The following is a 144,179-nucleotide window of genomic DNA, read 5'->3' as shown; positions in this document are numbered from 1 at the left end:
CTGGAGAGAATAACTTGCTAAATTCAGGCACATGTTACTACAACTGATTGTATGTTAGAGTGCATAGTTTTTCCTATAATAAACAGGGACCTGAGGCCCTGACGGATATTTTAGTCTAAGATCTTTTATCATATCTGCATAACCTCAGGTGGTGGCAGTGGATGGTTATGATGTGCAATTGAGTAGGGGGTTAATGCTAACTCGCTGGTTCCTTGCAGAGGAGAAAGGGGGGTTGCTAGAGAAGCATTTGTGTATTAACCCTGGTTGCATATCTAAAGTCATGTGCTCACTTGTGTGCTGTTCGAGGCGGTGGTATATTGGGACGGTTTGAGGAGAGATACAACCCATTTGAGGGACCCCTGAGTGGGTGAAGAGTGGGTACGCTTGCGAGCGACAGTATTAACCCTTGTCCCGTATGCAGGTCGCGTGCTAGCAGGAGGTCTTGTCACGGTTGTGCTCGCCACAAACCAGGGTCGGACCGTGAGGCTGAGGTGGGGTTGTAAAAGCACCGACCTTAGACCGCGTAGGCTGATCCGGATTGCGCAGTTCGTAGTCATATGTAGCAGAATCAGGATTGGAGAAGACAGCATCGTCGTTGTACAAGCCAGGGTCAGGACAGGAGACGTCAGAATAAACATTGTCCACGCAGGAGTTCGGCAACAGGGAGTCAGGAAAGCCCCGCTTCAGCTTAGGAGCGCAGGGGAGGCCTCTGCGCATGCGGCGACCATGGCCCATGGTACTGGTCACAGGAGGTGGAAGACTGACCAGATTACACACCGCCTAGCTGCACGGGTAAACCAGTGCACAGCGCAAGAGTCCTGAGCGGGCTGGGGAATCCTCTGTTTCAGCGCAGGAACCAGGACACGGCCTCTCTAGATTAGGGAAAGAGTAGGCCCCAGGAACCAGGAAGCTGAAGATACAGAGGGAAACTTCCGCTTCAGTGCAGGAATCCAGGAGGCTGAAGGACGCAGGGACGAAACCTCTGCTTCAGTGCAGGAATCCAGGAGACTGAAGGACGCAGGGACGAAACCACTGCTACAGCACAGGAGAACAGGAAGCTGAAGGACGCAGGACGGAACCTCCGCTTCAGCACAGGAGAACAAGCGGGAGCTTGAGGGAAGCTGAAGGAAGCAGGACGGAACCTCCGCTTCAGCACAGGAGAACAAGCGGAAGCTTGAAGGAAGCTGAAGAACGCAGGGCGGAACCTCCGCTTTAGCACGGGAGAACAAGCAGGAGCTTGTGGCAGAACAGGTTGTGACATCCGGTAAGGACTATGCTCGGCAGGGAGCATTATGGGAAAGCAGTACTTAAAGGCCAGCGGTCCAGTCCCCGGCGGGGGTGTGAAGGTACTGCTCAAATGAGTGAATGCAATTCTAGGTTGCAGTGATAGGCTGCACAGCTGCAGTAGATACCAGAGGGAGTGTGTATTGCTTTGGTGAGTGAATCCAGGCTGCAGCAAACATCAGGAGAGCTGTTCCAGAACTGCACCGGTCTGCAAGGTAAGGCAACCAGTAAACCGCAGAGCGGATTCCTTACAGGTCTTACGTGACAGTTTCCTACATAGTAATTGATTCCTATTCATTCCTTCCTCCTCCCTCCGTGCTTGAGTAAGATCAGAAGATCTGTAGCCCCTTCCAATAAACTTCTTGTGCAGATCATCTGAATGTCTACGGACGTCCTCATCCTGGAACAATTACGTTTAACCCTCATGAATTGCCCTTTTGGTATTCTTTTAATGAGGGACCTGGGATGGCAGCTATCCACTCTCAGATAAGTGTTACGTGAGTTCTCTTTACGGAAAATATCCGTATTGATATTTAAATAGAGATCCACATAAAGTAACACATTCAAATATTTTAAATGCTGATAATCATAAGTGAAAGTGAATTAAAGACCATAATCATTGGTATTGAGTGATTCTATAAATAATAAGAGTGTCGTGACATCACCTTCCCAAATGAAAATAAGATCGTCAATAAAGCGACGATAGAAGATAATGTGATCCCTAAAGGTGTTCCAAACACGTGGAACGACTCCCACCATCCCATATCGCGGTATGTGGACAGCTTTTTATAACTTTTGGTTTTTCATTTACCCACATACATTAGAGATACTTTAGATCCTGTTGTCACTTTGCAAGATATACAGCAGAATAGGGAGTACAGGTGGGTCACATTGGATGTGACTTCTGTATTACATCATTGAACACAGGCACAAACTTTCAGAGGTGCGTCCCTTTTCAGATCTATCTGATCTCCCTATTTCACAATGCACTATCTTATTAGAGTCACATTTTTACTTACTCACAACTATTTTCTATTTGATGCACAATTTTCGTAACAAAAATTAGGCACGACAATGGGTACTTCTTTTGCACCATCTTATGCCAATTTATTTATGGGTTTATGGGAATTACAACACATTTATCATGACACTAATTTATTCTGTAAACATATTGTTTTTTAAAAAAGATAAATTGATGACCTGATTATGGTATGGGAGGGAGATTGTGATGCTGAGGGGGTAACCAGGCTCACAATAAAGGTTAAGCCCGTTTTTTTACCTCTGATCCATGTATTAGGGTTTGGAAGTGTCAGCTCTTGAGCCCATGATTGTACATGCTTGTACATTTATGCGACAATAAAGAATTTATGAATTTTTACCTTTCCAGCCGTGCCAGCAAGCATAAATTGCTGGGCTAGGAGTATCAAGGGGGTGGGTTGCGAAAAAGTGTTGTCAGAATGTACACCAAAAAAATACCTTGGAATCGGGTACATTTAGGCACATTGCTCCGGGAAAATATCCCCATGAAAATGCTTGTGAGACTCACCACTAGGATTCCCTGCTTCAGAACAGACCAGAAAGGTAAATGGGGCATAGGGACGTGAGGTTTCCCTGAACTTGTCAAGGGGTCCCTAGGTTAAGGAGGATGCCCAGGTCACCCAAAACCTGTATACGGGTTCTGGGGTACTCCAACCATACATACGGTTGTGAGGAGTTTAAAAGTCTAAGTCTAGTTTATAGTGTGTGGGGAATATGGCTAGTAAGAAATAAAGTGCAGTTTTTTATTCTTTTCCCCATACCAGCAAGACTTAGGATATTTTTCAAAGTGTATATTTTTATTAAATAGTGTGTGTGGTGGTAGGGAGGGTTTGGCCCGGGATTAACGGGGTTACCCCCCAAGGGCCCCCCCTCTAACCTCGCCAGGGAGACAAGGGGTTAACTGGGCTGAGGCCCAGAACTGTGACTTAACCCTTGCTAAATAACATGAAAATGCTTATTCCCCTGTGTAAATGATGTTGTTGCTGGATCAGGGTCTGCATAACCCACCCACTGGGACTTAAGGGGTTAATGAGCTACAGTTTAAGAAAATTCCACTGTATTATGTCCTTTAAGGAAATCTGGACTTCAAAGGGTTAATTGAAGTTGAATGTGAAAAGAGAAGGTTTTAGAACCCCACATGATAGATGCAGATGGGGGAATGCAAGCTTTTGCCTAAATATTGGTTCTCTGTGTTTTAAAACTGCCCTGCAGTTGGTTTGTCCTGGGATTTAAACCCAGGTTGGTGACAAAAGGCAGTGCTGAATAAACAGTTACCTGAAAACTGGTATTTTGGTAACGGAGTAAGCCAGGACCCTGAGCCTTGGGGTACAGCCTCCGGGTCACCCCCCAAGTACACACATATTAAAAATATAACTTTGTCATAAGAGGGACATATATTTTGGATAAAGTGACTTTTTGCAGTTTTTGAAATACACAGGCAGAATGCTAATGGTGTGCTAATGTACAGGCAGAATGCCTGTCTTTGTAATGCGTAAGGAACCAAATGGTGCCTCATATGAGTATTCACGTGAGTCTATTCACTGGAAGTGTATATCAACAGAGAGGTGTGATACATCGCCCTGATCAATAGGTAACTGACCTAATTGGTTATGCGAAAAGCCAAAAGCCCACTTCAAAAGGTTTTATTGATGGGGCCAGGGTGGGGGGGCTACCCCCAACAGGATATCAAAAGTGAGTAACTTTATTAAATATAAGAATACTATGAGATGTCCTTGGCTGAAAAGGATAAGAATTACATATGTGTATCCGTTGGATGTAGCCCATCGTTTTGAGGCTAAACATTGTACATTTACCTGTTACGAAATGCCAGATATTAATATCTCTATTAATGTTCATATTACAATGTAATTTTTGGTCTTCCTGCGAGCGTCAGGTGCCACCGGCCGTATTAATATATCTCACCGGACTGTGTGTATTACGGAACGGAAGTTATGCAATGATTTGCAGTAAATATGAAATTTTGGTTGAAGTTCTCAGAAACTGCAGCCCCCCTGCTATGATAATGAGCAGGGAAGAGGATGCCTTTGTAAACGTGGTAACTCACATTTACACACCCAGGTTTCCTGCAGGAGTGAACATGACAAATGTCCTCCCTGCTTCAAAGGGTTTATTGATGGGGGGGCTACCCCAAGCTGGAAGTCCCAAAATGAGCTTCAAAAGCTTCCAAGGGACATTTGCTAGCCGTCTCGGCACCTAAGGTTACAGATAGAGGGACAAACGGTATATAAACTAGCTGTCCACCCTCTATCAAGTGTTCATGTTGTTCATGCTGTTCATTGTTCTTCATGCAAATGATCTTCATGCATGCATGTGACCTGCCTGTTTTGCTGTGATGTCAACACAAATATGGAAGAAGTGGCAGTCTGTAATCCTGCTGGCTGTCTTGCCATAATCTTTACGTAAGTGTCTATATTTTGCCTGTTATTGTATAATCTGTTGTGTTCACCTTTATCAAGGAATAAATTCTATTTATAATATCTAAGTCTCGTCCCAGTTCAAACCCAGGTATATATATATTTATATATAGTTTTTTGGTGTAAATTACAGCCTCTCGCAAGCTACCGTGACAAGCTTGTAATTAACTGGTGGTAGCGGTGGGATCGAACTGGACCTGGATTACAGTATTCTGCGGGGTACTGTGATCCAGTGGGAACTTGATGGTAATTGCAAGTTCCTGGGACTAAAGATATTGAACACACAGTGTACAACATATAACACAAGATATGGCACCTCCTCACTGTTCCCCTACTTGTGAGAAGCATTTCCTCCAGAACCAAAGTGCCGGCCATCCGTCTGACTGGAGCCGGGCACTGAGACCGGAGGAGTGCATCAAGTCGGCGCGGGGACCAGCAGCCAGCAAGGCTGAGAGAGAGACAGCAATCGGTGAGCATGAAACCCGGCAGGCTGAGCAAAGATCCACAGCTGCAGCTGCTGTAACCATCACACCGCCCGGAGAGCAGGGAAGGGACCCAGCTCCGGGACGGCAGAGACTTGTGGAGGGAGCGGGTGGTCTTGCACCAGGAGAGGTATTGGCCGTTGCGGCGGCCAGTCCATTTTACCCAGAATTGCTGGCCCTGATGTTTGCGCAGGGAGAGATGTCCCCGGCGGAGCGGCTCGAGCAGCTGAAGCTGGCGATGATCCGACCCACTTATCCCCTCCCAGAGCCCGGCGCTCAAGCCTCTCCACTCTGGACTCCATTGCCCCTTGCTGGGGTTAGTCCACCGGCGGCAGGGGAAGCTCTGGAATGAGCCCGGCGCTCAGGCAACTCCGCTCTGGACTCCGTTGCCCCTTGCTGGGGTTAGTCCACCGGTGGCGGAGAAGCACCGGCAGCTGCTGCGGCACTGCCAACAAATGGGCCACAATAATGCCCAGTGCCCTGACCGTGCGCGGTCTGGCAAAGAAGCCCCTCAGGGCCAACGCTCACGAGCTGCGGAAAAGATGACCCAGTTAGCGGCATCCTCTGATGGCTCCCGCCCAGCCAGGGCGACAACCCTCCTCGGGACGTCTCCTGGAGAACCTGGACGGGCTGCATCAGCAACAGTGGCGGAGAGCAGCGGCCATCCACCTGATCCCGGCGGAGAACCAGCGGCGGCGGCAGAGAAGACGCCGCCACTCCGGCATCCTGCCGGCGGCAGTTTTATTTGGGGGGAGGGACAGGGTTTGCGGGAGGGGGTTATTTTACCAAGTTTGCATGGAGCTGAGTTCCTCCACAAAGACCTGGGACCCTTGTCCTGCACCGTTTTACCTGTACCCAACCCGGGCGCTGTTGCGACAGCGGCCCAGTGCTGCCCAGCCCAGATGGGGCCGGCGGCCGCCGCTCCAGTCCCCCTGCAATTGGGACCAACGAAGGCGGTGGTCTCTGCGGGGACCAGCAAGGTAAGCCAGACCAAGTCGCAGACTGACCCTGACTTATTTTTCCCTATGACTGTACCCTGTTGTTTCACTATAGCGGTGACTGGGGGGTGGCAGGAGATAGGGGCACCAGGGGAGGGGAAGGAAGGGCAGCTGGTAGGGCAGTCAGGATTCCCCATTACCTTGGCGGGGCAGCAAGGGGACTCTCAGTTAAGAGCCCCACTGTTGCAGCCTTGCTCTGGGCTGGAGGTATCAGGGGTTGTGGCAAAGTTAGACCACCCCCGGATTACCTGCCAGCCAGGAGCTAAGGTGGGTGCATCTGCACCAGCAACCCTGAGCTCACCTCCGGTAATGGGGGCACAGCTTCAGGGAGATGGGCTAGCCCCGTTAGCACCCAGCTCTAGGGTAGGATTGCCTGGGAGAGGGTTGGGTGGGCCAGTGGGAACCGGGAAGGGAAGGCAGCGAGTGAGCCAGCCAGTTTTCCCCGTTACCCTGGCAAAGCCTCAGGGGGTGTCTCAGATCAGCAACCCCCTGTTGCAGCCTTGCTATGGGCTGGAGGTACCAGGGGTTGTGGCACAGTTAGACCACCCCCAGATTACCTGCCAGCCAAGAGCTAAGACAGTTGCATCTGGAGAGATGCCCCTGGGCTCATCCCCGGTAATGGGGAGACAGTGTCAGGGAGATGGCCTCACTCAGGTGTCCCTAGGGTCCAGGCTAGGATTAGCTAGGGAGAAGCGGAGTGAGGGGAGGCTGCAGGTAGGTAGCCAGCAGCAGATCTCAGTGAGAGAAGGAGGGCTAGTGGTAGCCAGGGAGGGAAAGCATCAGGTAGTGACGCTAGAGTTTCCCGTTACCCTGGCAGAGCCCCAGGGTGTTTCTCAGATCAGCAACCCCCTGTTGCAGCCTAGCTATGGGCTGGGGGTATCCGGGGCAGTGGCAGGCTTGTGCCACCCCAGGGATACCTGCCAGCCAAGCGCTAAGGCGGTTGCATCTGGAGAGGTGCCCCTGAGCTCATCCCTGGTAAGGGGGAGACAAGTTCAGGGAGGTAGGTGCACTCAGGTAGTTCCAGGGTCTAGGGTAGGATTGCCCAGGGAGGAGAGGAGTGCAGGTGGGCTGCAGGGAGGTAAGCAGCAGGCTGAGGTGCTGGGCCTAGGGGAGGCTAGGCAGGGAGGCACCGTGGAGCAGGGGGAGATAGGAGGTCAGTGGGGTGTCAGGCAGCTGGCAGAAGCTAGGGATGGGCTAGGTAGGCAGAAAGTCCCTTGCTATGACGGGCCAGGAGTGACCCCCCTGACAGATTCCCCCGGGTTCCCAAAGGAGAGGCTGTGGGTAGATAGGCAGCCAGGGAGGAGAGTCAGGAGTATAGCGGAGCAGCTACAGGGTGGCACAGAGCCAGTGCAGGTAGGGTCCCTACAGACTGGTGACATAACCCTTTCCCAGACTTGGTTGACAGGGAAGCGACGGTCTGTGCTGGATAGCTGGTCTCCTGCAGATGCAGAGACATGCCAGTCTCTGGGCAGTGTGCAGCCTGGACTGCACAGGAGCCCCTTTCACCATGGACTTGGTTCCCAAGGCACTGGGTGGGGGGCAGAGGGAGGCCAAGGAGAATGTCCGGCGTTGCAGGAACTGGACTTTACAATCCACTGTGTACTGGTCAATGCTGGAGGACAATTTTGCCAGGCCAATCCCTCAGGACGTATTGAGTGCGTCAAGAGCGCCAGTGGTATCCCAGGGCCATGGGGAGGCCGCTGGGGTACCAGGGGCCCTTGAGCAGGGGAGGTGTGGCGGTAGGGAGGGTTTGGCCTGGGATTAACGGGGTTACCCCCCAAGGGCCCCCCCTCTAACCTCGCCAGGGAGACAAGGGGTTAACTGGGCTGAGGCCCAGAATTGTGACTTAACCCTTGCTAAATAACATGAAAATGCTTATTCCCCTGTGTAAATGATGTTGTTGCTGGATCAGGGTCTGCATAACCCACCCACTGGGACTTAAGGGGTTAATGAGCTACAGTTTAAGAAAATTCCACTGTATTATGTCCTTTAAGGAAATCTGGACTTCAAAGGGTTAATTGAAGTTGAATGTGAAAAGAGAAGGTTTTAGAACCCCACATGATAGATGCAGATGGGGGAATGCAAGCTTTTGCCTAAATATTGGTTCTCTGTGTTTTAAAACTGCCCTGCAGTTGGTTTGTCCTGGGATTTAAACCCAGGTTGGTGACAAAAGGCAGTGCTGAATAAACAGTTACCTGAAAACTGGTATTTTGGTAACGGAGTAAGCCAGGACCCTGAGCCTTGGGGTACAGCCTCCGGGTCACCCCCCAAGTACACACATATTAAAAATATAACTTTGTCATAAGAGGGACATATATTTTGGATAAAGTGACTTTTTGCAGTTTTTGAAATACACAGGCAGAATGCTAATGGTGTGCTAATGTACAGGCAGAATGCCTGTCTTTGTAATGCGTAAGGAACCAAATGGTGCCTCATATGAGTATTCACGTGAGTCTATTCACTGGAAGTGTATATCAACAGAGAGGTGTGATACATCGCCCTGATCAATAGGTAACTGACCTAATTGGTTATGCGAAAAGCCAAAAGCCCACTTCAAAAGGTTTTATTGATGGGGCCAGGGTGGGGGGGCTACCCCCAACAGGATATCAAAAGTGAGTAACTTTATTAAATATAAGAATACTATGAGATGTCCTTGGCTGAAAAGGATAAGAATTACATATGTGTATCCGTTGGATGTAGCCCATCGTTTTGAGGCTAAACATTGTACATTTACCTGTTACGAAATGCCAGATATTAATATCTCTATTAATGTTCATATTACAATGTAATTTTTGGTCTTCCTGCGAGCGTCAGGTGCCACCGGCCGTATTAATATATCTCACCGGACTGTGTGTATTACGGAACGGAAGTTATGCAATGATTTGCAGTAAATATGAAATTTTGGTTGAAGTTCTCAGAAACTGCAGCCCCCCTGCTATGATAATGAGCAGGGAAGAGGATGCCTTTGTAAACGTGGTAACTCACATTTACACACCCAGGTTTCCTGCAGGAGTGAACATGACAAATGTCCTCCCTGCTTCAAAGGGTTTATTGATGGGGGGGCTACCCCAAGCTGGAAGTCCCAAAATGAGCTTCAAAAGCTTCCAAGGGACATTTGCTAGCCGTCTCGGCACCTAAGGTTACAGATAGAGGGACAAACGGTATATAAACTAGCTGTCCACCCTCTATCAAGTGTTCATGTTGTTCATGCTGTTCATTGTTCTTCATGCAAATGATCTTCATGCATGCATGTGACCTGCCTGTTTTGCTGTGATGTCAACACAAATATGGAAGAAGTGGCAGTCTGTAATCCTGCTGGCTGTCTTGCCATAATCTTTACGTAAGTGTCTATATTTTGCCTGTTATTGTATAATCTGTTGTGTTCACCTTTATCAAGGAATAAATTCTATTTATAATATCTAAGTCTCGTCCCAGTTCAAACCCAGGTATATATATATTTATATATAGTTTTTTGGTGTAAATTACAGCCTCTCGCAAGCTACCGTGACAAGCTTGTAATTAACTGGTGGTAGCGGTGGGATCGAACTGGACCTGGATTACAGTATTCTGCGGGGTACTGTGATCCAGTGGGAACTTGATGGTAATTGCAAGTTCCTGGGACTAAAGATATTGAACACACAGTGTACAACATATAACACAAGATATGGCACCTCCTCACTGTTCCCCTACTTGTGAGAAGCATTTCCTCCAGAACCAAAGTGCCGGCCATCCGTCTGACTGGAGCCGGGCACTGAGACCGGAGGAGTGCATCAAGTCGGCGCGGGGACCAGCAGCCAGCAAGGCTGAGAGAGAGACAGCAATCGGTGAGCATGAAACCCGGCAGGCTGAGCAAAGATCCACAGCTGCAGCTGCTGTAACCATCACACCGCCCGGAGAGCAGGGAAGGGACCCAGCTCCGGGACGGCAGAGACTTGTGGAGGGAGCGGGTGGTCTTGCACCAGGAGAGGTATTGGCCGTTGCGGCGGCCAGTCCATTTTACCCAGAATTGCTGGCCCTGATGTTTGCGCAGGGAGAGATGTCCCCGGCGGAGCGGCTCGAGCAGCTGAAGCTGGCGATGATCCGACCCACTTATCCCCTCCCAGAGCCCGGCGCTCAAGCCTCTCCGCTCTGGACTCCATTGCCCCTTGCTGGGGTTAGTCCACCGGCGGCAGGGGAAGCTCTGGAATGAGCCCGGCGCTCAGGCAACTCCGCTCTGGACTCCGTTGCCCCTTGCTGGGGTTAGTCCACCGGTGGCGGAGAAGCACCGGCAGCTGCTGCGGCACTGCCAACAAATGGGCCACAATAATGCCCAGTGCCCTGACCGTGCGCGGTCAGGCAAAGAAGCCCCTCAGGGCCAACGCTCACGAGCTGCGGAAAAGATGACCCAGTTAGCGGCATCCTCTGATGGCTCCCGCCCAGCCAGGGCGACAACCCTCCTCGGGACGTCTCCTGGAGAACCTGGACGGGCTGCATCAGCAACAGTGGCGGAGAGCAGCGGCCATCCACCTGATCCCGGCGGAGAACCAGCGGCGGCGGCAGAGAAGACGCCGCCACTCCGGCATCCTGCCGGCGGCAGTTTTATTTGGGGGGAGGGACAGGGTTTGCGGGAGGGGGTTATTTTACCAAGTTTGCATGGAGCTGAGTTCCTCCACAAAGACCTGGGACCCTTGTCCTGCACCGTTTTACCTGTACCCAACCCGGGCGCTGTTGCGACAGCGGCCCAGTGCTGCCCAGCCCAGATGGGGCCGGCGGCCGCCGCTCCAGTCCCCCTGCAATTGGGACCAACGAAGGCGGTGGTCTCTGCGGGGACCAGCAAGGTAAGCCAGACCAAGTCGCAGACTGACCCTGACTTATTTTTCCCTATGACTGTACCCTGTTGTTTCACTATAGCGGTGACTGGGGGGTGGCAGGAGATAGGGGCACCAGGGGAGGGGAAGGAAGGGCAGCTGGTAGGGCAGTCAGGATTCCCCATTACCTTGGCGGGGCAGCAAGGGGACTCTCAGTTAAGAGCCCCACTGTTGCAGCCTTGCTCTGGGCTGGAGGTATCAGGGGTTGTGGCAAAGTTAGACCACCCCCGGATTACCTGCCAGCCAGGAGCTAAGGTGGGTGCATCTGCACCAGCAACCCTGAGCTCACCTCCGGTAATGGGGGCACAGCTTCAGGGAGATGGGCTAGCCCCGTTAGCACCCAGCTCTAGGGTAGGATTGCCTGGGAGAGGGTTGGGTGGGCCAGTGGGAACCGGGAAGGGAAGGCAGCGAGTGAGCCAGCCAGTTTTCCCCGTTACCCTGGCAAAGCCTCAGGGGGTGTCTCAGATCAGCAACCCCCTGTTGCAGCCTTGCTATGGGCTGGAGGTACCAGGGGTTGTGGCACAGTTAGACCACCCCCAGATTACCTGCCAGCCAAGAGCTAAGACAGTTGCATCTGGAGAGATGCCCCTGGGCTCATCCCCGGTAATGGGGAGACAGTGTCAGGGAGATGGCCTCACTCAGGTGTCCCTAGGGTCCAGGCTAGGATTAGCTAGGGAGAAGCGGAGTGAGGGGAGGCTGCAGGTAGGTAGCCAGCAGCAGATCTCAGTGAGAGAAGGAGGGCTAGTGGTAGCCAGGGAGGGAAAGCATCAGGTAGTGACGCTAGAGTTTCCCGTTACCCTGGCAGAGCCCCAGGGTGTTTCTCAGATCAGCAACCCCCTGTTGCAGCCTAGCTATGGGCTGGGGGTATCCGGGGCAGTGGCAGGCTTGTGCCACCCCAGGGATACCTGCCAGCCAAGCGCTAAGGCGGTTGCATCTGGAGAGGTGCCCCTGAGCTCATCCCTGGTAAGGGGGAGACAAGTTCAGGGAGGTAGGTGCACTCAGGTAGTTCCAGGGTCTAGGGTAGGATTGCCCAGGGAGGAGAGGAGTGCAGGTGGGCTGCAGGGAGGTAAGCAGCAGGCTGAGGTGCTGGGCCTAGGGGAGGCTAGGCAGGGAGGCACCGTGGAGCAGGGGGAGATAGGAGGTCAGTGGGGTGTCAGGCAGCTGGCAGAAGCTAGGGATGGGCTAGGTAGGCAGAAAGTCCCTTGCTATGACGGGCCAGGAGTGACCCCCCTGACAGATTCCCCCGGGTTCCCAAAGGAGAGGCTGTGGGTAGATAGGCAGCCAGGGAGGAGAGTCAGGAGTATAGCGGAGCAGCTACAGGGTGGCACAGAGCCAGTGCAGGTAGGGTCCCTACAGACTGGTGACATAACCCTTTCCCAGACTTGGTTGACAGGGAAGCGACGGTCTGTGCTGGATAGCTGGTCTCCTGCAGATGCAGAGACATGCCAGTCTCTGGGCAGTGTGCAGCCTGGACTGCACAGGAGCCCCTTTCACCATGGACTTGGTTCCCAAGGCACTGGGTGGGGGGCAGAGGGAGGCCAAGGAGAATGTCCGGCGTTGCAGGAACTGGACTTTACAATCCACTGTGTACTGGTCAATGCTGGAGGACAATTTTGCCAGGCCAATCCCTCAGGACGTATTGAGTGCGTCAAGAGCGCCAGTGGTATCCCAGGGCCATGGGGAGGCCGCTGGGGTACCAGGGGCCCTTGAGCAGGGGAGGTGTGGCGGTAGGGAGGGTTTGGCCTGGGATTAACGGGGTTACCCCCCAAGGGCCCCCCCTCTAACCTCGCCAGGGAGACAAGGGGTTAACTGGGCTGAGGCCCAGAATTGTGACTTAACCCTTGCTAAATAACATGAAAATGCTTATTCCCCTGTGTAAATGATGTTGTTGCTGGATCAGGGTCTGCATAACCCACCCACTGGGACTTAAGGGGTTAATGAGCTACAGTTTAAGAAAATTCCACTGTATTATGTCCTTTAAGGAAATCTGGACTTCAAAGGGTTAATTGAAGTTGAATGTGAAAAGAGAAGGTTTTAGAACCCCACATGATAGATGCAGATGGGGGAATGCAAGCTTTTGCCTAAATATTGGTTCTCTGTGTTTTAAAACTGCCCTGCAGTTGGTTTGTCCTGGGATTTAAACCCAGGTTGGTGACAAAAGGCAGTGCTGAATAAACAGTTACCTGAAAACTGGTATTTTGGTAACGGAGTAAGCCAGGACCCTGAGCCTTGGGGTACAGCCTCCGGGTCACCCCCCAAGTACACACATATTAAAAATATAACTTTGTCATAAGAGGGACATATATTTTGGATAAAGTGACTTTTTGCAGTTTTTGAAATACACAGGCAGAATGCTAATGGTGTGCTAATGTACAGGCAGAATGCCTGTCTTTGTAATGCGTAAGGAACCAAATGGTGCCTCATATGAGTATTCACGTGAGTCTATTCACTGGAAGTGTATATCAACAGAGAGGTGTGATACATCGCCCTGATCAATAGGTAACTGACCTAATTGGTTATGCGAAAAGCCAAAAGCCCACTTCAAAAGGTTTTATTGATGGGGCCAGGGGGGGGGGGCTACCCCCAACAGGATATCAAAAGTGAGTAACTTTATTAAATATAAGAATACTATGAGATGTCCTTGGCTGAAAAGGATAAGAATTACATATGTGTATCCGTTGGATGTAGCCCATCGTTTTGAGGCTAAACATTGTACATTTACCTGGTATGAAATGCCAGATATTAATATCTCTATTAATGTTCATATTACAATGTAATTTTTGGTCTTCCTGCGAGCGTCAGGTGCCACCGGCCGTATTAATATATCTCACCGGACTGTGTGTATTACGGAACGGAAGTTATGCAATGATTTGCAGTAAATATGAAATTTTGGTTGAAGTTCTCAGAAACTGCAGCCCCCCTGCTATGATAATGAGCAGGGAAGAGGATGCCTTTGTAAACGTGGTAACTCACATTTACACACCCAGGTTTCCTGCAGGAGTGAACATGACAAATGTCCTCCCTGCTTCAAAGGGTTTATTGATGGGGGGGCTACCCCAAGCTGGAAGTCCCAAAATGAGCTTCAAAAGCTTCCAAGGGACATTTGCTAGCCGTCTCGGCACCTAAGGTTACAGATAGAGGGACAAACGGTATATAAACTAGCTGTCCACCCTCTATCAAGTGTTCATGTTGTTCATGCTGTTCATTGTTCTTCATGCAAATGATCTTCATGCATGCATGTGACCTGCCTGTTTTGCTGTGATGTCAACACAAATATGGAAGAAGTGGCAGTCTGTAATCCTGCTGGCTGTCTTGCCATAATCTTTACGTAAGTGTCTATATTTTGCCTGTTATTGTATAATCTGTTGTGTTCACCTTTATCAAGGAATAAATTCTATTTATCATATCTAAGTCTCGTCCCAGTTCAAACCCAGGTATATATATATTTATATATAGTTTTTTGGTGTAAATTACAGCCTGTCGCAAGCTCTTGTGACAGTGTGTTTTAAAACATATATGCTTGCACACAGTATAATGAGCTGGGTCTTTCCAGACCGATGTCCTGAGTGAGTCACTGGGCTACCAGCTTGGTGCTAGGGAGTCTACCAAGACATCGGACATGAAAACTACCAGAGGTTGCCAGGTGTGAAGAACATTTGGGCAGGATGTTTAGGCTTGAGAACCTACATCCTGGGATGAATGGAAGTCCTCGGGACTACAATTTGCCCCAACAGACTGTGAGGATCCTAAACCAGCGGGTGTCTTCTGCATACCAAGTGGCAGAGGTGACAATCTTGCGCAGTTTATAGTGAGGCATTTTTAAAGTGAGCTTTTTAAGTGAGACTATAGTTTATATATTTACTTTTCCTCATGCAAGACCTTTAACCTAGCTGATTTGATATGGATATAATCATTCTCTTCACAGGTATGTCCCTGATCTGCAAGTCCTGTTTTAAAAGAATTACCCATCGGCCTTTAGTATTGTTATTTTTGTATGTTCCTGATCTGCAAGTCCTGTTTTAAAATAATTACCTACCCGGCTTGTATTATTGATCTTTTGGTATGTTTTTTTTTTTTTTGTAAATATTTTTCCTTTATTGGTGTCATACATCACGAGGGTACATATTATCGATACTGGCTCGCAGGCCAACTTGTAAATACGGCGCAGTGCATGTACATGGCATAGAAGGAGTAAATGACACTCAATAAACCCTTTTTCCTTCTTTCAATAGTGAAAAAGAGAGGGGGAGACGAAGGAAAGGTGGATAGTTGGGAACGACTTTGGAGAAAGAGGGGGGGGGGAGGGGTTAGGGTTCGTCGGCCGTAGGGGGGGGGGGGGGGAGGGGGGTAGCTGAGGGGTTTATGTGGGGGTTGGAAGCCCTATCCAGGGTTCCCAGGTAGAATAAAATTGTGGGGTTTTTTGCTTTAACATTGCCGTCAGTTTTTCCATGTTCATAATTCCGTCTATTCTGGAAATCACGGTTCTTCTAGAGGGGGCTTTAATTTTCTTCCATGCCGCCGCGATACAGCATCTCGCAGCTGTCAGTATTGCTGCCGCGAGTCTGGCCGCCGGGGCAGGAAGGTCGTCAATTGGTTTTCCCAGCACGTAGGTCAGCGGGTCCAGGGGTATTTCTATATCCAGGGTCTCGGTCAGGAGGCCCTGGATCCGGGACCAGAATCTTTGGATCTCCGGACATGTCCACCAAATATGGGGCATGTCCCCCCTTTGACCACAACCTCTCCAGCATTCGTCTGAAGTGCCTGGGTAGATTTGGCTCAGTCTACTCAGGGTCAGGTACCAGTGGAATAATATTTTATAGATGTTTTCTTTCGTGACGGAACAAATTGAGGTTTTGGTGGCTGCCTCCCAAATATCCTCCCAATCCTCAAGGTCCAAGTTGGTGTTTAGGTCTTCATTCCATTTCTGCATGTATTGGTGGTTAGGGGGGGGCTGAGATGCTTCGAGCGTTTTATAAATTTCTGATATGAGGCCCTTTTGGTATTTGCCTTTGAGGCAGAGGGTCTCGAATCTAGAACGCGCCGGGAACTTGAGAGTAGGGGATTGGGTTCTTAGGAAATGTCGGATCTGGAGGTATTGGAAAATGGGCAAGTTGGGGGACGTGAATGTGGTTCTTAATTCTGGGAGGGACATGGCCTCATCTTTTTCCAGCAAATCCGCAACCACTCTGATGTTTAAGCCTTGAAATTGGCTGAATTGGAAACGGGCGCATCCGGGTGGGAAGTCCGGGTTCCCGAATAAGGGGGTCAGTTGAGAGGGGGTTGAAGCTAGGCCATATTTCCCTTTGGTTTTTAACCATGTCGACCTCGTGCATCTCATTGCCCCGAGACCAAGTCTCAACGATTTCCTGTTTTTGAGAGCTGGGGACCACAGTAGGGTCGGGAGGGGGTTCGGGAAAGCGTGGTGTGTCTCGATCTCCAGCCAGCAATTGGTGTCGGGGGAGCTGTTCCATACTACCGCCTGCCTCAGTTGGGCCGAAAGGTAGTATCGGAGTATGTCCGGGGCCCCTAGACCACCTCTCGACCTCGAGGCTAATAGGACCGATCGTGGGACCCTGGCTCTACGTTGTTGCCATATAAATTTTAATATATGGGCCTGGATATTCCTTAGTTCTGCTAGTGGAACAGGGACGGGGAGGGTCTGAAAAAAGTAGAGCAAGCGGGGTAGGATGTTCATTTTGGTGGATACTATCCTTCCGAACCAGGAGATCTGGTGGGATAGCCAGGTCTCAAGATCTTTTAAGATCTGGCGGAAGAGGGGGGGGTAGTTAATTTGATACAGCGAGTTATATGAACTTGCTATTTTGATTCCGAGGTATTTGATGTGGGAGGTGTTCCATTTATATTTAAATTTCTGTTGTAGGGCTGACCATACGGGGTTCGGGAGGGAGATGCTAAGCGCCTCTGACTTGTCAGTATTGACTTTATAGTCTGATAGTTGGCCAAATTCGTCAAGGAGTTTTTCTAAGTTAGGGAGGGAGGTGAGGGGGTCTGACAGAGTGAGAATTATGTCGTCGGCGAACAGGGATATTTTGTATTCCCTGTCTCCGATTGGGATACCTTTAATAGTGGGTTCAGTTCGAATTCGGGCGGCCAGGGGCTCTATGGATAGGGCAAATAGTAAAGGGGAGAGGGGGCAGCCTTGTCTGGTGCCGTTTTGAATTTTTATTGGGTTGGAGCGGCCTCCTGGGAGTTTTAGTAGGGCTGTTGGATTAGTATAGAGGGCCCGGACGCCGGTAAGAAATGGTCCGGAGAAGCCGAATTGGCGCATCGTTTGGTCTAGATAGGACCATCTGATGCGGTCAAAGGCCTTCTCCGCGTCGAGACTTAGTATCAGGGCCTGGGATTGTTTGAGGTGCACGTGGTCTATAATATCAATAATTTTGCGGGTGTTGTCAGAGGCCTGTCTTCCTGACACAAATCCCACCTGGTCTATATGAATTAGCCTTGGGAGAATAGGATTCAGCCTGTTTGCTAGGATTTTGCTGAAAAGTTTGAGGTCAGAGTTTAGGAGGGATATTGGGCGGTAGCTGGCGCATTGAAGGGGGTCTCTACCCTCTTTATGAATAATAGCCAGATTGGCTGCTGACATAGTGTCTGGGATCTGTTGGTCTTGCATAAAGGAGTTGTACATTTCTAGGAGGTGGGGGGACAGGGGGCCTACAAATTTTTTATAGTACCCGTTGGAAAATCCGTCGGGTCCGGGTGTTTTAGCTAATTTAAGTGAGGATATCGCTTTTTTTAGTTCCTCTAGAGTTATTTTCTTGTTTAAGAACTCAAGTTCTTCTTGAGTGAGGGATGGGAGGTTGCATTTGGATAGATAGTCGGATGTATTTTTGGCGATATCTTTTGGCGATCTTTTGGTATGTTTGAATATCAAAAGTTGTGTTTTATTCCCTCTCAACTGTGTGCTGCTAATTGACCAACTGGAACAAGCTGATTTATTGGGGAGGGGAGAGTCACGTGACTGCTTTAGCTGTATAAAACCAATACCCCCCTGCATTTTCAGGAACTGCATTGGCATTTTTTTAGTGAGGCATTTTAAAGTGAGCTTTTTAAGTGAGAATATAGTTAGACTATAGTTTGACTAGAGGTGACTGGGGACTTCATCTTTCTACTAACTCTTCTACACAAGGCAACAAACGGTAAGCTACTCTGGCCACACCATGACCCTATGCTTGTTAGTCTGCACACTTTAACCCCCCACTCGTTTCCAACTTATTTCACTACAGCCTCACCCAACACTGACTGCATACAACTACCTCCTGCACTACTACTAACTCAGCCCACTGCATAGACCCAAGCATTGCAATGAAGAAAAACATTTGACAAGGTAAAGGCACACCCATGCTGTTTAGTCTGCACACACTTGGCTCAAAACAGCTCCATGCATCATTACCTACCTCTTGCATAATAAACCTGGGATATACCTCCACTTTGTTCTTTCTCATTGCCTCATGGAAATGTTACTCCCTCTATCCACTACAAACTCCCCCCTCCTTGCCCAAGCCCAACATCACCATACACCCTGGATTACTCAAAAGCCTTTCACTATCTACTGAATGTTGGTGGAGAACTCTGAAAACCAGCACACAAACCACCACACACTCAAATGGCAAACATCATAAAGTTATAATTTGCAAACAACTACTCAAATTTCTACTCCTACTATTACTCTCTTTAGCAGGTTATATTGAACCTAACCCAGGCCCTCCCATTTCAACTCTGTCCCATACCTATGAGAATACCCCCTTCAAATTCCAAAAAGGGCTATCTGTCACCCATATAAATATCCAGAGCCTGATATCCAAACTGGATGAACTAAGAGCATGGTGCCTTATGCATAAACCAAAAGCCATCGTTCTCACAGAAACATGGCTAATCCCTAAAACCCCTGATGCACATATTGCCATTCAGGGATACTCCATTTCTAGGAGAGATAGGTCAAAGAGAGGAGGAGGGGTGTTATTTTATATGGTAGACACCTTACAATTTACACTGCTACATTTCCCCCCAAGTCCACCCTCTTTTGAAATCCTAGTTGGCAGAATCTGCCTACCCTTTTCCAAGCCCAACTTGCTTGCTGTCATCTACCGCCCCCCTAAAGCCAGTCTACAGTCCCTGACTGATATCACCCAGTTTATTGGCTCCATTTCCTCTCTGAATGAGAAGAGTGAGCTGCTAGTTCTTGGGGATTTCAACTTTAATTGGCTTGACCCTAAAAACCTCAAAATCCAGATACATATCAAATTGCTTAACCTATCGCAACTCATTTCCCAACCCACACGGACAAACCTGAAATCGCACAACCATTCCTTGCTTGACTGGATTCTCTCCTCAAATCCCAGCAGAATCCAATCCTCTGGCATCCTTCCTGACATTTTCAGTGACCATGCAATAGTGTACTGTGTAAGGAAAATTAAACTGCCCCATTCAAGCCCTAAAGTTCTCCTCACTAGAACATTTAGAAACTTTTTTTTTTTTTTTTCAACTTAAGTTTTATTAGAAGGTCACATGTACATCAGGCATTGCATACATTGTTATCCATCACAAAATCAGAACAAAATCCAGTGTCCATGTATTCTAGCTATGCACAAGACAGACTGGGGGGGACATACAGCCAAACTAACATCTCTAAGCTACGCATAGGGTAAACAGGGGGGGGTGGGGAGGGGGGAGGGAATTATCTTCTACCGTGGTTCCGCTGCGTGCCTTATCACCTTCAGCCAATCTCTTACAGGGGGTGGCTGGGATCCCACCGGTTCCATCTGCGCCCCCCTCGTGGGGCTCTCTATGTCTCCCGTCTGTCTCTTATTTTTAGTGTCATTATGGGTGTTTGTGCTGCACTACTACAGGAGAACGCATTTCTCTCTATCAATGCCAAATTGTGGACCTGTTTACCCCCGGTATGTCTGTCTGGAACAGCCATGGAATCCAGACGTTTAGGTAATTTTCGCCTGTGTCTTGTACGAGGCTGGTCAGTTTCTCCATCTGACAGACCGTCCAGATTCTATTCCGAATTGCTGCTATTAATGGGATCGTATTTTGTTTCCAGCGTGCTGTGATCTCTCCCCTCACTGCCGTTGCAAAGTGGGATATCAGTTTATGGGTATGTTTGGATAGGTCTTTGTGTGGTCTGTTCAGAAGGAACAACCATGGGTCCAATGGGATATCAACGCCTAGGATTCTAGTTAGCCAATCTTTGATTTGTTCCCAGACTCCGACTATTTTGGGGCAAGACCACAGCATGTGTAACAGGTCTGCTTGCTGTCCACATTGTCTGGGGCACAATGGGGAGTAACCGGGCAGAAATTTAGCTAATTTTGTGGGGGTGTAGTACCATCTCATCATTACTTTATATGCGTTCTCCCGTAGGGTCGTGCATATGGAACTCTTGGAGACCGCGGTCGTAATTTTTGTCCACTCCTCTAATTCCAGCTCCTCCCCTAGGTCAGACTCCCATCTGGTCATATAACCCAATTTTTCCGCCACTTCGACTCCCGAACCCATCACTTCTTTGTATAACTGCGATATGAGTCCCTTAGTGGTTGTCACTGAGCGACAGAGCTTTTCGTAATTTGTCAATGGGCTTATTGGTTGATATGCCTGGTAAAATGCTCTGATCTGGAGGTATCTAAAGAATTCAGCATTCGGGATATTTTTATCAGATTTTAGTAGATCAAAAGTTTGTATGCCTCTTCTACCCTCCAGATCTGTTAATCGGTTGAGATGGTTAGCTTTCCAGATTGCGAATTTAGGACCGTTCAATCCCGCAGCAAATAATGGATTATCCCATAGGGGGGTCATACCAGATTTTTGATGGGTCAGAGAACACTTAAGCCTTGTACTCTCCCACACCGAGAGTGAGTTGGTCATTGAGGATAGCGGCCATTTGGTGCCCGATCGCACCTTTTTAGGTAGCCAGATTAGGTGTTTCAAGTCAATTGGGGAGCAAATCTCCTGTTCTATCTCGACCCATCGTTTTGATTCCGGGTCGGCGTGCCATTGCACAATTTGGCATAATTGTTCCGCTTTATAATATGAGAACAAGCAAGGTACCGCCAGCCCCCCTGCCCCCGTTTGTCTACGCATTATCTGCTTGCCTATTCTCGCTTTCTTACCTCCCCAGATAAATTTATCTATTTCTGATTGAAGCGCGAGGGTTTCCTTCAATCGTATTGGCACCGGTAGGGTTTGGTATAGATAAAGAAGGCGGGGAAGCAGGTTCATCTTAATGCAGTGGATCTTTCCGATCCAAGAGATTTTATGAGTAGCCCATCGCCGTATGTCCCCTTTCAGGGTGCTTATTAATTTAGGGTAATTGGCCTGGTATAGCATCTTGGCTGTCTTTGTGACGTTGATTCACAAATATTTAATTTGATTCTGTTGCCATGCAAAATTAAAGTTGAGGGTGATCAGCTTCTCCAATGGTTTTGGCAAATTTATGTTCATAGCCTCTGATTTGGCCTGATTGATTTTGAAACCAGAGATCCTGTTAAACCTCCCGAGTAAGTCAAATAGGTTTGGCAGAGAGGTAAGGGGTTTAGCGATTGTCAGGAATACATCATCCGCATATAGTGCCACCTTATGCGACTGGCTTCCAATGACAATACCTGAGATGTCTCTACTGTCTCTAATCTGAGCAGCCAGGGGTTCCATGCACAGAGCAAAGAGAAGTGGGGAGAGCGGACAGCCTTGTCTCGTGCCGCTTCTAATTGAAAAGGGATCCAAGACGAATCCTCGGTGGGTCACCCTTGCTGACGGATCTGAATATAGGGCCAAAATAGCTCTCGTCACCCTCTCCCCCAGTCCAAACGCTCCAAGCGTAGCCTCTAAGTATGGCAAGTCTATCCTATCGAATGCCTTTTCTGCATCCAGGCTGAGCGCCATAACTGGTATTGATCTTGTATTGGCTATTTCTAACAGATCAATGATTCGTCTGGTATTATCTGCTGCCTGCCTGCCCGTGATAAAACCGACTTGATCTGGGTGCACCAGCCTGGGAAGGACTAGACTCAAACGGTTGGCCAATAATTTAGCATAGATTTTAATGTCCGAATTAATCAGGGAAATTGGTCTATAACTACCACAATCCTGCAGGTCTTTTCCCGGTTTGGGTATTACTGAGATGGACGCCTGGAGCATATGTCGAGGGAAGGGGGTTCCCTCCAATACTTGGTTAAACATGCGTAGTAGATGAGGTGTCAATTGTTGTTTATATTTTTTATAGTAAAGATTAGAGAATCCGTCAGGACCCGGGGCCTTAGAGGGTTTCAAATTTTTGATTACCTCCATAACCTCTTCCGAGGTGAAATCTCTACCCATTACCTCTCTTTCAACCACTCCCAGACCTGGGAGGTTCGCACCCCTCAGGAAATCCCGAAGGGCCCCTTCTGTGGTAGAGGAGCGGATCACCTTCTTCCCATCGTATAATTGTTCGTAGAATTTTTTACATTCTCCCACTATGTTTTGGGGGTTAGCCGAGGTTGTACCTGATTGTGTTCTGATCGCCTGAATATTATAATTGTTCCCCCTGGGGTTGAGCATTCTGGCTAGCAAGGTATCTGGCTTGTTCGCTTTTTCAAAAAATTTCCTCTTTGACCAAGTCAGCGCCTTCTCGGCCTGAGATGTGAGTAACAAATTTAGTTTCGTCTGAGTGTCTTTAATCTTTTGGAGGGTTGCGGGGTCAGGAGACCGCTTATGCTGATCCCATAGGGTTCTCAGTTCTTGTTGATCTATCATTATTTGGGCGTTTCTCTCTCTCTTTCTCTTGGCCGCAATACTAATTAAAATCCCTCTTAGTGTTGCTTTATGTGCCTCCCAGAGGGTGATATGAGACTGGACGCTCCCCTTATTTTCTCTAAAGAAATGTCTAATTTCATCACCTATCCTTTTTTGTATCGCCGGTATTTTAATAAGGGATTCATTCAATTTCCAATTTGCTCCTGGCCTGTCCATACCTATTCGTGTACACCGTAGCTCTATGGGTGCATGATCAGACCACGAAATATCGTGGATCCCTGCGTGGGAGATCTGTGGGACCAGTCTGCTATTAACAAAGAAGTAATCGATTCTGCTGAAGGAGTTGTGTAGGTGGGAGTAAAAAGTATAATTTTTGTCTAAAGGGTGTAGTTCCCTCCAGATGTCTACTAGATCTAAGTCTCGCAGCCCTTTTTCCAGTGCTTTAGGTCTTGCCTGCGGGCCCACCCTTGGGGGTCCTGATCTATCTAGAGTCGTGTTCAGCACTGCGTTGAAGTCGCCTCCTATTATTAGAGCACCTTTGGTGTGTCTCTGAATTGCTTTAAAGGTTGCAGTGTGGAAATCCGTGTCTTGTCCATTAGGAGCGTAAATAGACACCAATGTAATATGTTGTTGTTGGATAGTCCCCGTCAGAAGGAGGAACCGCCCCTCTTTATCTTTCTTGATTGTATCTACCTCTAAGTCTATTCCTTTATGGATAAGGATTGCTACACCCCGTTTCTTCTCCTTTGCGGAGGATAGGAACACCTGTGTATAGTATTTGTCAAAGTATTTTGGGAAGCTGGAGGAGCTAAAGTGTGTTTCCTGCAATAGTACCACGTCTGCACCCTTTCTCCTATAGTCTGTAAGGGCTACCTTTCTTTTGCGGGGGCAGTTTAATCCTTTCGTATTATGTGATATGACCTTTAGTGCCATACTATATGGTGTGCCTCACCTGTCGTCAGTCGAGATTTCCAGCGAGGTGGCCCGATGGTCCTCGGGGTCTCCCGCGTCCCTGTGACATCCTGCGGTGCTTCAGGCCGCAACGTTGCTCCACCTTGGTAGAAGATATGGGGGGGGGTGGGGTACACAATGGGGACAAAAGAGACAATAGGGAGGGTACATGTAGTGGGGAAGATACTAGTGGCCCCAGGCCACTGCCCTTCCCATGCCTTTGGAATGTGGGGGTCTCCTGGACTCACTTCCAGGCCTCCGCCTGCCTGCCTGGCGGCCCCGACTCCCCTCCTCCCAAGGACTTCCTCGCACTTCGGGGTGGGTTCCCCGAGTTGAGGTTGTAGGTTCATGGCACCGACCAGACTGCAGCTCCGGCCGGCAGCGGCATCTGCATATACAACTTATCAAACACTAACAGCTATTTTTCTAATAGACTAACTCTACTGCTTTTGGTTCCCTTCTTTTTGTAAACCAGATGGGCTCCTTAATCAGAACTATGGGCCTTAAAGATAGCCTCTCATGTCAACTGTAATTTTTTTTAACTCTAACTCTAACCTTTAAACTGTATGTTCACTACCTGTACTCTATGAATATGGCCTGTTCGTGGAGCCCAAAAGAAGTGCTCCCTCTGTGTCGCCTAGCTGTGAGGCTGAGGTAGGGGTCAAGTATCCAAGATCGAGGGTACTGAGGTCAGGGTGCTCCAAATGCCCTAAAATGTCTTCCTGTGTCACACTTTTTTTTTTTTTGTTTATATATTTTTTTTTTTTTTTTAAATTTATTTATTTATTTTATGGGCGCTCCTTATGTGTTCTATTTCTCCTCTCGTTTGGAGATCTACTACCTGCTCTCCCTCATTGCTCTCTTCCCTGCACTTTTCTTTTTCCCTCCTATATCCCCCGGCTCCCCCTCCTCCCTCCCCTTTGGGTCGAGTGCATTGTCAATGTCCCGCGCTCGCCGGCCGTCTCCTGTGTCGTCATCTCTTCCTCCGATCGCGGCGCCATCTTGTGTGTGGCTACCAGCCCTTCCATGTCTCGCGAGAGGAGATAGCTCCTCCCCTGGTTCCTCCCCGCTCCGCCTCTCTTTCAGTGTGGGGTGGATGTCAGTCCAAGATGGCCGCCATTTGGAGGGGAACGCCGTCTGAGCTCCGGGACAGGGGTGCCACTGACCTGAGGGAGTTCGGGGCTGAGCCTGCGTCATCTGGGCCTCATCTGTAACAGGTAGCGAGTGTCACTTAACTGGAACTATCGCGGGGAACTTCGCTTAGTGTTGCGGGCTTGTTTCTTTTTGTCCCCTCTTCTGCCTTCTCTCCATGCTGGCTCGGGAGCTGGCTCTCCTGCCTCCATCCCCTCTGGGATCTTATCCTGGAGCCCCAGTGTCGTAAGGAAGGGGACGCCATCTTCGAGGCGCCTAATAGTGTGGGCCTTACCGTTCTGGATCACCAGAAGGCCAAAGGGGTACAGCCACCTATACCGGGTTCCCTCATCTCTTAGGACTTTCGTGATTGGGGACAACTGTTGTCTTTTTATGAGGGTAGTGGGGGAAATGTCCTGATACACGTGTATTTTGTGACCTTCGAACTCCACCTCGTTTCTGGTCATTTGTCCAAAAGCTTCTTTAACTCGAAAGAAATGAAAACGGGCAATGATGTCACGTGGTCGGTCTCCAGGTTGGGGCTTGGCTCTCAGTGCTCAGTGGCAACGATCGAGGTGTAGGTCCCGTTCTGCGCGGTCAGGCATTAGATGTTGCAACCATCTCCCCATAAAATCCTCAGGGTCTGTCTCTGTTTCTAGCACCCCTCGTATACGTAGGTTGTTTCTTCGGTCTCGATTGTCTGCATCCTCTTGCCTGTCCACAATCTCTCTGACCGAGTCCTGTACCCGTGCCACTTGTTTATCCGTGCGTTGGAGTGCTTTTGCTGTGGCATCCATTTTCCTCTCCAGCGAGTCAGTCCTCTCACCAATCCCCCGTATATCTGCCCGTATTGCCGCCAATTCAGACTGCAGGCACCTCTTGATATCCTGGCAGAATTCTTTCAGATCGCTTCGTCTGACAATTGGGTTGTCCGTGTTGTTTTTTCCCCCCTCAGCTCCAACCTCCTCTTCATCCTCTGATTCCGAGCCGCTGCGCGCCATATTCTCCTGGCTCTTCATACGTGCGGTATCCCCTTTCGTAAAATAATCGGTGAGGACTGTAGATGTACGCTTTGAGCGAGTCCCCTTTGACATCCTGCCGTCTCAAGGCAGCTGTGAGTTAGTTTTATTGATTTATTTATGTCGTTGTGCTGTCAGATTTTTACACTTTGCCGCCGGCTGAAGACGGAGCAAATGGCTCAGACGTCCATGCAGTTCAGTCGCCGCGCATGCGCCCCCAACATTTAGAAACTTTAACCAACAACAGTATCTGTCTGACCTTACCAACTGCCCTTGGAACAGAATCGATTTAATTCCCGATCCCGATTCTGCGCTTGACTTAAAACTCTGTAATACCCATGCTTCACTACGCAGAATAAGGGTACGGGGTGTCCATCTTCCATGGGTTACACCTGACCTTATAGCACTCTACCAGTTATGGGATGCCTTGTGGAAAAGCTACAAAGTAACTGGCACTACCAAGGATCTCAATCACTGCAGATGCCTGCGGAATATGAGCACAAGGCAAACAAGGCATACAAAAGCACAATATTACTCTGACAATCTCCACCAGAATACATCAAACCCAGCTAACTTCTGGAAGGGTATCAACAATATATTCCAGCCTTCTAACCATCAACATCCAAGTAATATCACTAAGGGGGATATTACTCTGACAAACCCCACTGACATTGCAGACCTGAATCTCATCCTGGGAGTACCCATATAGCCCCACCCACTCCCAACACTGCCCACAATTTTCAATTTGGCCAAGTATCCGAAGAGGAGATTACACAAGCGCTCCTCAAATTAAAACTAAGCAGCCAATGTGGACCTGACTTACTATAATCTAAGTTCCTAAGACTTGGTGCCCCAGCAGTTGCTAAACCAATTGCTTCCATAGTCAACTCTATTCTGTCTGCAGGCTATATCCCTAAGACCTGGAAACCTGCCAGAGTTGTCCCAATCTTCAAAAGTGGGGACAAAAACACTGTCTCAAACTACAGGCCAATCTCCCTTCTCCCAATACTATCCAAAGTCATGGAAAAATGTGTCCACTCCAATTAAGCGATTACTACTTTATACCAAGAGAAATTTCCCTAGCCAATTCCAATCTGGCTTTCGCCCCAAACACTCTACCGTATATACCCTGCTAAAAGTTTGCAATGAAATCCAGTGTGGAATGGAACAGGGTCAACTCACTGGTGCAATATTCCTAGATTTTGCAAAGGCTTTTAATACTATTGATCATGCTATCCTGCTTAATAAACTCCAGAGCTCTGGAATAGGGAAGCATGCTTTAAACTGGTTTCAGTCCTACCTATTACGTAGATCCCAACATGTGTCCATCTCAGGCTCTAACTCCAACCCTATGGATATCACCTTTGGTGTCCCGCAAGGCTCTGTTCTGGGGCTCCTACTCTTCTCAGTGTTCATCAATGATCTCCCCACAGCTTGTAAGGAAGCTTCAATACACATGTATGCAGATCTTAGCCTAATATCTTGGTCATTGGCAACTACTGATGCAGCGGCCATTATTTGAACATTTCTCAGAGCCATTTTCTTGTGCTCTGCTGTATTCCACGTGGCATTCTCACGGCCAATTACACCAGGCACACGTGTTTATCACGGTTGCTTTGTTTGAATTTCATGGATTCTGTTTTGTATCCGTGGCAGAAATGAATGAATTGTAATATATACAGAACTGTGCTAATGTGTAAATTTCAGGTGTTTAAAAACCAGAACACTAAAATGCCATTTTCTGCACTCGCGTCTTAAGGTGGTAAGGTTGGAAGATATCACGCACCATGGCATGGGTATTCCGAGGTATACAACACGTGAAATGTTCGAATAACGGCCGCTGCATCTGTATGTTTCCTCTTAACTAATGAACATGGAACTGTTACCCACATTTTTCACGCTTTAAACCATAAACCAAAAAACACGCATCCTCAAGTCTTTTTCCTAAGAATAAGCTGATGTGACAGGAAATACTGTACGTGTAAAGAAAATATCTCTCTACTGTACAACAAATAAAGAATTCAGATTCCTACTTTCTGTGTTGCATCTTTATTGCAGACTCCAATTGTATAACGTTTCAGAGAGTTTAATCCCTACGTCGGGTACTGATGTACAATGTATGTATTAAATACCTTAAGTCAATTATGTTAGATGCACACAGCAACATTTTAAGCAATTTGCCTACATTTCTATTTCTCAATATTAATTAAAGCATCCTTTAAAATGCTTATTTATTAGAGGCTCCTTAACCAACACGTGCACAAAACATATTCACCCCATGTCTTACAGCTGGTAGATTTTAATAAATGTCCCTGTTGTGTATTGCTTTTCTTGTTTTTTTTTTTTTTTTTAATTATTCAATATGATCATTTAAGTTTGTTTTTTCCCCCCTATAAAGCTGATAAAATCCTACCTAATATAAAACTATCATAATATACTATGGTGTCACGTTTAAGTTTATACTGTTGATGAGGGCAGGTCCTATGCAAACATATTTGTTTTAAAATCCTCCTCAGATTTTAATTATTTTTTAAAATGTTTGATTTATCATGATCATGAGAACTAAAAGAAATTAAGATGTTTTCCCTGAGATCTTATCTAACTTTAAAAAATGTCCCCTATTCACTGTGACTTCCCTTTCTTTATGTTCAAGGGTTTCATGTATGGAACAAAGAAAATGGTGCTTTAGCAAACTACAATGTCACAACTTGCTTGCAGCAATGTGAAATGTAAGTAACTTGTTATTGATGCCTCCTATATTTGATGCAGATCATTAATCTGGGAGGTTTATGTTATCTGAGGCATGGTGGTGTTTCTACGAAAAGATGCATAAAGAGACAGACATTACAACGAGTGTTCCTTTAACCCTCCCTAGGACATTCCAGAATGGATATTAATGTACTGCTGCGGCAGCTTTTATTCTAACGTTTGCCTGGAGCTGGCCGGGAGCGCCGCGGGTCTGCTCTCCGTTTAAAAACGGATTTTCCAGCGGGGCGGCCGCTTCAATAGATAAGCGCTAATGGCGCTTACTATTGAAAGCGCCCGAGGCACGGGAAAACCGGCCGGTTCTCGGCCGAAGACTGCCGCGCGCCCGCCCGCGCTATTTTTAAAATGCGGGGGCAGCCGCATTAGGTTTACCCCAGTCGCCACTGTATAGTAAGTAGGGCACAAACAGTACTGTGTCTTATTTATTGAAGCTAAGAGATTATGGGGGTTATTTTTCATAGTCCTCTGGCCTAGCATAGGTTCCTCCCCAGAGGGGCATTTATCAAAGAACTCTGCTTGCAAAAGCAGCACAAAAAAGAGAACCAGATTTATCAATGGTTAAAATGCTGCATGAAAGAAAAGGGATACACCTGTTTTTTAAAATTGAGTTTTGTAGGTGTGAGAGTTTGATGAATAATCCTTGTAATATTAACTAAATGCCAAGCTTGACTTGATACATACAGTAGACAGATACAGTATCTACTGTACATAAAAAAGCATGCTCATTTATTATTTACCATAAATTTGACTACCCGATTCAACATGGTAGGAAACCCTAACAAATAACTATTGTGCTAACTTCCATTCAACTGAGTTAATGGATTCTCTCCATCTTATGAATGGAGGATTTGAAATCTATATATATTCTATACTGGAACCCTGACCTCCAATCTTTACCTGCACTACTGAGCGTTCCTGCTACCATTGAAAGAGGTTTAACCTCTAAACTGCATATTTTAACTAAATACCATTTGAGTGAGAGATAACACACTTTTCTTTGCATATACCTGGGAGTATTTGCACTACATATCCTGCCCCACTCAACTCAAAGACGATTGGGAAAAGTATTTTTATCATCGGAGCTACACTGTCCCCTATGATTTCCTTATTGTGATGTATATTATCTTTACTATTTTTATTTTTCACGTCACTGGGATTGGTTGTGTACAACTTTTTTAATTTTAAAGTGAAATTTGCACTTTAATCTTGTGCTTTTGTCCATACTATCCAAAATGTCAGCAAGTATAGGTATATGTGTACGATGAAAATTGATGCATTATTGTCAAGTAAGATAGGCCCAATTCTATGAGCACTACAAAAAGAATATTCAATAATGCAGACATTGAATGAGATACCCTAATTGATCACAACTGAGCTTCATCTTGATGAAGTTTAGTTTAAGGAGAGACACATTTTAGATCAGTAGAAGTTCTCAGGCAGGTCTCAAAAAAGAATGCATAATCTTGTCACTGCCGAACACCGGTCATGGGAGAATCAGTAAATGGTCTATTACACAAGTATCATATGCCTAATTTTAAATAAATGTAGCGGGAGAAAGGCCAATTGTTAGTTTCAAATATACAATGTTGGGCGCACATCACTAAAGCAACAATGAGCTATTAGAGAAAGCGAAAAAACTGTTTGCATAACAGCTTTGGTAATGTAGAGTTATGACATTAGGAGTTTCTATATTGTTATACATGTGTATTTAGAAATAAATAAGACACCAATACAAGTACTGTAAAAGTGATACAAGGTGTGAAATGCAGCAGGCAAATGCTACAGTGAGCCCAAATAAAAGTATGCAGTATACAAATTTGCATATCCCTACATAGATTCTAGTGATGGGAAAATTATTCACTGTCATTCTAATACATTGTGAATACAGTATGTTGCTTATTTATTTGTGGCTCTGTTTCAAAAAGGGACCTTTGCCTACCTTCTTTCGAATATATGCAATAACACCGGTCACCACTTTTCACCCAGAAGTTCATAGAGAGTGTGAGCAAGAGAGTCCTATTTTGCTAGAGTCCAAAGTGCTACAGATGTACTGTAGAAAAGCCTAAGTGTCTTCAGTGACCATGGCACCGAAGGATTAATGGTGTGGAAGATTCTATTCATAAGCATGGATGCCCCACAGCTTCAGTGTGGCACACACTGTTGCCTGTGATGCATACGTTTACTTGTTCATTTGTGCATCAAGGACAGTATGTCTTGCTACATCTGGATATACAGTGGCGAGTAAAAATTTGTGAACCCCAATGATGATTACGGAAATTCCATAGTATTTTCATGATAACCTTCTTGAATTAAAATCAGTCTTTTCTTAAATATCCAAAAGAATTTATATTAACCAATTCATTTCTTTTGAAACAAAATTATGTATTAATTAGAGAAACAATGAGTCAGGGAATGTGCAAAAATAAGTGAACCCCTGGTTTCATCAGCTAATTAAAAGGGGATAATTAGAATCATCTGTTTAAATAATAAGGTAGATCTTCAGGGGTGAATTTGAGAGGCCACACCCTACCGTAAATAAATATCAGAAAATTTGGGAATTTGATCTTCACCATACAGGTGTGTGGATAAACGTCATGCCACAGTCAAAATCTCTGAGGACCTCACAAAGCAGTTATTGATGCTCATCAGTCTAGAAAGGATTACAAAACCATTTCTAAGTGTAACACATATTCCCCCACCCTCTGGAAGATATTGCTGTTACTACCAGTGTCTGTGGTGCTTTCATACCTGTGAGGGTCCAGGCGAGCGGAGTGGTCCATGATTTTGTCGGGACAAGGACAGGCTTTTGATGATCATGATGGTTGCTCAGGGTGTCAGTGCCTCCAGCTTCAGTGGGCTCCAGGATGTCCAGAGTGAGCCCCCACCAAAACACAGTTCTTGCCCCCGTTGCCCAAATTGACTGAACACTCAGGCAGCGGTGTATAAAAGAAAAGGGCTTTATTTGGCTGTTGCAGTCACTGCAGTTGTTATACAGAGCGGATGCATTATGATCAGAGGATCCCAGGCCTCTGGGTGGTGCTGTTTCTCTGTTAATTGAGGCTTCTTGATCTTTCCTGGCCAGCCAGCCCATGAGGGACTGACTGGCCTGTCCCTCTCCCAGCCGGGAGGAGACCGGCCACACACCTCCCCTCCCTACGAGGGTTGGATCAGCACTAACTACAAATTTGCACTTTCTCCCTGAGGCATCAGAATGGGAGGGCACAGGATCTGCACCAGGATTGCCTGCACACAGATTCCTATGTTACCACCACCTCTGTCACTCAGTGAGTCAAAAGGAGGGGGGTCAAAAGCCCACAGGATTGCCTGTCCCAGCCTGTAGCTACAAAGGACTTACGTGACAGGAGGCAATCTTGACCAGACATGTTACACTCTCCCCTGGGTGAAAATTCCCATGGCCTCATTGGAACAAATTTGTTGCACCATCCATTAATCTGGAACCTGCAATACAAATAACAGGTTATACAGCATAGATGGTACACATAACCATATATAGTTACAGTTGACACCCAAATCACCCACTGGTGATAGTGACGTCTATTCTAACTCTTCTTTTCTAACTTCTTGAAAAGTGTGGTGAGCTACTTTTAATATTAAGGATCAGGCTTTCTGATCGCCCGCCCCCAAAATCTTTAATCCAGCTATAGTAAACCTTGGGGGCACCAGCCTGCTGACGGACATCTACTCTGTCCATAAAAATACAAGTCCCTATTAGCCACTCCCACATGATGGAAAAAATATTGGACTCAGCCACAACTTCTTATAACTGGTCTTAGATTGGAGATAATCAGTGACAGCCAGCTTTAGCCAATCATGCCTATGGTCTTCTATTTCCTGCATGATCAGTTCTGGGACATAAGGAAAATCATAGCTATGAGACTGATGGTACCGATTTCTTATTGCCCGGTCAGCTCAGCTAAGCCTCAATATTTTCCAGCCAGTTCCTTGGCCAGGTAGGACCCAAAACTCAGGCTCATTAGAATCCACACCCTGGTATAATATAGAGGGGCCCTTGGGTGTCCTAACCCAGTTTTGTCTCTCCCAACCTGTTGCGTATGTCTTCTGCTACCTCCTCTGAGGAAAATTGGCCTTCCTCCCACCAATGTCAACTATAGGGCTGTTAACCAATACGAAACTTGTCCTTTTCATATTAGGTATTTAAAACCAGAGACAGAACATGAAACACAGACAGAGCTCAGTGCTACATCCATTAACACAGGTGGGCGTTCGCGAGCTGTTATCTTAAAAGTCCAATAAGTCTAATGCATGTCTAATGCATTATGTCTGTGTGTTCGTGCACAGTATTTGTAAAATGGAGGATTTACAGTATACAGTATTACAAAAATAAAGCGTTGCGTCTTCTTCGAATATAAAATTATCACATTTCTATACAGTACTGTATGTACTGTATTATTTTGTAATCAGTACTTTTACTTATTTTCATACTCTTTTTATACAGCATTATGTGTGTACCATACAGTACTGTATGTCTCATTTGAAAATAGTTGAAACGCATAGGCGTTTTCTAGTATCACATTGCTGCGCATACAGCGCTCTCCCTCTTGCCCTCGCACACACACGGCAAAAGTACTATTTCAAATTCTTATCTACAGTTCAGTACAACTTTCCCAGCCAGATGACTTTCTGGCTTCAATCATCCCGAACCTGTCATCACGTTCCTGCGTGTATAACGTAGAGAGCCTGGTGTCACATTTCAGCGCCTGCGTGTAATCATGTGGAAGTTAAAGTCTGGAAAAAAAAATATTTCTTTTTTTTTTTTTAATGTTTCGTTTCCAGACATGTGTGCCTGCATAAAAATTCTTGTTATTCTGATATTCTATCGGTACTGTAGATTTGTAATGTTGCACTGGTCATTCACATGCTTTATTTAATTTTTATTGATTTGGGGGTCTGGGGATCAAAACATTATGATGACCTTTTGAAAATATGTCTTTTAACTAACAGTACAGTACTGCTAATCCTTCGTGCAGCTTTACCCCCTCCCCCCCGCAGACACACACAAGGCTCAAGTATTTCAACTTCTTATCGACACCTCTTGAAAACCAGTCATTTTCAAAAGCTTGGCTTTGTGCTTTTAATCGTCCCGAGCTGAGCGTCACATATCTGCGCCTGCGTGTAATCCTCTTTGGGAAGGGACCTAGTTGATGATTAATGCACATGCGTGTATAACTTCACAATCATGTGGAAGTTGAAATCTGGAAAAAAAAAAAATCTTTTTTTTTAATGTTTCGTTTCCAGACATGTGTGCCTGCATAAAAATTCTTGCTATTCTGATATTCTATCGCTACTGTAGATTTGTAATGTTACATTAGTCATTCACATGCTTTATGTAATTTTTATTGATTTGGAGGTCTGGGGATCAAAACATTATGGTGACCTTTTGAAAATATGTCTTTGAACTAGAGTACAGTACTGCTAATCCTTCATGCAGCTTTACCCCCTTCCCCCCGCAGACACACACAAGGCTCAAGTATTTCAACTTCTTATCGACACCTCTCGAAAACCATTCATTTTCAAAAGCTTGGCTTTGTGCTTCTAATCGTCCCAAGCCGAACGTCACATCTCTGCGCCTGCGTGTAATCCTCTTTGGGAAGGGACCAAGTTGATGATTAATCCCTTATGCTAATCCATTATGATGACCACCCCCCAACCCTTTGAGGCTTTGTTTACGGTAACGCATATGCACTTGTGATAAACCCTTCTCGAATTGAATATGTTAATCTGATTATGTAACCAATGAATAAAAATGTAACCAATGAATAAAAATGTAAGCCTTCTTGAAGAATCCCCCACACACACACATTCACAGTGAATTTAAAGTTCAAAGAAAAAAAATGTGAATGTAATGAAATATTTATTTTATTTTATCAGGAATAAAAATACAAATAATCATTTTTAGTGTTTATCTTCGTTGTACACGTACAGTAGTGTACAGTAGTGTACTGTAGTTTTTCTGTCAGTTGAAATTTTAGGGCCGGTGCATAATAATGGAAGAATGAAAAATACAAATAATCATTTTCAGTGTTTATCTTCTTTGTGCATGTACAGTAGTGTACAGTAGTGTACTGTAGTTCTTCTGTCAGTTGAAATTTTAGGTCCGGTGCATAATAATGGAAGAATGAAAAATACAAATAATCATGAATAATGCACATTTATAATAATAAAAACAGTAATACAAATTTTTAGTCTTTATCTTGTTCGTCATGGACACATTGCATTTGTAGTTCATTGAGAAAGGGGGGTTTTGTGTAAATCATGACTGTAGATACACTATACACACAGTTTACACAATTTACACATGATACCCCCCTCCCCCACCCATCCTTTTGTAGTGCAGCCAGCTGTCTCTGAAAAGGAAAGAAAAAATTAGTGCAGTTAAGTGCATATAATTGCATTGTGTACTATAAAACTACTCCATATTGGACTACTGTATGCAGTTACTACTGTCAAACTACTGTATACTGGAACAACTGTACTGTAAAATATTTTGTTACAAGATTGGTAGTGCAGCAAGCTCTCTCTAAAAATTAAAAATTAGTGCAGTAAAGTGCATGCTGTATACTGTAAAACAATCTGTGCCTTACTTACCTGTATCATGCTGTACTTGGTGTGCCTGTACTTACCATACTACCGTACAGTACTATACTACCTTCCTGATGCTTGCCCATTACGCTCTATCACAATGGGCAACACAGTCGCAATATGGTCGATATATTTATTACAGTGTTCCACGGTGATCACATCATTCCAAAAACTCATTATGCCATTCGCCAACACATCCTTTTTTGAGGGTTTCACCACTTTTCGGATATGGTCCTTCAGCTGATGCCAGACCATTTCGATAGGATTGAAGTCTGGCGATCTGTCATTGGAGGGGAAAAAAAAGAGAATTAGTTAATGAGATACACAGTAAACAGTGTGAAAAAACAAGACACGGTTACCATACTTGCTCCGCTGGCGTCTTCACCCAGTTAATACCACAGGCAAGAATATGCGCAGTTGACACGGTGTGCTTCGGATCATTGTCCTGGTAGAAACGGTGATCATCTGGGAATTCACGTGTGATGTATTCCACAATCTCAGGCACTATTTGCTCTTGGAAAAATGCTTTATTCATGATTCCTGTAACAAGAAAAGTGCTCAAAATAATGCACTCTACAGTAGTACAGTACAGTGCTTAAGGCTATAGCATTTGACTTTGTGCATTATTATACTGTACCATCAAAGATGATGATGCATCCTGGTCCACGCCTAGAGATGGCACCCCACACATGCATCTTAACTGGGTGTTTTGGACGCGGCTTCAAAGATGTGCGTCCTTTTTTGTGGAATGCAAAGGTGGCAAATCTCTCCAGAGATACAGTAGACTCGTCAGTAAAGATGCAATCCTGAAAGGTTTCACCATTGTCGATCCATGCCTGTGCCTGGACCACTCTCGTTATCTTGTTGACATCCCTTATCATAGGGTATGCTCTGTAATGACAAGGACTAATTTTATAGGTTCAGTACAGTTTATTAAACCACACTTTTCACCTCCTGTACTGTCCAGTACTAACCTCACACGTCCATTTTTCCATCCAATTCTGTGTCTCATCTTCTTAATGCTGGTCTCTGATATGGTTAGATTGTGATTTTTCTGCAGAGTGTCTTTGACCCTTAAGTCACTCTTCTCATCATTCTCTTCACTTATTCTGTCAACCAGAACAGTTGTCTCCCTCCAGTTTAAAGGAAAAACAACAATACGTTACAGTAGGCCACAAGTACAGGTACATTTATGCTCAGGCATACAGTATGGCAAAATATACAGTAGATATTACTTTAATAGAATAGTTATACTGTATAAATATACAGTGATAACAATAAAAATAGAAAGATACTGTATAGAATAGAGTTATGTAGATATACAGCGATAACAATAAAAATAGAAAGATACTGTATAGAATAGAGTTATATAAATATACAGCGATAACAATAAAAATAGAAAGATACTGTATAGAATAGAGTTATATAAATATACAGCGATAACAATAAAAATAGATAGATACAGTACAGTACAGTATAGTACTTACGCGGTAGTTACCGTTGGTGTCCTCTTTACTTTTTTGGTCTTACCGTGGGCATGATAGCTCATGGTTGCTGCTGGCACAACGAGGCCAGAAGTACTTAGCCAGCGTTGAATATCCGCAATTAGTTGTCCTCTCGTGTGCATCTCCTTTATTCTCATGCTGAGATCCTTAGAAATCTTTTTAACAGGCATCGCTGCATGTAGAAAGAAATACAAGCACAAGAATGTGTATTCAATGTGCAGTGAATCCACAAAATGGATGGTGTATTTATACCAGGCCTGCACAACTCGTAAAGTGAGAAGGGCCGATCTGCTCCAAGGAAAAAAAATTTGGGCCGCACGGGTAAAATCATCATCATCCTCCTCCTCCTCCTCCTCCTCCTCCTCCTCATCCTCATCCTCATCATCCTCAGAACCCCTCACTATCAACCTTTACAATACTACCCATCTATCTCTCATACCCCCAACTCTCCCCCTTCCCCACACAATACCCCCCTCCACATCAAACACACAATACCCCCCTCCACATCAAACACACAATACCCTCCTCCACATCAAACACACAATACCCCCCTCCACATCAAACACATCCCCCCCTGCACCTCCCATCACTCTCTCCCCCTGCACCTCACAAGGAAAACAGAGTCGGTCCGAACCTGTAAAACAGCATTTATTATTCTAAATAACACATTTATTTATGATGTTTGTCACTCATTGCAGCTGTAGTTGTGTGAAATAGGAATAGGAAAAGGAAAGTCATTGATAATGATAGTAATTAATATTTTCACAATGTAGTCTAATTTCATTTCTGCAGCCCCCTCAGCCCATTCCATGTCAGCAGCCCCCCCCAAAAGACAGCATCCCCCCCAAGTCAGCACCCCCCCAAGTTAGCATCCCCCCAAGTCATTTGAGCAGCCCCCCAGCCCATTACATGTCAGCAGCCCCCAAGCCCATTCCATGTCAGCAGCCCCCGTAGCCCATTCCATGTCAGCACCCCCCCAAGTCATCACCCCCCCCAAGTCAGCATCCCCCCCAAGTCAGCACCCCCCCATGTCATTTTAGCATCCCCCCCAGTCTATTTCATTTCAACAGCCCCCCAGCCCATTTCATTTAAGCAGCCCCCCTAAGTCAGCATCCCCCCCCAAGTCAGCATCCCCCCCAAATTCAGCACCCCCCCATGTCATTTCAGCAGCCCCCAGTCCATTTCATTTCAGCAGCCCCCCCAGCCCATCCCATGTCAGCAGCCCCCCCAAGTCAGCATCCCCCCAAGTCAGCATCCCCCCAAGTAAGAATCCAGTCCCCAAGTCAGCATCCCCCCAAAACATTTCAGCAGCCCCTCAAGACATTTCAGCAGCCCTTCCAGCCCATTTCATTTCAGCAGCCCCCCCAGCCCATTCCATGTCAGCAGCCCCCCCCCCAAGTCAGCATCCCCCCCACAAGTCAGCAGCCCCCCCAAGTCAGCAGCCCCCCCCCCCAAGTCAGCATCCCCCCCCAAAGTCAGCATCCCATGTCAGCAGCCCCCATCCAAGTCAGCATCCCCCCAAGTCATTTCAGCAGCCCTCCGCATGAATGAATGGCCCCCCGCATGAATGAATGACCCCCCTACATGCCTACCTGATGATGTTGGCGGCGGCGGCAACAGCAACAGAAGAGGAGGAGGAGGTAGTGGTGGTGGATGGTGGCAGCGGCAACTAAATCTAATGTTTGTTGGTGGCAGGGTGAAGCGTGGGGGAAGCGCGCTCTAGCAGCAGACCCGGAAGTTCCGGGTTGTGCTACACTGCTGGAGCACGTCCCCCTGCTGGAGCAGGGAAGGGGGGTTAGGGGGATCAGGGGAAAGTGCATGCATTCACAGGTTGCTGGAGCGCGCTCCTACGAGAGGGCCATTCTACACAGCAGGCGGCCGCATGAGCCTTCTTTTCTTACCAGGGAAGGAGGGTGAAGGGGTGGGGTTGAAGAGGGGCCGTCGCAGGCCGGACAGGGTGCCCCGGTTGGCCGCATGCGGCCCGCGGGCCGTATGTTGTGCCGGCCTGATTTATACTTTAATGAGTCACATTAGAATACACCCACTTTTAACACCTGTACCTCATCGCCATGCATAAAAGGTTACACACATTGCATAGCCTCCCACGCGATGATCTGTATCTGAACTTGTCCTTGTCCAGATACTGCATTGTGTCATCTGCTTCCATGGATCAACCCCGATTCTACGGACGCAGGAAACCACTCACCTCTGCCGTGCCTGTCATGCAGAAAAAGCGAAAGGCGGCAGCCGTTTCCAAGCCAAGGCCAAAGCGAAAGGCTAATAAAGAAAACCGTCTGACGACTCCAATGGCTACAGGTAAGGCTTTAAAGAAGCCTTATTATGTCAGGAAGAAATTCGGTGATGTACACTTAAAGCAAAACAAATGGTCACCTTCTACATCAGGCCTCGCCGCCGCTGCCACTTCTCTCCCGGAAACCCAGAGGACACCTTCTCAATCACTCCTCGAAAACTCTGTCGCTTCTCTCCTGGAAATCCACAGGACACCTCCTCCATCAGTCCTCGAGGACGCTACCGCTTATCTCCAGGAAACCCCCATCTCATCCTCTTATGCACCGATCCATCCAGATGTCCACAGCACCCCATGCACAAGACCCAGCTCTTTAGACCGCATGCTGAATGGGTTAAGTGTCAATATCCCTGGGAACTCTATGCTGGGAAAGATAGATCTTCTTTTAGAGACCATGCTAAATATGGATCAACGGATGGTGAAGATGGATCAACGGATGGAGAAGATAGAGACTGACATAGCGGGGATACATAATTTGCTTGGAGTTCATGCCCCTGTATCTCGGATGCCAGAGCAGGTGGGTGGCATGGATGGGATGAATGGGACCTTCAACTTTCCATCTCCAAGCACACCCCCTCCATCAGAAGAATATGTGTTCATGTATGCCGTTGACGAGGATGTCATGACAACCCCGTCAAGACCACGCCAGGAGGCAACACTGACAAGGAGACCAAGACAGGAGGAAAGCATCCTCCCAGACAACCTACCCTCGCCAACCACCACAAGCACACCCGCTCCCAGAGGAACACCCACTCCCAGAATCCAACCCACATACACTTGCATTGAGACGGTGCCCGACATCATCCTGCGCGAGCTGCCCCAGCCACTCAGGGAGAAGTATAGGTTTGCAAATGCTCGTATACCCCAGAGGCATGCCTTGTTAATTTTCAAGCACCAGCTGCCATACTCGTTGTACTTAGGGTGAGCCCACCATGTGAACTATGAAGGGAATCGCGAGAAAAAGGCCCTTCCTGAAAATTTGAGAAAGACTATTGTGGAGGAATTGCGGTGCTATTTTTCAATTACTGATCCGTTAATGAAAATCGTGCGAGACTCTCGATGCATTTTGTGGCATACAAGGCTTCGGCCCTGGAAGGACAATCTGCTGGGGATCGAATTCGCTTCGTGATTGCTCGTCTGTTAAAATGTTGATTCATTTCTGAATTGTTCATTGCTTAAAATTGTATTCTAATATGTTTTTTTTAAATATACCTGTCTGTTTTTAATTACAGTACACATTAATGTTTTTTTTACTTACAGTACTCCACCAATGAAAATAATGTTGATTGTTGTAAATTGTATTCATACAGAAAATGTTTTTACTGTATTGGACACCATTAATGTATTTGTACTTACTGCACCCACCAATAAAATAAATTGCTGCTTTTTTTAAATATACCTCTTTGTTTTTAATTACAGTACACCATTAATGGTTTTTTACTTACTGCGCATTACAGTACATCAAAATAGTATTAAAACACATTATCCGTATTTGTATTATTATTAGAGTAGTACACACATACTGTACTGTAATACATGTACAGAATAAATGCATACTTTTTATTTTTGGGGTTTATTATACAGTACAGTATGTAAAAAAGTATGTAATAAAGCTCAGTTATTCTATCCTAATCAATAAAAATGGCACTGATTCAGATTCAGCCGTGTGCAAGCATCGTTACAAAAAGCGATATTATCCATCGAAATCCCTCCATTTGCCGTTCTCAGCCTGATGACAAAGTTTCTTTTTCTGAGGAAGTAAAATAAATACTGTAAATAATGTAATGGTTAGTTCAGTAGTCAGTCCCCAAAAGAAGTTCCCACAGTCAGTTCCCGCAGTCCCCTCGGTCAGTACCAACAATTATTTTCTCGGGGGGCGTCTCTTGTTCACATACACGCATGCGCCTAGATGTGATGAGACGCATACAGTATGCGTTTCAACATGGTTCCAATGCGCATGCGCCTACCTGTCCACCAATCTACTGTAGAAGCTGCTCAGCCAATGATATTGCTGGACTAAAGTTTGGCGAATTGTGACTAAAAGAACTACAGTAAATTACCATAAGCAAAGAGATTGATTACAGGAGAATCACTTTACTGTGCATTGATATTGATATTTCAAAAAAGAATAAAATACGGCAGCCGTACTCACCATAGACTTTGCCAATCGGTTGGCGCCGAGCCACTGCCAGTCCCGTAGTCTTGATTATACACGTAGTTGACAGGTGACAGCGGGCCTGCTAGAACTGTAGTTGCCAGCTGATGAAGCTGGAAATCGCTTTGGTACATGCAAGTTTGCTGGAATCTGCATGTGAAATCCTGCTCAGGCTGCAGGTATCTAGGTGGGGGCTGATAGCAAGGGTTGCCGGTCAGCAGGTTTTCACAGACGGTCGGACCATTATTGGAAGCTGGTGCTGGCGCTGGCGTATTGCTTGCCTGAGACTGACGATTCCAAGTTGGTTTAACAAAGGTACTGGAAAATTCTGGGGCAACACACCAATACCCTCCTCCTGTAACTCCGGGTGCAGATGCAATACGAAAAAACTACGGATCGATACATAACTTATTCATTATTGTGCGCTTCCACCCCAGAGCATCTGGTGAAAATCTGTAAAAGTCAAAAATTTCGATAAAATATTGATAAATTTGACCAACTGTGGCCATCTTATCATTTGCTGAACTAATTGCTGACCATATTAAATAAGCGTACGTTATGTTGGGTTTTCTGAACACTGACTGTAGTGATGTACTCATCTCTGGACCTCTCTGGACAATGGAATAGAACACCAGACAGTTTGCATTTAGTTTTTAATATGAAACGGCTAAATAGATACAATGTTGTACAACTTCTTCAGTACCAAGGTCAATTCCCAAAGGACCACTGTGGTATTTTTTATACACCTGCAATTCGACACATTACTAAAGCGCATGCGCATTACAATTCATGAATATCTGCCACCTGGCGGATACGCGAAGAATTGCAACCAATTAAATCCGAAACATTCTCATTAAACAGATCAAGCGCGGTGGACGTCGGCATGATTGCAACATGAATACAGCACGAACGCCGCAGGAATGCGGCGAAGCGCGTGGCATTTGGAAAAAGTCACCGAAAAATATCGGTGAAGTGTTAGAATAAAAGGGACAGCTGCTATACATACAATGTAATGGCCTGTACTTTGTTAGCAGAGATGGGGTTCACGCACCGGGATAATTTTCCCACCTGGTACATCCCCAGAAAAACGGTCATTGTAGAGAACAGAATGGCGGGTGTCACACTCCAAGAGACAACTGAATCCTGGTGCGCCTCCCCCACAGCACAGTACGTCATGCTAGTTTTAGTTACAGGTACCCAATAGTCCTTCAACATACATTGCATGTTCCCTTGCAACAGCCTTCCAACCTTTCATGAAGATGAATATGGATAAGGTAACAGCTCGCCCCGATGACATGCCCTCGGGGGGTCGCCCTTATAATGAAAAGGAACGTGGGTGTCACACTCCCAGAGACATTGATCCTGGTGTGCCTCCCCCACAGCACAGTACGTCGTGCTAGTTTTTATACTTACCCCTTGTGAGGATTCGGGGGTCACGACGACCGCAGCGTGACCTCCCCTCACCTCATGTTGCACCCGCTGCTGCAGGGTGTCCCCCTCGCGGGTCCCGTCCGGTCCCTGTGGTTGGGGGACTCCCTCCTCATCCCCGGCGGGCGGCTGCTGTTCCGCAGGCGGCTGGGGCTATGGCGGCTGCTGCTGCTCATGGGCGCGGGCTCCCCCTCGTTATGGAGCGCGCGCCGGATCTAGTTAATTTATTCACTGCTCCTGCAGTGAGGCCCCGCCCCCAACACACACACAGCCTACAATCATGCCTTAAGGCTGGTCACCTGCATTCTTTTCTTGGCAGCCTATCCAGGACAGCTCCATACACTCCTCCAGTTTTGCCTCCACTTTCTGTTCGCCAGCCGCACTATATAATGCCTGTCTTGCCATTTCCACATCGCTCGACATAGTCTCTGCTTACGGACGTCTATTCTGGCTCTCCCTTTGCTCTTCTAATTCAGGTTGTGACCCAGCTTGGCGGGCGTTCCACTCTGGCTCTGGACCCCGGCTCCCACTTGACCTTGCAGCTTCTCTCATCCCTTGACTACTGCTTGGACCTCGACCTCCCGGATCTCTCTCTCCCTGACCTTGGCTAATGGCAACGACTTTGTCTCTTCTGTACCGGTTCCGGCAAGTATTGGTACACCTATTCACACCTGGCCTGGCAACGCCAAAATACCACACTCCGGACACGCTCCTTCTGCTGCGGGTGCATGCACATATATGTCCCCACCTCAGTATAAGGGACGAGTCTGGTCTGCGGGCAGCACCGGCGTAACATTATGTCAAGCCCACAAGACGCAGACCAGACTGACATGGCCTCCATGATGATGGCCATGTATCAACAAGTCCAGGCCCTAATTGATCAAATGGCTCTCCTCACTCAACAGGTACAGGATCTTTCATTTCAGGCATCACCTGTGGCCACACCGCCGCTGTCGGCAGAACCAGTATGCGCCGTGACCTCAGGCTCGAAGATCCCAGCACCTAAATCGTACGCGGGGGATCCGCACGCCTGTCGCGGTTTTCTTAATCAATGCGAGATTCAGTTTGAGATGTCCCCGCAGCAGTATTCCACTGGTCATAAGAAAGTGGCATATGTGTACAGCCTGCTCACAGGGAATGCGCTGGCATGGGCCTCCCCGATTTGGGAACTATGTCCCAAAATCACCCGCGATTACGCGGCCTTTAGATGAGACTTTCGACAGGTCTTCTATACTCCCGCACGCCAAGAAACTGCCTCTGACTCTTTGCTTGAGCTTTCTCAGGGATGTCGTTCCGTGGCCCAGTACGCCTTGGAGTTCAGAACCATAACAGCTGAGAAATGATGGGACGAGGAGGCTTTAGTCTCAGTCTTCTGGCGGGGCTTAATGGATTCTGTGAAGGACGAGCTCGCCTCACAACCCAGGCCAGGGCTTCTGGAGGAACTCATCTCCCAAGCCAGTCGAGTGGATCAGCGCCTTCAGGTACGTCGCGCTCAGCGCCAGCATCCCCGCTTTATGCCTTTCCGTGCTCCTTTTCCCAGATTCTCTCCAACCACAGGACCTGCCGTCTCCCCGCTGCCTGCTCTGGAGGCTCCAGAGCTGATGCAACATGGAGCCCAGTGTCCCCGGGCACCGATACGACAAGCTCGCCAAGCCGGTGGGTTATGTTATTACTGCGGATCCTCTGACCATCTGGTCCGTGAATGTCCACTACGCCCGGGAAACGACCAAACCCAGTGAGTATGAATGGACTTCCCTGGGTGCTAAATCTCCTTGTCCCCTTTCCAGGAAGGAACTTCCCAAAACGTTGACCATTCCCATCTCCCTCTCAGGTCCTACCTTCCGCACCTCCACTGCGGCATTTAGCGATTCCGGCGCGGGAGGAAATTTCGTGGAACAAACCTTCTCTGAACAGAACCAGATTCCACTCGTTAGGAAGAAGTCTCCCGTTGCCTTGGTCGGGATCGACGATCGTTCGCTCACCCAGGCATAAATTTCCTTGGAGACTTGCCCCCTCACCCTTTCCTCTCATTCCCACAAGGAGACCCTGGCCTTTGATGTAATCCATGCTCACGGAACACCAGTCACCCTTGGCTTACCTTGGTTGCAGAAGCACAATCCTCACATCAACTGGACATCCCAAGATCCCATTATCTGGAGGTCAAGGTCAGAGGAGTCATCTCCACCAGCTGTACTTCTACCTCAACTGCTGGCCAATACATCCAACCCTAAGGGAGATTTACCCGCTCCGTATACTGATTTTCTGGATGTTTTCAGCAAGACTCAATCCGAGCAACTACCCCCTCACAGATCGTCCGATTGACTTGGTACCTGGATACACTTTGCCCAAATCCAAATCCTACCCCCTTTCTCTGCCGGAGACGGAAGCCATGGACGAATATATTCGCGAGAACTTGAAGCAGGGCTTCATACGGCATTCCACTTCACCTGCGGGGGCTGGATTCTTCTTCGTTAAGAAGAAGGACCGTACTCTCAGACCGTGTATTGACTACAGGGGACTAAACCGCACAACGGTGGAGAACCGTTACCCACTCCCACTCATCTCTGAACTCTTCGACAGACTTCAAGGTGCTAACCTGTTTACCAAGCTAGACCTCCGCGGGGCACATAATCTCATTCGCATCCAGAAAGGTGACGAATGGAAGACCGCCTTCAACACCCGTAGTGGCCACTACGAATATCTTTTGATGCCCTGCGGCCTATGCAATGCTCCGGCGGTCTTACAGGACTTCATCAATGAAATATTTCGGGATGTCCTTGTTATTGTTTATCTGTACGACATTCTCATTTTTTCTAAGAATCTAAAGGATCATATCTCACATACAAAGCTCGTTCTCTCCCACCTCCGAGCGAACCGTTTGTTTGCCAAGATGGAGAAGTGCCTTTTTCACCAGTCTTCCACCTCTTTTCTTGGGTATATTATTTCCAACAATGGATTTGCCATGGACCCAGAGAAACTTAAAGCCATAGTGGACTGGCCACAACCTGATTCCCTCAAATCCATTCAGCGGATTCTTGAGTTTTCCAACTATTACCGGAAATTTATTCGCAATTTTTCCACCATCATCGCTCCGATCACAGCACTGACCAAAAAAGGAGCTGATCCTTCGTCTTGGTCACCTAAGGCAGTCACGGCTTTTAAAACTTTGAAACAAGAGTTTGTCTCAGCCCCCATCCTCCGACACCCGGACACCAATTTTCCTTTTATCCTGGAGGTAGACGCCTCGGACAGCGGGGCCGGCGCAGTCCTATCTCAGAGATTTTCTCCCCAGGAGAAACTCCACCATTGTGGGTTTTTCTCTAAGAAGTTTTCACCAGCTGAGAGGAACTATGACGTGGGCAATAGGGAACTTTTGGCCATCAAATTGGCCCTTCAGGAATGGAGGCATCTTCTGGAGGGGTCTAAAGAGCCGTTCACAATTCTCACGGACCATAAAAATCTTTTGTATATCGAGAGCGCCCGCCTCTTGGGCTACGCCAAGCCCGCTGGTCGTTATTTTTATCTAGGTTTAATTTTATTTTGTCCTACATTCCCGGCACCAAGAATGTCAAGGCTGATGCCCTCTCCAGACAGTATTCTTCTGAAGAGAGACCGGAGAAAACTACTGAGTCCATCCTTCCCAAGCAAAAGATCCTCACGGTCACTTCTTTCAAGAATCTGGAAAAGATCATCAAGTCTCAAGAACACCTTCCTAGTGATCTCGAAGATTCTGGATTGGGGGCATGCTTCCCGTTCAACAGGACATCCGGGATTCAAAAAAACTCTGGACCTCATCCGTCGCACCTTCTGGTGGCCCAATATGGCCAAAACCATCCTCGAATTTACTCGGGCCTGTCCGGTATGTGCACGCAATAACATACCTCGTCAAAGTCTACATGGTCTTCTTTTGCCTGTACCCATTCCGTAGCGCCCCTGGTCCCACATATCCATGGACTTTATTGTCGAATTGCCTATGTCGAATGGCATGAACACCATTCTAGTAGTGGTGGATCGGTTTTCCAAGATGGCACATTTTATTCCTCTCAAAGGATTAAGCCGATATTTTCTCCAAAGAAATTTTCCGGATCCATGGCATACCCATATCGATCGTATCGGATCGTGGCTCTCAATTCGTTTTCAGATTCTGGAGGACCTTCACCAGAAGACTGGGCATTGCTTCCTCCTTCTCTTCGGGATATAACCTGCAATCTAATGGACAGACCGAGAGGGTTAATCAATCTCTCGAGAAGTATTTAAGGTGCTTCGTCTTTGACTCCCAGGATGACTGGGTGGAATTACTTTCCTGGGCTGAGTATGCCTTTAATTCATCCAGGAATGAATCCACTGGTGAGACACCTTTCTTTATTAATTACGGCTTTCACCTGGCTCGCCTACCTATTTCCAATATCTCCTCTGGAGTTCCAGCTGTGGATGAACACATCTCCCTCCTACAGGACTCTTGGGCTAGAATTCAATTGGCACTTCAAAAGGCCTCCCTGTCTTCTAAAATCCAAGCTGAACACCATCGCCGACCTGCATTCAACTAGAAACCAGGGGACAAGGTTTGGTTGTCTACTAAAAACATCCACCTCAAAACCCCTTCCCCTAAATTGGCATCTAGGTTTCTGGGGCCATTTCCTATCGTGGAGCAGGTAAACCCGGTGGCCTTCCGTCTTCAATTACCTCAAAGCATGAGAATTCCTAATGTTTTTCACACATCTCTTCTCAAGCCGTTCATTTCCAGTCCTCTCTTTCCGGACCACACTCTGAGCCCAGACACAGTTATCGTACAGGGCAACGAAGAGTATGAGGTCCAAACCATACTGCATTCCCGCCTCTCGAGAGGTAAGGTTCAATTCTTGGTCCATTGGAAGGACTTTGGACCCGAAGAGAGATCATGGGTATCTCTTAAAGACATTCATGCACCTGGGCTTCTCAAAAGTTTCCGAAATAAGTTTCCATCAAACCATGGGAGGATCAATGGAGGATCGTCTTGAGGCCGACCCTGAAGGGGGGATACTGTGAAGATTCGGGGGTCACGACGGCTGCCGCGTGACCTCCCCTCACCTCATATTGTGCCCGCTGCTGCAGGGCGTCCCCCTCGCCGGTCCCATCTGGTCCCCGTGGTTGGGGGACTCCCTCCTGTTCCGCAGGTGGCTGGGGCTATGGCGGCTGCTGCTGCTCATGGGTGCGTGCTCCCCCTCTTTACGGAGCGCCCGCCGGATCTAGTTAATTTATTCACTGCTCCTGCAGTGAGGCCCCGCCCCCAACACACACACTGTCTACAATCATGCCCTAAGGCTGCTCACCTGCATTCTTCTCTAGGCAGCCTATCCAGGACAGCTCCATACACTCCTCCAGTTCTGCCTCCTCTTCATATTCGCCAACCGCACTATAAAATGCCTGTCTTGCCATTTCCACATCGCTCGACATAGTCGCTGCTTACGGACGTCTATTCTGGCTCTCCCTTTGCTCTTCGTTATTCAGGTTGCGACCCGGCTTGACGGACGTTTCTCTCTGGCTCTGGACCCCGGCTCTCACTTGACCTTGCAGCTTCTCTCATCCCTCGACTATTGCTTGGACCTCGACCTCCCGGATCTCTCTCTCCCTGACCTTGGCTTACGGCAACGACTTTGTCTCTTCTGTACCGGTACCGACAAGTATTGCTACACCTATTCACACCTGGCCTGGCAACGCCAAAACACCACACTACGGACACGCTCCTTCTGCTGCGGGTGCGTGCACATATACGTCCCCACCTCAGTATAAGGGACGAGTCTGGTCTGCGGGCAGAACCGGCGTAACACCCCTGCCATGATGAAGGCCATCCTCATCTTCCTCCCCATCCTCTCCGTCCTCTATGGGAAGCAACATAACAATAATAAAATAAATAGTGCTGGTCTAACAAGATTTTTTTAACAAATCTGACTAAGCGCAGGCAACAGAGATGCCGACCAGGGGAGAGCGGGAGCCCAAATGCGGAGGGAATCCCTATGACGGAGGGAAACATGGGTATTTTAAAAACTATGGCCACCAAAACAGATATCGAAAAACTATTCAGAGAGTTGAAGAATATGTTTCAGAAGGAGATTAAGGAGATAAGGAGCGACATCGCCATAGTTGGTGGTAGAACTGATGAGCTGGAACAGAAAGAAGCTGGATGCAACAATAAAAACTCTGAATAAAAATATAAAAACAACAGATTACCTAAAGATTAAATACGTGAGTGAGACCGCAGTCACCATATGTATTTCTTAAATTTTTAAGTAAATGACAGGTGCTACAAAGTGTATATACGCAATAGTATCAGTGTTGATCAAAGATTTGATCAAAAAGAAACCCCTTATTATTAGCACTCAAATGTCACACATATTATGGTAATGGACACAATGGTCCCACAGTAATATACTGCTTGTCTGTCAGGTAATCCCGAATCACCGAGGATATCAAAATAATAAAAGAGAGGAAACAGAAGAAATTTATCAGGGACTGTGATGATTTTAAGGAAGGAAAAATTTTCAGGTTTAAAACCAGATTCCAGTCTAAGAAAGTATATTCAAAAACACAAGATTCCACCACAGACTGGGAAACCTCAGCCAGTGATTTAGAACAAGATACTGGGGCACAAAGACGAGAAACCCTACTACTGATATAGATATCCCCTTTCCCTTACCACAAAGGTCAGGCCTCTCTTTTTTTAGAGAATACAGGCCTCTTCCCTATACGAACAACAAGAGGAAAACAAGGAGGGGAAAGGGAAAACTATCAAAGAGATCTAAGAGACAGGGAGAGATGGGCCTACCAAGAACCATCAAAGAGAAGGAATTCTTGGGGGAAGACAAAACGACACAGATAATCAACTTATCCAGTAAAGTTCTTGATGCAAACCACATTGATGTTTTGTCAAATGGTTTATCTTTCTGTCCAACTAGCCAAATGGACTTATTTGACTGCATCAAAGACCTCAATTTATTCTGTCAAAAGCTATCACTACACAAATTCTTTAAGAAACGTAAACAGTGGCAAATAGCTAATACACCCCTAGAATTTCTAAATACTCAAGACCTTCACAATTTAGAAAATCTAGAAGGACTTGAAGAAGAAAGCTGTAGACCTCCAGGTGAGGGCCCTTTCACAGATCTCAAGTCAAAATCAAAATTTACCCCACCTGCTGATTGTTGTCCCAATGTCAATGTTTTTAATCAACTTGTAACCAAAGATCTGACTAAACTTAAAAGCACAAAAAGACCACAGAATCTGACCTACCGACAAAGAACAGCGCTCAGAGATCTGGAAACAGATAAGACTATTGTAGTGAAACCTTCAGACAAGGGGGGCAACATTGTTATTCTCAATGAGGAAGACTATACAGGCATACCCCGTTTTACATACACTCGCTTTACGTACACTCGCAAGTACGTACATTTTTTTTAATTGCACCTTACCCCCTGTGTACGTACGCGTGCTTTGCGAGTACGGACACCAGGGGGCGGCGTGTGCGTGCTGTGGTGGTGTGCCCTCTCCTTCTTCCTTCACCTGGCTCCCCCAGCCCTTCCGTTCCCCGGCTCCCCCAGCTCTTCTGTTCCCCCGTTCATCCTCTCCCTGGCTCTTCCAATCACCTTCCCCTCTCCCTGGCTATTCCGATCACCCCCCTCCCTCTTTCCCTGGCTCTTCCGGTCACCTTACCCTCCCTGGCTATTCCGTTCACCCCCCCTCCCCCCCACCGGTTCTTCCCGTCACTCCCCCCCACCCCCCCGGTTCTTCCGATTACTCCCCCCTCGGTTCTTCCGATCACTCCCCCGAGCCCGCTCAGAGCCGCGCTCTAACGTGCGTGTGCCGCCTCTGACTGCCATGCTTCTGCCGCCCGCAACCTGCACGCTGCTTGAGGTAGGGAAAGAAAGGGAGGAGGGACATGCAGGGGGTGGTGTGATGTGAGGGACATGGGGGGTGATATGAGGGACATGGGGTGGGGTGGTGATGTGAGGGACATCGGGGGGGAGGTGATGTGAGGGACATGCAAGTGGGGGGTGATGTGAAGTACATGCAGGTGGGGGGTGATGTGAGACATGCAGGTGGGGGGTGATGTGTGAGGGACATGCAGGTGGGGGGGGATGTGAGACATGCAGATGGGGGGTGATGTGTGAGGGACATGCAGGTGGGGGGTGATGTGAGACATGCAGATGGGGGGTGATGTGTGAGGGACATGCAGGTGGGGGGTGATGTGAGACATGCAAGTGGGGGGTGATGTGAAGTACATGCAGGTGGGGGGGGATGTGAGACATGCAGGTGGGGGGTGATGTGTGAAGGACATGCAGGTGTGGGGGGGATGTGAGACATGCAGGTGGGGGGTGATGTGTGAGGGACATGCAGGTGGGGGGGGATGTGAGACATGCAGATGGGGGGTGATGTGTGAGGGACATGCAGGTGGGGGTGATGTAAGGGACATGCAGGTGGGTGGTGATTTGAGGTACATGCAGGTGGGGGGTGATGTGTGAGGGACATGCAGGTGGGGGGTGATGTGAGGGACATGCAAGTGGGGGGTGATGTGAGGTACATGCAGGTGGGGGGTGATGTGAGGGAGATGCAGGTGGGAAGTGATATGAGGGAGATGCAGGGGGGGGTGATATGAGGGAGATGCAGGGGGGATGATATGAAGGAGATGCAGGGGGGTGATATGAGGGAGATGCAGGGGGGGTGATATGAGGGAGATGCAGGGGGGGGTGATATGAGGGTGGTGATATGGGGGAGATGCAGAGGGAGGTGATATGAGGGAGATGCATGGGGAGGTGATATGAGGGAGATGCATGGGGAGGTGATATGAGGGAGATGCAGGGGAGGTGATATGAGGGAGATGCAGGGGGGGTGATATGAGGGAGATGCAGAGGGGGATGATATGAGGGTGGTGATATGAGGGAGATGCAGGGGGAGGTGATATGAGGGAGATGCAGGGGGAGGGTGATATGAGGGAGATGCAGGGGGAGGTGATATGAGGGAGATGCATGGGGAGGTGATATGAGGGAGATGCAGGGGAGGTGATATGAGGGAGATGCAGGGGGAGGTGATATGAGTGAGATGCAGGGGGGGGTGATATGAGGGAGATGCAGGGGGGGTGATATGAGGGAGATGCAGGGGAGGGTGATATGAGGGGTGCTGGAGGAGATATGATTTTACCCGTGCGGCCTGATTTTTTAAAAATATTTATAGGGGGGGGGGGGGGGGTCTTTTAAAAATGTATTGAGGCGGTGTGGGTCTTTTAAAAATGTATTGGCGGGGGCATTTTTAATATGTATTGGCGGGGGTATTTTTAATATGTATTGGCGGGGTGGGGTTACATGTATTTAGAGGGATGGGTTTTTTGGTATGTATTTTGTGGGGGCACTAGTAAGAAAAAATTAGCTGACATTAAAGATTTTCTTTCTATAAAGCCTACTGTATTTATTTTGGTTACAAATGCATTATTTACATTAGTTATGCATATATATGATGTCTGCAGTACAGTACATGCATCGTAAAGTGGAAAAAAAATAGTGCTTCACTTTAAGTACATTTTCACTTTACATACATGCTCCGGTCCCATTGCGTATGTTAAAGCGGGGTATGCCTGTATATTTGAATCCAAACGTCTCCTCTCTGATAAGCAATGTTACACTGTATTACGTGCAGACCCTACACAGTCTTACCTGAAAGAATTGAAACTGATATTAGATCAAGGTCTAGAAGAGAAACTTATTGCTAAGAAAGAATATGAATTTATGATGAATAAGACCCCGAGAATTGCTACCTTCTATCATTTGCCTAAGATTCACAAAGAAAAGAGACCTCCACCAGGAAGACCCATAGTCTCAGGTATTGGCAATATCACCGCCAATACAAGTGTTTACTTAGATAGAATCTTAAGACCGTTTGTTGAAACTCTACCATCATATGTAAAAGATACAACAGATGTGTTACGCAAATTAGAAGGAGTATATTTTAACTATGAGTCTATTCTTGTAGGTCTCGACGTAGAGGGACTGTACTCCAGCATCCCCCACAATTTTGGCATGGATGCTGTTGCCCATTTTTTGAGAGCAAGAGATACAAACTGTGCAGCACATAACAACTTTGTCCTTAAACTTTTGGATTATGTACTGACCCACAACTTCTTCATTTTCCACAATACCCTGTATCACCAAATACAGGGTACAGCTATGTGGATCACATGTGCTCCCACCTATGCCAATTTATACCTAGGCTGGTCGGAGGAAACAGTGGTCTTCATAGAGGAGAATGAACCCTTTACCGAACATATAGAGTTGTGGGTCAGATACATTGATGACATTTTCATGGTATGGAAGGGTCCAGAGACACTACTGCATGTCTTCATGGATAGTCTGAATAACAATAACTTCAATTTGAAACTGACGAGTCAGTATGATAAAAACAAAATTGAATTTTTAGACATTACCATAAACAAGACTGACAATGGTATGGTTGAAACGAGCATATTTAGAAAGCCTACCTCGACCAACAGTCTCCTACAAGCCAAGAGTCATCATCCCAAACATGTGACTGACAATATCCCTATAGGACAATTTTTGAGACTGCGACGAAACTGCTCCTCTACGGAAGAATTCATCAGACAATCAGGAGATATGACTAGTAGATTCCAACAAAGAGGGTACAGTAAGAAAATTATCAAAAAAGCCTATTACAGAGCATTAACATCACCAAGAGAAGAGCTCTTACTACCCAAAATAACTCCACCTCAAGAGGATATCATTAGATTTATATCAACATATAATAGTCAAACTCAAATGACTAAAAACATCCTCTACAAACACTGGCATATCCTACTGGGAGACCCTGATCTATGCAAAGTCCTCGGAGATAGACCCACTACAGGGTACAGACGCAATAAAAACATCAAGGATAGGTTAGTTCATAGCCATTTGGATAAAAATCGGATTAAGACCTGGCTAGGTACTAAACCGTGCGGATCTTTTCCATGTGCAAGATGTAAGGCTTGTCCCTTTATGACAGCAACTAAACAATTTAAAAACTCAGAGAAAGATGTCAAGTATATGATAAAAGATTTTATCAATTGCCTCACCTGCGGTACTATTTATCTGATGACGTGTGATTGTGGCGTTATGTATGTAGGTAAAACCCATAGACCTCTCAAAACAAGGATCTTAGAACGTATTGGGAGTGTTCGGAATGCCACAGATACCACAGTTGCAAGGCATGTCATTGAACAGCATAAGGGTGACACTAGTGTTATGCACTTCTGTGGTATTGAACACATACCCAAAGATCAAAGAGGCGGAAACTGGGACCAACGACTCTTACAACAAGAGAGTCGCTGGATTTTCCAGTTGCAAACCATGGCACCACAGGGATTAAATGAAGGCTTCATTTTCTCCCCTTTTATATAACATAACATTTTGTCCTGTGTATGAGATAGTGATAACATACTGGCTTTGCCCAAATCATTTCTACACAGTACATCACACATCATACATCACTAGTTATATAATTAATTTGACCTGCATTGACCATTTGTGGGCAGGCCGTTTTTCTTTAATAACAATCCTACATCATATACTGTACAATACAATCTTCAAGCTTATTTTTGGTATATCACTGGTCGATACTATACATGTAGTAGATAGGTCACTAATTATCATTTAATTTATATAGATTATTATTAATATTAATAATTTATTCTAATAGGTTGGGGTTTGACTATAATCACTCATTTCTACACAGTACATTATACATAACACATTATAGACTTAATGTTCACTTAATCTAGACCTGCATTGACCATTAGGGGCAGGTTATTAATATATAAATTTCTAGCACAATCCTACACCACTACACATTATTTAGAAGTCTTCAATTCACTATGGCTGTAATTTAATCAGGTGCATTTTTCACTATGTTATTTTTATACAACTAATATTTATAAGTATCACATTAACATTATCTATCTTGACCTCAATGGCGATATGTAGATTATATCGGAATACTCTCTACTTTTGATCACCACCTATTGCCCAACAGCTATAGCCCCGTGACCATTCAATTGACACGAATATACTTATATACTAATTAATAACCTTGACCTGTATCTGATGCGAATAACCCAAAGAACTGATACGACACAAATAAATAGAAACAAGAGATATTTTATTTCATTTAATACTATATTCGCAACTCCACATGATAATACACTTATGTACCATACCTACCTGAATCCATACACAGCCGCAAGAACATGCACAATATACATTGAATCCGACAGCGCTAGAGAGCATGTATACCTTTAAGTTTGGTCTACTTCCTGGTTTGACACGAACACACTGATTTAGAATCCACCTATTGCAAAATAGGGATTTGGTCATTTTACCTGGTCTGTGGGTATAAAACAGGCACCGGGGACATCTATTCCTTATCCCTCCTCCCCCTGATGAAGTGTGGTAGACACATGAAACGTGCGTCGGGACGTAGGCCGTCACGTCAGTGACGTCATCGAGTGGTGACATCCTTGCAGCAGAAACCAAGAGCAGGCTTGTATCACGCAAACGACCCATGCGCTTACCTTGATTTTTCGTGTAGCTGTAGCTACAAGAGTGTTAGCAAATGCTATACTCTAATACAGCTTTAGACATAATTGTGCTATGTATTAGTGGGACTTTTGCATCTGAGCTATCCACATTACACCGGAATGGTATAACTATAGTACACCAGGCTATCTGTAATAGCGATAGTAACCATTTGACTACATCTGATTTTTATGTATGTGGCCTAGTGAAAAGGTGCCAATTACACATATGTGTTGAACTGAGGATATAAACAGCGTCAGCAATTCAAAGGCATCTACTCCGTTGGTCTCTTATGACACATAGAGCCAACCATTTTTACACACCTACAGTGGTACAATGTTAACTTCTGTGATGTATTGAATTGTGAATATAAATAGCGACTGGTAATGAAAGGCATTTATCCCTTTGGTCTCTTATGATACATAGAGACAATTACATAGAACGCTGAACCTTTGTTTGACCATTTGACCACTTGTACAACAGAGCTTAATAACTTAAGCAATCACACAGCACTTGGATATGTAATCCTAGATATATCACAATTAAGATACTAGATACGTGATTTATAACCTGCTCTGTGATACATAAAGATACTACTAATAGCTGCACTAAACGGATGTCAAGTTATGTTGAAGTATTGAACAGTCAAATTATACTTACCGTATTTGACTAATACATATCAGCCACGTGTTTATAGGGATTTTTAACAATGTATCTGTGTTTTAAAATTTTCTATGTAGAAGTAATAAAATTTTATTATTTTGGTATCCTCGGTGATTCGGGATTACCTGACAGACAAGCAGTATATTACTGTGGGACCATTGTGTCCATTACCATAATATGTGTGACATTTGAGTGCTAATAATAAGGGGTTTCTTTTTGATCAAATCTTAGATTACCTAAAGAGTCAGCTTGCAGGGATATCTGATCGACAGGAGGACTGCAAAAACAGGGATCGAAGGCATAACATCCGGATTTGTGGCTTCCCTGAGTCAGTGCTGGAAGTAGAAAACTTTGCCTCAAAATGGCTGAATGTAATGCTCCCGGAAAAGACTGAGGCCGAGATTGCACTAGATAGGTACTATAGGGCCCTCAGGAGCAGGCCACAACAGGGATACCCTCCAAGAGATATCATCCTAAGGTTCCACTTTTTTAAAACAAAGGATGCCCTGTCCAAGATAACTCGATCCACCAACAATCTTGTATATGAGAAAATAAAGTAAAAATGCTTTTCAAGATATGTCCCCTTTGACTCTTAGTAGAAGTCGCAGACTACAGCCTAATACCAAAGTACTGTGCGACAAAAGGCTGCGTTATCGATGGGTTTTCCTTTTGGTTTGCTAGTTATCAAAGATAGAAGGGCAAACATCCTTAGGGAGCTCTTAGAGGGTGCTGAATTCCTAAAGAAGCTAGAGATTCAAAGTACAGTGCCTCTCCAAGACCCAGGAGAAGAGTCCACCCTGTAGCCTGAATGACGGGAAATGTGGAGATCCCCACGTGGCAGCCAGAAAAGGGATATCAATTAAGGACATTCAAGTACTTAAAGGGGACAGCATCCACTTCTCCGACCAAGCAGCTAAAATTTAAAGCAGCAGCCCTATTCCACTGACCCTGACAGCCAATGTATTCACCCTGCTGGAGGACACGGTCCAGGTCTTCTCCCTACCCACAGCTTTGTAGCAGCCCCTGGAAAGCATCGTCAGTGTCCGAGGAGGGAGCATCTGGACAGTAGAGGATGCGGACGGGCACAGACCAGAAGGGGGATCTAGCAGATACCTGCAGAAAATGAAGCCACCCACTGAGCATCTTGCCAGCGGCTGGTAGCTGGGGTGGGGGGGGGGGGAGGAAAGGCTCTTCTTTTCTGGCCGCCATTTTCGGCGGGTGTTCTCGCTATCTGTTCCACCAGAGCGAGAAACGGGGGATATGGTATCTCCCTTGAGGAGTATCTTAGCTCTTGTGGTGAGACAATATGGACGTTCAGTGCTATAACATGGAGGAGGGTAAGTGCCTGTCAGAGAGGCCTCAGGGATGAACTGCCAATATCCTGTAGTGGCAGGGGCGGGCGGAGGGAGGGATGGGCCATGGGGGACGTTAAGCAGCCCGATATGGAGTGGGTTGGACACGGAGACAGAAACAGGCATTAACATTGAAGAGCTAGCCGTGCGGGCACTTCAATTATCCTGCACGGAGCTGATGAGAAGTCAGGTTGCCTTTTCCAGCCCCAGCACAATGAGGTTCGGTTATAAGGTGACGCCTTGGGTTGTGACTGTTCAGACAGGTAATTATTCTCATGAACTCATGCTGGAGCTCTCAATTTTTAATTTTACGGTTCGGAGGTCCAGTGAAGGATTTTGCCCCCCAACATACAAATACATACTACATCTTTAAGTTAACCCCAGGGTTATAGAGGTCAGAGTCGTAGAAGGTACTTGCCGTGATCAGGGTTGGAGAGATGCGGACCATCGTTGGTATAGCCGCGGTCAGGACTGGAGAGGTGCAGATCGTCATTGGTAAAGCCGGGGTCAACAGCAAAGGGGTTCAGAGCCCAGGTTCTCGCCAAGGTCAGACATGGATAAACACAGGAACTAAGATGCAGGGTATAAGATAGGGAGGCAGGGATGCAGTAAGCACTTCGTACTGAGTGATGTCATATGCTCATCCATATTGCCAATTGGCTGGCTGTACATATATACTAGCAGAGACCAATGGGATGCCTGTAGGGAGGAGGAGTCAGCAATAGGTTACCCTGTGATTTGCTAAGGGGGAATCAGCAGCAGCTTGAGTCTGATGCAGAGAAGCCAGTCTCCGCTTTGCTGAATGCTCACGTGCGCCACCCGCACACAGTCCAAGTGCGCTGCACGTCACCAACGCTCCGACGGGGCTGTAGAGAGGAGGCAGGGCCAGCGGCGCTGGTTTCTCCAGCAATGCGGTGTGCACGTGCAGGACGTTCATGACAGAGAACATCCTTGGCACCACAGGACATACCAGGGGAGTGCAGCTCGGTTAGGGTGCCTGTGCTGCAGGGTGTGTGGGTGGTTCTATCACAGATCTTCACACCCTCTTTTAGATGACCTCACATTCTTAACTAAAATAAAAGAAGCTGTCACATGGTACACCATCCAATCGGATTGGGGGTGTATCATTTAACACTCAAATGTGACATCACAGACCTTATATAACGCCTGTCCCGTCTCATTTGAGTTTAAGAAGACAACTGGACAACATCTGTCCAATGGATTGAATTCCAAAGAAAGAAGAGAAGTCTCAATAAAGAAGAATGAAGACAAGAAGTTACCTGATGTTTAGTAGCATTGCAGCGTGGATCAAGAGCTTCTTGATTGTAACACTTGCGCTCACCACGAACAAGGCAAGACCCCAGAACTGAGGTGGGAAAGTATAGAACTGCGCACCCACAGCAGCGGGGGCACGGCTGGGAAATGGATTGTCAATGTAGCTGGGTCTGGGTTGGAGAGGGTGGGTTAATCCAGATACTTGCCGAGGTCGTGGGGTGGAGCCAGCAGCGTAGTAGATGTCCATTGTGCCATGGTCAGGGATTAGAGCCGGTGGGGTAGTAGTGTGTCCAATAGTCGTGGTCAGGGATGGAGAAGTGCGGGTAGTCAGAGGCAAGAAGGGGTCGTTATCCAGAGAGGGTCCAATAGTCAAGCCGGGTCGGTATACGTGAGATCAACTGGAAACAAGAAAGGTAAGGCACAAGGCAAGGCAAAGCAAAGCAGGAGTGCAGAAACACAAGGCTACAAGGGTTTATGCTTAGCAATGAATGACTTAGAATGCAGGGTTTACGTAGCAAAGCTGGAGCAATCAATGCAAGAGGTGAAGCAGAGGCATTGCCCCTGCGGGAGCAGGGATTGGAGAGAGGATGCAGGAGATATGTGAGCAGTGTTAGCAGTGATAGGAATGTTGCCACGCAGCTAGGGAGCAGTGCACAAATGTTGCGTGAGAACGCCGCGCGTGCATGACGCGAGCGGGAGGCGGGACCAAGCTCTGTGATGTTTGCAGAAAGCCTCTGTGTCCATGCGTGCTCTATAAGCGTCGCGGAGGCATCTTGAGCAATAGGTAAGGAGGGAATACGTCGCAGGGAATGTGTTCCCCGATTCCTTACTGTACCCCCCCATTGAGGAGTGGCCTCAGGACGACTCCAGAATTGCTTGTGCGGATACCTGGCATGGAACTGCCTCAACAAGCTAGGAGCATGAACCTGGTGATGGGGTATCCAGGACCGTTCTTCTGGTCCAAACCCCTTCCAATCAACAAGATATTGGACCGATCCTCTGGATCTTCTTGAATAGATTATAGAGTGAATCCCATACTCTTCTTGTCCTTGTACGATTATTGGTGAAGACTTATGAGAAACATATGGAAAACGAGAACTTTGAAACACCGGTTTCAAAAGTGAAACATGGAATGCAGCTGGAGGGAGGAAACTGTATGTGGTATGCCACAGGATTAACTTTTTCCAGGATTGTGAATGGACCCAGAAATCTAGGGGCCAACTTGAGGGTTGGTGTCTTCAACCTGATGTTTTTGGAAAAGAGCCACACCCTGTCTCCTGGTTTGAAGTTAGGCGCCTTACGGCGATGACAGTCCGCCTGAGCTATTTGTCTAAGAACAGCCTCTTGGAGAGGTTTCTGGATCGTTTTCCAAGAATCTTGTAGAGAATTTACCTTTAAGTCAGCTGCCGGGACTCCAGATGAAAAAGAAGAGATAGGAAGGTGTGACGGGTTAAACTCCTAATTAAAAAAGAATCTTGGATGAACTCGTTTCTTAAGGAGCTGTGGGCGAATTCTGCCCATGGGAGGAGCACTACCCTGTCATCTTGTGCGTCCGAGATAAAACATCTGAGATACTGTTCTAGGGACTGGTTCGTCCTCTCGGTTTGTTCATTAGTTTAGGGATGATACCCTGAAGAGAAATGAAGTGCAATATCCAGCCTTTGAGCAAACGCATAATGCATGCCAAAATTTAGAAATTGTAACGCCTGTATGCCCACAGACCTGGCCAGTCCCCAGTACTGAGGTGGGTAAGGGTATAACCCGCACCCACAGCAGTGAGGGCGTGCCCGGAGTGTGGTAATGCATTGCCGGGCCTGGTAAGAAAGTGTTAACGTATACTTGAGAGTCCGGGGTGCCAGAGATCGGATAGTAATGTCCGTGTGCCAGAGCTCAAGGATTGGAGAGAGCAGCGTAGTGATGTCCAAAAACCAGTGTTCAAGGGTTGGAGAAAGCAGCGTAGTGAAGTCCGTAAGCCAAGGTTCAAGGGCAGGAGAAAGTGGAGTAGTCAAATCCAAAGCAGTACACGAGTTCAAGCCAGGGGAATCCAAACTGGGGCAGGGACAGGAACCAGCGCTGAAACAAACAAGGGAGCTAGGCATAGACACTGCACACAGAGGAGCCACAGGAAAGCTATGCAGAGCAATGAGTAAGAGGACAGAGTGGGGTTATAAAGGAAGGAGAACCAATAGGGAAGAGAGGAGGATCGGAGGCTAGAGTGGGAGCTTGCAGGGATAGGCCAGAGAAAGCAGGGGAGGAGACAGGGAAATAATCAAGGGAGGTGGCTTGTAAGCCACGGGGGCGGAGCTAGAGTTAAGGGGCGGCAGATAACTGGAGCGGGTGCGCGCGCCCTCTGTAAGAGTACTATGTGCGTGCACCGCGCGAGTCACAGGGAGCGAGGGACACACCACCACGGGGGTGCTCGGCAGCGAAGGCGAGATGGAAAGAGAAGCGTAGGAGCAAAGTTCTGTGGAGGCTGGGGGAATAGAGGCACGCCGAGGGACGCGGGTGCCGCGGAGGGGAGCGAGTGACAGGGAACGCGTGCGCACATTGCGGAGCCGCGCACGTGACCCGAACGCGCGTCAGGGTATGCCAACCGTGCCGCAGAGGAACGGCCGCGAGGAAGGGAGGGCTAGAAGTTGTGGGAACAGAGGTGACGGGGACACGCTGGGGAGCGTGAGTCCCCCGATCCGTTACAGAAATGAACTGCGATCGGACACTATAGACAGTGGTACTCCTTGAATCTGGAAAAATTCTTTAACAAAAATATCAGGCAAGGTGGCGGAGTAGGGAAGACTTTTGAGAGGTATAAAATGTGCCTGCTTAGAAAATCAATCGACAAAAAAAATAGTGTTCATCCCTCTAGAGATAGGCAATTCCACAATTAATCCAATGATAAATGAGTACAGGGACGATCCGGTATGGGCTAAGGACGAAGAAGACCGAAAGGTGGTTTTAAGGCTACAAGGGTTTATGCTTAGCAATGAATGACTTAGAATGCAGGGTTTACGTAGCAAAGCTGGAGCAATCAATGCAAGAGGCGAAGCAGAGGCATTGCCCCTGCGGGAGCAGGGATTGGACAGAGGATGCAGAAAACAGGTGAGCAGTTTTAGCAGTGATAGGAATGTTGTCACGCAGCTGGGGAGTGGTGTACGAACGTCGCGTGAGCGCACTTCATGACGCGTGCGGGAGGTGGGTCCAAGCTCTGTGATGTTTGCAGATAGTCTCCATGTGCGCGTGCGCTCTGTACGCGGCGCGGAGGCTTGTGGAGCAATAGGTATGCCTGATTCCTTACACTTATGTATTCGAAGTCAGAGGGTGAAGACATCAAAAGGTAAGAAAAACATTGATTGTATGTAATTTGTTTATTTCGTATTTTTATTGTATTTTTTCATTTTTATTTTTTTTCGGTTGCCCATTGACTGCCAATGTGTTTATCTATGCTCTTTAAGGGTATAGATATGCACAGTGACAAGCAATTTATTGTTTTGCAAATGCTTGTTTTTATTTCATTGTTGTTGATTGGTTTGTTTAATTCTTGTGTTTTTTTATTGATTTTTTTTAATCTTGTGTATTTTTGTTGTTTTTTTTTTTTTTAAATCCTGTTTATCTTTGGTGTTTGATTTTTGTAATTCTTATTTATTTTTAGTGTTTGTTTCTTTGTTTCTTGTATATTTTTGGTGTTTGTTTTTTTGTTAGGTTGCCAATTGACTCCAATAGTGGATAAGCATGCCCATATTATATGGGCAATGCTTAACACTGTGCCAATCAATGGGTTGCTGGAGTGAAGAGTGGGGATAGTTGCCCTGAGGAGTTGGTTAGGCCTCCTGGGTGGGTAGCAGGGGAGGAGGGGCAACCCCTTAATTACTATAGCAGTTACTAATCTGTAAGGTGATTAAGGGCTTAGTGGCCATTGTTTTTTAATTCTTTATTGTAATGTTCCTGCCAACAGAGGACAAGGACAGGGAGGAAGACAAGGACAGCCTTCATCCTGGAAGGGGTAAGTGCAACTTTTATTTACTTTATGCTAGCTGGGTAATGTTTTAATTTTCATGGGCAAATGCACTATTATCCATATCTGGATAATATTGCCCATTACTGTACTATATGTGTTAGAGGGAGTGGGGGTTTGGGGGTACAGGGGGTTTGTGGGTTGTATTGGTAGGTAGTAGGTATTTTAATGTTTACTGGTGGTACCGGGCTTGGGTGAAGGTTGTACTTGGCCAAGGGTGGGTGGTTAGGCCTACTGGGTGGCTAGCGGGGGGTGGGGGAGTGTTTAACATCTTCATTACCATAGTGGATACACCGCTATGGTAATGAAGGGGTTAACTCTTCCTACAACCTTCCTGGTAGGCCTAGCCACCCACCCTAGTTCAAAAACTGGGTCAATTACCCCTTCACTCACCCTCTCTGCTCCCAATAAACCAGCTATAGTGCCTTAACCCTTAATTGCCTTAGTGACTAGCCGCTAAGGTAATGAAACTGCTTTAATATTATTTTTATGAATAGTGTATGGGAGCAGGGGGCCTCCTGAGCTGAACCGCATTAAATTCAGCGGCTGGGACCCACTACTTGATATAGGACCCAGTATGGGGTGCCAATATCTCCTACAGTATTTAAATCCCCCGGTCATGTGATGCAGAGTATTTAAAAATGGTGGGGATACTGGCACCCCATACCGGCGTCTGTATCTAAGGAAGTAGGGGGTCCCCAAGGTTGAAATTAATGTGATTCAGCTCAGGAGACCCCCTCCTAACACACACTAGTATTAAAATTAATATTTAAACTGTACAATCGCCTGTAAGAGCACATGCATCTCCATGCAGCTCATCCAGGCTGCATTTTCAAGTATCAGTTGCCGAGTGAGAGGACTTTGGGGAAAAAAAAAGAAAAAACAAGTCGTTCGATGCTGCATTTATTTGCCGAACGTTAAAAAAATGCTGTTTTTTCTTTGTGAATACCGTTTTGACCCCCAGGTCTTAGAGCACGATAAAACAATACAAATGCACTGATTTTATCACTGTTTAGTGAATAGGCCCCTTAGTCTTGCTACATCTGTATAGCACAGTGGACTCTACTAAAATAAGTCTCTCTCCTCACCCAAGATCTTTGCATTAAAATATTCTTCTGCAAGTTGAATTTTGCCTAAAACCTTAAATTAAATAACTCATATCATATGTTGACACATTCGCCCACCTTTACTAGAATCCTTAGATACAGTTAACCACTGTATGAAATTTCACAAGGGAGTATATACTGTAGTATATATGGAGTATGTACTGTAGACTTGGATAATAAAGGTTATATTTCATTTGAGATAAACGAGGAAGTGTCTTTCTACTGTAAATTTGATATTAATTCCTACAAGTAATGTAATTGAAAAATATTTAAAACCATAAAATAGTAAAAGTTTAAGCACTGAATTGTCAAAATAGCTATAGTAAAGGCTGCTATTAACCTTTAGGCATTCTGCTCTTCTTTGAAAGACAAGCAGCAAAGCAATAATCAAGGCAAGTGATATGAAGTCCTGAACATTGGTAACTGGACTGAGACCAACAGCTCATTTTGTATTGGCCTGATAACAGCTATCCTATGAATTGAAATAACTTTGCTTACAGCAAGGTCTTGAATCAATGACCTTACAGGGATATCCTGCTGTCAGTCCTCTGAACCATTGGGTCCCCCAATGTTTAATTAAGCTTCTTCTTTCTACTATCATGGGGATTTCTGACAAATAGTTATTCATATCTTTACCACAATAAAAAAGGCAGTATACAAGATCAATTCACATAACTGTCTATTGGTGGCAGCAAAGTTACACATATACATGTCTTTTTGCAATCATTTAAAATACACAAATACTGTTCAGCTAAACTGATCAGTTAATCAGGTGCTGTAATTGTAATACACACACAACAATTGTGAATGTAAAAAGAATAACAGATTCAAATCTGAAGAATAGTTGATGGATAATATTTTTCTCTGTGTCTTAATTAGTTTCTAATCAAAGTTACTGTACACGGTCATTGTTTCCTATGTTAGAAAAGAAGCAACAACTAGAATATATGAGAAAGCAGATTTAGAACTTGACATACTGTACTGTATTTTATTCAGTAAATTGCATCTGTGAAAAATTCTTACAACAGAAATACACACAGTAGTTGAAGGGTTTAAATTGTGACAATGAGTACAATTGATAAAACAGTAAGGAAATATGCTGTGATCTTTTAAAATAATATATGAACAATATATTTTAATAATCACCTCCTGACTTACAGTACATGCGTTTGTGATGATATGCCTATGGCTTGCTTTCCACCTAGTTCTCCATTCTTATTCCAGGTACAGATTCAGCGGCCATAATTTTAGCAAATCATGCGGTGTATACCTCGGAATACCCATGTGATGGCGCGCGATTACTTCCAACCGTACCGCCTTAAGACACGTGTTGACTCGGTTTGTATCGGGTTCAAAAAATTGCATTTTAGCGCGGTCTGCAATACCGTCGAATAACTCAAGTGGGCGATCTAATAGCAATTCAACCTGTCTTTTATTGCCGTACAGTTCTGCAACTGTGTGTATGTATAATTGTAATCTGTAGATTAACATTACGAGTTCATACTGTATGGTGTACATGGGAAAGAAGTATTTTGTACAAATTAAGTGTTGTATCTGTACAGGATAATAAAGGGAAAAGGAGTAATACTAAAATACAACATTGCTTCTTCCGAATGTTTAATATTTTTTCCGCTCATGTGTGTACAGTATGTCTCTGCTAAGAAACCCCAAAAATAAAAATGTATATCTTTTATTCTATATGTATTATTTATTAATCAATACTTTCAACTTTTGCAACTGTAGGCTTTCTCTTCTTTTCATACTGTTTTTATTTGATGTGCATGCGTGTATGTCTCATTGGAACCTTGTTGAAAAGCATATGCGTGTCATCCCATTTAGGCGCATGCATGAGTGTCTCATTGGAGCCTTGTTGAAACGCATATGCGTGTCATCCCAATTAGGCGCATGCGTGTGTCTCACTAGAACCTTGTTGAAACGCATTTGCGTGTCATTACATTTAGGCGCATGCGTGAATGTCTTTGAACTACAGGTACAGGTATAATCCTGCACACCGGATCAGTGTTATACTGTAAATCCTTCTTGGGGATTTGGCGAGAATGACTTCTCATTCAATGTGAATTTCAAGTCTGAAAAATAAAATAAAAATAGACGCCCTTTTTTGTTTTGTTTCTCAACATGGGCTTGCATAACAATTTTTGCTATTCTTAGAATCAATCACTAGCTTTTTAATTCTACACTACAGTCATGTATACCGTACTTTATGAGGTGGGTGACATACTGTAATTTTTATTTAGGGGGTGGGAGGATGGTTCAAAACATTGTGGTGACCTGTTCAAAAGATTTCTTTGAACTAATAATCCTGCATACACACCTCCCCCCACAGACAGACACGCACACATGCGCACACATGCGCACACACACACACAGACACACAGACACACACAGACACACACAGACAAACACTGTAAGCCTAACAAAGTGAATTGAACTGCTTATTGACACCTCACCCAAGAGCGATTCATTAGACACACGCCCGGTCTGGGAAAGCTGCTATAAATTTGAGTAGTAGCACATTTCCCCCCCCCCCACCACCACCACCCCCCACACACAAATCCTAAAGTATTTCAAATGCTTATCGACACCTCCCCCAAAGCTATTCATTTAATTGGAGCCTTTGTGTAGTCTTCTTGAGGCCATTTTCACACACGCATGCGCACGTGTGAAAAGCCCTTCTTGGGGCTTTGGCGAGAATGACCTCATTCAATGTGAATTTTAAGTCTGAAAAAAATAGATCCTTTTTTTGTTTTATTTCTCGACATGGGCTTGCATAACAAATTTTGCTATTCTTAGAATCAATCAGTAGCTTTTTAATTCTACACTACAGTCATGTATACTGTACTTTATGAGGTGGGTGGCATACTGTAATTTTTATTTTGGGGTGTGGGGTTCAAAACATTCTGATGACCTGTTCAAAAGATTTCTTTGAACTAATTATCCTGCATACAGTACACACCTCACCCCCCCCCCCACCACCACCACAGACACACAGACACACACACACACACACACAACATAATTTAAAGAAGGAACAATTTTATTTGTACAGCATAATCATGGAAAAATGAATAATTCTTCTTCCAAATTTACAATCTTGTCTTTATCTTCTTTGTAATGGCTGCATTACATTCTGTAGTTCTTTTGTCTTTGAGAGAGGGGGGAGGTAGTGTAAATTTCTGACTACACACAGTACAATACTTTTACACAAGTCTTCCCCCCTTCCTGTAGTGCTGCAGCTTTGAAAAGAAAACATTAGTTCATTAAAGTGCATTAAAGGCATTGAGTATTTCACAATATTGGACTATAACTACTGTCAAACTATATACAGTATAACTGTATCATTACAGTATAACTATAACAAGTTATGGATTGGAGCGCTGTGTCTTACCTGCCAGTATTGGGGGGAGGGGGGTATTTCCTGCACGTTATCTATATTGCACTAACTATATACTGTATAACTATAACTATACTACTGTAGGTTAGACAGGACACACATGTCTAATACAAATGTACTGTACAGTGTACATCCTTTAATAAATATATATATATATATATATATATATATAAATATATATATTAGTGTTCGACAAACCCAGATGCCCGCAGGCCCCAGCCGAGTGGATTTGACCTCGTGGCAACCTCGACACCTCCCCCAAAGCTATTCATTTAATTGGAGCCTTTGTGTAGTCTTCTTGAGGCCATTTTCGTGGCTTATCGACACCTCCCCCAAAGCTATTCATTTAATTGGAGCCTTTGTGTAGTCTTCTTGAGGCCATTTTCACACACGCATGCGCACGTGTGAAAAGCCCTTCTTGGGGCTTTGGCGAGAATGACCTCATTCAATGTGAATTTTAAGTCTGAAAAAAATAGATCCTTTTTTTGTTTTATTTCTCGACATGGGCTTGCATAACAAATTTTGCTATTCTTAGAATCAATCAGTAGCTTTTTAATTCTACACTACAGTCATGTATACTGTACTTTATGAGGTGGGTGGCATACTGTAATTTTTATTTTGGGGTGTGGGGTTCAAAACATTCTGATGACCTGTTCAAAAGATTTCTTTGAACTAATTATCCTGCATACAGTACACACCTCACCCCCCCCCCCCACCACCACCACAGACACACAGACACACACACACACACACAACATAATTTAAAGAAGGAACAATTTTATTTGTACAGCATAATCATGGAAAAATGAATAATTCTTCTTCCAAATTTACAATCTTGTCTTTATCTTCTTTGTAATGGCTGCATTACATTCTGTAGTTCTTTTGTCTTTGAGAGAGGGGGGAGGTAGTGTAAATTTCTGACTACACACAGTACAATACTTTTACACAAGTCTTCCCCCCTTCCTGTAGTGCTGCAGCTTTGAAAAGAAAACATTAGTTCATTAAAGTGCATTAAAGGCATTGAGTATTTCACAATATTGGACTATAACTACTGTCAAACTATATACAGTATAACTGTATCATTACAGTATAACTATAACAAGTTATGGATTGGAGCGCTGTGTCTTACCTGCCAGTATTGGGGGGAGGGGGGGATTTCCTGCACGTTATCTATATTGCACTAACTATATACTGTATAACTATAACTATACTACTGTAGGTTAGACAGGACACACATGTCTAATACAAATGTACTGTACAGTGTACATCCTTTAATAAATATATATATATATATATATATATATAAATATATATATTAGTGTTCGACAAACCCAGATGCCCGCAGGCCCCAGGCGAGTGGATTTGACCTCGTGGCAACCTCCTCATGGCCGCCCAAGCAGCGAAAGCGTTTTTTTTTTTTTTTCCCTGGTCGCGCTGAAAACATTTTTTTTTAATCCAGCAGCCTGATTGGCTGACAGGACTTGGCGAGCTGCCAAGATTTTTTTTCCATCCAGGCTCAGGCCACGCAGGCGCATCCTCTTCCTGCTGCCTGAAGAGGTTAGTACTCCATTGCATCCCCCCCTCCCGGTCCCCGCTTTCCCTCCCTGTCTCCGTGTCTGCTTGCGGGGTGGGTGATGGTAGCGGGGGTAATCCCCCCTTCCCCCCTCAGTCCTCACTTCCCCCCCCCCCAGTCCTCACTTCACACCCACCCCCAGTCCTCGCTTCCCCCCAGGTTCCTGTGTCTACCCTTGAGGTGGGAGATTGTTGCGGGGGTGTTCCCCCCCAATCCCCGCTTTCCCCCTGGTCCCCATGGCTGCCCACATGGGGCGGGAGATGGGCGCAGGACAGGAGCATGGTGCTGGTCGTGGCCTTTCCTCTATTCCTTTCTATCCCCCCCCCCCTTAAGTCCAAGGGATGTAGAGAGGGGCAGAAGAGTTTAAAGCTTTAAAAGTGAGGTGGAGAATTGAGTGTGTGATTAAGGATTTGATAGGAAGACAGGGAGGGATTTCAGCAGGGGAGATGCTGAGACAGATTTAGGAAAGAGTAGATTGATTCTAGTAGCAGCATTTAGGATAGATTGTAGGAGAGACGGGTTAGAGACAGGAAGGTCAGACAGCAGGAGGTTACAGTAGGCGAGATGGGAGAGAATGAGGGCCTGTGTCAGAGTTTTAGCAGTCAATCAACAGAGAAAAGGGTGTATCTTTGAAATATTGCAGAGGAAAAAATGACAGGTTTTAGCTACCTTTTGTATGTGAGAAGAGAATGTGAGAGAAGAGTCGTGTGATCTCTAGGTAGTGTGCTTGTGCTACTGGGTGTATGATACTGTAATGGGTGCTCACCACAATCAGGACGGAACCGCAAAGTTGAGGTGGGGATGTTAGTGTACACCGACCTCCAGCCGTAAGAGTGCGTCCGGAGAGCAGACTGATAGTCGTATTAGAGTTCGCTCTGTAGCACCTTTTTAGTGTATATGCACTTTAATAAACTACCCTTTTATTGATTTATTCTGCGTGTGGACTTGGATTTCCTTAACCCGGACGGCAGCAGTGCACCGCCTACTTGTTCTATTTTAGTTGTATAGCCGGGTCAGGGTTGGAGAAGTGAGAACAGGAGTGATACTTTCCGTGGTCAAGGGTTTGAGAAGTTGGATGGTCTTAGAGGGTTGCCGGAGTCCAGGGGTAGAGAAGGCAGAAGTCCAGATGCAAGCTGAGGTTGAGGTTTGGAGAAGTCGGAGGTCCAGGTAGAAGCCTGGAATTGGTGAGGGCTAATTTCTACTGGGAGCCACTGCGCAAACATCCTGCTTGAACGCATCTTCCATACTGCATTTACTCAGAATGACAGAACAGACAAAATGGCTGCTATGGTCAAAATTGTTGACTTGTGATTCTTTCCTTGTAGTTGACTCACGTCCCTGGGTGACCTCCCACCCTCCTCATATCCAATGTTCTCAGTCCCCTCTTATTCTTAGGAGACAGTCTATTTAAGGAACGGTTAAAACATTTCATTGCATAACTGAGATTCCTTTCCGGCCATTATATCGGCACAGTTGATTTCTTCTTCAGTCTCTTCTTCTGGGGGACTGCCACTTCATCACTGAAAAGAAGCATACTGTAGCGTCGGTGGGGGCTGCAACGTACTTCTGGATAAAATCTGCTGCACATAACACATACATCGGGGGCTATGCACTAAGCTCAATGGCTTTGCGTTCTGATTTGGCCAAAAAGCAGGTTCCTTAAAAAGTGAAGCCTGGGACGCGATGCACTAAGGCCTTGAGGCCATTTTTTTACGTACCTGCTCAAAATAGCTCAGAACAGCCACAGCGTACGTGATGCTTTTTTTCTCCTTGCTAGCGTTCTGAACCTTTCCGTTCGCTAGCTGATAGAAAAAAAAGCCGCATGTAACATTTGCATAGAGATTTGCCATCTCCATGCAAGACTGTTACAGGCAATCGTACACTAAATAAATACATTTTAATAATAGTGTACATGAGCAGGGGGTCTCCCGAGCTGAACCGCATTGGTTTCAGGTCCGAGGACCCCCTACTTCAGGAGTTACAGGCCCCGTTATGGGGCATCGGGTGCCAGTGCCGCCGCCATCTTTATAGCGTCCAAGACACGACGTGGGCTCTATAAAGATGGCGTCCGCACTGGCACTGATGCCCCAAACCGGGGCCTGTAACTCGGGATGCAGGGGGTCTCTGAGGCAGAAATAAATGCGGTTCAGCTCAGGGGACCCCTGCTCACACACACTATTAATAAAAATACATTAATGCAGCTTCATTACCTTAGCGGATAGCCGCTAAGGCAATGAAGGGGTTAAGGCACATTAGCATGTTTATTGGGGACAATTTCCCCCAATAAACAAAACGCCTCCCCCCGCCCCCTAACACATACAGTACTGTAATGGGCAAAATTACTATTATCCACATACGGATAATAATGCATTTGCCCATTTAAAATACATATAAATGACAATAAATACAATTAAAATATTGTACACTTATGTTTTACAGGCACCCACGATGAAGGCCATCTTCATCCTAATCTTCATTCTGCCCATGCCTCTCCGGTGCGGCAAAACATGCACAACAATCACAATAGCCAATGTAATGTCCCCTAACTCCTTAAACACCATAGCGGTTATTAACCGCTACAGTCATTAAGGAGTTAACCCACCCTCACCCACCACTAGGGAGGCCTACATACCCTCCCACACTACCCCTCCACCCCGTAAGACCTAACCACCCTCACCCACTACCCACAAGGGAGGCCTACCCACATACCCTTGGGGCCATTATACCCTCCCCCGCCCCCCAACAGATACAGTACAATAATGTGCAAAATAACTGTTATCCAGATATGGATAATATATTATTTGGACAATATGAAACACATAAAGCATGCATAAATCAAAACATGAATTTTTAATCTTAAAATCACCACATTGCATGTTAAAATAAATCCAGCATCGATTGTAAATATAAGCCAACAAATCAGCAGCTCCACAAATGTATATGAAATGTCACACAATTGCATAGTGTGTACATGATGCAATTAATCTGTGCATCATGTACTGTAACACTATGCAAAATATATGTAACAATAAAATACACTATGAACAATGTCCCCTAACCACCAATTCCATCCTGAAAATCAATTAGAAACTAACCAACATCAATACTATTAGCATTAATCAATTAATCTATTTCCTCAAACAATTACAATACAATACAAATCAATTATACAAATCCCTATTCAATTGCTAAAGCCAAACCATTGCCAAAACAATTCTAATTTAAAGTAACCACCATCATTCTAATCTAACTACAATAAAGAAGCCATTACCTAAATACAAATTACATTATTCACAACAATTACAAAATAAAGATGCTAAATACATTATCCATACATGAAAAGAACCTAAACATTAGCAAACCAATCAATTATTATCCCTGTATGTCTATCCATACAGATAGATAAACATAACATACAGGGGCAATAATAGAGCATAAAATACAAAGCATTTACATACAAAATTCACATACAATACACCCATTCAGTGTCCGTGAATGTATGTATATACATAGATACATTAACGGGCATTAAATGGGACTGAAAAAATAAAAGACATGAATGAAAAATCACAAAAACCTGTAAAAGTAAAAATAATATACTTTTCTTTTGTTTTCTCACCATTAGATGTCCACTCACCGAAATCCAGGCGACCCGGAAGCACAGGAACCAATCCACAGGTAAGCCATAAAATAAAAAACCATAACAAATCCACGTCTATGTCTTCTTTCTTCTTTGGGGTCTTCTGGGTTCTTCTTCCGTCTTCTTATGCCACGCCCTTCTTCTCTTCTTAGGAAGGGAGATGTTCCCTCCTCGCCGACTAGCTTCAAAATGAGGCGACATAGGCTTTTATAAGCCTATGACGTTTTATTTTGGTCAAATGTTTCCCACAGTCCTTATTTGGCCGTGAAAAAAATGTGATTTGGCCAAGCCCAAAAAAAATGATGACGTCATTTAAAGGTAATGAAAGCACAGCCAATCAGAATGGCTTTGCTTCAATTGCCTTTAAGATGATGTCATTAAAAGAAACATGGCCGGTCTCACATGGTACGGTAGCCAATCAGAGCGTGGGAACTCCATCCCATCTCTGACCATGTGACAGATGCTTGGGGGAGAATGGATGTGACATATTTGAAAGACTGTCACATGGTGCTAGAGCCAATCAGAGTTGGGATGTGGTGAAACTGCTGAAGTTTCAAACATAGAAGGAAACCCCAGTACCCCTGATGGAACGTAGTCATCCAAAGCAAAAAGGCGTAAAAAGAAAATAGGTTCTTCACTTACCATGGAAAGAACAGACACGTCCGCATATCCCATGGAGAAATGGGGGTCTGAGATGCCCTGCAGCCTAGAACAAATGGAGAATTAATCCCTGGGATAACAGAATATGCCGAGGGCCCAAGGCAGAAGTCGTGTACCTTGAAGAAGTGTCTGTCTGGTGTCAACAGTGAGGAAGCCACATCCAACCATACCAGGGAAGCGGAGCCGGAACCATTTAGTGGCGATCCCTTCACCAGTCCTGAAGATACCTTGATAACTGCAAGGCATGACTGTGATCTGCTACACTGGCGACACACTTTATTCGAGCTCGGCTAGTCCCACGAATTCGGGTATACCCGGGTGTATTGAGGTTTGTGACTGTTTTCTGCCCGAGTGCATTGAGGTATTTTCCAGGCAGGGATTGAAGCATTTTATTTCCGCTGGCTGCAATACTGCACAGTATATATATATATATATATACTGCATTACAATTCATGAATTTATGCCATCTGGTAGACACGCGAAGCATTGCAGCCTATTAAATCCTAATCATTATCATTTAACAGATCAGCCGCCCGTCAGCCAGGCATGAACCCAGGCTGGGAAGGCAAACGCAACGGGGCTTGTCAGAGGTGAGGAGCGGCGCATTCCAGGTATCTGCCAGGTACATACTGGGTACATACTGGGTATTTGCTCGAATAAAGTGTGTCGGTGCAGTACGTGAACAATTGAAACTGGAGAGGGAAGATTATGCTGAGATAAAGAAGACTTGCAATATACTCTGAATATATACTCTGAATCCAGGCCCGAATTGGAAGATCTAAGGACAATAGATACTGCGAACACTGCGAACACTACTATTATCGCTATGGATAAAAAGCAGAGCCAACCTGACAGAATCATTGCTAATCTGAAATAGAATGACGAGGAGGCACTGAAAGAGAGAAGTCTCTCAGCAAGAGGTTCGCAATTGCCATAGAAAGGTGGAATTCTCTCCGAATGAGGTTCACACTCTCTGAATAGAACTGAATGCCTCACACCAGGAGGTCAAGATGGTCTGGACAGAGGTAGACAAATTGCAGAATGAGGTTCATACTCTCCGCATAGCACTGGATGCCTAACACCAAGAGATCAGCAGTTTCCGCACAGAACTGAAAGTCTCTAATAACTTAGAAGTGCGTAAATGGAAGGAGGACTACAAGGAGGCCCTGAATATTATAGAGACTGTAAAAAGAGAAAGTACAAGGCTGAAAGAAGAAAATTCTGATTTCACTGACCATGTCAATGAAAATAATGAAAAGCTGCACGAGCTTGACAAAATAAAGAAACTATTGGAAGATGAAAAGTTAGAAGCATTGGAGAAACGTACACAAGGAGAGCATATTTTGCAGAGCCTGCTGCAAGAGCTGTGTGCGCATCTACAGAATGCCAAAGAGAAGCAGCGATCTCTGCTGGAAGAAAATCTGCAGGCTTCTAAAGAATTACAAGTGCTGAAGGAACGTCTGATTACCCAGTATGTCCCCGCATAGCAGCATGAGGAATTGAAGGCTACCCTGAACATCACCACAGCATCGCTGGAGGCTAAACTTAGAGGCCATGTGACTCAGTACAAGAGGGAGCACAAGAAGGTCCAGAAAGTGAAGCAAGCAGCTGCAGCCCTAGTGAAGATATCCACAGAGCTCCAAAATATAGTGAAGGGTGAATTGATACACCCTCAGAGCAAGCTCCAGAAACAGGATTCTCTGGCTGATGAGCTAAACTTGTTGAAAAGGGAGAAAGGCAGCAGAGTAATTCAAAAATACTACAAACCTCTTGTCCAAGCAAGGTTGGAGAGAGAAAAGTATCTGTGCAAACGCTCTGCAGCGCTCACCATACAGGCTGCCTACAGAGGAACAAAAACTCGTCAGCTGAATCGCTAGAATAAAAAAACCTGCCTTCTCCAGTCAATATTAAGAATGCAATGTCAAAGAAAGAATTATGAACATTTGAAGCAGTGTGTAATTTTGCTCTGGTCAAATGTTAGGAAGAGTCATCAGCAAATATGCTACAAAAAAAATGAAGGAAGATGCTGGTTTGATTCAATCCAGATCTAGGTCCTACGTCACAACCAAGCAAGCTGGGCATTGCTATAAGCCCACTCGCAATGCCATCTCCGTTCTACAATCTGCTTTGACACTATTCAGGAAATAAGAACCAAATTATGACTGTGAAGTGCAATATCAATACAGTCATGTTACTGTGGCCCCATGGCCCAAACCAGATTCCTCACAAGGAAAATAGCAGCGATAAAGATTCAGTCTTTGGCTAGAATGAGGCAGAACTGTTTCATGAGCACACCTCTACAGCTACAACATTTGTTGACTACAAAAAAAGAGACCACAAGGGTCATACAACAGGCATAAAAACTTTGCCCACCTTGAACCTCCAGTGTGTATGGATACGGAACCTGATGCAGGTGGTCACCCTAAACTCAGGGAAGAAAAGATCGCCCGACGTAAGGGATAACTGGTGACCAAGCGGTCAGAAGAAAGACTGTGCTTGCAAAAAGTCCTCCTCGAGTGACTGAAGAGTGCTGAGCTCAAGCACCTTCTTGAGGAGACATTACTGACTTGGGAGAAAGGGGTCCAATTCCAACAGGACTGAGGGTTCTCGTACTCCATCCACTCTCATTCGAGCCACAGAGATATCTCGAGTGAGAGCGGATAGGCTATGGCCGTTGTAAGCCTGAGCTTCCAGAAATAGGGGAGTTATGTAACAGGAACTTATCACTGTTTGAGAGAAACTACCGCTAAATCCAGGAGGGAGTTGGTTAATTGCAGATGGGAATTTAACTAGACTCCACCTGGCTAAATTAGAGCTCTAAGAAAATCTACCTGGTGGAAACAGGAGAGAGATTTCCTTAGCACAGTTACAACTGGGCTAAAAAAAAGGAGAGGAGAGTGTTGAAAGCACAAGAGGGCTGTGTTCTGAGATCAAGGCACCCAGACACCAAAATTTCCTGGACATGGGGGACCCAGGACTGACATAAATGCCAGAGACTGACATAAAGGGTCACCTGCTTTAAGGTATCACTGAGACTTTGGGGGTTGAATGCTGGTAAGGGGCTTTTAACCCCAGTCTTACAGATAGGCACTGGGGAGTAAGTTAGCCCTTACAAAGGGATAGGTCTTTGTTGTTTTATGTATATTTTTGTTTGCTGTGTTGTTTAAAGGAACAGGCAATAAAGCCTTACGTTAATTTCACCCTAAACGGTCTCCATTAGCATACCTCTGCACCCATCTCTTACAAGGTAGCTCCGAGATGCACATCACGACTGCAACACGCAGATTTTCATCATGACCGCATTCATTTCAGCTCCGGAGACCCCCTACTTCAATCCTATGTAATACAAAATACATTTAAAGCCAGCTTCATTACTTTAGTGGCTAACCGCTAAGGCAATGAAGGGGTTAAATTGGTAGTAGAGGGGGTGGTTGAATATTTGAGTTGCCCATAGGTGGGTAGTTAGGCTTACTGTGAGGTGGGTACTCTCACTAAGGTAATGAACCAAAACCACACCGTAATGGGCAAAATTTATATTAGCCAAAGATGGTTAATAGCGCTTTGGCCCATTCAAATTAGCGATACAGAACAATACTCTTAAGTACAATACTATAAAAAGGCAATGGCCACCCAACAACCTCCCTTTCTATATCAACAACACCCCCCTCCCTCAACATATATTGTAATGGTCATAAGTCCTATTATTCAGATCTGGATAATAAAGCATTTGCCCATTAAAAATAAAATATTAGCCAGTATATGGTAAATTAAAGTTGTATTTACCCCTGCCAGGATGAAAGCCATCCTCATATTCAGCCTCTGCCTCCTCTTTGTTCTCTGGATCTACAGTTGGCAGCAACACTAAAATAAAAACCAACTAGATCCCAGTAACCCGTTAATTACCAGTGATTATTAACTGCTATTGTAATTAAGGAGTTAATCCCTTGCTTCCCACCCGGAAGGCCTAACTATCCTCCCTGGGGCAACTATTCCTATCACTACAAATACAAATGGACAACGGCACTAGGAGCCAAATATGGCTAATGGCGCTTTTGTCCTTTAATTAAAAAAAAATAAAACTGATATCACAGTACAATAAATTACGCAGTAGGCAATAAACCAATTGACTGTCACTGTGGTAACCTATGCCCACAATGGGGGCACATATAGCCACAACAGCAAAGAATGGGCAACCTAAAAAAATAACATTAAAAAAATAAAATACATTACAATGAAATAAAAACAGATATTTTCCAAGATGATTGTTAATGTAGTTATCTATACCCTCAAAGGGGGCATATATAAACACATTGCCAATCAATGTGCATCCAAAAAAATAAAATAAAATAAAATATAGTCAATATGTTTCTTATCCTTGCCGAGATGAAGATTCATCCTCCTCATCCAACTGCAGCCCAACTGTTGACCCAAGAAGCAAATTATACTCATCTTGAAGAACATCACTTCCACAATCCTCAGTTTCAGAGGAGTCCTAGAGGAGAAGATCTTCTTTTTCTACTTCTTATCTTCATTCTGTTGTTTACCAGGTCTAGGAGATGTTGCAATGCCATCTTCTTAGGGTCAAATTAGACGTCACAAGCCTTATATAAGACCTGTAATGTCACATTTGACCGACAAATTGTACATCCACCAATGTGATGGCTTCCATTTTTATTGCTGAAGTGACGTCTACTAGTGTCTTTGGTGTAGAAATGTGCATACCTGTGAGGTAACAGGAGGGCTGAGCATTTTTGTGTTGGTGTGGGGATCATCACGACAGGGTTTACAAGGTACCTTTGTTCAGTGGTGGCAGCGCCTTCAGTCAGCGTGGATCCTCTGGATAGTAGGATGGTCCAGACTGACACCGTTCTATAGCCCAAGACAGTGAATCACACTTGCATATGGTTCCATGGTATATATTGTATTGGTTAAGATCTTACAGCAGGTACATCCCTTTTCTTGCTTCCCCTTAAAATGTCACTTCGAGGCTTGAGGCTCATCCAAGTTTCCTCCTGCATGGTGCTCCTGTGTACCCTTGTGGGACCAGGGAAGTTGTTGCTCACTCCACAGGGGAGTAAATAGACACACCCACTTTTGGGTGAGAGCCAGTATATATACCCTGGGGTTGGACTTGTAACCCTGCCCTATAACAGGGCAGGTCAGATACTGACAAGTCATTACAATCCAGGATGTGACCCAGCCAGTACCTCCCCAAGGCTGACACTCTCTGGCTGTTGCTAGGCCTGCCCTTGGAAACAGTAAGTGTATCCAAGGCTGCAATAGCAAACAAGGCCTTCTTGAGGAATTAACCCATCCACTGCCTGTACCTAACAGGACTTACACTGGTAGGGCCCAGAGGAAAAGGTAGCGCCAGGAGGCTAGGCTACATATAAGACTTGTTAACGTCTTATTTTGCCACATGAAGATAGCGGATCAATATCTCTTGGACCTGTTAAAGAACAGAAAGAAGATCAACTCACTGGTGACTCTTCTGCTAGCAAATGAGGATCGTGGGCTTCTGCCACTAAGGTAATGAAGCTCTGTTTTTATTTTAATAACATATTACTGAAGCAGGGGGTCTCAGAACATGAGCCCCATTAATGTCAAGTCTGGGGAGCCTCTGCGTCCCGAGGTACTGACCCCATTATGAGATGCCAGTATCGCCTACAAGTTTAGTTCTTCTGCGTCTCATAACATTGGGAATTTAAACTTTCAGAAGATACCAGCTTCCCCTACAGAGGACTGTAACTCAGGAAGCAGAGGGTCCTCAGATCTGCAATTAATGTGATTTAGGTCCATAGTCCACCTGTTTCAGTACTATGTTAATAAAATGTAAATAAAAACAGTGTGATCGCCTATAAGAGCTGTGCATGGACATACAGCTCTCTCTGTGCAGCTCTTAAAGACTGCAGGCAGAACGCATGGGCAAATCTTAGAAAAAGAAACTGCTAACTCAATTGGTATGATATTTTCCTATCAAATGGTATGTGGCTTGCGAGAAATCTTTTTGAATACCGTGATAACACATATGTCATACCGTGAGGTAGGAACATGCCAGACCGATCGATATAGCAGCAAGCTTATCAAAGCTACCTGAATAGGCCCCATGGATGATATTGTACTGGGTGTAGTAGTACTACACAATACATTTTCAAGATGCAATTCCATCATTTCAGAGAGTAATAAAATGTCAAATTATGGTTGTAGACAGTGGTGCTCTCAGTAAAAACCAATATCATATACAGTTATTGCTCATTAGCTAATTGACATTAGTAACCTTCATTGTCACAGTAGTGCTCATGGGAATGCAATGTTTATAGAAGCAGAAGCATTAAACACGTCTTTCAAACATTTACTAAAGGGTGTGCTATGGTTTTAAAGTCTCAAACTCATATTACAGACAATATCAGTTTGTACAACTTCAATCTTTGCACATTTTCATTAATAATGTGCTGATTTTCCGTTAGACATTTAAATCATTGGATTAATTACAGATCATTCTATTTTCACATACATCTAAGTTGCAATATTCTTATCTTAAATCTTAATTGTAATTAGGGCTATCAGTAGATGTTGGTAAGGTCATAGATGTGGCCATGGACATGACCGAATTGGCTGAGCCCCTCTGTGTGGAACCACTGTCTTCGGCATTTTCAATGCGAGCTGGGGCACCATGTGATGCCTCTTATGTCGCACCTCCACATAGACAGAGAGACAGGACGTAATTGCAGCAACTGCGTTTCTCTAGTCAACAATGGCAAAGCCGCTATCAGCAGACAATATTCATGAACTCTAATCGTCATCATGGGGAGTTGATGGTTTTGGGGTGCAGTCTGGTTAACACTCTGACTAGCCATGCAAAACAGCTGGTGTGTGTGATACAGCAGTCTTTTGAGGTCATGCCGCCTCAATGTTTTATGTTATTTGAAGGCTTGTCCATTAAGTTATACATTTGTTTTCCCCAAAATATTAAGCTTATATTTTTCTGGTCACTTTATTACAGATTGAGTCAAATGTATATGTTCCAAAAATTTGCCAACAATAATTAGAACAACCAATGTCTAAAGTCATATTAGTTGCATAATATAATTGCAACATGTCGTATGTAAACAAAAGACGGGTGCCCAATGCTACATCCAATTGACAAAGCATATATGGTAATAAGTATAAAGTACAAATACTTCAATAATAAAATTTTCTTGGTTATTTAGTTAAACCCTTTGGCCAAAGTGTCATAAGCCTGCATACCAACTTCAAGGTATAACCAAATTTGCAGGTCCTAACACTAAACTGTGAACATTTACTTTTAGCTCTGTTTGAGGGGAAATAACCTCGGTGGTCTTGTCCATACAGCAAAATGAGAGAACCTCCCAAGTTAAAAATGTGGGGAGGGGTGAGCTTTGGGGAGGAGGGGCCACCTACCTCCAAACAACTGTTGCCAATTAGAAATTAAATTAACACACACATTCCCAGTAAGCTCAAGCTCCAAAACCCACCACATGTCATCTATAAGGAGAAGTTACACATCACATCATGATTGCTCCTTTTTTTTAAACAGGTAATGATGCCTAGATTCCACTTCTTAGTCAATAGTGCATATGTTCTTGGGAGGACAACATGCTTTGAATTCTGTGAAGAAATCCCAAAAGTGGTTTATCAATGTACATGACACAGTCTAGTTATTTAGTGCAGCATTATCTCAAAATACCAGACTTAGTGTATATAATTTATAATGTTAACACAAGTAATCAGTAATACTTTTGAACATATTCATAATTTCTACACAAACAAACAGTAGTTAATAGAACAAAAATGTGTTTGGAATATAATGAGGCAGGTGTCTCTCAGAAGCTGCCACTAATGCATTGTGAACTTTAACATTTGCAAATTCAACATACAATTACTGGCCAATAAATATCTGAGTCCATATTAAACATGTCATGTCTACTTTCATACATATAAAAGGGAAGAGCAGTGAAAACAGCGCTAATGCTATATATATATAAAAATAGTAACACAAATGTGACAAACATAAATGTAATGCACTTTAAAACTTAAAGTGGGGGCAGCTAAGGCAAAAAGGGTCAACACAAACCAGAACAGATAATAAAAACAAAATACCGGCGCCTCCAAAAAAATATATATAAAACCTGACCAAATATAAAGTCCGATATAGCTGAAGAGAAATCCTGGGAGGGATCTTCAATGAAGTCTCATGGGAAGACAAACAAACAAATAGGACAAAAACATGAAAGAAAAAAGAAAAAGATCATAGTGCAACTAAAAACAACAATAAACAAATAAACACTGAAAGGATTGGCAAAGAAATAATTACAAATTTAATACAAGTGAATTAAAACATATAAATAAACAACAAACACATGTATGTTGGGCTGGAGACACTATTAAAGCTATGACATCCGGTAGGGGTAAAATTGAAACCCTACTTACAGCAAGGCTGAAGGATATAGGCCCGTAGCACAACTGTCCAGTAATTCAGGCCGAAGCCTATGCAGTAGATGGTAGTAGCACAGCCTCCTAAGGTCCATGGTGCCGGGACGGCCACTGCTGCCACACACGGAGGTTTCCAGGTATGTGAGGGGTGCCGCAGGGAAAAGCCGGGACCCCACGCTGCCGTAATGTGAAAACAGAGAGGCAGGGAAAGTGATGTTCGATTAAGCTTAGCAATAGAAAGTCGCACTGCCAATCATGCAGAGTCCTCGCTGAAGAGTGGATCTGGGACTTCGTACCACTTGTCCTGCTAAATTAGGCAGTGAACGCTGCCTCTACCTGTAAGGAACTCCAGGTGAAAACTGTTGTCAGGATTTAGGATTACATACAGAGCGTCCCAAACCCACAGAATTCCAGAAGGGGGTTGTAAACCTTATGCTGTGAAGAATGCTTCTAATCTAGAGCAATGCTGCAGGTTATGAATACTTTGCCTGAGCCTTCTGAGTTCCCCTACCCTTCCCGGACACTTCCCCTGCCTTCGCGCTGCGGTGTGAAGTCACCGGTCTACCGCGCGACTCTTGGGTCTGCGTGATTTGCTCCGGCGATCTCTCCGGCAGTGTGGGGTCCCGGCTCTTCCCTGCGGCACCCCTCACATACCTGGAAACCTCCGTGTGTGGCAGCAGTGGCCGTCCGAGCACTGTGGACCTTAGGAGGCTGTGCTACTACCATCTACTGCCTAGGCATCGGCCTGAATTACTGGACAGTTGTGCTACGGGCCTATATCCTTCAGCTTTGCTGTAAGTAGGGTTTCAATTTTACCCCTACCGGATGTCATAGCTTTAATAGTGTCTCCATCCCAACATACATGTGTTTGTTGTTTATTTATATATTTTAATTCACTTGTATTAAATTTGTAATTATTTCCTTGCCAATCCTTTCAGTGTTTGTTTATTGTTGTTTTTAGTTGCACTATGATCTTCTTCTTTTTTCTTTCTTGTTTTTGTCCTATTTGTTTGTTTGTCTTCCCATGAGACTTCATTGAAGATCCCTCCCAGGATTTCTCTTCAGCTATATCGGACTTTATATTTGGTCAGGTTTTATATATATTTTTTTGGAGGCGCCGGTATTTTGTTTTTACTACTTTCATACATGTTATACTTAGCTTGGAGATGAATGAATCAGGAGGCAGAAAGAAGTCCAGAAGGCAACTCAAACTCACAAATAGCATGCCTGCATCAAATGATAACTCATCTTTAATCATAACACAACATACACATAAATAACCTCTAATTTCTCCGTCTCTCTCCCCCTCTCTCTCCCCCTCTCCCTCCCCCTCTCTCTCCCACTCTGCCATCAATGCCTGCTGCACTGCCACCAACACAGTACCACCAGCAACAGCGACAGGACAAACAACAAGATCAAGAAGGGGTTACAAACAATGAATGTCCTGGATACATCAAACTCAGTTAAATTAGATTTAATATCACAACCGGTAAAAAAAAAAAATAACGCCACAAATTTACAGAAGCAATTGATATGATTTTTTATTATTACTTTATAAAAATAGGTTTAAGAACGGGATCTCCGTACCAGAATTCCATTAATTTCAGCTCTAGTGAATCCCGGCTTTGCAAGATACAATCCTCTGAAATGGGGCTGTATCTCGGAAAAGTTTAAAACTCCCACATCACATGGGCAAATACAAAGCCTCACCGGATGATGTCACAGCTTCCTATTGGCCCGCAGGCTGCAGGATCTTTAAAAGTGGCCATTACGTGTTCCCTGTATATTGAGCAGAGCGGCTACAGAAACCTCCAATGCAAGTTTTTTAATCTCTGGACGTAGGGGGTTTCTGGAGCTGAAATTAATAGGGTTCGGACACCCTGCTTCAATCTTATGTTAAAAAAAATGCTTGGATTGCATCTTTAATGGTATACATCAACATTGCGGTAATAATTTACCAGTTGCCATATTTGACCCAATGTCATGACGCATGAATTAACGCAACCATTAATAATGCATTAATTACCACATTACCATCGTTGAATAAAATATTTCTATCAAAGGCTTCTGTAAAATCTATTATTACAGAGACCTATGATGGAAATAACATTAACCCCTATGATGCCTGCGGTTACCACGGTACACCACAGCACCAAAGGGGTTCATAGATAGATAGATAAAATAAAATAGATACATAAAAAAAAACAATAAAAATACAATCGTTTCAATCCATTAATTGTTACCTGTGGCTACCTAGGGCCTCAATTATGGCCTAGATAGCCACATTGACAGTCAATATTGACCAAACAATTGGATTACTTAGCCCTCCTGGTGTAACTTTGCTGACTGCAAACAGGATATGGACCCGCAGTGTAGAGGTAGGGAGTAATACACCGACCTTGGCCTGGGTTCCGAGGCATGGGATGCAGGGGTGATCAGGTATGTTCGGGGTCGAGGCAGGCAGCAGGGAGGAGTAGTCAGGTCCAGTTCCGAGGTCGAGGTAGGCAGCAGGCAAGGGGTTTTCAGATTCAATTCCAAGGTCAAGACAGGCAGCAGGCAAATCAAAGGCAAGAGAGGGCTTAGACAGGACAAGTTATCCCATACTTTGTACGAACAAAGACTAGTAGCAACTGCCTGCCTTTTAAAGGCCAGAGGCAGCTACAAGCAATGACGACCACAGAGAGGCTGATTTCCTGTCAGGGAAGTAAGGGCAGGATTTGCCAGGAAGCAAGATGGCCATGGTAGCTTCGGACCAGATGATATCACTTCCAGTCAGCAATCATCCTGAATGTTCAAACAGAACTCTTATACCTGGGATAAGGCCATCCTTCTAATTTTCTGTGCCGATACCAAACCATACCCGTCACGCTGTGCTCACCACAAACATGGCAGGACCACGATGCTGAGGTGGGAAAGGATCCCACCCACAGCCACGGAGGCGCATCTGGAGTGTAGAGTATGCGGGAATAGCCGTGTTGGGGTTGGAGAGGTACGGATTGTCGTTATACTTGCCGGGGTCAGAGGACGAGAGGTACAGAACTTTGCAGGAACTATTAGCTGGGTCCAGGATTGGAGAGAGTAGAGTCGTCGTGATCCATTTGCGGAGGTCAGGTTTGGAGAAGAGCGGAAGGTCGTGGAATGCCGGGTCGTTACACAGGAAGTTAAGCAGCAAGGAAAGACAGGACAAAACTGTGGAGGCAGAGAAGAGGCGAGTTCAACGCAACTAGAACTATGCTCAGCCAAAGTGCTAGTGGCAGAGCTGAGTATATGTAGGTGAGAGCGTCCAATAGGAAAAATTGCAGCGTGGAGGTGTTTGCAAAGCGAGGCTGCGAAAGGAGGCAGGATAACAAGGCTCAGGTGAGCTCCCTGGGATGGAGCCTTTGTGTGTTGCAAGCACATCCGTGCATGTGCCCCCGTGCATGTGTGTTGCGTGCGCCCCCGTCTTCGTAAAGGGACGGCTTTAAGGGGCTGAAGTGGGTATGCACGCACCTAAAGCATGATGGCTGCCGGAGGGACCTGCGGAACCCGTGGAGGCAGGAGCAGATCTCGGTAGAGCACTGGCCACCAGAGAGGGTGACCGGGGAGCACGCCGAGGGTGACGTGACTCCCGGAACCTTACAACCCCCCCCAAAAAAAAATCTAAGCCTGATGGCTACCAAAAAACTAAATTTAAAAAAATATAAATAATCTAAATTCCCCACCCCCTCCCACACACGCACACGCACACGCACACACACACGCACACACACACACACACGCACACAAAAACATACAAAATAATTCAAGATGTGTTGGCCAAATTTAAAAAAAAAAATCAATCTAAGGTCTGATGGTCAAAAAATAAATCCAGGCCCAATGGACTATTTCTAATCCATAGTCATCCTTTCCAGGTGACGTTGTATCATCAACTTGCTATGTACCCCTTCATCCCCTGTTGCTTGTTGAAGGTTCTTATGTAAGTATTTATTTTCTTATATTCTTCTTTTCTTGAAAGCTGTCATCGTTCTTCTTCTTTCTTCTCTTCTTTTTTTCTCTTCTTTCTTCTGTTCTTTTTTTAGCCACAAGATGTGGCCTTTTCACTAACTTCTGGTCTCCTGAGATGGCTCAAGCCGTATACAGTATAGGGCCTGGGATGTCAGAAGACAAGGTGTTACGTTTGTGATTCCCTGCCTTTTTTCTGCAGTTATTTTTAATGTATTTATTAATGCTTTTCAATTAGCAAAAGCTGTATTAGCCACATTAGAACTAATTGCAGTGGCATATTCTATAGGTTAAATGTAGATGATTTATACCATTTGTATACAAATCAAACAAGTCTAAGGGGCTTATTCTAGGAGCTTCGATTAAAATTGCTGCTATCTCGAACGATGTGGCATGACCCCACCGAATGGTTTGTCATTTGTGTTATCACGGTATTCAGAAAGAATCTGAAACCATTTCCGCAAGTCACAAACTGGGAGATAGAAAAATGACAATACCATATGGACAGCAGCGATGTAATCTCAGCCTCTCTCAAAGTTCTCCCCCGTAGGTTATGGCTGCAATCTGTAAGAGCTGCAAATAGAGAGCCACATCTCCCTGCGCAGCTCTCACAGGTGATCACAGTGTTTTAATAAAAATTTTAATAACAGTGTACTGTAGCAGGGGGTCTGACCCACATTAATTTCATGTCCGGGAAAACCCTGCTTCCCAAATGCACACCCCGTAATGGTGTGCCGGTATCTTCAATGCCTTTAAATGTCCTTTCACGTGACGCGGGAGATTTAAACACTGCAGGGGAATACACTGGCGACACACTTTATTCGAGCTTGGCTAGTCCCACGAATTCGGGTATACCCGGGTGTATTGAGGTTTGTGACTGTTTTCTGCCCGAGTGCATTGAGTTATTTTCCAAGCAGGGATTGAAGCATTTTATTCCCGCTGGCTGCAATACTGCACAGTATATATATATATACTGCATTACAATTCATGAATTTATGCCATCTGGTAGACACGCGAAGCATTGCAGCCTATTAAATCCTAATCATTATCATTTAACAGATCAGCCGCCCATCAGCCAGGCATGAACCCAGGCTGGGAAGGCAAATGCAACGGGGCTTGTCAGAGGTGAGGAGCGGCGCATTCCAGGTATCTGCCAGGTACATACCGGGTATTTGCTCGAATAAAGTGTGTCGGTGCAGTATCGGCGCCACATTCAGGGGCCTGAAACTCAGGAAGCAGGGGGTCCCCAGTGCTGAATTCAATGAGGTTCAGGTCCGGAGACCCCCTGATCCCATAAACTAGCTTTGAAAATGTAAATAAAAACGGCATCATTACCTTAGTGGCTAGCCGCTAAGGCAATTAAGGGGTTAAATCTGAGTACCACATTTGTTAGGGGTACAGGGGGGGGGGGTGAAGGGGATAGTTGCTCAAGGATGGAAGGCTTGGCCTGCCAGGAAGGTTGCGGGAGAAGTTAACCCCTCCAATACCATAACGGTAGTAACAACTATGGTAATGAAGAGTCTAACCACTCCCGCAACCCACCCAGGGGTCCTAACCATCCACCCTTGGGTTAACTACCCCCTTCCCCCAATCACACTATCCCAAGAAACATTAACATATAACAATCCTACTACCCACCTCCTCTGTTCCCAACAGCCCCCTCAACTCATACAGTACAATAATGGGCAAAATTACTATCATCCATATCTGGAAAATAGCTAATTTGCCCATTAAAAAAAAACATTATCCAGCCAGCATAAAGTAAATACAAGTTCTACTTACCCCTGCCAGGATGAAGGCCATCCTCATCACCGTTCTCCGCATCCATGTCCTCTGTGTGCAGCAACAGTACAATAAAAAACAAACTAATGGCCACTCACCCCTTAAGAACCTTAGCGATTAGTTTCCGTTATAGCAATTAAGGGGTTAACCCCACTTGCCTGTTACCCACCTGGGATGCCTAACTACTCTCCCCAGGGCAACTATCCTGACCCTCTACCCATTGATTGACACCATGGTACACAATGTCATTTACTATGGCCATGATTTGCCATTATGGCAGTCAATGGGCAACCTAAAAAAAATACACAATACATTAAAAAAACAATTAAATAAAAACAATAACCGAAAACAAAAAATAATAATTAAATGTAAACAAGCTCTAAAAATACAAAACAATTAAATAAAAACAATAAACAGAAAAACAAAACATACTGTTACAATTAAATAAAATAAAAATATTTGCCAAAAAATGCATTGCTTGTCACTGTGTTTATCTGTAGCCCAAAAGGAGCAATGATAAACACATTGGCAGTCAATGGGCAACCTAAAACAAAATACACAATTAAATAAAATACAATCAATGTTTTTCTTACCATTTATGTCTTGACCTCTGTCCTACGCGAGCACCAACTCTTGAACCTCTACGCAATGATCCTCAACAGCCAATGGGAAGAAGTCCATGATCAAATCTTGATTGAAGAGACATCTCCTCGGTGAGTTCTTCATTCTTTCCATTCTACGGTCTTTTGTCTTTGTAATCCAATGGGCCGGATGTTGTACCGTCGGCTTCTTAAGCTCAAATGAGATGGCACGGGCCTTATACAAGGCCAGTGATGTCACATTTGAGTGTCAAATTGTACAGCCCCAATCCAATTGGTTGGTGTACTATGTGACAGGGTTCTTTTTTTTTTTTTTTTAAGGATGTGATGTCATCTTAAAGGGAGGTACGACACATCCTTAAAAAACACAACTGCCATTACATGATACTACAAGGCATCACATGGTACATCCCAATCTAATTGGTTGGAGTACCATGTGTGAGGAATCGGGGAACACGTCCCTTGCGGCGTTTTCCCTCCTCTTTTACCTGAAGTACCGCAGATGCCGCTGAATATGCTCCCCTCTCCTCCAGTGCGTGCACCCCCACTCCCATTATAGAGCGTGCGCACATCTGCTCCTCATATTCACTTCCACGGAGCTCGGCTCCACCTCCTCGGATGCGTGACATCGCGCAATGATCCCCAGCTGTGCGTCAAGCCCCAACGAGGCTCTTGTCTCCTGCACCTATCCCGATCTCAGCTGGGGCCCACGCTCCACTTCCTGTGCTATTGGCCTCCTGTCTGTTCAGATGCATTGCTGAGCATAACTAAGTGTTGCCTTGTGCGGATCCTCTGTTGTGTCTCGCCCTGTCTTGTCCTGTTCCTGAATCTCTTGCAGTTTGATCCTTCATGTACCGACCCAGCTTGTTTGTGGACCCTCTCTGGCTTTGAAGCCAGTTCACGGATTACTACTATGCTGACCTCTCTTCTCCAGACCATTGGCTTACGAACTTTGACTATGCAGCTCTCTATAACCCAGTACCCGGCAAGTATATTGGATTAACCCTCTCTCTCCAACCCAGATCTGGTTACGTTGACAATCCGCCTTCTAGGCACGCCCCCGCTGCTGTGGGTATGCGGCACTGTCCTTCCCACCTCAGTACCGGGGTCTGGTCTAGTTTGTGGGCTTGCGCAAGAGTTACACCATGTGACAGCTACCATTTTTATAAAAGGATGTGACATCTTAAAGGGATGATATCACATCCTTTAAAAAAAAATGCATGCCATCACATGGTACTTCAACCAATCAGATTGGGATTTTCCATGTGTATATCTCACAATCTGATTGGTTGTAGTACCATGTGATGGAAGCCATTTTTTTTAAAGGATGTGACATTATCCCTTTCAGATGTTCAGATGTTATGTCTAGGCTCACTAAAAGGTTTAAAATCATTTTTTTTTTTTTTTATCTTTTAACACATCCATAACATCACAATGATTTGGAGCATTCTCATTTGGAGCTCACCTTCTCTCTTTTGTGATGACACTGTAAACTGTTTTATATTTATCTAGAGTCTCTCCTTTCATGGTTTGTTTGGCAAGTGATGGCCACACAATTTATTTGAAGATATTATGGAGAATGGACAATAGTTACCAGTTAACATTTGAAATATATTTTTTTTAAAGGATTTTTACCATATAGCAAATAAGTGAAAATGTTACTTTATGGGGAATTGAATCAATCTGAAAACGTCAATTACAATAATGTGTTGTTTATTAAAAAAAAAAAAAAAAATTGTTTTTGCCGGCCACTTTGGACTGCCACTTTGAGAAAATAAAATGTTTATGTTATTTACTGAAGTTTTTTGTCTGCGAAGGTGGAAGAAAAAAAATCCACATACTTTCAGTGGGATTTATTTATTTACCGTTTATAAATATTGTACTTTTCCTTGCAGTGGTTTTGCCCCACTATAGCAGCCACCAGACTTTAGTAAATAAAACTGGGGGACTTGTGCCAGGTTATTGATTTCTACATTCTGAAGTACTGTAGTAGTGATTACCAACCAAACACAATGAGGTTATGGTGGTTAATAAATAGAAATTTGCAAACCTGTCCCAACTTTATTTGCAGAATTTTGTGTTTTTTTTAACATTTTGCAATTTTATGTGATATTTTGCCAAGCTTCAGAGGGCTAAAATAAAAATTGGTAAATCAACCTTAAATGATGCAAGAATTTAGGACCAGGTGTTAAATCAGGACAAATAACATGACATTACCTAAAAAGGTAATGGACGCCATTTTATGAGTTTGACAGGCATCCATAAAGCTAAAAAAAAAAAAAAGAGTGTATTAGTTCACCATGAGAAAAGGTACAGTGAAGAGTGAGCACAGCAGAGTGCCAAAAACAGAGCCTTGTGGGGTCCCAATAGAAAGTAGGAGTGAAGAGGAGAGAAACTAGAAAAGGAAACACTGAATTAGTAATTAGATAGATAGGACATGAACCAGGAGAGGGCTACATCATGGAGTGGAGTGGAAAGTGTGCAGGAGAAGGAGGTGATCAACAGTATCGTTAGGCAGCAGAGAGATCCTGGGTAATTAGTTGGAGAAAAAATCCTTGGACGTGGCTATGAGTATGCCGTTAGCTATTATTGTTAGTGCTGCAAGTAGGAATACTATGGAGAGACACCTCGCTCAAAAACCCCTAGATGGTATAAGCGTGCTGCCAAGGGAATGTAAATATGGCGATAGAGAGATGTACCTAAAGAAGGCACCAAAAGGTCCCTTGTAAATGGCGCACAGCTAACCCTTATAGTATAATATGGTCAGGGGTGAACAGTATATACATAAAAATAAAAAAGAGTTTATTAAATATCTTGATTAAAAATAATGTGTGGTGTGTATGACGCAAAATAAAAATAGACTGGATAAGTCTATAGTACTACTAGGTTTCCCTAGGCAGAACCAGTGGTGAGCAATGTTAAATGTGTGCATACGTGAAGCTCAGGTAAGAGCTTCCAGAGTATGGAATATCACTGCTAACAGCTGATCGCTGTATCCTGGCTAAAGTGTATACCATTTGCAATCAGGGCTGTCCAGTGGGTATATTCACATATGAAGTGCCCTGTGTTCAGGTAGGATATCTATTGACCAGATAGCCCGATGGTAAGTAGCTCTGAATGGGCTGAGCATACAGTATCCTGGCGTGGTGGATGTTATAGTGAGAAGATCTCACTGCACATGCGTAGTGGATGTAATGACAGTGGGATCGTAAAACCGCATGTAGAGCCAGGTAAGTAAGGTTAAGCTGTAGCCCATACGTAATGTCTTAGTCTACAGCGCTATCAAAAATGCATGTATTTGTGTTTTCAAACTGCTATATAGCATAAGGGCTTTGGATGTACAGTTTTCAGCACAATTGTGCTTTTGGTATGGAAGACTTTCTTCACTGCTCATGTGTCCCAGTGTACTCATGCAAGTCAAAATCATGCGCACCGGAGCACGATGAATGAGGTAAAGTAGCAACTCCTACGTGGGGAGTATTAAGCCTTGGAGCTGGAATATTGTCAAAACAGGGAAAAAGGGCTAGTGCCACGGTACTTTACAGTGCCCTTTCAGAATGCGGAATATCAGAGTAGCTACTGTATATTTATCCTCATAGCATATATGTTTGCTGCCAGGTTTAGTGTTCGATATGTCATCTTTTCTAGTAAGTAAAGTCGAATACCGATATGCATGTAGTTAAATGCTGAATCTAGGCAGGTGAGGTGCAGCTGCTTACTCGGTATATGGTAAAGTCAGCACTGAAAAATGGGACAGGTTTTCGCTACAGCGATACACGGTGTAGGGTGTCCCCCCTGTGTATTAGCATACATATGCAGTATCCGTTTAAGGTACAGTGCTGGATGAAATCACGATATCACAGTGCACGGTGCTGGTTTGCTATTGTTGATGTCAGAGACCTTTTATAGTTAATATAGTCAAAGCAAATATAATCACTGCGCTTCTCCATGTAAAGAGCATGCAGCTAGTGAAGAAAATGGCCATACAAATGTGCAAAACAGAAAGTGAATCCCTGCGCTTCTCCCATAGGGATAGCAATCAATGGGGAATATATATATATATATATATATGTATGGTGTAAATACCTATAAGAAAAAAGGAGACTTTTGGTATACATCCTTTGATCAAATAATGCCAAGCCTGCTAACCACGTCAAGGTAAGTCTCTTTAGCAGGTCCCTACGCTAAATGCATACTAGTGTTATGTGAAATAAGCCCAGATGGGGTTAAAATATCAAAGCATATGCTTGTATAACCTAGTGCAATTAAAAACTGGTATATACCATTACAGATACTCACATGTAAGTGAAGTGGAATAAGGGGACCTTGCTAGGAGATTACATACCTAGAAGAGGAGGGGCTGGCCTGCCACAAACTGCTCAATAAGCAGTTGCAGGTGATTGGCTAAATATATTCAATTACACCATAGTAGTGTTGCCCTCTAGGAGCGTGCTGCAAAGGATTAAAATCGGCCCAACAAATAATGTAAAACTGATATAATCACTGCGCTTCTCCATGTAAAGAGCATGCAGCTAGTGAAGGAAATGGCCATACAAATGTGCAAAACAGAAAGTGAATCCCTGCGCTTCTCCCATAGGGATAGCAATCAATGGGGAATATATATATATATGTATGGTGTAAATACCTATAAGAAAAAAGGAGACTTTTGGTATACATCCTTTGATCAAATAATGCCAAGCCTGCTAACCACGTCAAGGTAAGTCTCTTTAGCAGGTCCCTACGCTAAATGCATACTAGTGTTATGTGAAATAAGCCCAGAAGGGGTTAAAATATCAAAGCATATGCTTGTATAACCTAGTGCAATTAAAAACTGGTATATACCATTACAGATACTCACATGTAAATGAAGTGGAATAAGGGGACCTTGCTAGGAGATTATATACCTAGAAGAGGAGGGGCTGGCCTGCCACAAACTGCTCTTTACATGGAGAAGCGCAGTGATTATATTTGTTTTACATTATTTGTTGGGCTGATTTTAATCCTTTGCAGCACGCTCCTAGAGGGCAACACTACTATGGTGTAATTGAATATATTTAGCCAATCACCTGCAACTGCTTATTGAGCAGTTTGTGGCAGGCCAGCCCCTCCTCTTCTAGGTATATAATCTCCTAGCAAGGTCCCCTTATTCCACTTTACTTACATGTGAGTATCTGTACTGGTATATACCAGTTTTTAATTGCACTAGGTTATACAAGCATATGCTTTGATATTTTAACCCCTTCTGGGCTTATTTCACATAACACTAGTATGCATTTAGCGTAGGGACCTGCTAAAGAGACTTACCTTGACGTGGTTAGCAGGCTTGGCATTATTTGATCAAAGGATGTATACCAAAAGTCTCCTTTTTTCTTATAGGTATTTACACCATACATATATATATATATATATATATATATATATATATATATATATATATATATATATATATATATATATTCCCCATTGATTGCTAACCCTATGGGAGAAGCGCAGGGATTCACTTTCTGTTTTGCACATTTGTATGGCCATTTCCTTCACTAGCTGCATGCTCTTTACATGGAGAAGCGCAGTGATTACATTTGTTTTACATTATTTGTTGGGCCGATTTTAATCCTTTGCAGCACGCTCCTAGAGGGCAACACTACTATGGTGTAATTGAATATATTTAGCCAATCACCTGCAACTGCTTATTGAGCAGTTTGTGACAGGCCAGCCCCTCCTCTTCTAGGTATATAATCTCCTAGCAAGGTCCCCTTATTCCACTTCACTTACATGTGAGTATCTGTAATGGTATATACCAGTTTTTAATTGCACTAGGTTATACAAGCATATGCTTTGATATTTTAACCCCTTCTGGGCTTATTTCACATAACATTAGTATGCATTTAGCGTAGGGAGCTGCTAAAGAGACTTACCTTGACGTGGTTAGCAGGCTTGGCATTATTTGATCAAAGGATGTATACCAAAAGTCTCCTTTTTTCTTATAGGTATTTACACCATACATATATTCCCCATTGATTGCTATCCCTATGGGAGAAGCGCAGGGATTCACTTTCTGTTTTGCAATATAGTCAAAGCGCCTTCTGTCCGCAGTGTAATGTAAGCACTGCAAGAAATATAGCAGTTATAAACACCTCTTTAAATGGGTGTATCAAGGAAAGTATCCACGGGCATTGTTCATAGTGTAAGTATCGAGTGAAGATACCATTTAGAGTTCAAGTTGTTTAGCATAATGCACACATAGAGCGTTTAATAGTGGTGCTAGGTAATACTTCAATAGTACTGTGTCGGCAAAGACCCGACATGCGGCATGTTTCGTCGCTTCTTGCGACTTCTTCCAGGGTGGGCGTGTCTGCGTCCCTTGCGGCCCCTTTATACCCGGTGGTTGCCATGTCATTTGATTTTAATTAAACAGACAGGCAATCTCTTCACTACACAACTCACAGACAGTGAGTATTCTTTCCTAACAGTATCATCATGGTCAGCATGATTTTAAACATTCCTCCCCTAGGATGCAGTACTTCTGCACCACCACTATCACTCGGCAATTAGGCGTCCCACGGCTACCATGGCATCCACCGGGTATAAAGGGGCCGCAAGGGACGCAGGCACGCCCACCCTGGAAGAAGTCGCAAGAAGCGACGAAACATGCCGCATGTCGGGTCTTTGCCGACACAGTACTACTGAAGTATTACCTAGCACCACTATTAAACGCTCTATGTGTGCATTATGCTAAACAACTTGAACTCTAAATGGTATCTTCACTCGATACTTACACTATGAATAATGCCCGTGGATACTTTCCTTGATACACCCATTTAAAGAGGTGTTTATAACTGCTATATTTCTTGCAGTGCTTACATTACACTGCGGACAGAAGGCGCTTTGACTATATTAACTATAAAAGGTCTCTGACATCAACAATAGCAAACCAGCACCGTACACTGTGATATCGTGATTTCATCCAGCACTGTACCTTAAACGGATATTGCATATGTATGCTAATACACAGGGGGGACACCCTACACCGTGTATCGCTGTAGCGAAAACCTGTCCCGTTTTTCAGTGCTGACTTTACCATATACCGAGTAAGCAGCTGCACCTCACCTGCCTAGATTCAGCATTTAACTACATGCATTTCGGTATTCGACTTTACTTACTAGAAAAGATGACATATCGAGCACTAAACTTGGCAGCAAACATATATGCTATGAGGATAAATATACAGTAGCTACTCTGATATTCCGCATTCTGAAAGGGCACTGTAAAGTACCGTGGCACTAGCCCTTTTTCCCTGTTTTGACAATATTCCAGCTCCAAGGCTTAATACTCCCCACGTAGGAGTTGCTACTTTACCTCATTCATCGTGCTCCGGTGCGCATGATTTTGACTTGCATGAGTACACTGGGACACATGAGCAGTGAAGAAAGTCTTCCATACCAAAAGCACAATTGTGCTGAAAACTGTACATCCAAAGCCCTTATGCTATATAGCAGTTTGAAAACACAAATACATGCATTTTTGATAGCGCTGTAGACTAAGACATTACGTATGGGCTACAGCTTAACCTTACTTACCTGGCTCTACATGCGGTTTTACGATCCCACTGTCATTACATCCACTACGCATGTGCAGTGAGATCTTCTCACTATAACATCCACCACGCCAGGATACTGTATGCTCAGCCCATTCAGAGCTACTTACCATCGGGCTATCTGGTCAATAGATATCCTACCTGAACACAGGGCACTTCATATGTGAATATACCTACTGGACAGCCCTGATTGCAAATGGTATACACTTTAGCCAGGATACAGCGATCAGCTGTTAGCAGTGATATTCCATACTCTGGAAGCTCTTACCTGAGCTTCACGTATGCACACACCATTTGTTTAGCATTGCTCACCACTGGTTCTGCCTAGGGAAAACTAATAGTACTATAGACTTATCCAGTCTATTTTTATTTTGCGTCATACACACCACACATTATTTTTAATCAAGATATTTAATAAACTCTTTTTTATTTTTATGTATATACTGTTCACCCCTGACCATATTATACTATAAGGGTTAGCTGTGCGCCATTTACAAGGGACCTTTTGGTGCCTTCTTTAGGTACATCTCTCTATCTCCATAGTGCTGCAAGTAGCCAGCACATGGTTGAAGATTTGTAATTCTCAACTTTACTTTAACATAAATATACATCATTTTGGTTGAATAGCAAATTTGCAAACATGAGTAGTAACTGCTTGCTTTAAATGTAAAATATATTTTCTGTCTTCCACCAACTGGAAAGAATAATGCGTGCATATTATTTGTTAAGTTGAAATACTTCAAAACACACCACAACAGAATATAATGCTAATATTCCAAGGATACAATGAAGAAAACAACTTCTCATATTTCCACTTTTCTACCTGCTTTTTTACTTCTATTAAACGACCTTTTGGCAATAGAGAACTCTATCAGTTTATGGTCTATTGAGGTATGACCTTTTCAGTTCTCTCAGTGGTGAATAAAAGGAATCATTTTCCTCCCTGGATGAGTTTTAAACTATATTTATATGAAAAAGCAGGGGACCTCATCCTTAGTGGAATAAAGTTCACAGAGACCAAAGGACTCAGAAAGTGGTTCGTTTTGGCTACCTGTGGTGATTAACATTTTGTTCTAGTCTCTGCTTTCATTACGTATTTTTCTTCTTTGACAAAATGTTCACTTACTTTTAAAGTCTTGTTTTCTTTTGACAGTGTTTGTGTGTTCCATAGAAAAGCTTTGTCCAGTGGTGTTGTAGGCACTGCTATCAACAGTTGTGTAGGAAAAGGTTAACCTTTAATCTGCAGATTGACACTTTTTAGTTTCCAGCTTTTTTTGCCTGCTTTCAATCATGGTACTTCATCTAAAACTAAACTGTTAATTTGAAAATCAAGTGATAGATTAAAACTCAAATTTCATGGTACATAAGCAAACCCAGTGACAAGAGAAAAAAATACATATAATAAAAGATAATATATGTCACAGTATGAAAACCATAAGGAGTAATGCAGCTCTGATGAAAAAATACTTTTCTATCAAAGATACAGTATTAAACACAGGATACAGAGCACAAATACTCCCAGTTGTATGTAAAGAAAAAAAAGGCAAAAAATTGTGTAACACAGCTAAATGCAGAGTTGGAAGAGCATAAGCATGTAATATCTCCCACTCACATGGTCTGCAGCAAAAGCAGGCAGTTAACAGGCTAAACCTCTGTAAAGCAATATTAGCAGGAACCCAAATGATGCAGGTTGGAGAGTAACAGGACATAAATCAAAATTCAAATCTAGGGTGAGACCTCTGATCCTCCGCTCATAAAAATGAGAAGGAAACACACAATAGAACAGATATGCATTTACTTAAAATGTTAAAATCAGGAAGATTTGAACCTGTGAATCATTACTCTTCCTAACCCCTTCTTTTCTTGGGTCAACCATTATTATGACAGGTTGAACATCATTTGTAGGTGAGCGAAAGCAATAAGACACAATTGCCTACTGTTAAATATGAAATAATATTCTGTGTTATGTAAAAAAAAAAAAACTATGAAGAATGCATGGTAACTTCACATTACTGATCTAATTTGCATATAGTTTTTTTGTGTTAATTCCAGAAAACTGTAATTGTAACAATCACAACATCCTGAATATAACCAAAAATCAATATTCAAATACTATACATGTCTACTATAGAGTAATGCCATACAAATTACATTAACCTATCAGACTATTTAACCCCTTTAATACCTGATGGGCTTCTGCACAGCATGGAATACCTTCAGGTATGAATACACTACCTAAACACCCTGCACTACCTAAACCCCCTGGCATTGGCAGTGTCTTACTAAACTCTGTTCCATTTTGCTAAATTTTGTGAATGATGATACAAATAAATTTAACATACCATTAAAAACATTATTACAACATACATTTTAACATATTGTAGTGCCGACGGTTATTCTAACACAAACCAGTGGCAATCACCAAAAAGACCCAGGTACATGCTGGGTACATGCTGGGTACATGCTGGGTGTAGTTTAAGTCAAGTTTAAGGCATTTCTGCATTGACTAATGGCCCATCAGATTAACAGCGGGGGTCCCTGGCAGTCCCATTCAACTGAATGGGACTGCCAGGGACCCCTGCTGTGTTAATCCGATGGGTCAATAGTCAATGCAGAAATGCCTTAAACTTGACTTAAAATAGCCAGGTTACACCCAGCATGTAACACAAAAAGATGGGGGAGCACAGTGTGAGGAAGAGTATGTGTTTTAGGGAAGGTATATCTTCTCTCACTGGTGATCAATATGGTGAAATCACCTCAATTGATTCATCAGCTGTAGGATAAACTTAATGGGTGGGAGAAATATATACATATAAATGTATATGAAAATGGGTATATAACTCACACAGCCTTGTATAAATTCTATTACATCAAGGTTTCTTTAACTCTCAGCTTTTTCTTATGATGTAGTTTGTTGTTCTGTTTTTTCTTTAACTCTCGTGGGTTCTTTAATGTTCCTCACCGCAGAGGTAACTTCGTCCTTCTAGAGGTCTCCCTCTCACAGAATAAGAAAAGCAGTTAAATCGATACAAATGCAAATGACAACTGTGATGCGGGGAGGTATTGTGAGAATAATAAAAGATAATATCTATCACTCACACGGGCTAATGTGAGTGTTATCATCTAGTGGAATCTTGGTTTTCACCTAGCAATAGGATGGGAGGGGAAAAGGGGATATGAGATAAAAATAGATTCAAATACTCACACGGACCAGTGTGAGTACACACTGATATAGGTTTTTTTGGCTGCCTTTTTCAATTTTGGAGCCCTTCTGTCTTCCTTATGTCCAGCATAGATGTAATTGCTTCATGCAATAATAGGATATGAACCACAGGGTGCAATTGGTGGCCAGGATGTACAAAAGCTTTATTTTAAATAAGCAAAATAAACTAAAATTGATGCACAAAAACAAAATGATTAAAACTTATGATAAAAGCAATACAGTGCTAAAAAGACATGGTGAGTCGCTCAGTGGTGGGTGGTAGGTAATCTCTTTCTCCGCGTCCGGATTAATAATGCTTCAGTACTAATAATAATGCTAATACTAATAATAATAAAATATGTTTTTTTAGTTAGATATTTTGGGCTGTGGCACTCTTTGTGGCATTACATATAGTCAAGATTAGGTGGGTGTGGGCGTTTGAGCTTGCTGGGTTTGTGTGTTAATTAATTTCTGACTGGAATCAGTTGTATGGAGGTTGTGGCTCCTACCCCAGAGCTCACGTCACCTCCCTCTTTTTAATGGTTGATCTCATATTGCTGCAGGTAAGGAATCTATTATGGTTCTTCCCCCCCATACAGAGGTATAGGGAACAAATGCAGTGTAGTGTAGGACTTGCACTAATTATGGTTTACCTTGACGATTTGGTGTGCAGGCTTATGATGCTTTGGCCAAAATATCTAACTGAAAAAACATATATTATTATTATTAGTATTAGCATTATTATTAGTACTGAAGCATTATTTCTTGTAATTATTACCATGTATGTTTTGTCATATGGATGTAGCACTGGGCACCCCCTGTCGTTTGCTATATTCATGTGCCACAGCCCAGTGGCACTCTATGTGGCATTACATATAGTCAAGATTAGGTGGGTGTGGGCGTTTGAGCTTGCTGGGTTTGTGTGTTAATTAATTAGGTAACCAACATTTTCCCCCTGAGTTTAATGAGCACCCACTGAGCTAATGATATGTAAAAATAGCGTCCATCACCAAAATCATTATCGTGGCGATAAATAAATTAGCGGGTACATTAATAGCGCAGAGACACATTAAGCAATACAATGCACTTGCATATTTGGTAATATCTAAAGTCCATTCCGATAAACGCACATGCGTTCCAGCTCCATAACACATGTGTGTTATGTAAACCAAACACCCATGCTCACTTTCAAATTCAAATGAATATACACCAAACACAGGGAAGTTTTTCAGCCATATTAGGGGTCTATTCTAGTAGCTTCGATGTTATCACTGCCAAATCTAACCGGTTTGACATGACGCCTCTGATCGGTCTGACATTTGTGTTATCACAGTATTCAGAAAGAATTAACGGAAGTCACAAACCGTGAAGTAGGAAATGGACCAGATAGTTCAGTAAGAAATAAGCGAGAAAGTTTTTTTTTTTGACTTATTATCGTTTAGAAATTGTCTCGTGAGATAGCTCATTAGAGAGCCTATTTAAATGGGCCATTTGCTTCAGCATGTGTCGGTGCTGCTGAGAGTGAGGGAGAGACAGACTGGGCTTGGTGGTTGGAGGTTTTTGGGGATTGTGTGAGTTACTGGGGATTTTTGAGTGATTTGTCTGCTGTAATCTTTTTCATATTTTTTTGTTTTGTGGTTGTGAAAGTGTTTTGTTAGTGTGTCATTTATTTTCTCTCTGGTTTTTTTCTGAGAGTATTTGAGGAATTGAGTGGCATGGATGGGAGCAATGGACATGTGAGCGGATATGCGAGTGAACGTGCGAGTGTACATGTGACTGGACGTGCGAGTCAGAGGAGTGGTGGTGTGGTGAGTGAAGGTGTGGTAAGTGCTGGTGTGGGGAGTGGCGGTGTGGGGAGTGTAGCCATGGGGATTGGTGGTGTGGGGAGTGGCGGTGTGGGGAGTGACGAGTGTAGCCGTCAGGTTTAGTGGTGTGGGAAAGGTCAGGGGGACTGTTAGGGTAGAGTTAGGGGAGTCTAGTAGGGACTCCAGGGATCAAGGGCAGCAACAGTCCTCTGGGAAGAGAGGACAGGGAGAGAAGGAAAGTGACCTGCAGACCTCAGAGGCCAATTGGTGAGTCAAGTTCATTGCGTATAGTGCCAATATGTTCCAGAATTCTGTGACAGAATAGATGTCATGTTTTGCCTACATATTGTTTCCTACATATACACTGTGCCATATATACCACCTCTGTGGTCTTACAGTTCATAAAATTTAGTTCCATCCCAGTTTGTGAATTTTTTGTCCGAATTATTAATGCATTAATATTGTTATTATACCTTGGGGAACTTACCCCTCAGTTACTACAAAGATCTAGGCTTCTAAAAGCTAACCTTCTATACTTGTTTATATATATATATATATATTCCTTCATGTTCATAATAAATCCCCTGATAGTTTGCGAATTATGGGATTGGAGGTTATTCCTCCTTCAGTACTAGCTGGAGATCGGTTTAGACTCCTTTCTAGAAGGGAGAGCTTCTGGACTTTCAAGTTGAATTATTTGGTTCCTTATGGGTTAAATGAGAACCTAGACATTAGCACTATTGTGTAGTGTATTAGGCTCTCTGTTTCAGTATATCATCAATTTTAATTAATTTATCATTTTAATTCAGTATTTTAATATTCATGTAGTTATTATATGTTTTTTTATTTATTATTGATTTCATTTTACACATATGGTACTGTAGTTTTGTGATGCTCTAAAGTATATTCATTGTATTAATGTTTTACCTTCCCTTTATTTGTCTTTCTGTAATCATGTGTTTATTTTTATTATGATCAGCTGTGTCTTTAAGACCCATGACCAATGAAATCTGATTATGTGAGTATATATGTTCTAGTAGCACCTTACATGTCATAATTCCCTGACGAAGTCGGCTTAGACTGACGTAACGCGTAGGACTGACGTCACCACGTTGATCACGTGGTGTCTTGAGATCACCGTGGACACTATTATTTTGGATGTTTACTAAGGTGGTACGCCGGGGTGAATAGATCCATTGAATCCTAAGCATTTCCCTGGAAGATCGGGACATCGTTTCCTGCTGGCATTAGTCAACTACTGCTACTTACAGTATCTGGCGGTGTTCAACGGGGTTGCAGTGGTAGTGAGTATCGGCGGTTGCCTCTCCTCTCCGTCACCCGGCTAACCACACAGTTATACCAAAGACCTTTATATGAATTCATTCTTTATCGATCTTATAAGTGTGCACTTTTATCACACATCTATTAACTTAAAACAATTTTATTCTATGTCTTGGAGGTTATTGCACTAGGTGGTGCGCTTTTTCCTTTTTCTTTTATATATATATATATATATATATATATATATATATATATATATATATATATATATATATATATATATATATATATATATACACAGTTAGGTCTGGAAATAATTGGACACTGACACAATTCTCATATTTTTGGCTCTGTACGCCACCACAATGGATTTGCAATGAAACAATCGAGATGCAATAGAAGTGCAGACAATTCAGCTTTAATTCAAGGGGTTGAACAAACATATTGTATGAAACATTTAGGAATTGCAACCATTTTGATACACAGTCCCCTTATTTCAGGAGCTCAAATGTAATTGGACAAATTAACATAATCATAACTAAAATGTTCATTTATAATACTTTGTCGAGAATCCTTAGCAGGCAATGACTGCTTGAAGTCTGGAATGCATGGACATCACTGTCACAGTAGCCACAGGGTTATAATATACACCAAATCATCTGGGTTGAATTGAATACGACTGTGATATAATAAAGAGATTTTATTCCTTAAAAGACAGGTGGACACACAATGTTGGACAAATAACAAACGGAATATATACACTTACTTGGGAAGGGACAATGAAATAACCAGGATTCAGGTTAGCAGTTCATCAGGCATCAGGTACAATTCAGGTACAATAACAAAGACAACGAAGACAATGGGCATAGTGCTTGCAATCGTTATATAGGATTTGTGCTCTATCCCTAACATTGGGACTCAGGTATTGGATGACAATTACCTGACCAAATTACCTTTTGCCAGTTACACTGGCGACACACTTTATTCGAGCTCGGCTAGTCCCACGAATTCGGGTATACCCGGGTGTATTGAGGTTTGTGACTGAGAAAATCTTCCCCCAACGGGACAGGTAGACAGCAGCACAGCAATAGACGAGGAGAGGCTGAGGTAAATTAAAAATAGACTTTAATCAGACATCGTGCTGACAGGTCCTCTGATGCATTTCGGTCCGTGGGACCTTTGTCAAAGAGTGGCTGTTTTCAGCCCGAGTGCATTGAGGTATTTTCCTGGCAGGGATTGAAGCATTTTATTCCCGCTGGCTGCAATACTGCACAGTATATATATATATATATACTGCATTACAATTCATGAATTTATGCCATCTGGTAGACACGCGAAGCATTGCAGCCTATTAAATCCTAATCATTATCATTTAACAGATCAGCCGCCCGTCAGCCAGGCATGAACCCAGGCTGGGAAGGCAAATGCAACGGGGCTTGTCAGAGGTGAGGAGCGGCGCATTCCAGGTATCTGCCAGGTACATACTGGGTATTTGCTCGAATAAAGTGTGTCGGTGCAGTAACGTTGGAATCAGAAAGGTACCTGCCCCCAGGTGGTTGGCACATGCGCACATCACTCTGGCCAGAGACCCATTTTCAGCACCCCACACTAACAAGCTGGTGACTCAAAGTCTGCCTTTTGGTTATCTGGGCCGGGAAACTCTGTCCAGAGGTGTGAAGTATGTCACTTAAAACAAGTACCCATGTCCTGCTCTTGCCCGTCCTAGGATACTTAATAAGGGTGGGGGAGCCTTTGATCAGGGTATTCCCTGTAGACACACTGTCGCCCCCTGGCCATTAACATACCTCAATGGGCCAGTAACTTTTGCGGGCTTTACTGTGGGCATGAAATATAGTAAACCTACAACATTTTATATATATAAATATATTCCGTTCGGTTGGGCAGAGCGGGCTAAAAATTTCCAGGCCGTCATGCCGGAGGGGACTCTTCATGGTGGTCAATTTGCAGCTTGCTGTGACCCACCGAACCAGAGATAACAATATTGGATTTTAAAATATCATGTTAAACAGAATGCATTTCTCCACCATTGTAGTCAATTCAGAACCACATTTTACACAGTGTACCGTACTCCGTTCGGTTAGCCTGAGAGGGCTGGGAATGGCCATGCAACCATCCCGGAGGGGTGAATACCTGGTGGCTGAATCCCAGTCCTCTAGCCCTCACCGAACCGGAGATACAGATTTCAAGTTTATACAATTTTACACTTAACCGTTTTAAAACCTAGCGGCTTTTCTCCGCCATTGTGGTCAATGGCGGCGACCCTCGTGGTGGGTGTGATCCTTTATCGTGGCCATTGCCCATCGTACCCTGTTGGGGTCGAGTGAGGGGGTCCCCACGAGCTAGGGGCAAAAATAATTTTATTGCTAGCTGCCCTAGAACCGGAGTAACAAACTTTAATTGATGGTGAACTTGGCCGTAACCGAGTTCCCACGGCAATTTAGCAATCAATGCTCTTTTCATTGAAACGGTAGCGGTACTCGGATACTGCGGTTTGGCAGGCAGCCAACACGGTTATAATGTATCACCTCGTTCTTGTCAAGCGGACTCGAGGTATTTCCCATTGAAATGCATTACGTCATTCATTTCAATGGGGAAGCTCCGCTCATCCTCTCGGGCGCCGTCTGCTGGTCTTCCTAGGTATAGGGTCAAAAACCTCACAATCTCCATTGACTTCTATGGAGCTCCAATGGCGACCTATGGGACAGTGCCGGCAAATGGTGGGTGAAAAGGCGGGGAGGGGAACAAAGGGCTATAAACATACAAACACAGTTAACCCTTTCCCTCCTGACCTGATCCCAGTGTATGGGCTTGGTGTAACCACTGTAGGATCAGAACACATATAATCAGGAAAATACATTACAACCAAAGGGGAATACACATTGTACTGAGGCAGGGGAATAAAAATACATTTAACCATTTTTTATAGTTAGCCCCTCGCCTCCCACACGATGGTGGGGGTGGCCAGCTGGGGGGTAACCCCTTTATTACCCCCCCCCCAAGTGACAATCACCAAACGCTGGGTTTCCTCCTTTGTGATTGTAGCGGGGGAGGGGGCTTGGCCCGGTAATAAAGGAGTTACACCCCAGCTGGCCACCCCCTACCCTCATATGGGAGGTGAGGGGTTAACTGGAATGATGTTCAGTACTGTTTTTATGCCCCTGCTTCAGCACCAAATGTGTGTCCCCAAGTTAATGTGTATTTTCCCCATTTCAGTGTTTGCACCAACACATACATTGGGATCCGGTCGGGAGGGAAAGGGTTGATGGTATTTTTGTGTTTATGGCCCTTTGTTCCCTTTCCCGCCTTTTCAGTGTCCATTTTGCAGTATCTCCATAGGTCGCCATTGGAGCCCCATGTAATCCTATGGAGATTTCACAGATTTGGGACCGATACCTGAGAAGACCTGCAGGTGGCGCCCGAGAGGAGGAGCGGAGCTTCCCCATTGAAAGTGAATGGAGTAATGTCTTTCAATGGGGATTCCTCAAGTCCGACCTCTAGGAACGAGCTGGCAGCCAGCCAGACCGCAAAACCGCAAAAGCGGATACATTTTCAATAAAATGCTTTGATCCCTCAATTGGTGTGGGAACTTGGTCACGGCCAAGTTCATTCATATTAATAATTGTATCTCCGGTCCTAGGGCAGCTAGCGGGTTAATTCTTTTTGCCCCTAGCTCAAGGGGACCCCCTTACTCGACTCCAACAGGGTCCGACGGTCAATGACGAAGATAAAGGGTCACGCCAGCCATGAGGATCCCACCATTGCCCGCAATGGCGGAGAAAAGCCGCGTGGCATTTTAACACCAAGTCCAAAAGTGTGAAAAGTGTAAACCCAGATCTCCGGCTCTGTAAGGACAAAAGGGCTGAGATTTGGCCAGCATGTTGTCACTGCTCCGGCATGATTGCATGGCAAATTCAAGCCCTCTCCAATCAACAGAATGGAGTATGGGTCAATGGTTAAAATATGATTCTGCCATTGACTTCAATGGCAGAGAAATGCAATTTCCAATTCCTGTCTGTTTAAAATGTATTTCTGTAACTCCGGTTCGGTGGGTCCCAGCGAGCTGAAAATTGGCCACAATGTAGAATCCGCTCCGGCATGAGGGTATGGCAATTTGTAGCCCGCTTGGCCCAGCCGAACGGATTATTTTAATAGATGTGTATTTGTAGAAATATACTGTATTTTATGCCTAGCATAAAGCCTGCGAAACCTACTAGCCCCTGCAGTATGTTAATGGTCAGGGGGCGACACTATGTCTACAACAAGACCCCTGATCAAAGGCTCCCCCACCCTGATTGTATATGCTACGGCGGGGAAGAGCAAAACTTGAGTAGTTCTATAGGTGTTATAAATCACACTTGCAGACAAAGGTTTTCCTGTCCAGATCCTCTTCTGGCAGACTCAGAGGCACCAATTATTTAGTGTGGGGTTAAGAAAATTATACCCAAAGTAAGGAATTGTGCGCATGTGCCTGTTACCTGTGGGCAGGTATCAAAGTGCTCCCACGTTAGCTGGCAAATGGTCATTGGGTGCAGGTAATTGTCAATACCTGACACCCAATGTTAAGGGATAGAGCTTAAATCCCATATAAAGGAGTGTAAGCCCTATGCCCAGTGTCTTCGTTACAACATCTGAATGATACATGATTGCCTGATGAATTGCTAATCCAGATCCAGGTTACTTCTTTGCCCATTCCCCAAAGTAAGTGTATATATCCTATGTGTTATTTGTATATTCTGTGTGTTCACCTTTTTCAAGGAATAAACTTTCTTTATCATATCTTAGTCACATTCGTTTCAACTAAGTTATTTTGTGTATATTATAACCCTGCACAAACTACCGTGACAGTGATGCTTTGCCAGGCCTTTACTGCAGCTGTCTTCAGTTGTTGTTTGTTCGTGGGTCTTTCTGCCTTAAGTTTTGTCTTCAGCAAGTGAAATGAATTCTCGATCAGGTTGAGATCAGGTGATTGACTCAGCCATTGCAGAATATTCCACTTCTTTGCCTTAAAAAACTCCTGGGTTACTTTCGCAGAATGTTTTGGGTCATTGTCCATCTGTAAAGTGAAGCACTGTCCAATCAACTTCGCTGAATTTGGCTGAATCTGAGCAGACAATATATCCCTATACACTTCAGAATTCCTCCGGCTGCTTCTGTGACATCATCAATAAACACTAGTGACCCAGTGCATTGTAAGCCTTGCATGCCCATGCCATCACACTGCCTCCACCGTGTTTTACAGATAATGTGGTATGCTTCGGATCATGAGCCATTCCAAGCCTTCTCCATACTTTTTTCTTCCCATCATTCTGGTACATGTTGATCTTAGTTTCATCTGTCCAAATAATGCTGTTCCAGAACTGGGCTGGCTTTTTTAAAGTCTAATCTGGCCTTTCTGGCTTATGAATGGTTTGCACCTTGTGGTGAACCGTCTGTATTTGCTCTTGTGAAGTCTTCTCTTTAAGGTAGACTTGGATAATGATATGCCTGCCTCTTGGAGAGTGTTCTTCACTTGGCTGGATGTTGTGAAGGGGGTTTTCTTTACCATGGAAAGGATCCTATGATCATCCACCACTGTTGTCTTCCGTGGACGTCCAGGCCTTCTTGTGTTGTAGAGCTCACCAGTGCGTTCTTTTTTTCTCAGAATGTACCAAACTGTTCATTTGGTCACTCCTAATGTTCCTGCTATCTCTCTGATGGATTTTTGTTTTTTGCAGCCTAAGGATGCCCTGTTTCACTTGCATTGAGAACTCCTTTGACCGCATGTTATGGGTTCACGGCAACAACTTCCAAATGTGAATGCCACACCTGGAATCAACTCCAGACCTTTTACCTGCTTAATTGATGATGAAATAATGAAGGACTAGCCCACACCTGTCCATGAAACAACTTTTGAGTAAATTGTCCAATTACTTTTGGTCGCTTGATGTCCAATTACTTTTGGTCCCTTGAAAAAGAGGGGCTACATATTAAAGAGATGTAATTCCTAAACCCTTCCTCCAATTTGGATGTGAATACCCTCAAATTAAAGCTATTAGACTGCACTTTAAGCCCATATTCATTATTTAACTGTGACTTGAATTTAGTTTGCTATACAGCCGAAATAACAAAACTTGTATCAGTGTCCAATTATTTCCGGACCTAACTGTAAACTGTATATATAGAAGATGTTCATTAAGGAACCTCCGGGCCACACAATGGAAGTGAGGCAGAGACCCATCCTGCTGTAAAATTATGTTGTCTGAGATTTCCTGTAGCTGCAGGAAAAACCACTCCGTCAGTATGTCTAGATACGTGATTCCCGTCACTGTGTTCTCTGCTTAAAAAACCTTGTGTTTGTACCACCTCTTCCTCGAAGCCTTGCGGAAATGAAGGAATACATTGCGGTCGCCATTTCAACTATCGACGGTGATATGCTACAAAGGGCCTGGGATGAATTAGACTACAAAATGTATGTGTGCCATGTGATACGAGGGGCACATATTGGGCATTTGTAATTATAGAAATAAATAACAGTGATAGTTCCTTTACAAATTAGTTTTGACTGCATGTTCATATATAACCTAGTTACTGAGTAATACTTTTTGAAAGTAATTAATTCTTCTTGAATAACCCTGTATATATACTGTGTGTGTATATATATATATATATATATATATATATATATATATATATATATATATATATATATATATATATATATATATATATCCAACACACAGAGTTGGTGCCGCAGTCAAATCTATTCCCTATGGATGAGAATAAATCACTAAGCCACCCTCCCTCCTCTCTCCCTTTCTCCTGTGCCCTTTGGAATGCTCGCTCCCTCTCTAACAAGTTCCTCTCTGTGCATGACTTCTTTCTCTCTCACTCCCTGCTTCTCTTTGCTATAGCTGAGACCTGGCTCACTCAGTCTAACTCTGCTCTGGAGGCTGCCCTCTCCTATGGTGGCCTTTCCTTCTCCCACACTCCACGCCCTGGTGGCAGGGGTGGAGGCGTGGGGCTCCTGCTCTCCTCTCTCTGCCGTTACAGAACAGTTTCTGTTCCCCCCTCTCTTGATTTTCCTTCCTTCGAGGCTCACACAGTCCAGATCTTCTCTCCTCTCCCGGTCCATGTGGCGGTCATCTATCGCCCACCTTCCTCTACTCATCCCCCTTCTGCCTTTCTCAATCGCTTTGAATCCTGGCTCTCTTTCTTTCTCTCCTCAGACTCCCCTGTTCTTCTCCTTGGGGACTTCAACTGCCACATTGATGACCCCTCTCTCCCTTGGGCTTCCCGCTTTCTTTCTCTAACCTCTTCTTTTGGCCTTCAACAGTGGACTGCAGCCAGCACCCACAAGGATGGCAACTACTTAGACCTGGTTTTCACTAAAAACTTCTCTCTCTCCGACTTCTCCATTTCCCCTTTTCCTCTCTCTGACCATCACCTCATCTCATTTTCTCTCTCTCGCTTCTCTCCATCTCCATCTCCATCTCGCCCTCGTTTTTGCAGAAACCTGCGCTCTATTAACCTACCAGCTCTTGATTCCACTTTACGCTCCTCCCTCTCCTCTCTCAGTTCTGCTTCAGACCCTGACAACCTGGTCAGGAACTACAACTCTGCCTTATCTTCCTCTCTTGATCTTCATGCCCCACTTTCTCTCTGCCGTCCTCGCCCTTCTAACCCCAGACCCTGGCTAAACTCCAACACACGCATGCTGCGTTCCTCCACTCGTTCCTCTGAATGCCTCTGGAGGAAATCTCATACGCTCGCAGACTTCATTCACTACAAATTTATGCTATCCTGTTTCAACTCTGCCCTCTTTCAGGCTAAACAAACCTACTTTTCATCACTAATCAACACACACAAGTCTAACCCACGCCGTCTCTTTTCTGTCTTTGACTCTCTACTCAGACCACCCTCAGCTGCCTCCTCTTCTTCCTCCATCTCACCTCAGGACTTTGCTGACTTTTTTAAGAAAAAGGTGGAGTCCATACGGCAGAACATCCCATCTGTTGCCTCCTCCCATCCCACAATGCTTCCCAACTCTCCTCCTGTCTTTCTTGACTCTTTTTCTGCTATCTCGGAGGAGGATGTATCACTGCATCTCCTCTTCTCCCTCTACCACTTGCCCTCTTGATCCCATTCCCTCCCATCTCCTAAAACCTCTTGCTCCTTCTATAATCCCTATGCTCACACAGATCTTTAACTCTTCCCTCTACTCTGGTACCTTTCCTTCATCCTTCAAGCATGCAACCGTTATACCATTACTCAAAAACAGCAAGCTTGACCCTACCTGTCCTTCTAACTATCGACCTGTCTCCCTCCTGCCTTTTGCCTCCAAACTCCTTGAACGTCTTGTATTCTCTCGATTGCTACACTTTATCAACACCTATTCTGTACTAGACCCTCTACAATCTGGCTTCCGCACTGCTCACTCTACTGAAACAGCCCTCGCTAAAATAACTGACGACCTCCACGCTGCCAAAGACAGAGGTCATTACACTCTGCTCATATTACTCGACCTCTCTGCAGCATTTTACACCGTGGACCACCCTCTTCTCCTTCACATTCTCCATACTCTTGGTATTCGGAACAAAGCTTTATCCTGGATCTCCTCTTACCTCTCCCATCGTACCTTCGGGGGCTCTTTTGCTAACACCTCCTCCTCCTCTATTGATCTCTCTGTGGGGGTACCCCAGGGCTCTGTCCTGGGACCCCTTCTCTTTTCTCTCTACACACTCTCTCTAGGTGACCTAATCACATCTTTTGGGTTTAAATATCACCTCTATGCTGACGACACACAAATTTACCTTTCAACCCCTGACCTTACACCTGCTATACAGACCAAAGTTTCTGAATGCCTCTCTGGAATATCATCCTGGATGGCCATCCGCCGACTGAAACTTAACATGGCAAAAACAGAGCTCCTTATACTACCTCCCAAACCTGGCCCTACTACATCCTTCCACATTGCTATTGGAAATACGATCATTCACCCAGTAGCCCAAGCACGCTGCCTAGGGGTCACACTTGATTCCTCTCTCTCATTCTCCTCTCATATTCAAAACGTTTCTAAAACTTGTCGCTTTTTCCTCCGCAATATCACAAAGATACGCCCTTTCCTCTGTTACTCAACTGCTAAAACTCTGACTCAGGCCCTCATTCTCTCACGTCTCGATTACTGCAACCTCCTGCTGTCCGGCCTTCCTACCTCTCACCTGTCTCCCCTACAATCTATCCTAAACACTGCTGCCAGAATCACTCTACTCTTTCCTAAATCTGTCTCAGCGTCTCCCCTGCTGAAATCCCTCTCCTGGCTTCCGATTAAATCGCGTATCTCACACTCAATTCTACGGCTCACTTTCAAAGCTTTACATTATTCTGCCCCTCATTACATCTCAGCCCTAATTTCTCGCTATGCACCATCACGACTCTTGCGTTCTTCTCAAGGATGTCTTCTTTCTACCCCCTTTGTATCTAAAGCTCTCTCCTGCCTTAAACCTTTCTCAATTTCTGCCCCACACCTCTGGAATGCCCTTCCCCTCAATACCCGACTAGCCCCCTCGCTATCCACCTTTAAGACCCACCTTAAGACACATCTGCTTAAAGAAGCATATGAGTAGCACTGGATAATCATGGACACATGACACAAAGCTTGGCCCCCTGCAGACGCACTTACTAGTATTCCCTCCTACTGTCTCTGTACGTTCTCCCTACCTACCAATTAGATTGTAAGCTCCTCGGAGCAGGGACTCCTTCCTTAATGTTACTTTTACAGTATGTCTGAAGCACTTATTCCCATGATCTGTTATTTATATTTGTTATTTATATGACATGTATTACTACTGTGAAGCGCTATGTACATTTTATGGCGCTATACAAATAAAGACATACATACATACATACATATAAGGGTTACACTTTCCCTCTGGCGGTGCTAACGACCCAGACTAATATGAGAACACAAAGAAGAAAAAAGTGGGTCTGTTGAAAGCACTCAAAAATAATGTGAAAATACAAAATGGATTTTAATAGCAACACAGAGAACAACAAATTAAAACATACCTAAACACACTCAAAACTGCCGATCAAAGAAATACAAAATACACACGGATAAACCCAAAATATATAGCAAATGTAAATGCATAGATATGTTGATACAAGTCCAGAGGAATAAGAATCCCCCTAGATATGCAATGTAGATCGGCCGATCATAAAATGAAAAATAATACAAATGACAAAAATGAAGCCAAAATCTAAATAAAACCAAATATGAACAGAATTAAATAGTACAGTACAGAACAGAATTAAATAGTACTGTAATAAGATACCCCGAATGCTGTACAGCCTATTGATGTCAGCATACAACCTGGCAAGCACAGTAAACCAGGAAAAAATAAAAAAATATCCAGGAAATGCAGAAACTGGGTCCTCCGTATATGTGAAGTGTAAAACAATAAATCAGCAGAGAATACAAGGGAGAGAACAAGTAAGCATAACTCCCTAATGCCAAGGCTAGATGTAACCAATGTAAGCTAAGGCAAACAAAGTATATAGTGGCCAAAAGGTTCCGGAAGAAGCCTTATGGCGAAACGGCCATCGGAGCATCCATACCATTCACTTTCCTGTAGCCAGCTGTTGTTCCGTTCTGATTGCTGTTTCCCTTGGACTTTAACTACCGACGCTGCTCTATTCTGTCTGTGTTACTGCTGCCTGCCTTATCCTGGGAGTGGATTGCTGGGGGCTCGCATTGTCTCATATTTACTTTCGGTTTGGACTTCCCCTCTCCTTTGGATGTCCTGTGCAGTATTCTAGCAAGTATTTCGACAGCATTATGTTTCACGGAAGCTTTTGGCCACTATATACTTTGTTTGCCTTAGCTTACATTGGTTACATCTAGCCTTGGCATTAGGGAGTTATATATCAACATATCTATGCATTTATATTTGCTATATATTTTGGGTTTATCCGGGTGTATTTAGTATTTCTTTGATCAGCAGTTTTCATTTTGAGTGTGCTTAGGTATGTTTTAATTTTTTGTTCTCTGTGTTGCTATTAAAATCCATTTTGTATTTTCACATTATTTTGAGTGCTTTCAACAGACCCACTTTTTTCTTCTTTGTGTTTATATATTTATATATATATATATATATATATATATATATATATATATATATATATATATATATATATATATATATATATATATATATATATATATACCATAATAGTGAGTTAAGTTATGGTGAGTAAAAAAAGTGACAAAAACCCTCCACAGGAAAGCAAATATGCAAATACAACTGTATGCTCATCTGCATGTCTTAGGCAGGTCTGCAACTCCGCCTTTCCCCATCATCACCCAGCATACAGCACTTCCACTGCAGCAAGGGATTCTGGGAAATGAAATGCAAATGAGCACACAGTGTCACTTTTTGCCTCAAAAACCATTTTTAACATGGTTCCCTATAGGCTTAAGCTTGCTGCATGGTCACAGCTTTGAGCACAGCCAGGGTTAAGGTGCATACCCAGAAAACCACCCACAGACAGCTGTTTCGACCTTGATGGGTCTCATCAGTGTGGGGTTGATTTTAACTGGGTATGCATGTTAAAAATGGTTTTTGAGGCAAAAAGTGACACTGTGTGCTCATTTGCATGTCATTTCCCAGAATCCCTTGCTGCAGTGGAAGTGCTGTATGCTGGGTGATGATGGGGAAAGGCGGGGTTGCAGACCTGCCTAAGACATGCAGATGAGCATACAGTTGTATTTGCATATTTGCTTTCCTGTGGAGGGTTTTTGTCACTTTTTTTACTCACCATAACTTAACTCAGTATTATGGTATAGCCTATCCCACAGCCTCTCATGCATACCCAGTTAAAATCAACCCCACACTGATGAGACCCATCAAGGTCGAAACAGCTGTCTGTGGGTGGTTTTCTGGGTATGCACCTTAACCCTGGCTGTGCTCAAAGCTGTGACCATGCAGCAAGCTTAAGCCTATAGGGAACCATGTTAAAATGGTTTTTGAGGCAAAAAGTGACACTGTGTGCTCATTTGCATGTCATTTCCCAGAATCCCTTGCTGCAGTGGAAGTGCTGTATGCTGGGTGATGATGGGGAAAGGTGGGGTTGCAGACCTGCCTAAGACATGCAGATGAGCATATATTTGTATTTGCATAGAATACATTGTATACTGATATAATATTGTATATATAATAATTAATTTACATATATATATATATATATATATATATATATATATATATATATATGTAAATTAATTATTATATATACAATATTATATCAGTCAATCAGTTGCAATTGGGTTAACTTTAACATACTTAGTTTTATTTTACATGTTGGGAATCTAGTTTAGAAGTAATCAGAGTCCTCTCCTTTCCCTATGTCATTGGGCTTTGGCTGACCAGATAAGCACATCTTTTAAAGTTTGCCCTGCAGTACACTGTTGTTTTTCTGTTGTTGTTTTCTCTTTCTCCCAATATGGATCAGTCTACCGAACAGTAGCATATCAGTGCTAGTACTACAAGTAAATAAAATGCAACTACCAAAGACCAAGGCAGGGCCCTCCAAGAAGAAGTCCAATAAATCTCTTTGAAGCATGGGGCATCATGCAGCAAGCAGCGAAAAAATGCATTAGCCAGCTTTGCAATTATCCATGTTTTTGGCGTGTTACACTCGCTGTATGCAGGAATGGGCGAAACCGAGGCGAATCAATGCACCACCACCATTTGCCAAGATGGCGACTAGCTTGGCGGGAATGTTCAAATGGTGTGCACGCACCGCCAATGGCGTTTACGCATCGCCAGTTGCATTTACGCACCGCCAATGGCGTTTACGCACCGCCAATTACATTCTGTTTCTGAATCGCGCGAGTAAACAACCAATGGCATGATTGAGCGGCCTATTTAAAGGTGACATTTGTTTATATTCTTTCTCTGTGTTGTTGGGAGAGAGAGAGGGAGTGACGGACAGAGCTGTGTATTGTGAGAGAAATTGATAGACGTGTTGATTGATTTGTTTTGTGCTGTTATATTTTGTTTGCCATTTATTGTTATTATCTATTTGAAAGTTTTTAGTGAGCTTGAGGTTTAATTTTTTTGTGTTGCTTGTGAGTGCTAGAGGTATGGACGGGAGGCGTGGGAGTCAGAGGAGTGATGCTGGGATGAGTGATGTGAGTCAGGAGAGTGATGTTGCTGAGAGTGTTGATGCTGAGTTGAGTGCTGCGAGTCAGGAGAGTGATGCTGGTGTGAGTGCTGCTCGTGTGAGTAGTCGTGTGAGAGAGGGGAGTGATGCTCGTGTGAGTGCTGCTCATGTGAGTAGTCGTGTGAGAGAGGGGAGTGATGCTATGGTGAGTGGTGCTCGTGTGAGTAGCCATGTGAGAGAGGGGAGTGATGCTAGGGTGAGTGCTTCTCTTGTTAGTAGTCGTGTGAGAGAGGGGAGTGATGCTAGGGTGAGTGGTGCTCGTGTGAGTAGCCATGTGAGAGAGGGTAGTGATGCTAGGGTGAGTGGTGCTCATGTGAGTAAGGGGAGTGGTGGTGGTGGGGTGCGTGGTGGTGGGGTGCGTGGTTGTGGTGGGGTGCGTGGTGGTGGTGGTGGGGTGCGTGGTGGTGGTGGTGGGGTGCGTGGTGGTGGGGTGCGTCATGGTGGTGTGGTGTCTGATGGTGCAGTGCTCCTGGATTCTCTTCCATTGGAAGAAGGGGAGTCCAGTCAGCAGCAGGCACATGCCAATGCGGCACGTGCTCAGAGGAAAAAAACAAGCGTGCAAAGAAATAAAAGATTTAATATGGCTGAAAATACAGCCCTTGTGACGGGCATTTTGGCCAAAAAATGATCAGCTGTGTGGTCATTTAGTAGGTAAGAAAATGTATTCCTTGATTTTGTTACAAATTCTACTGCTATGATTATGCATAAATATGTTGAAATACATGTGATTTAATGAACGTCATGTATGTCATATGTAATACATGGCATCTATGTCAGTATGTAAAGGAGCTTATGTATGTATGTAAATGTCCTTCATGTATTTCAAGATAGAATGCATGTAATAGATGCGAGAAGATAATATTTTTAATAACATTATCAGTTTGTCTTACAACTGAATATTTTATTTAATCACACAATTTAGGTAATGTAGATTAATTATTAATGTCCTTGCTCCACTAGTTTGAGCCCACATGCAAAGTACAGTGACTTTTACAGCATTATTTATCATGAATGTCACAGTAGACATAGCTTATTACTATTGTTGTCTAGCGGTATCAATGTGATATGTGAACTATGCCTTTTTGTATAGTTATGTCTATGTATTTTTATCTCTCCATTTTTATACATACATTACATACAATCTATTGAGGCATACACTGCATATCTCTATATCCATACTCTTCCTCTCCCTCTGTGTACACACACAACACATTCGCTATACACACACAAAATGGTGGTACACAGACAATAAGAAACGCACACAACACACATCAAAATCAAAATGGAGTTGTAACAGTTATCAGAACCAGGCACCCCACCCCACCCCCACCCCACACCCCACCACACCACTACACCACACCCCTAAATCAACATAATGTTCAATTCAAATGTTGCATTTATGGAGGGGAGGAGTCAACTGTTGGCTGTGAGTTATTGGCCAATCCCCTGTCCTGTCTCTGTTGTTCATTAGGCCTCGTTCAGGGTGCAGCCTTTGGAGGGAGGGCGTGCTGACTTGCGTGCGGACGTGGGATACAATGTTTTTAAAGTGAACTGTGGTTGTCATGGTAGCAGCTGCCCTGTCTCCGAAGTAGGGAGTTGACGCTGGCTACAGTTTCATTAAACAAAAAATTAGGTTTTTTTAAGCTGCAGCTGCGTCACTGTGACCTAGGCATCCAAGGAAATCATTCTTTAGAATGATTTCAAGACTGCAACTTGGATCCCTAACCTGGGGTCTGTAGCCCCTCCCCCTCCCTGCCTCCTCAACTCATGAAAAAGTCTGCTGGCAGGATCAACACACATCGCCCAGCAGACTGCCGCCCTCCCTCCCGAACGCACTCCCTCCAACTCCTGCCTCTGGCACCCTGAACGAGGCCTAATGCTGATTGTGTGAAAGCAAAACACTCAAAAATACACATTGTAATCTGCTTCAATGTGCCAGATTCATGCATGATTACAACAAATAACAGTATGTAATCCTACAGCTGTCCTGCACAACTCATGTTGTAGTTAGCCACATAAAGGGCATGTTTGACGGATATTAGCAGTTCACCACAGATGCCTTAATTAGTGGCTGAGTATGAGTGATTCCTTCATTGAGGCAGCTGTGCACAAGTATGTAGTTAAACAAAACATGCCCTGTTTGCTGCGTTTTAACCCTGGGGTTCTGCATGTCTGTGAGAAAGCATTATTGTCAATGATTGGTGTATTATTACATCTTCTGACTATCATTCAACATTTTCACTCTTATGTCTATATTTAGATGTATAGCCATGTCTGTTTTAGTTTATGTGCCACACATTTCAGATAAAGTTGCATTTTTCCAATGTGTTCATTATTGCAAGCATTTCTGTGAACTTACAAAAACAGATAATTGATAGTACTCCATTATTCTATTATATTTAAAGCAGGACCAGTTCCACAATTTGGCAACAATTATGGGAGGATATTCGTGTATCTGTGTCAGCATGTGGATATCATGTCCGGACACTAAAAAATTGTAAAAAAAAGTTTGACGATATCTGAAGAAATTTAAAGTACGCCATTAAATTTGGGCGGAGACATGCTTCCGGGACTGGAGGTGGACCACCGGCATCACCTCTAATATTAAAACCTTTGGAGGAGATGTTGAGAGAAAAATTGTTACCAGTTGTAATATCTGGTTTGGCTGGTGACAGAGATATAGGCGTATATGGCGAAACTTTTCCAGCAGGTGATTAATTTATCTATATTTCATGTTGTTTAGAAAAATGTTGAATAGAATGTGAGTCTACAAAAAGTCTTGTAATGTTTAGTAAAATTTAACATATAGGATATTTACAAACTGTACAAGAACCATTTGTGGTATGTTTTTTCTAAGCAATTAATGTCAAATAATCATTACTTATATTACTTTTCCAATGTTATGTAGTTACATACACATTTTGTCCCCTTTAGGTGCATTATTGGGTGACGTTAAACATGTATCATATTCTGATGTTAATAATTAAAATAAGGCTTCATACAATCCTAACCATGTAATTCCTCTTAAATACTTCCAGTTAAGCTTCTATCATGAACAAAAGTATTCTTGTCAAACGTATGTTTTTGTTTATTCATATAGTTACACCTGTGCGTCACAACACCGAAGAAGAGGTGGCCACATCTGATTCTTCTTTGGCATCATCACTACTGGAAGGCGAGGCTATAATGTTATGATTCTAGAATGTGTGTATTTTAACGTTACAACAAACATATGGATGAACATAGATCACATGCACATGTTGGTGATATGGTCATACTTCTTAATAGTAACTTGACAAATGTTGTTGCACTCATATAAATGTCACAAACAGATAACATGGTTTGTGAAGTAGTGGCTCCCAAATTATGCTGTGAACATTATAAACGTTGCTACTATGTCAGGTCACTATGAATGTTTACATCTCAAATACAAATATTCTTAAATATTTGTGGCAATGCATATATTTACTACACTAATTTTAGTATTTTATGTTCAACATTACATACACACAAAATAGTTGTGTTTGCAAAAAAGTTAGTACACTTGGTATAGTAACATGTAATTAAACATGTTGTATCTTTCATGGGCTTCAAACTATGGCCTATCACCACCATTCATTATGTTATAATATTACATGTTAACCATGTTTGCATAAAATGACTGTAAACATTAGTTATGCCATGAAACGACAGTGGCCACAATAGTGTAGTACGCTGCACTGAAAATGGAGGTCGTTTGTGCTTAAATATGCTTGCACTGGTCTTCTTTCTGCACACAGACACAATCAACCCATCTTGTCGTATATTGTTTTTTGTGTCTCAACTGTCAAGAAGCATGCGTGTATAGAACTTCAACTACACTATTAGGTGTGTGTGTGTGTGTCTCTGTGTTGGTTGTTAATCCTGTTTTGTCAAAATGGTGGTGAAAAAGTATCCAATAATGTGTGCTTCTGTACTCTCTATGTTGTCACTTGCACTGTTGTTCCTTTTAAAAAGTACACACACATGAAAATCAACACACACATTGTGATAATCCATGGCAGCACAGTTGGTTATGAAATCATGCAGTACAGCCTGTGTTTGTGCTTTCAGACTTGGTGATGTCACTGCTACCACATCCAGCAGCATAATTTAGCAAAGGAAAGATGTCAGTACAATGTAGACATTTCAATTTCAATGCAATCCCCTTTCTAAATATGTTGATTATTTATGTTGCAGGGGGTGTCCTAATAACTATTTATGATAGTGGTTATGTGCATAATAATTTACATCAAGACACATGTCACCATTCAGTCACTGAATCATGTTTAACGGTTGCTGAATAATGCCACAGACAAAGCTATTTAGCAAAGGTTTTTGTTTACAATAATTTTTATTATGTCAAAAATCATATGTTTAAAAAACACATGCTGACATAAAAACATGTTATCAATGTCAAATGTTAATTGCCATTTTTATCTTTAATACATAGAAATGGCATCTCCTGAACATCACAGCCCAGTAGTAACAGAACCACGTCGATTACAACATGCCACTAATCAACAAGACAATTTGGCAGCAATTGATGCGTTCGAAACAAGGATGATATTAATCCAAAATACCCACCATCAGGAATTAATGGGAGAACACCAATGTATGGCATCAGAAATGCGGCAAATGAAACAGATAATCATAAAAATCCCAGAAGAATTGCATATCATGAATAAGACATTCAAAACACTTGTGAACACTCTACTACAAGTGAATAATCTTCTTCCAGACTCTACAGGAAATGAAGGGCAGTTTAGCGGCAACAATGAAGGTTCTTTCTATGCAGGCATTTTGTCACCACAAACCGAGGTGTTAAATGTATCTAGTGATGACATATCCGAAGTAAGAAGCTTTAATCTGAAATCACCAACGAGGGTTAAACAAATGCAGACATCTAGTACAGATGATAATCTTCAACATGCACCTAAAAGGTCAACAAAAAGGAAAAGGTCAAATACAGAAACACAACAAACTTCACTTGACTGGAAGACATTGATCAATAATGGTCAACACTAAACCCAGGCACAAGGTACACATGTCTATAACCAGGCTACAAATCTTACATTGTCTACCCAGGCCCAAAGTGCACCTGTCTTTACCCAGGCCCAAAGTGCACCTGTCTTTACCCAGGCCCAAAGTGCACCTGTCTTTACCTAGGCCCAAAGTGCACGTGTCTTTACCCAGGCCCAAAGTGCACCTGTCTTTACCCAGGCCAAAAGTGCACCTGTCTATAACCATCCTCAACTTCTTACAGTGTCTACCCAGGCCCAAGGTACAGATGTCTATAACCATCCTCAAATTCTTACAGTGTCTACCCAGGCCCAAGGTACAGATGTCTATAACCAGCCTCAATTTCTTACAGTGTCTACCCAGGCCCAAAGTGGACTTTTCATTAACCATCCTCAATTTGTTCCAGTGTCTACCCAGGCCCAAGGTACAGATGTCTATAACCAGCCTCAAATTCTTACAGTGTCTAACCAGGCCCAAAGAACACCTGTCTTTACCCAGGCCCAAAGTGCACCTGTCTTTACCCAGGCCCAAAGTGCACCTGTCTTTACCCAGGCCCAAAGTGTACCTGTCTTTACCCAGGCCCAAAGTGCACCTGTCTGTACCCTGGCCCAAAGTGCACCTGTCTGTACCGTGGCCCAAAGTGCACCTGTCTGTACCCAGGCACAAAGTACACCTGTCGATAAGCATCCTCAATTTGTTCCAGTGTCTACCCAGGACCAAGGTACAGATGTCTACAACCAGCCACAAATTATTCCAGTCTCTACTCAGGCCCAAAGTGGACTTGTCTCTAACTATCCTCAAAATCTTCCAGTGTCTACCCAGGCCCATTGTGGACTTTTCTTTAACCATCCTCAATTTGTTCCAGTGTCTACCCAGGCCCAAAGTAGACTTGTCTCTAACCATCCTCAAAATCTTCCAGTGTCTACCCAGGCCCAAAGTGGACTTTTCTCTAACCATCCTCAATTTGTTCCAGTGTCTACCCAGGCCCAAAGTGCACCTGTGTCTAACCATCCACAAATTCTTCCAGTGTCTACCCAGGCTCAAAGTGCACCTGTCTCTAACCATCCTCAAATTCTTCCAGTGTCTACCCAGGCTCAAAGTGCACCTGTCTGTAACCATCCTCAAATTCTTCCAGTGTCTACCCAGGCCCAAAGTGCACCTGTGTATAACCATCCTCAAATTCTTACAGTGTCTACCCATGGCCAGAGTGGTGCATACACAAAGTGCAGCAGTCATTACCCCGAAGAAAACAACAACTAAATGAGGTGTTAGGCCACAAACTAATGAAAGTGGCATCAAACATCAAACAGGCCACTTACCCGTTCACAAATTAAAAAGACAAAATAAAAAAAAAAATTTTTTCATCTATATAGTTTTGTGTTGTTATTCAACAAAATACTTTCATGTTGTGTTCATGTTTGTTTAAAGTGTGTTGTGAATATGTATGTAGCTGAAATGGCAATTGTTTGCATTAATACATGTAGTAGCATTATGACACAAGAAATCCTAAACAATGGAAATTATCAGTACGTTACAACTTAACAAGGAATCAATGTTTTGAAAGAGTCTACCCCCGGCCTGGTGAAATCTACTCTTGCTGGAAAGTTGTGGATTCTATGAAGATTACTTTAGAACATGGAACATATCTTCTGCTAAACAGCTTTTTTAACGTAATCCCCATTACAACCAACGCCCACAGAGTGCTGTCTCCTACCAAAACCAACAGCAGTGCGTACCACAATCTCACATGCAATGTGGAGGTAAGTACAATGGTATGTTGCCTAATGTACATGGTACAAACATGTGTGTATGGGAAAAAAGAGAACCTGTGTACCTGCCTCAGTCCGTGTCCTGCCAAAGAAACGGGGAACTACCATATGACGGTCTCACAGAGATGTATGTGCCTCAGCATCCCAGGATTGATTCAACGATTGGCAATCCGTATCTGTATAGCAGCAGCGGTGGTGACGGACACGGCGGCGGCAGCAGCTGCAGATTCCAGCAATCTCGTTTCTAAGTAAAAATAAAAAGGTAAACATTGTTATCCTTACACACTGACAAAACTATTACTACTTGACAATAACACTGTGCACTGCAGCATCACAACAACCGACGCTAACCACAAACATTTATTCTAAACTCACACATATTGTAACATGTGTACATATACATTATGCCTGTTGTCACAAAAATACATGAATTTAGTATGACACACATGCAACGTTCAGTTACATAACAGTGATCCCATAGTTGCAAACATTACACATGTATATACACACACGATCATGTTTAATGACTTGTTTACAATTACACATTGTCTAATGTGATAGTTGCGTCCATCTGTGACATGGCTACGTGATCATGTGACAATGCGGACTCATAACTATGACGAACTACATGTATTCTAAAATATGATGTGCAAGCGCTATCTCAGTTGCGTGTGCACACGTATAATGTAAACATACTCAAACACTCAACACCATTATTGTGAAACGCTTGTACTTAGACATTGTTATTTGCTAGCACGCATCAGTGTGAGATGCGTGGAGGTGTGCACGTGCACAGCGCTAACCATGATATTAGTTCACCGGAGACAGGGCGAGCTTGTGACGGGAGGGGGCGTGTTCGGATGTTAACGGGGGCGTGTCCATGACGTAACACGCCTGTTTCGCCGTCATTGGCGGAACCACCGCCGGGGGCATGGCCACGGCTACGTCGCAAGTTCAACACATAATAAGGCAGCGGTGCCAGTAATGTCTGTGACACGCTCGGGCAGGGGGGGAGGGGAGTGCGCGTGCACAGCGCTAACCGCGAGCTGCAGTCTGTGAGGGAGATAGTGATATTGCGACGGGAGGGGGCGTGATCGTGCATGTCCGGGGGCGTGGCCATGACATGATGTGGCTGGTTCGCCGTCATTGTGTGAAACGACGGTGGGGGCATGGCCACGCATCAGTCGCAGGCTTTGCCAAAATGTTGATAGAGTTGTACAAAACCCTGCATCACGGCATGCCTGCACCTTCAGTGTGACGGGGCGTACTGTGCCCAGCACCATTGAGTGGCGGTGCTTAGACGCACAGCGCAGGGTGCGCCATGCACGCAAACATTACTGTGACCGTGGATTTAATTTTAGCACTGTGTTTAACCTTGCAGTACAGCGGGCCTGTTAAATGTGCGCCGACGCATGTAGTTGTCCATGAGTGACTGGGGGACAGGTGTTACAGCGCAATAAGCACGCAGATGCGAGCACTATGCAAGTCACTGTGACCGCAGCATAACACAACTTATAATGGAAGCATATGTGTACCTTATGCGTTAACATGTACACTGATTAACAGTATAATAAAAAATATTCAGAATAACATAAACATTGTGATGCAAATGGTGAAAAGTATGTCCTTTGTATTTCAGAAATATCACTCTGACATGGACTCACAATCAATGAATTTACCTGGCTACACAAAGAGAGTTTGCTAATTTGAGACGTGTCTCACAGTTTCAATGAATGTTACTATGGTTGCAAACACTAATGCTGATGTAATCAGTGACGCTTATTTCTGCTTGTAGTGAATGTAACTTCATTATGTAACTATTAGTGATGTTACATTTTGTTATTCATAACATTAATGACATTTATACTCATACTAACTCTATCATTATATCTAACTTTTTAACAATAATTTTAATTATGTTGACTACATTTATTTAGAATGATTGCATTATGTATTTGATTTCCATAATTTGGACATATAGCATTAACTATAACAACAGTTACTTGATAATATTTTGAACATCATGTTTCTTCCCAGTTAATGAAATGCAGGACAAATGAAATTTTGAACATGTATATTTTTTTTACAACAATGTTGATATAAGTATTAGCAAAAATTTCCAAACTTTGAACATTATAAATTACAACATGTAACATTTGCCAGCTGAGCTTACAGATCAGACATTATGTATACTTTTTTAAACAATCCATATAGTAGCTACATCTTTTCATGGTTGTTAACATACACGTTCAGAATATGTAATTCATCAACAGGTATATCAAAATAAGATACAAATGCAATCCTATCATAGGATTTTGATGAACATTACAATTAGTTACACTGTTGTTGACAACTAAGAATCAGCACTACAATTTTTTTAGTTCAAGTTAGGACAATGAGTGTGATGACATCACATATTTAGTTAGAACACTTGTGAAGGTTGATAACATTTTCACGTTCTTTCACTCACATACACCAGCAACTGAGATTAACAAAGGCTAGACAGATTTGTATTGAAAGCTTTCAAAAAACATACACAAATGGAGCTTCAATCATGTTGACTTGTGCTAAATCAAAGTAGTCATGTAACATCAGTTGTTGCTGTATCCACGGATTGGTTCATATATGCATCCCTTAACCATGAACTCTGTTATTGTGCAAGTCTCGCATTTGTTAGCAATAATGTGCAGGAATTTTGACATCTACACTATGAAATATTGATAAAAAGCATATAGGATAGCAAGCATTAAATATAATTTGTATTTGGACAACATTGATCATTCATGCATACATGATATAAGCAAAAACTGTTATATTAGTTAAATATGACATATTAAAAATATACATACCATATCAAGATGTGCTTGGCCAAAGAACACAGATGTTAAATGTGAGGAAGAGGAGAACAAACACTATCCTATGATGATAAGAAGGTGACACATGTCATTCAACCACACTTTCATGACAGTATTTCATAATATTCATATCTACCTTGTTGGTTACCTGAGAAATAGGTGTCGATCACATTCTGACGTGTCTCGACACCACTGGCTGTCTGCTCATTGTCACCTGCAGCAATTACAGGATGCTCTTCATCAAGACCCTCCCCTATGTCGCCTTCAAGGTTATGACTCAATGCTATATTGTGCAGAATGCAACAACAAATGACTATGTCAGAAACCTTCTCAGGCTTATACTTTAATGCACCGCCAGTTTTATCTAAACACCTGAACCGACTTTTCAACAGTCCAAATGTACGCTCGATAACTGACCGAGTGGATATGTGTGCAACATTATATCGGTCCCCTGCAGGTGATTGCGGATTAGCCAATGGTGTCAAAAGCCACGGTTGGATCCCGTAACCTGAGTCACCTATAATAGAGCGTGAAAATTAATGTACAGACGAAACATTGTATTAATGTTGTCACGTTTCATTGTCAATTTACATTATTGTTGAAGCCAAAATATTTCTGAATTTATATTTCATGTCCCATGTCTGAGATGATATCTAAACATGCACATATATCATGTTAACACAATAAAAACATATTTCAATAATGATCACTTACACCAGCAGTGCGCAAACTGTGGGGCGCGCAAGATTATGTAGGGGGATGGGGGCGCGGGCTGCTTGCAGGGAAACCTGGGGGCGGGCAGAGCTGTGCACGGGTGGCCAGAAGCTCCATGCTGCTGCTTCTATGTGTCTGTGTCTTGCAGAGGGGGCGGGGCTTCTCTCTGCACACAGACAGCGCCTCCTTCTCTTCCTGTCTGCTTTCCGCACCAGTTTTCAGCAGCATGGGGTGTAGGGGGATCGGAGCATGTCGCCCCCCCAGGTGAAAGTGTGTGTGTGTGTGTGTGTGGATTGTGTGTGTGTGTGTTTAGATTGTGTGTGTGTGGGGGGGATTGTGTGTGTGTGTGGGGAGGGGGATTGAGTGTGTGTGTGTGGGGGGGGATTGTGTGTGTGTGTGGGGGGGGGGTGTTGTGTGTGTGTGGGGGGGGATTGTGTGTGTGGGGGGATTGAGTGTGTGGGGGGGATTGTGTGTGTGTGTAAGGGGGGGTTGTGTGTGTGTGTGTGGGGGGGTATTGTGTTTGTGTGTGGGGGGATTGTGTGTGTGGGGGGGATTGTGTGTGTGTGGGGGGGGGGGAATTGTGTGTGTGTGGTGATTTGAGTGTGTGTGGGGATTGAGTTTGTGTGTGTTTTGGGGGGGATTGTGTGTGTGTGGGGGGGGGATTGAGTGTGTGTGGGGATTGAGTGTGTGTGGGGATTGAGTGTGTGTGTGTGGGGTGTGTGTGGGGGAGTGTGTGTGTGTGAGTGTGTGGGGGGGAGGGGATTGAGTGTGTGTGTGTGTGGGGGGGGATTGAGTGTGTGTGTGGTGATTGATTGAGTGTATGTGGTGAGTGTGTGTGTGGTGCACACAGACAGCCCCTCCTTCTCTTCCTGTCTGCTTTCCGCACCAGTTTTCAGCAGCATGGGGTGTAGGGGGATCGGAGCATGTCGCCCCCCCAGGTGAAAGTGTGTGTGTGTGTGTGTGTGTGTGTTTAGATTGTGTGTGTGTGGATTGTGTGTGTGTGTTTAGATTGTGTGTGTGTGGGGGGATTGTGTGTGTGTGTGTGTGTGGGGAGGGGAAATGTGTGTGTGTGTGTGGGGGGGGGGATTGTGTGTGTGTGTGTGGGGGGGGTGTTGTGTGTGTGTATGGGGGGGATTGTGTGTGTGGGGGGATTGTGTGTGTGGGGGGGATTGTGTGTGTGTGTGTGTAAGGGGGGATTGTGTGTGTGTGGGGGGGGGGGGTATTGTGTTTGTGTGTGGGGGGGATTGTGTGTGTGTGTGGGGGGGATTGTGTGTGTGTGGGGGGATTGTGTGTGTGTGGGGGGGGGGAATTGTGTGTGTGTGGTGATTTAAGTGTGTGTGGGGATTGAGTTTGTGTGTGTTTTGGGGGGGATTGTGTGTGTGTGGGGGAGGGGGGATTGAGTGTGTATGGGGATTGAGTGTGTGTGGGGATTGAGTGTGTGTGTGTGGGGTGTGTGTGGGGGGAGTGTGTGTGTGTGAGTGTGTGGGGGGGAGGGGATTGAGTGTGTGTGTGTGTGGGGGGGGATTGAGTGTGTGTGTGGTGATTGATTGAGTGTATGTGGTGAGTGTGTGTGTGGTGATTGATTGAGTGTATGTGGTGAGTATGTGTATGTGGTGATTGATTGATTGAGAGTGTGTGTTGTAATGCAGTGGTGCGCAAACTGGGGGTGGGGCAATGAGGCGCAAGATAATTTAGGGGGGCGCAGGCGGCGTGCGACGAAAACTGGGTGCGTGGGCCGGCTGACGCTGTGCACGAGGGGCGGCCAAGAAGATGTGCACGAGCGGGCAAACGAAGATGTGTGCGGGCGGCTGAACAGGATAATGCAGGTGGCGGCAATGTGATGGTGTGTGAGCGCACGCGCAGGGGCTTCGGAGGTACGGGAAGGAGCACGCCCGAGCACGGTGAAGTCAAACGCCCCTACCGGTGTCTGCCCTGCAATAGCGCTGTGGTCCTGCTCTCCTCCGCTGGCAACCTGCTTCGCTGCGATCCTCTGCAAGTGAAAGGGTAGGCTGCCACTATATCTATCATACTATGAATGTACAGAAATAATAAAATAAAAAAAGTGAAAACCCAACATTGAAAACGGAAAAAAAATAATAATACTGTAGGTAGGAGTTTGGATGACAATGGGGATAGCAAGACAAAAAGCATGGAGGGGAAGGAAGAAAAAAAAGGGGGGGGGGAGAGGGAAAGGATTGCCTTTGTGCACGTACGCTCTCCCAAGCTTGGCGCTTGGGGAGACAAACAAAATTGACTTTGATGTGCTCTCAGCAGCAGTCAATACACACACACACACAGACACACACACACAAATTGCCCAGATCCACGCTTGCAAAATTATGCAGGACACCCTGTGCTCATGCTTGGAGAGTTGGTGATGTCACCGCTCTCAGCGGCAGCGTGGACGCAGCCTAATTTTGCAAGCGTGAGCTGTTGAAATATGTAAGTATTTAAACATATTTGGATTTATATTGTATACCGTTTAATAAAGGGTTTTTTTTTTTTCATGTGATTTTGATTACATCAGGCAGGGGGGGCCCGAGAAATATTATGGATGAAAAGGGGGGCTCGGCCTAAAAATTTTGCTCACCCCTGACTTACACAATCATATGTAGTATATGGCAAATTTGCATTAGGTGACGATACCGATGTTATATTACAATATGTGAAATCATATATCTCAATTAACACATGGATTGTTGGCCACTTGTGTTGTAGTAGTGTTATTGTGTGTGTGGGTGTAGGTGGACATATTAGTAAATATCTATCCAATGCATTATTATGCTAAATAGAATATGAAAAGAGCACAATCATTATGTAAAATATTATTTGCCATTATGAGAAAAAGCTCATTTATACAAACATTTTTTATAAGTGAACAAATTAGACATGATCACATATGTATGTTAACACTTCGGAATATGTACTCACCCACCAGCCAACCATGCCCAAAGTGCCCATTTTCAAAGGCATGGAAAACTGATGAGTTTCTAAGGATAGATGAATCATGGCTGGAACAAATGAATCTGGCTACCACATTCATTATCTTCATCGTGGCATCGCATACCACCTGCAAATTCAGGGAATGGTAGTGTTTCCTATTACGGTATGCATGCTCTCTCTGACTAGGCGGGATCAAGGCAACATGGGTGCAATCTATGGCACCCATCACACATGGCATACCGGCTATGTTATAAAAGCCGTTTCTGACTTCCAGCCACTCTGTCTGGTCTCTAGGAAAATGAATATAATTCCTAGCGCGTCTAGTCAGTGCACATAGAAACTGGCTAAAGGCCCGCGAGAATGATGACTGCGAGACCCCGCCCACTATGCCCACAGTTGTTTGAAAAGATGCAGAAGCCAAAAAATGTAATGAGCACAGCATTTTAACAAGACCAGGGACTGCACGACCTCTGCTTGTTACACTATCCAAATCTGCTCTTAGTTCTTCGTAAAGACCTAAGATTGCTGCTGAACTCAATCTATAACAATTTATAATCTTCTGCTCACTCAGCCCATCTAAAAGTGTTCTTTCAAAATACACGGACGGGCTACCAACATGTCTCTCCTCTGTCTTCTCCTCCTATCCCTCTCCTGTCACTCTCCTCTCCCTCTCACATCCTGTGTTTTTTGTCCCTCCTGCAAAACAAGCCTCCGCCTTCTCATCAGCAAACATCTGGTATGCATATCCATGTCGACGTCACAAGGAGGGTTGGTTGTTCCTCCTTTAAATACATATGTGATTAGGTCACGTGACTGAATTAAATTAACCTGTTGTCTAAATATATTTGCATTTTGAAGCCATATCACTGTTGACGAACAATGATTAACTGTTAATTTGCAAATAAAAAACTTTGTGAGCTTATAATGAGACATGTTTGTAAATGACTATACAACATTGGTTACAACAAGGTAACAACACATTCAAAATGCTTTCAATTTGTATGTATACAAATGTGTGAAATAACATTTGTTTACATGAATGTAGAGAAATACATAAAAACACATTGCCGGATGAAGGTGTTTATTAAGAAAATTTGTGTAATTTCACACACTTGTTTGTGCTTCATAATATCCATCAATAATAAAATTAAGTATAATGTGAATTCATTCTTTACTATATCCATATCTCATTTGTGATGTCATTGTTGTCTGAAGAACCGTAGTAACATGCAAGTGTTGCAGTGCATTGTGTACAATGTATTCATGGAATGTTAATGTGTGTACACAATTGGTAACAGTATTGTTTCTGTACTACAGAGAGGGCGTGACTACAAAACATGTAAATATTAGCAATATGCCTAATGTGTGACTTGCAACATGCTTTTAACATTATAAACATTATGAAATAAATGTCAACATTTTCAACACGAGCCTTGTTATTATTAAAAGGTATTTCATGTTAATGAACTATATCATTTGTTATGTTGACAAACATGATTCATCTTATATGAAGTGTTCCTTTAAGAGACTAGCCAAAGACTTACCATTAATAATACATTGATTTCTTCTGTAACTATTCATAGCACTAAAAACTGATATATTTAAAACATTATACACATAAAAGGTTACACTATTATGTCAATAACATGAACTAGTTAATGTAACAAATCATGTATTTCAAAGACAACAGAATAAATAATACAAACTAATATGTGTTAGCCCCATTGACAGCATACTAACAATATATTTTTCAAGAAGCATTTTTTTTCTAAGTGCCGATCCGCCGCTCCTCAGCAGCCTCTCACCATCAACTTGACAACTTTTTCTTGCGTGGCTGATTCGCCATAAAAACGCCATTCTAGAGTGGCGAATAGCTGCGCTAAGTTACTCGCCACTACTAGAATACAGCGTGCGGAAAATGTGTCTATTTTAGGCGGAAAGTGCCTTCTCGCCTCGCCACCGGCGGAAAAAAAAGCCGCCAACAAAACTGGCGTTTTTTTTAATTCTCGCCACTTTCTCGCCCCTTACTAAATAGGGATAGGCATTTTTGGCGGGAAACTGGCGAGAATTGCCTTTCCGCTGCTTACTGCATGAACCCCATGGAGAGAGAAAATGGTATTGATTTTTAACTTGTGAAAGAAAACATAACCAACATCCCATATACTGTACTACACACAGGGGCAAGGAAATACTCAGATTATCTACTGGGGATGTGCTACTTGCAGAACTAGAGTACCCAGTTTCAAAGTGAGTGTTCAATGTTATTCTCCTCCTTGCCCTGATGAAGGTTATCAAATCTGTTAGTGTCAGATTTGCATCTCTTCATACCCACAAATGCAGATGAAAAGATAAGCAACTCAGTATTATTTGAGACTTCACTTCTTTGTCTGAACTGTTAAATTCGATGGCGGATTAGGATATATTCGCCTGAATTTTTAGTGCCCAATTCGGCTTCAGATTTCTGTGTGCAGATCAGATTTTGACAAATGTATCCATCTCTAAATGTGACGCTTTCATCACTCATTACCTGTTTTATCCTTCCCTTCCATGTACTAAATACCATATTAAACACTGCATTACTTTCGAGAGTAGCAATGTTGTGCAGAATAGACTAATAATGTTATCTATAATCATGAAATGCTCTTGTGGCTTGATCTTTGTGGACAACAACTCACAGCAGTTTAGTCAGGAATATAATCACCATAGGAATATGAAATTAAAAAGTCATTATTTATGTAATTTATGAGTTAATAGTAAATAAAATAAACAAATGAACAAATCGTCAAAGGGTCTGTCCTGCGTTTCCGTGTATAAAGGCAATCACCTGAATGTCTCAGACACTGGGGCAATGTACGAGGGAGCTCCGCGTGGCCACAGAGTTGACCGGTGCAGGGGGATGTTAAATCTTACCTCAACTGCATCTCCGGTCTGGGACCCGCTCACCTTGGTTGCTCCTGCGTGCCGCCGTCTATGGATAATCAGGATACAGGGGTGGTTTCGGCGCAACTGTGCATGCCTGAGTCAAAGAGGCTCCCGGATGTTCTTCAATAAACTTTATTGTTACAAAACACACAAGGGCTAACACCGCAATCTCCCCCTCTACGCGTTTCACCCTTACAGATAGGGCTTCGTCTCGGAGTGGGGAGAAGCGGTAGCTGCCTGATTAAATACAAGAAAAGCCCGCGAAAACGATTTAAAACATTAAAACATTAACCCCTTCACTGCCTAAGCCTATTTACATATTCAACACATAAGTCAATCCTATGTATAAACCGTTACTGGAATACAGTGTCTATTGTTCTTAGAATCTCTAAGTATTCATAATCTAAACCTTGTATTAAGATTAGACTCAGGCTGTTCATTGAAGGTATATAAAGAAAGTAAAAAACTGCTGATAACACTGCAAGTGTCTAGTTGGGTCCCTTAAGTCAATGTTTCAAGTTAATTAGCAGTTGCAAACTTATAAAATGTGTACAGGCAATTCGTTACAACAAAACCATATAATACACATTTGTTAAGTCATAAACATTGTATTTTGCTGCTACAGCATTAGATAATAAGGGCAACCAGGTAGACGAAGGAAGAACGGGGGAGTGGGGGGGGAGGGGGAAGGGGGGGAGTGGGGAGGGAGTGGGGGTGGGTGGGGGGGGTGAGGGGGCTGGGAAGGAGTGTGTGGGGAGGGTACAGATCCAGAAACAGCAACAGAAGCTAAAAGCATTATTAACGGAATTACTAAATTGTATTTAGAACAATCCTATCAGAGGAAATGTTAAGTTATCACACCCCAAGAAACATGTAATGATGATCTAAAGGAAACAGCAAAGATCCCAATCAATATTGAGTCCGTTGGGCTGCAGAGTGTTTAGCGTGTATATCCAATGGGCCTCTCTCTGATGCAGGATCTTAATTCTATCCCCCCCACGAGGAGGTAACGCAATATGTTCAATGGCACAACATTGAAAACTCTCTACAGAGCCAACGGACACGTATTAAAGTGTATTGGTACCGGATGTGTCATGTCGTGATTTTTAATAAGTCTAAGGTGTTCCATGATGCGAATTTTTAGGGCTCTACTCGTTAGCCCCACATATTGTTTATTGCATCCGCATTTTAGTAAATATATCACAAAATTAGTCTGGCATGATATAAAGGTTCTGATAGGGAATATGCGTGTTTCGTCACAGTTAGAAAAATGTGTTGTTTTGAGCATATTCGGACAAATTTTGCAATGTCCACATTTGAATGAACCAATTAATTTTGGAAAAAAGGACAGTTTCGTTCTATTACGGTTAGTTGGTTTTAACATACTAGGTGACAAGAAATTGCCAAGTGTAGCTGCCTTGCGAAATACTACTTTTGGGCCTACACAGACCATTTTGCGCAGCAAAGGGTCCAAAGATAGTGTGGCCCAGTGTTTGTGTATTATTGCTTTAATGCAATTCGCTTGCTCACTGTAGTTTGTGACAAAAAAGGGGGTTTCAATGTCCTCGACTTGTGTGCCCTGTCTTTTACGGCTGACATTCATGTTGATGAGCAATTCTCTGTCTGTATCTAATGCATTCTGATATGCTAGATCCAAGTCTTTAATATCATATCCCCTTGACAGGAATCTCTCCCTCATCTCGTCCGCCCTGTGGACAAAGGACTCCAAAGTGGAGCAGTTCCTACGTAACCGAAGGAACTGCCCCTTCGGAATAACCCTGACCAGAGGGCGGGCGTGACAACTTTTTGCATGAAGCAATGAATTCCTGGCATTTTCTTTTCTGAAAATATCTGATTGAATTTTATTCTCTAAATCTACATACAAATTCAGATCCAAAAATTGTATTTGGTGTTTGTCGTATGTGTGAGTAAATCTCAGATTGAGTGTATTATTTGCCAGGTATTCAAAAAACTTCAAAAGCTCTGCCTCCCCCCCACTCCAGATCAAAATCAGATCATCAATGTAGCACTTGTAAAACGCCACATGATGTCTGAATGGATTGGAATCTCCAAACACGTGGGACATCTCCCACCAACCCATGAACAGATTGGCGTAGGAGGGGGCAAACGACATCCCCATTGCTGTCCCACGTGTTGGGAGATAAAACTGGTGATCAAACAGAAAATAATTATGTGTGAGTGAAAATCTAATACTATCCAAAAGAATAGCTATATGTGCTGGAGAGAGAGTGGAGTGATTGTGCAAAAAGAATTCAGTGGCAGTTAGGCCATGGTCGTGATTTATGATGTTGTATAGGGAAGCCAAATCTAGGGTCACCCAGATGTAGTGTGAGTGCCAAGTGAAAGGTGCTAAAAGTGATAATACGTGCTTGGTGTCAATAATATGTGAAGGTAATGAGTGAACAAGTGGCTGTAAAAAGTGATCTATATATTGTGAAAGGTGTTCACCCAGGGAGCCTATACTAGAAATAATGGGTCTACCCGGGGGTGCAACCAGTGTCTTGTGAATTTTGGGTAGGTGATGAAAGATGGGTGTGTTGGGATCTGGAGTGGTGAGGAAGTCCCGCTCATTGGTGAGAGAACGTGTAACATCTCACCTTCATCCAAGAGGTCCAAGAACTCTCTGCTGAACTGGGGGGTAGGATCTCTGTCAAGAGTACGATAAGCTTCTGGGTCACCCAGTTGACGCTGGGCCTCCGCTATGTAATATTCTCTGTCGAGCACCACTGTTGCGCCACCTTTGTCCGCCTTTCTGATAAGAACAGAATCATTATCAATAAGTGATTTCAAAGCTGCCCTTTGTTCCACTGTTAAGTTATCCCGCTGAATTCCCCTGGTTCCTATGCCTTTGGCCAGGAGCGAAATATCTCTTTCAATGCCCTTTTGGAAGATATCAATGTACTGCCCTCTCATGAACGAGGGGTAGAACACGGATCTCTTTTTAAACCCAGAATTGGTACTACCCAAGAAATCTATCGGGTCATCTATTGTGTTATTTTCATTGAAGAGATCTGTAAGGTCCTGCTGTCTGCACTGGTCTTCAAAACCTAAGGGAATTGGGACAACAGGGTTAATATCAAAGATGGGTAACATTGCATTGGGATTGTTATTTCTAGTGGAAAAAAATCGTTTCAGGGTTAACTTCCGTGTAAATTTGAACACGTCCACCATAGTGGAAAACAAATTGAATTGTGTACTGGTTGCAAAAGATAGTCCAAGGTGTAAAATGGACAGTTCCGATTGTGTCAGTTCATGTTTAGAGATATTAATGACATTGCTGGTCTCCACATTTAAATCTTTAATCTCTTTGAAGGCATCCCAATATACGTTCTTTCTCCTGCCTCTTCTTGTCCTTCCCCGTTTTTTGAGGACTTCTGAATGACCGGCCTATTCGGATGGGTCATCTCACTGGATCCCGCCATTTCATCCCCAGATGATGGGTTGAAGTCACTCTCAGAGAATGAAAAGGATACAGCATGTGAGGTTAATTCGCTAACTTTGTTCCCCTTTAGGATGGATTTGCCCCCTCCTTCTTTGTTTGTTTTCTTATATTTGGGTTTACCCTTACTTCTAGAAGGTAACTTCTGCCAAATGTAAATTTGGTGCACCTCGTAGTAAGCCTTATCTCGCTCAAATTTTGTCTGTTTATGTTTGGGGACATCGTTTGCCCCCTCCTACGCCAATCTGTTCATGGGTTGGTGGGAGATGTCCCACGTGTTTGGAGATTCCAATCCATTCAGACATCATGTGGCGTTTTACAAGCGCTACATTGATGATCTGATTTTGATCTGGAGTGGGGGGGAGGCAGAGCTTTTGAAGTTTTTTGAATACCTGGCAAATAATACACTCAATCTGAGATTTACTCACACATACGACAAACACCAAATACAATTTTTGGATCTGAATTTGTATGTAGATTTAGAGAATACAATTCAATCAGATATTTTCAGAAAAGAAAATGCCAGGAATTCATTGCTTCATGCAAAAAGTTGTCACGCCCGCCCTCTGGTCAGGGGTATTCCGAAGGGGCAGTTCCTGCGGTTACGTAGGAACTGCTCCACTTTGGAGTCCTTTGTCCACAGGGCGGACGAGATGAGGGAGAGATTCCTGTCAAGGGGATATGATATTAAAGACTTGGATCTAGCATATCAGAATGCATTAGATACAGACAGAGAATTGCTCATCAACATGAATGTCAGCCGTAAAAGACAGGGCACACAAGTCGAGGACATTGAAACCCCCTTTTTTGTCACAAACTACAGTGAGCAAGCGAATTGCATTAAAGAAATAATAAACAAACACTGGGCCACACTATCTTTGGACCCTTTGCTGCGCAAAATGGTCTGTGTAGACCCAAAAGTAGTATTTCGCAAGGCAGCTACACTTGGCAATTTCTTGTCACCTAGTATGTTAAAACCAACTAACCGTAATAGAACGAAACTGTCCTTTTTTCCAAAATTAATTAGTTCATTCAAATGTGGACATTGCAAAATTTGTCCGAATATGCTCAAAACAACACATTTTTCTAACTGTGACGAAACACGCATATTCCCTATCAGAACCTTTATATCATGCCAGACTAATTTTGTGATATATTTACTAAAATGCGGATGCAATAAACAATATGTGGGGCTAACGAGTAGAGCCGTAAAAATTTGCATCATGGAACACCTTAGACTTATTAAAAATCACGACATGACACATCCGGTACCAATACACTTTAATACGTGTCCGTTGGCTCTGTAGAGAGTTTTCAATGTTGTGCCATTGAACATATTGCGTTACCTCCTCGTGGGGGGGATAGAATTAAGATCCTGCATCAGAGAGAGGCCCATTGGATATACACGCTAAACACTCTGCAGCCCAACGGACTCAATATTGATTGGGATCTTTGCTGTTTCCTTTAGATCATCATTACATGTTTCTTGGGGTGTGATAACTTAACATTTCCTCTGATAGGATTGTTCTAAATACAATTTAGTAATTCCGTTAATAATGCTTTTAGCTTCTGTTGCTGTTTCTGGATCTGTACCCTCCCCACACACTCCTTCCCAGCCCCCTCACTCCACCCCCCCACACCCCCTTACCCACTCCCCCCTCCCCTTCCCCCTCCCCCCCCCACTCCCCCTTTCTTCCTTCGTCTACCTGGTTGCCCTTATTATCTAATGCTGTAGCAGCAAAATACAATGTTTATGACTTAACAAATGTGTATTATATGGTTTTGTTGTAACGAATTGCCTGTACACATTTTATAAGTTTGAAGCTGCTAATTAACTTGAAACATTGACTTAAGGGACCCAACTAGAGACAAAGCCCTATCTGTAAGGGTGAAACGCGTAGAGGGGGAGATTGCGGTGTTAGCCCTTGTGTGTTTTGTAACAATAAAGTTTATTGAAGAACATCCGGGAGCCTCTTTGACTCAAGCATGCGCAGTTGCGCCGAAACCACCACAGTATCCAAAATAAACAAATGAAAACGTTTTCTAGCTATGCATCCTCTCTTATGACATGAATGTCAACACATCAAATAAAGTAAATTAACAAATGCATTAATAAAACAACTTTCATTTTATCTACACCTTTGCATGACTTTAGGCTCATGTATCTTATAGACCATCATGCTCAGATTCCATAGCATAATTGCCATGCTATGGATTTTGTGCCATATTTACTAAGTGATGCTATGTCACAGGGTCCCTTTCAGCTCATTTTGGCTTAGCATTCGTTAGTAAATGGAGATACTTTATGTATATTTTTCTTGGCAAATAACTTTGGGCATAGAATAGTATTGGTCACAGCTGTAAAAACTACATTTCAATCTCTTATTAAATCTTGAATTAGAAACCTATGTTTCTTACAGTTAAATAAGCAATGTAAATAATATATGTATTACTAAAACAATCATCAACATGATTTATTCCCTGTAGAAACAATAGCAACTTTGCTTCATCTGAAGCCTCACACATGAAACAATGTACAGTACACATGGAGTAAAATGTGTTACTGATATAAATAGGATTTACAATGTTATGAATATTTAAATATATGTATTATTGTACACATGTTCTTTTTGTTTTACACTGAAATTATGCAGTAGGTGCAGAAACTGCAGGGTTTTTTTTAACACTTCTTTATTTCTTGACTGTGCTCTCTACCCTATGTTCCAAATTGTGCACAATTTGTTTACTAGAAGTAATCTTTCTGACTGTCAGGATTCATAATGTCTTTAATACAGAAAAAATGTCAGTGTTCTCTTCTTTTGAGCTTAGCACAAAACAGTGACCATGGGTACCCATTTTATTACCAAGCTCAATTTTAATGAATAGCCTGTCAAATTAGATACTCTGTATTGCATCAATGATAATAGGCGTATTTCTGCAGTTACTAGAATGGTGATCTAAATTGATTGGAATAATGACCTGAATGTACCATGGATTGCAGACAGAAAGTGTTTTTTTAATCAGAGCTATTGTACAAGAAAAAATATTTATCACATTCAGAACAATTAAAAAAAACAAACAAAGCTAAACAATGTAAGCTTACAGTATATGAAACGTTGAGTTCAGGAAAAGTTGTGATTTCAGCTTTCAATATAGGTGCTATTCCACTTAACAACAATATAGCAAAAAAACACAGCTGATTGGCTGTTTCTAAAATGTCAGCAACAATTTCATACTGTAGCTTTGTGAGCATACAGTAGGTCCAGAAGCATGAAACTCTGTACTGTCGCAGCCCCTTTAATTCTCCAACATCACCGCATTTTTCCAGGATTTTTTTTCGAATGCTACGCACTTCACCGCATTCATGCCGCATTCATGTTGCATTCACAGCCGCGGTTGATGCGCGGTTGATGTGTTTATTGAGAATGGTTCGGATATAATTGGTTGCAAATCTTTGTGTGTCCGCTAGATGGCAGATATTCATGAATTGTAATGCGCATGCGCTTCAGTAATGTGTCGACTTGCAGGGGTTTTGTTTAATACCACAGTGGTCTTTTGTAAATTGGCCTTGGGACTGAAGGAAGAGGTTACAATAATGTATCAATTTAGGCTTTTCATATTAAAGAAAGACAAGCACCAGTTTCTGGTCTGCTTATTGTCCAGAGACTCCCGCCATGAGTGCAGAAGTGCAGCCCGTGTTCCAAAAACCCGACAGAATGTACGCTTATTTAATATGGGCCGCAATTAATGCAACAGATGATAAGATGGCAACAGTTGTTCAAATGTATCAGTATTTTATCGAAAACTATGACTTTTACAAATTTTCACCAGATCCTCATGTGTGGAAGCGTGCAATAAGGAAAAAGTTATGTAGCGATCCATGATTTTTTTGTATTGATCCCGAATTTATTGGTATTGGTGTGTATCACCGGGTTTTTCCCGTATCTATGATGCAGACGGCAAAAGGCGAAAGGTCGTGTTAAAGCCAAGTAAGAAACGTCAGTCGCTGGCAAGCAATGTGCCAGCACCAGCACCGGCTTCCAAAACGGTCCGACCGTCAGTGACAACCCTTGCTGTATGTCCACGCACGGATACCTGCAGCCTGAGACAGATTTCGCGTACAGTTTCGAGCAAGCTTGCATGTACCTAAGCGATTTCCAGCCTCATCTACTGACTACAGGTGTAGTAGTCCCGCTGTCACCTGTCAGCATGTATGATGAAGAATACTGGACTGGCAGTGGCCCGGCGCCGGCACCAGCTGAATGAGAAATTCTATGGTGAGTAATGTTGCCGTATTTTATTCTGTTTTATTTATTTTGAAAATATCAATATCAGTACGATTCAAAAGTCAAGCGATTCTCCTGTAAGCAATATCATTGGCTGAGCAGCTTCTACAGTAGATACTGCACAATTGGTGAAAAGCTAGGCGCATGCGCATTGGAACCTTCTTGAAACGCATATGCGTGTCATCACATCGACGGTAGGCGCATGTGAACAGGAGACACCCCCCGAGAAAATTATTGATGGGAATAACTGGGATCTTCTTTAGGGGACTGACCATTACAGTAAAACTTTTATTAATTTTTTCCTCAGAAAAGAAAACTTTGCGGAAAACGGCATATGGAGGGATTTCGATGGATAATATCGCTTTGTGTAACAATGCCTGCACATTGCAGAATCGGATTTAAAAAAACACGTACCGGAGTCAACAGTTTAGTTGCCATTGTTATTGATTAGGATAGAATACCTGAAACAGTATGCTGATGTTTTCAGACCGTATACAATACTTTTTTTATATTTACTGTATAATAAACCCGAGAAAATAAAAAGTATGCATTTATTCTACATGTATTCCAGTACATACAGTATGTGTATTCTATACCCGTACAGCAATCACAGTATTGTTTTAATACTCTTGTGATGTACTGTACAGTACTGAGCATGCCTACAGTATTGCTGGACAGTACTATACATTCTAGAAACACTGTATTTTGTTACAGTATAAAAGGAGACAATTGAACAATTTAAAACAAATCAACATTTTCGTTTATTGGTGGAGTAAGTACAAAAACATTTTTAGTTACACATACTGTACAATGTAAAAACATTTTAAGTGCACAGCAATTAAAAACATCAACAGGTGTATGGTTTACTGCTAGTGAAAACATTTAAGTACAGAAATAAAAAACATTTACAGTCAGTCAGTATGGTTTACAGTCACATGTTGTTATTAAAAACAATTCTTTATTCATATAATATACAAAACGCAACATATCCTTTATTAAAGAACAGCAAGTCAAAACATTTACAGTAGGAGGGTGTGCAGAACAGTCAGTCAGGCCTGCACAACTCCAGTCCTCGAGGGCCGCAAACAGGCCCAGTTTTCAGGACAACCTTTAAAACCGGGTCTGTTTGCGGCACTCGGGGACTGGAATTGTGCAAGTCCTGTGTGTACAGTAAGTTAAAACATTTCTTTATTAATACACGTTAAAACACACAACAACTGGCGCATGTGCGATGGTGAGGGGAATAGCTGCCTAAGACAGTAGCTCCTACCCCCGCCAAAGCAATAACACAGCTACAGCCGACAAAACTCGAAATTTTCACCCGAAGTTTCCCCACACTAATCAGGGAACACATAGAGATGCCCCGCCATCATCAAAAAAAAAGAATACGGGAGATCTGCGGCGGTATTTGAGCCGGTCTGCGACTAGAGACGCAGGGGCAGAAATGGCGCCCGGCTCCAACGCGGGCTCGGGATCAGAGCATGAGGAGGACATGGATGAGACGCCGGAACAACGACCCGTACGGCGCTGCGATTTTGACCGATTATACAACGACATGAAATCGCTCTTTCGGGCAGAGATTCAGGAGCTCCGGAAAGAGGTGCAGGGCCTCGGCGAGAGAACAGGGGCCCTGGAGGATAAAATGGCGTCCGTATCCGCAACGGTTAAAAAAGCAGAAAAGCGATCCTCCCATCTCCAAACTCAGATCACAGAACTGGCTGAACGCCAAGAGGACTCTGAGAATCGAGACCGCCGCAGCAATGTTCGCATACGTGGTATTCCCGAAGATATAACCGAGGTAGAGGAATTTATCACCAGGTGGATGGCGACCCTACTCCCTGATACCCCTGCGGCGGAGCTCATGATGGACAGGTGCCACAGAGCCCTGAGGAGCAAACCGCTGGCGAATGCGCAACCGAGAGACGTTATTGCTCGCCTGCATTATTTTCGCACCCGGCAAGCAATCTTTCTGAAAGCGCGGGGGGAAGAGGCCTGCCAATTTGAGGGAATCTCCCTACAATTATTCCAAGACTTGTCTTCTTTGACGCTTGCACGGCGCCTAAAGCTCCAACCGATCACCCCGAATTCTCAGGGACAGAGCTATACGATATCGGTGGACCTTCCCGTTTGGCCTACTATTCATTAAAAACGGGAAGGCCATCTCGATGAAACACCTCGAGGAATGAGATTAATTCCTCCGAAGATTGGGGGTGAAAGTCAGCGAGGCATCGGGACCCCGGAGAGACGCAGAACCAGACAACGAATGGCGTCAAGCTGGCACCACCAGGAAGTCCCGCACAACAAGTGACACGGAGAAAGAATAAATAAAAAAACGCAAGAGGGGAATAAAAAATTCACCCCAGAGTTTGGTTGCCTAAAAGTTGTGGCGAAAAGTTTATGTTTCGTGGGCCCAGAGAATCTCTAAGAGACTGGTATAAAAAAGCAGGCGGACCCCTATAGTGCCGCTACACCACCTATCTGCTGTGGGATAAGAACATTATACCCCAGGGTTCCCGGCTAAATTGCAGAAGCACCCGACCTACCTGAAATCCCGGTGACGCTGGGCAGACCGCAACCCGGAAGGAGCCCGTGACACGCATCCCAGGAAGATGGATGCGCCTCGACTTTTGGCGGGCTGAAAATCCCATCGCCGGATGAAGAAGGGCCCAGCGCGGGAAGACGTCCGCCTCCGTGGACATCCGGCAGCCGAGTGAAAGGAACCGGATAGACGTCATCGGATATGGCCGCGCGGCCATCTTGGTCGGGGCACGCTACAGCCGAGAACGGAAGTACGTCATCGGAGAGCGCCGGAAGCACGCACAGACCGGAGAGCCGGAAGAGAGCTCCCTCTCAGCGCAGAAGAGGACTCAAGCAGACATCTACTACCCTCTGACACATAGAGGGGTCACACCATGGGGCACAGGAGAGTAAGGGAATGTGGAACACGAAAGAGGGATAGGCCCCGAGGGTACTACACAGAGGCTTCACATAGCGGGCTCACTCCGGTAGGCGGAAAGACTACACATAGCACCCGGTCAGACCACGGAATAGGAAGGGAAGGCCCACATACCGAAGGGAAATAGGGAAGGGGATACGGAGCCCTAACAGCAGCAAGCCCCCATAACAGAGGACACGGGAGACACTGCAGGCCATGAGGGGGCCCCTGGGGGATCACGCGCTCCTACAACACGCTTTACAGCTAAGGAAGAGGTAGGGGGCCAAGTGCTGCTCACGCAGAGGGGGTAAACAGCAATCACTTGAAGGGCAGTGAGAGGGAGATAAGGGTCTTAGCCTACATGCAAAAGAGACAGCTGAATCGGTTGTTCCCACGAACTATGAGACGATCCACGGTCAAACTGGCTGTAACTGTTTATTAAAAGTTGTTGATTGGGGCGGGGGAGGGGGTAGTTGCCCACTCGCCATCGTCATGAGTCTCCTCATGGGTACTTGGGGGACAGCCCCCAAGGGATCCATGCAAGACCCCGCTGGGCCGGCAGAAACGGGCCAGGCACACCTCGACGTAATCAGAGGTGAACTCACCTGAGCCGGACCCCCAGAAGGGGCAGTTCCGGTGTCCCGGGGGACTCAGTCCCCTGGATTCAACAAAAGTTATACCTGTTTATATGTTGTTTCCCCTATGTTCCCGTTGTGTGTATCCATTTGTTTCCCCCATGCACAGACGAGCAGAGTACAAGGCATTACACTTTAAGGAGCCGAAGAGAACCTCAACTCGCAAACACGGCTGCATCGCAGGACTTCACCCCGATAACACCAATGGGTAGAGATTTTACCATAATATCACACAACGTGAAAGGATTTAATAGCCCCCTGAAAAGAAGGTTAGCTCTGGCCGACTATAGAAGACATGACCCCGACATAATCTTACTTCAGGAGACCCATTTCTCGAGGTCTAGTTCCCCAAAATTTCTGGATGGTAGATATAGAACGTGGGTCTCAGCGACAGCTAATAAAAAGAAGAGAGGCTTAGCAATCTTACTGCATAACCGCCTTGCGTTTGACATTATGCTCACGAAAAAAGATAAGAATGGGCGATTTCTAATACTGGTGGGTTTTGTCAGAGGGCAACCTATTACAGTAGCTAATATTTATGCACCCAATGAGGGGGCAGACACCTTCTTTACTAGATTTTTCGCGACCCTTCACAAAGTAGCGCAAGGCGGCATAGTGCTAGGCGGAGATTTCAACCTCACGCTGGATCCCAAGGCCGACAGGTGCACACCTAGCGGGACAAAACACGCACAAAGTAGAGCAGCGTGGACCCAGGTCCTCAAGGCATGGCGTGCTGTGGACATCTGGGTGGATGGGTGCTACGGAGGATGAGATAGGGGTTCCATGGAGAGAAGTGGCAGCGTCGCCGAAGAAGGATGGAGGAGGTGACCTGTGAATCTCCGGGAGAGGAGAAGTGGCAGTGTCGTCGAAGAGGGATGGAGAAAGTGACCTCTGGATTTCCGGCCGAGTAGCGGCAGAGTCATCTAAGAGCAATGGAGAAAGTGACCCGGCGGCAGCGTCGTCAAAGAGCAGTGGCGAAGATGGCCTGTGGGTTTCCGGGAGGGCGGCGGCGGAATCGTCAAAGCATAAATGAGGAAGTGGCCTGCGGGTTCGATGGGTTGGTTGCCATTTGTTTTGCGTTGAGTGTACATCACCGTTTTTCTTCTTGACATAATAAGGCTTACGTCTATTAAAACCCTTAGCCTTTGGGGTCAGCAGAAGGTTTTCTTTATTAGCCTTAGCCTGTCGCTTTGGCCTTCACTTGGAAATGGCTGCCGCCTTTCGCTTTTTCTGTGTGAAAGGCACGGCAGAGGCGAGTGGCTTCTTGCGTCCGTAGAAACGGGGTTGATCCATGGAAGCAGATGGCACAATGCAGTATCTGGACAAGGGCAAGTTCAGATACAGATCATCGAGTGGTGGGCTACTGTATGCAAAGTGTGTAACCTTTTATGCATGGCGACGAGGTACAGGTGTTGAAAGTGGGCGTACGCAAATGTGAGTCATTAACGTATAAATACACCATCCATTTTGTGGATTCACTGCACATTGAATACACATCAACTAAACATCGAAAATACATTCTTGTGTTTGTATTTCTTTCTACTCGCAGCAATGCCTGTTAAAAAGATTTCAAAGGATCTCAGCATGAGAATTAAGGAGATGTACACGAGCGGACACCGAATTGCAGATATCCAACGCTGGTTAGCTGCTCTGGCCTCGTTGTGCCATCAACCACCGTGTGCTATCATGCACA

Source organism: Ascaphus truei, chromosome 5 (genome assembly GCF_040206685.1).
Source record: "Ascaphus truei isolate aAscTru1 chromosome 5, aAscTru1.hap1, whole genome shotgun sequence".
Classification (NCBI taxonomy): domain Eukaryota; kingdom Metazoa; phylum Chordata; class Amphibia; order Anura; family Ascaphidae; genus Ascaphus; species Ascaphus truei.
This window is presented reverse-complemented; position numbering follows the sequence as displayed.